This window comes from Zootoca vivipara, chromosome 7, assembly GCF_963506605.1.
Source record: "Zootoca vivipara chromosome 7, rZooViv1.1, whole genome shotgun sequence".
NCBI lineage: Eukaryota > Metazoa > Chordata > Lepidosauria > Squamata > Lacertidae > Zootoca > Zootoca vivipara.
The window spans coordinates 17642146-17786324 of NC_083282.1; positions in this window are offsets into that span (position 1 = coordinate 17642146).

The following is a 144179-nucleotide window of genomic DNA, read 5'->3' on the forward strand; positions in this document are numbered from 1 at the left end:
TCTAGCTTTTAGGTGTCAAGCCAATATTACTGAAGCTTCAGGGAACCTGTCAAACATCCAACTTAACCCAACCATTTTTGACCATCAGTTTTTTTCTTTGAGGAGTAATATATAGATTGATTGATTAATAGGAGATTAATAGGAGATTACATATTTTGCAATTTACTAGTCCAAATGAAATGTGATAACTACTACCTCCCTTGGAAGTTCTTATAAACCAGGAAGGGCAGGGATTGGTAGCCTCACTTCTCCAAGATCCTTACCACATCTTTGGACAGGCATCCCCAAACTTCGGCCCTCCAGATGTTTTGGACTACAATTCCCATCATCCCTGACTACTGGTCCTGTTAGCGAGGGATCATGGGAGTTGTAGGCCAAAACATCTGGAGGGCCGCAGTTTGGGGATGCCTGTCCTTGGACTATGTTAGTACAAAAACAGCAACCAACCAAGCAAGAACCAATGTTACATCTACTGGACCAGTACTAATGATGGCAACCAAGTTAGAAAAAGATAAAAGCAACTTTATCTGCAAAATGTGTTGCAAAGTGGCCCCAATGGGCTACCATTTCTATCCTATGGGTCAGGGTGCAGCAGATCTTTGCCCCCCCCCCCAAAGTGCTGTTGGATGAGTATGTGCTGGTTCAATAGTGGTGAATAAGTTCCATTTCTTTTACCATCATCTCTGCAACAGAATAGGCCTTCTAATGGGTTCTAGCCCATGTTCAGTCAGATTCATTTTGTGTTCTCTGCCAAAATTGCTTTAGCCATTGTCCTGCCAGTCTCATCACTTCAACTCCCCCCAAAGAAGGGAGCTCATTTGGTTCCACCAAGTGGGAAATGGAATTAGGAATGATTGTGTCCACCATCTGGGCCATTTCTCCAATCCATAGGTCAATTAGGACTTCAACAGAATTGCCTTCTGAGATGACAGGAATATCCCCAAGAGCCATCAGAAAATAATTTTAATCCGTCAGCTCCCTGGGTTATAATTTGTCACCCACCAAAGGCTCAGAGTCCTAATAAAAGTCAGCCCTGTCAGGTAGAGATGCCAGAGATTGTGATACTTGCTCACATTCACCAAAGGATTACTGGAAATGTTAAAATTTCACATGATATCCAGATGACCTTGCCACATAAGCTGGAATTTCCCTTCCCCTGTGAGGAAAACATCATTGGCAGATTGTTGAGAGTGAAGCAGACATAGAACAAAATGAGAAGTTATATTTACAACTCCTATCCTTGCTGGCCCTACTGGCTGCAGATGAATCTGACAATATCTGAAGGATAGTAGGTTCCCCAGCTCTTATGTATCTGTTATCCCCTGCCTGTAATGATACTTTGCTCTAGTGTTGGTGGATTTATTATAAGATGAATGCAATAACTTCATTTCAAGTAGCCTGATGACAGTGATACCAGTTCAAATGTTAAGTATGAGTAAGAGTAAGACTCATCCACTGAATCCCATTAGCTATCAGGGTGGAATACACAGTGTTGCTCAACCTACTATTTCCCCTTTATTTCTGCCATAAAGTACTGTTAATCTTAATGGCAGCTGCATACACTCTTTCTAAGCATCTAATAGTACTTTCATAAACATTAATCAGTAAAACGGTTTAAGAAATTTGGGGTGAGAGTATCAGCAAGATAAAAGAACATGCAGAATTACTGTTGATAAAGGTTTGCCACTTTCATGTCATTTTCAATCCCAAGTCAGTCCCAAGTCCTGTGCTCAGACAACTCTGGAAACCCATGTCTCTGGACAAAGACCAACACTCAGCTGATCTGATCATGATGGGGAGTTGATTATATATGTAGAAATCAGACATAATATTGCCCAGCCTCCTGTCTTGTAAAAGGAGTTCTCAACAACATGTATCAAGGGTAAGCTGAGGGTCACTTGACATAATAAGGTAGAAGATGAGTGGGAGTGAATACCTGTGCTGAATGAATCACTTCATTTTTAATGGCCAACATAATCTTCACAAGTTGGTGGGAAATGTTTGTCCCTACAAGCTTATTCCTACTTCTTCAAGCTCAAGTGACTGTTCTGAGAATTGTAGATTGTTGAACTTAAGCACCATGGAATACACAGAACCTAAATTACTCACGACTTTGTTTTCACTTTTATTTCAATGGAACCTTCATGACTAATTTGCTCTTGATGCAGTCTTCAACTGGGTCTTGCTAGTGGTACTCCCACCAACATGTTGGGTTTATGTTTTGTTTTGTTTTTTTTCCTGCAGAGAAGGATCAAGGAGGAGGAGAATGAGAAAGATAAATATTAAAATAGCCAGGTGCAATATTTTAAAATACTTCCCCCTCCTATAAACTTCTTAACTTGAGACTTCTCCCCACCATCATCCTTGTACCAACAGTAGAGAGGTATAGCAGTCATGAAAATTTATTTCTGCACAATGAGATGAAGAACCCCTCCTGTTGGATCTCCTTCAAATTACTGGGAAGTGGTGTCAGATTGTATTTAACATAATGTTCTATAGCTCAGCGACTGTAGTCTCCCACATTTCTTGTCTATAGATTTGAAAAGCCTTCATTTTTTTTTTTTAAGAACTAGAGTTTTGTTCAGGATGAGTCTGTACTATTAATATTATCGCACAATGCATGGCTCTGAATTACAACAAGTCATTTCATTAATCTTTTGGGACATCTACCAGCAAACTTGTTTAGCTTAATGAGAGAGTGGAAATGTCAGCTTCTTGTCTGGAAGTGTGCAGGAATGAAATCTATTTAATGGAACCAAATGTGGCCACTTGTAAATGATCAAATAGTGCTTAAGCAGGTGTCAAAGAGGCAGGCAAAACTACATCCAGAGTGGTTTCATATTAGGAGGAGTGCAAAGAAAGACGAGGGCAGAAACTAGTTTTGCCAGTGAACAATTAAGTTTGAGAAATGAAGTAGACAACCAAACTTATTATTATGTGAGGTTCACTTTCGCTTAACTACCAAAGAGGGAAAAGGGCAGGAAGGGAGATCTGGAAGGGATGAGGAGATGAGTGTCTGTCCAAAGGCAGCTTACCTAGAGATATTAGGCATAACCAACATTTACATGTGAATGCTGGCAATCCCATATGAATTTCATGGATGACATCCAAAATCATATATCAATCTTCCCATTCATCAGACACAAACAAGTTAATACTAACAATCATGTTTTAGTGACTGCCAGCTTTTGCCAGGATATTTCTGCATCATGGAACATTCCCAAAATTTGTCTGGGACTGCCAGCACTCTCCCATGGGAACGGCAAGAGTCACCAAATACCAGACTTTCACTATTTTATGCATATAGGAAGGTGGGTGGAAATGATTGATTTTTGTCGAGTTTTCTGCTTGGCATTCCAACGTGCTTTTCTGAATAGCCGTGGAAAGTCCCCGAAGTGTCTAAGAAATCCTTGCTTTTCTAAACAACTTCTGTGCAAGTGGGGGTTTACCCATGCCATCCACACCACGAAAGCAGTTACACAAACTGATGTGCATTATTATGGCAGTTCAATGCGTAACTGCTGATGAGCAGAATTAATTATGGCTGGGAATGTGCATTGGAATGTGCTTCTCATTACGAGTAATGCTGTAAACACACACATAATCAGAAGAGTATTCTAATACACACTCTGATTTGCATTCACCCTCTGTTTTTCCTCTCACCACCTCCTTTGTGCAAAGAGGTTTCATATCCAGCTGCAAATTACCCCTCCCACAACTGGATAGAACGCAACGCAAGGAAAGTTTGGGATAAACTATCTGCACCAGCAGATGGAGGCAGTATTGCTTCTGGATATCAGTTGCTGAAAACTACAGAAGGGGAGAGTGCTCTTGTGCTTGAATCCAGCTTGCAAGTTTCCCACATCAAGGCATCAAGTTGGCACACTGTGAGAACAGGATGCTGGACTAGATGGGCCATTGGCCTGATGCAGTAGGTTCTTTCCATGTTCTTATGATCAGAAGAGCAGCAATGGCCTTGACAATGAAATCTGTTGGATTACCGCAGCATCCTTAACATACCTTGCAGGACAGAGTGGACCAAGATGATTCAGGAGTTGGGAGTTGCATACTTTTTGAAGACTGAAGCCATTTAGGTTGCAGTTCTAGAATTCCAGTTTACCAGGGAGGCAGCTCTATTTAACTTACTCTGACATACCTCTTAACAGACATGTACAGGATTGCACTGGTGCCTACTATAGGTCAAAATACTATCTTGTACTCTGCCTGGAAGAGAGATGCATGGAAACGTAGATGCTGGATGACTGGTGGAGTGTGCTCCCAAGGCTGCCTTTCCATGGTTACCAGGAAGTGTGATGTCACATTCTGCATCGTTCAAAGAGATGGTACAGTCATCACAGAAAATCTTACGATGCAGCTGCAACTGAGCCTCAAAAAATCCTCAGTTATGAGAGTCATTTCATTCATTACAAAGAGTTTGGAGAAAGGGGACCGAGAGAAGCTTTCCTCCCTCTCTTAGAATACTAGAACTTGGGGTCATCCAATGAAGCTGAATGTTTGAAGATTCAGGACAGACAAAACAAAGTACTTCTTCAGATAGCACATGGTTAAAAATGATGACATTACCATGGTCTGAAGACCTTTCTGAAGTAGATCTGGGTCTGGTTCATGCCTGGGTTTCCTAGTAAGGTTAAATGGCAGCAGTGTGGGGGGTGTGTGCCAAAATGTCTTGGGCTGACACTGCCATTTATAATGGAATAGGTGCTGGGTGTCACCCCACCCCACACCCCAATTTTTTTTTTGGCATGCTGCCATATGATGTCAGCATTGTTCAGCTGGTATTCTGGAACAATGTGCTTTTTCATATATCACAAGAGTCCAGATTTTGTTAAGGATGCACAATGGCTTTCAAATAGGTTTTCCAAGGACTGACACTGGCTGTTCACCGAAATCCCCGAGCTGGCTCCAAACCAGAATGCCAGTACGGTTGGCACGCATGTCTCCGAGGCTGCTGCAAAACTGCTACATAGCACAGATCCAGTTCATAAGATTCATTAGTCCTATTAAAGTGTTATTTGCAGGGCACAAGTGTGTTGAGCAAGGATGGGGGACCAGCCCCAGCCAGCCTGGCCAATGATCAGGGGTGCAAAGAGTTGTAGTCCAGGAGTTGTAGTTGCAAGCAGGAGTTTGTGTGTTGAGTGTTTCTGTGCAGCTGATGTCGGGGCCAGGGATCAAGGTATATGCTGAAACCAAGCAGGTCTGGGTTTGGCCAGCACTTGGATGGGAAACTGCCAATCCATTACGTCCCGGATTATGGAAGACTGCTCACATGAGCAGACTTCACACACATGAATAGTTATTTAATAATAAGAATAACCCCGTCCATCTGGCTGGGTTTCCCCAGCCAATCTATTTGGCAGGTGAGCCTCCATGCCTTAAGGATCGCTTCTCCCCACACGAATGGACCCTGCGCTTGTCACTTGAGGCCCTTCTCTGTGTCCCCCATCCCAGAGAGGTTCAGAGGGTGGCAACAAGAGAATGTGCCTTTCCTGTGGTGGCTCCCCAATTGCGGAATGCTCTCCCCAGAGAGGTTCGTCTGATGTCATCACAACATGTCTTTAGGTTCCAGGCAAAAACAGTCCTCTATACCCAGGCCTATGGCTATTAAATAATCTCTGGCCTGTGAAAGTGTGTGGGAGAGGACTGTTATTATGATGACTATTTTATTAGGCTGTCTGTCAGTATGTTTTTTGTTATGTTTTTATCTTTGATGTTCTGAAATGTGTTTTTAATGTTGTACACCATCCTGGGATCTTTTGATAAAGGGTGGTACATAAATTGAATAAAACAACAACAACAACAACAGAAATCTGTTACCGAGTTTAAAACATATGAGGTTACCTTAAGAGATTTATAAATCCCCTGACCACGCAAATAGGGATCATCAATTCCAGGATAACAGCTTTGGGCAGTCTCACAATAAATATACCTACAGATGAATCACTGAAGAGTCTGGTAGGCAAATTCAACTGAAATTTTCACTCTGTCCAAGATAATGTCTCAAAGACTCAGTAAGCTTGAGCATATGATATTCTGGAAGGACCTTTAACTTATATTCAGTCTATGGTCTTCATTTTACAGAACACTTTCCTTCTTTCACTCAACATGGTTCATTCCCCCCTCCATGTTTACTTTTCTTTGCAAAACCATAGGTTCTCCAAGCAAGCAAATATTATTTATGCCATTGGCAGGCATGCTGTGATGTATCCAGAGAAATGAATTTGAAACAGTTAAAAAAGAAAGTGTTGCAAGGAACCCATTTTAATTCCACGAGTACAGGAATCTTAAATGTACATCCTTCACAGTTTCATCATCCCCAAGGTATAATTCAAAATCTAGGGAAAATATCATTTCACCTCATTACTTTGTTTAAATATTGACACTTTACATTTCATCTCTTACAAATACCCTAGGCGCCTTCCTAGCAGACAAATCCTTCTTTATTTCAGTATTAACACAGCACCCCCCATAGTCCTTTATCCTATATTGAGTTGGTTTGTTTTACATACTTTTCATGTCAGTCAATTTAAACCTCCTTGAACTCAAGGAATGTGAAGTACAGCATGTCATTACTCTAAAAAGTCTTCTCCCCAAACTAGGCTAACTGGTGTCATTGTCAACAGTGTTTCTGACAAGAGTTTACCCCAGTTTGACCTGGAGATCAAGAGGCTGAACCAGAGACCTTTTGAGTACAAAGTATGTACTCTACCACCAGCACACATATAATTAATTCTCCCTTCCCTTCCCTTCCCTTCTTTCAACGTTGCACTAAGCATATCACTCTGTCAGCGCAGACATTTCTGCTTGACTAATAGAATAACCTGCCCTCTCTTCCCCTATGCACTGTTCTAGAAGTCCTCCTGACTTCCACAGAACTTTTTTTTTTTTAGGTGGGTGTCCCAGAAGGTCGGCGGTTCGAATCCCTGTGACGGGGTGAGTTCCCGTTGCTTGGTCCCAGCTCCTGCCAACCTAGCAGTTCGAAAGCACATCAAAATGCAAGTAGATAAATAGGAACCGCTACAGCGGGAAGGTAAACGGCGTTTCCGTGCGCTGCTCTGGTTTGCCAGAAGCAGCTTTGTCATGCTGGCCACATGACCTGGAAGCTATATGCCGGCTCCCTCGGCCAATAATGCGAGATGAGCGCGCAACCCCAGAGTCGGTCACGACTGGACCTAATGGTCAGGGGTCCCTTTACCTTTACCTTTTACCCACTGGGGTAAGTTACTATTCCAAACTCCCCTGATTCAAACTTTGCCACCATCACTGCACATTCCTTGAGTTGCAGCCAGCTCAATCACTGCATGAGTGGAGAGGCTTCCATGCACAAAACGGAACATCCAATTTTCCTCCCACTGTGCACCTCCTGCACGCCTTCCCCCAACAATATGTTTGGGGTCTTCTCCTAACTATCCAAGACATATTGTGTGTTTGTTTGGGGGTTGCAGGTAGAAGAGATGGAGGGAAAGTTCCATTGCTTAAGCAGAAATTGTTCTACTCAATGATTTAGTTGTATTCCACCTCTTAAATCCAAGGGCTTCTGTGTAATTCTGTGTAGATGTTTTTATAAATAATAAAATTATTATCATCATTATGACATCTGAAGATAGCCCTATATAGGAAAGCTTTTTAATGTGCAATGTTTTATTATGTTTTTATATATGTTGGGAGCTGTCCAGATGGACGGGGTACAACAACAACAAAAATAATCAGTACTTTCTTCTGGGGGGACGCAGGGGTACGCATACCCCTAAACATTTTGTGAATCTTTGTACTTTTGCCCATTTACTGTATTTATTTTCCCCAATTTAAACTATAAAATAGTGATTTTCTTGAGTTGAAATGAGAGTACCCCTAAACATTTTTTTAGAAACACCCCCCCCACTGATTGTTATTATTATTTACATGGAGACAACATAATGGAGCCAGCTATCTCTTCATATAATTGGGGTAAAAGAAGATACTATTACATCAAATACCAATTTACCCCATATACATAAAATCACCATACTTTGTATGTTGTTGCAAGCAGAAAGGAAGGCCTGCGGATGTTTTTGATTCCTATAACTCTTGGTATGAGGATATTTGATGTCTCTTTTTCAATGAAATGTTTTCACAGGTGAACTTTCATCTTCTCCGCTGGTATTCTTTTGTATCCTGATGTTCTGACCTTCAGTAAGCATCTAAGCAACATACATTAGACCGCAAGGGCACTTCATCATGTAAATGACAAATTCCATGTCACAGGTAATCTTTTATTTAATAGCAAATTTCTTACCAGTGCACATTTTGATGGCAGTGATGAAAGAATCTGATCTCCTTCCCCCTGTTGTTCTATCTTTCATGCTTATAGTGGCAAAAAGCCAACCTCCATGAACTGTAATTATAATAGAAAAAATATTTTTATGAGATTTTAGGTGCATTAAAGTCAAATTGGATTATAATACCTTCTTGATTTGCCCTTTATTTATATGCATTACAGAAGGTGGAAGGCCACATACTTCCAATAATATTTCTACAGGCAAGGAGATGTACTGCTCGTTCCTCATTAGTTTAATAATCCAAAGAGATAGTGGAGTGTGGACACAAATGAATTGCACCCAAAAGCCTTTAATCCAAACTCAGTTAATAGCTCTTTCAGAAGAGATTGGTGGTTTACAGAAGGTATCAAAATGTCCTGACTCAGAGTTTTTTATGGTATGGAAACAGGGCGGTCACTTGACAGTGAAGATTTAATACTTCGCTAAATGGTGCTTTCCTTTAAGCATCATTCATCATTATTTTTGAATGAAACTGATCTTGTCAAGAGAATAGACAGAACGGTGTGCAGCTAGATTTAGGGGAAGATATGGCAAGCTGTATCTTCAATAGCCAGATGGCTGGGGCATGACAATCAGTTAGCTTATCCCATTACAATTGTTGGTGGAGGCACCAATTATGCTGAAGGGAACAGAGTATTTTACTAGATATACTAAGGGTTTCCCCTCTGAATCTTTATTTAATAATAATAATAATAATAATAATAATAATAATAATAATAATAATAATAATTTTATTATTTATACCCCACCCATCTGGCTGGGTTTCCCCAGCCACTCTGGGCAGCTTACAGCATATATAAAAACATAGTAACATTTTAGACCTGCACTTAGCTCTGTGATCAAGTGTGTCAAGGGGAGGAGCAGCTAGTTGGAGTCAGTGTCTTTCCGTAAGAATGACTTCTCATAGGGACTGGTGAATCTGTCAATTTCAGTTCTCCAAGTTTCTCATTTTTCGAAATCTTAAATTCCACCCCCCACATTCCCACAGCAATATGCAGTTTATTTTTAATTTTTTTAATCCTCATGGAAATTTGTCAGCATTTTAGTGCAATTTCTGCCCTAATAAGCACATTTTTGAATACCATTTTGACTAATGTGCACATTTTCATAAGCAGTTTACCCTACATGTTGTCTGCTATTTTCATGAATGTATATGTTTTTAATGCAAATTTCCCATTAATGCATGCCTGTTGAGCTGGAGAAGTGTGTTGCAAAATTCGAGATGTGAGAATTAGATAGTTACCCCATCAACACATATAAAATAACAAAAGGTTCTCCTCCATCCCTACCTTGACTTATAGCATCCTTCCATTCCCAAAGAGATTGCCACTTTAAAACAATAGATTCCAACTGGGTGGAGGCTGTTCCAGCTGCTTCTCTCATGGGAAGCAATGCATCATTCAACTCCCTGCAAGAAAAGGTGTGCAGGACATCAGCCTTCTTTCCAGGGACTTTCTGGTGGGGGTTCTTCTCCCTCTCAGGTGAAGAGGCCCACATTGTTGTTTCTCTTCCCTGCAGGGCTTCTGCTTCCCTTGCTGCCACAAGTCGTCCTCCTCCTCCTCCTCCTCCTCCTCCTCCTCCTCCTCCTCCTCCTCCTCCTCCTCCTCCTCTTCTTTTCTGGGAGGAAGATGTAAGCCACTTTGGGAAGCTTTGCTCCCTCTTGTTCGGATCCCTTATAAAAATAATATCCCTTGGGTAGTAGAATGGCCCTTTCTGTGTGCAGCATGGCCCCAAGGCTCCTACTAACTTCTGGTGGAATAAGGAGGAGACACACTGAGAATAGGTTTGGCACACCGTAGTTCTCACTCTACAGTTTCTCTTCTTTTCCATCTAAATAGTTGCATTTTATCACGATGTAAAGGCTCACCTGGCACCTTCATAACATATCTTCATGTGGCAAGTGAAAACCTTTCTCTCCAACCAGCTGAGTTGATTAACAATCTATGGATTTTTAAATAGGTTTGCCACAGGGGGGTTATTAGTTTGTTTTTGTTTTATTATGTCTGCTGTATTTTTTGAATGCAGCAGCTAGACTGTTGACTGGGAGCAGCCACCAAGACCATATAACACCGGTCCTGAAAGACCTACATTGGCTCCCAGGACGTTTCCGAGCACAATTCAAAGGGTTGGTGCTGACCTTTAAAGCCCGAAATGCCCTTGGTCCAGTATACCTGAAGGAGCATCTCCACCCCCATCTTCTGGCGGTTCCCTCACTGCAAGAAGTGAGGTTATAGGGAACCAGGCAGAGGGCCTTCTCGGTAGTGGCACCTGCCCTGTGGAACGCCCTCCCATCAATTGTCAAGGAAATAAACAACTATCTGACATCTGACATCTGTTTAGGGAAGATTTCAATGTTTAATAAATAATAATAATAATAATAATAATAATAATAATAATAATAATAATAATTTGAGGGAGGGAAAGTCCTTGTGTTGGTCTTCACTAGTGGAAAGGGGTAACTGCATCCAGCCCTAGGTGGTTAATTTTTTGTGGTGCCACAGTCTTTACAAGTTATGTATATCTTGTACTTGCAAATAGTACTGTATCTGCACCACTTCTTTTGACAGTATTGTATATGAATCTGCAACCTGCATGTGTTTGGCCTCCTCCCTCCCTGTCTTGTGTTTGCTGTGTTCAAACCTTTAACTGTTAAATAATGAACCAGAAATCTCTGGCGTGGAACCTCTTCATTTCCTCCCGCATGTGACTCAACATCATCTTCTCACTTCAAAGCTCCTAAATATGTTTCTATTAGGCACATTTTATTCCTGTGCTTTTCTAAATAAAAAACAGGAATTGGCACTCACTGTCATTAAGCTAAACAGCTTCCCCAAGAGATGTCCCAATAAATTATTAGAATGGTTTGTTCTAATTAAGTGCCATGTACTGTGTATGGTACATAATCAACTGCAACAAGGCATTTTCCTTAACAACACAAACAAGAGCAACATCAACAATTAAAAAATGGGGGAAAATACAGTAACTTTGATCATAATGCCCAGGAATGTTGGAACCTAAATAGCATCTTATAATGCACTTGCGCAAAATATTCTCTGATTTTTGACCATCATTTCAAAAGCAACAGAACTGACACAACTGGGCAAATGACTGAGGTAAAAAATGCTTCATGAAATATTTGCATTGGTTTCATACTGTTTGCTGCTCCCTTTTTATCTCTGTTGCTGTTTCTCGGTTCTATTTTCTTTCTTATTCCTTGTCTTCCCTGTTTGTAGTTTCATTTGCCTACACTGCCATTTAATCCAATTGGCTGTGGGTTCCAGGCAATGGAAGCTGGTGCCCACTGAGACTGGTGGCATGGAAGGCAGCGAGCCCAAAAACAGAGCCATTGACAGGCAGAGGCAACTATTTTATGTCCTCCTCCCTGTTGAGTACTATAACGAGACTAAGGAGAAGGAAGCTGACAGGCAGTGGATTGGTTGCAAGTAAGGAGGCAGGCAGGTGGGGGCACAGACTGAGAGTTTGGAGGCAGTGCCATTTGGCCAGATGGAGAAGACTCCACTGGCCCCAGATTAAGTTCTGGATATGAACAGGTAGGGTTTTGATAGACCTTTGCTTGAAACCCTGGAGAGTGGCTACCAACCAGCATAGACAGTACAGTACCCAGCTAGACAGACCAATGAGTCTGACTCTGTCTAAGATAGCTTTCTATGTTCTTAAGTTTGTTTAGGAGTATTTATTTCATTTCATAAAATTTATATACTGCCCGACTGGCAAAAACCTCAAAGCAGTCTACAGTGTATACACATGTTATATGCAGTGAGCATACATGATATATACATGGAGCATACAATCTGTGTACCTGTGTAGTTGAGCTCTATACATGTAACAGCCAACAAGTGTACAGTTTGTGCACATAAGCATTGAGCTGGGCAAATCAGCAAGTGTACACTCTTTCACTAAAATACTTGGATGGAGACAGCATGTACCTGTGTTCTGTATGTGAACAAGCTTATTGCCATGCATGTTTAAGGCACCAAATGAGAAGGGTCTCTAACTGGTACTTCTAGCAGTCAGCTTCCAGCACCTTAACTCATGCTAGTGGAATCTTCCCTCTTGATGCAAATAGCAGCTATGGAGGGTAACGAGAATATTGTCAATGAGAAAATGGCAGAGGCAGAAAGGTTAAATTCCCCCTCTGTTCCATCACTGGTTCTCCTGTGGCTACCATTTGCATTTGAAATAGTTTCACACAACTGAAAGATGCACATTTAGTGTGATGAGTTGTGTGACCCTAACTTACTCCAAAATTACAATTGCAATTAAACAATACTGACCTGTGGCTTGTTTGCACATTATACTGAATACAGATACATGCTGTCTCTACACATGTACAAGTGTTAGTGTGAAAGAGTATACACTTAATGATTTGCACAGCTCAACTATTTGCGAACACAGGTATAATGATTATATAGTTACTGATGGTAATGTAGGAATACCCCTTCAGAAATGTGAAATTAGACCACTTGGATAAGAGAGAACATAAAGCTTGAAAATATTGAGGCTGAATTTGACAATGAATTGTTAATATTTCCAACTTTGACACAGTACATCGTATAACATTGATCAAATGTGAGTTAAAAATTCTTAGTCACAGCTAAAAGCAGAAGGAAACTATGGTAGTTTCTCACTTTGTTTTTTGAGTTAATGATTTATTATTATTATTATTATTATTATTATTATTATTATTACTATTGGTGTGTGTGTGTGTGTGTGTGTGTGTGTGTGTGTGTTTAAAAAAATAAGCACCCAACTGCAGGAATGAGGAAGCCAAGCATTGCACTGCAGGAGAATGAGCAAATTGAAGCCAAAGAGTTCTATGCAGGTTGCAAACCAACTTTCCCCCACCATCCTGCCGTCTCAGATGAAAGTTGGCAGCATGATGAAAAACTTTAAAGGCGACCATATTCTGTGCAAGACAGGATATTGCTTTTGAGAGCATAATGAGACATTTAATTCAAGCAATAAAGGCAATTACTTGGACATCCTGGAGCAGGTAGATTCCACCCAGTTCTTCTTACTTTTAATTGGCATTCATCACTTCCCAGTATAACACTGTAAAAAAAAGTGAAACATTCAAGAAAAGAGGTTGAGTTCTATGATTTATTTATTTATCCTTAAATGGAACGACTAAATGCTGAAACTTTAGCTATTCGGTATTACATCTTGAAGTTTCACAACAATAGCATTGCTATGAAATGTTTCACATAGGGCTCGTGCCTTATTGTATGAGTTACCAACATTGTGCTCAGGGACTCACATGTGACCATAGAGGTGTTCCTTGGTGCCTGCAGGTCCCATCTCCCTGCTGAAATTAGGATTGAAAGAAGCCTTTGTGTGTGTGTGTTTTTTTTTTGTGTGTGTGTGTGTGTGAAACAACAAGGTTAGGAAAACACTTGTTTAAAAAACAACAACACGTCATGTAGAATCAATCCACTCCAGAGGGTTGCTAAAACCTCCTGGATGAGCTTCTATGACACCACTTATCCAGAAGAAAAGATCAGTAGATCTCTGTTCAAAAGAATATTGTAGATCAGTAAATGGAGGTCAGGATTGCAGCCAATAGGTATGATCCTACTTTTCTGCATGTATTGATTCCATATGGCATGCTGACCGCAAAAAACTATGGTCAATTACAGACCTCGGAATGGGGGAGAACTTCAATCCAGTTCACATTTTAAAGTATACTCATTTAATTTACAGTTTCCATAACAAGATGTGAACCGAAACACAGCCATACTTTGAAATTTGCACTTCTCCCAATTTCGCAATGCAGTTCTCTGGCCAGGTAATGCATAGAAAATTCATATACTAGGATAAAACATACATAAAATGCATATATTAATGAAAATAGTATTTAAATGCATTATAGTGGGAGAAACTGCTTTGCAAAAATATGTAAGGAAACCCTGCTTTCAAATATGTATGTTATGAGAAATTCGCACTAAAATTCTGGTGAATTTCCATGAGGACTTTGAGGGGTGTGTGTGACGTGTGTGCGTGTGGTATTTCTGAAAAAAAGAGAGAGAATTATACCATAATCCTAACCTAAACATGTTCCTTTGGCAATAAGACCCAAATGAATTTTAAGGCTGTTTCTCCCAAGCAACTGTGAATGGGATTGTAATGTTAATCTTCTCTTCTGATTTTCTATTATATTTTACAAGTATTAGAGAGCTAATATATTTATCTTAATACCTGCCCCCAGTAGATAAGTACAAGAGGAATCTGGTGATTTCAGCAGGCTGACTTGTAATCTAAAAGTCATTAGCAAAATGTGATTTGACAAGGAATGGTTTAAACAGAAGCTGGTCGTTGTTTTTACATTAACCTTAACATGTAAGTCAAGGATACCTTAACCTTCATTGATGCCATCCGGAACTTATTAATCATGATTGGTACAGTAAAAGAAAGAAAGAAAAGGAAGAAGGTACAGCCAGCTAGCTTGGTATAGCTACTTTTCCAGCTCAGAATTCATTTCAGTTCCAAAAAGCTGTGAAATTCAAAGGGTTAATCTGGATTTTGCAATCATTGCCTTCTGGACCTGCAAACATGCATTTTAATACACAAATGGCCAGTGGAACTACTCTTTTCTTACATTGCCAAAGTCTCATTAAAAAACACAAACACACACATTTTTGAAACTAAGAAACAAATGAGTCTCTTTGTTCTTTCAGGTGGGTTAACATGGAAAATAACTTGGAATAATAATAGTAACACCATGGGATAATACCCAAGTACTATCCCACTTGTCCCTTGTGTAGACCAACCTTTGCAGAAATTGTGACCTCATCAGCTGGTTTTCTTTGGTGAGAATCCAGATTTTTACTTTTTGTTCTCTGTCCTGTTTCTAAACAGGCCTGCACAACCTCTGAATCACTAAACCAAATGTTGCTAACCAGACAGGGATTGTAGTTTTTGAAAACCAGTCATAGGTAGTCATAAAAACAATTACATTTATTGAACCCCTGATGTGCTGTCATACATGACAGGTGGGCTGTGTTTTCTTTGGTACATCACAAGGTGTCCAGAATGGTTGTCAACGTAGCATTTTCAATTTGGAGAAACAAGCAACACTATCTCTATATGGAGTAAGGTTTAACATGAAAACGGACCCGTCTCAGAAGCTGATGAAATTCATTGGATATACTGTGTATGTGTGTGACAACCAGCTTCCATTTTGGTACATAAGGGTGGTGCTGATGAAAAAGTGTGATTTAAAAAAGACCGCAACCAACTCCATATGGATGTACAAGGTTCTCAGTTTACTTAAAAGCACTTACTAGATCAGGAAAGGCCATTACACTCCATAGAGTGTAGTGAGGATTGCGGAAGAGCTCAAAAGAAATCTGGGAGGGGGTGGGCTGTAGTTAGGCTGAGTCATGGGGGCGTGTAGCAGTATTTGATTGACAGGTGACCCCTCCTTAAGCCCAGCTACTTTCGTTTTCCACCTCACTCTCGGCAAGCCTTCGAATCTCCCGCCCGCCTGCCGCTGTTTCTATAGGTTTTAGCCTGACATTGCGTTGCCTTTCAAGGGGTCACCTGTATTCAGGGGCCCAGTAGTAATTTTGCCACTTGGCTGATTGGCTGTTGCCATTTGGCTTTTGCCTACTGCTTAGCAAATCGTCACAACTTGTTAGGTTGGCCGTTAGGCTTTGGTTAATAAATTGGTTATAGGAGGGGCATGACATTAAATTGCCTACCCCCCTATTTTGCTCCTCATAGAAGTATTCCGTAGAGCATAATGTAATAAAATATCATCAGTTCTAATTAATGAATAAAATATATAAAACAATATATGTAAAAATGTTTGATAAGTCTCCTGTGAACCCGCCCCTTTCTATTGCAGCTTTCAAAAGGGAGGCTAATAAAAAAAAAAAACTTGCATGCTGGAATTTATAGCTTTGCCCTTTCTTCACCCCACCAGTATTTCCTTGTAGCCAGTTTTATAGCATTGCAGCCCAACACAGATTAGTGTAATTTGAAATAGATTTTTACTCCCAAAATTCTCACAAAACGTATTTCTCAAATGTGCTTAGTAAAGTACCTTTTTAAAAAGAATACTTACAACCATAAATTATCCAGGCAGCTGTGGTTTGTGAATCTGTAGCTCCTTTTCTGCCCCCCCCCCACCTGTGTGTGTGTCTAGCCTGAGAAACTTCATGGATGAAATTTATGGACCTGACGCAGGGGCTACAGAAGTCAGAGCAAAGAGTGTGACAGACAGCCATATTCTAGGAATCAGTTTTAGTTATCAAACCATTAAAAAAAGAGCTTTGGATTGTTACAGCTGTTTGGGGGGCTTTGGAAATGGGGTAGAAACATTACACTCCATCTCATCTACTGTTAGGGAACATCTGTGGAGTTTTATATTTCTGTTCTCTGCTCTGGGATCGATGACTAGATTGCAGGGGGTCACTTGAGGTACAGGCTCACTGAATTCAAGGTGTGACTGCAGAGGAACATTCCTTTGCATTTGGCACTCTTTGAATTTGGCCCGTCGTTTTTGCCATGCCGTTTACAGCATGTATTGGATATACTAGAGATCTTTTGATTGCTCCCGAGTCCTTCCAATCACTTCTGAAAGCAGCCCAACAAGGAAAGGCACCAAAGGCACCATTTTTAAAAAGGTAGAACTGGGAGAACATTCTAACTGTGATTCTTAATTTCAAGTCCTGGCTGCAAAGGAGGAATCTCACATATTTGAGTTGCACCTAGTGAGCGCAGTAACCACTAGTTCAGAAACAGTGGCCATGTCACGTGGCTCTTGGATCCTTTGCTGCCCCAAGGGAGCACATGTGCTGAGCCCAATATGATTAACTCAGTGAAACATTGCCTATGAATATTATAACACATGAGTTGCAAATAAAAGCAGAGATATTGTTTCTGGCTTTATCAGGCCATGCATCAGCATTCCACATCCTTGGACCAGCAGGTTCTGGCACTTGTTCTGGTCTATCTCGTTGCTTGCTGTCTGGTTTAGTGAATGCCAATGGCAGGTGGCCAGGAACCTGCCATGTTAAATTGTCTACAGTTCTTGCTGCATCAAGACATTGTGGGAAAGTGCAACTAAAGGAAAGGGGGAAACAGTAGCTCATTAGGAGCCTATTGCCTGGGGTCCAAACTCACCTATGAATCACAGCTCTGACTTTACTCATTGGCTAAAAACACTAACAGGGAGGAACAGCCAGGCTGGCTCATCTCACATAAATCACTTAGAAAGATACCGGCACATTTTGTTTCATAACTTTGTTTTTAGGAGAGCTTGAGGCTTACTTAAAAGAAAGAAATTTTAAAAGCTCAGGTCTGTGCAGGCACCATGACACCCATGAGTACTGGGTAGGCAACCCTTGCCCTATGAGGTAAGGCTGTGTAAGCTTCAGAGGTAAGCAGGGATTTGAAACTGACTTTGCCAAACCTTTCATTTGAGCCATTGCACCACACTGGTATTCTACCTTTCAATATCCATCCAACAGAAGGAATTCGTGTTTAGTGTTTGCAGTAAAGAAATATGTTCTCCTTTTATGGAAAAGTTGAAATTAAAACAATCTGAGTTAAAAAAAACAAGAACAAAATTACTAGTTTCCCAAGTTATGAGGAGCCAATTATTATTTGTTTCAAAAAAGTCCTATTTGGAAATAAAATATGTTTCTTGTGCAATTAATTTTACATTGCATGATGCCCTTCTGTTCACTAATAGAAGAAGGAGAAAGAAAGGAGAAACCTTGGATAAATGATATCAAATCAGTAGCATTCATGAAAAGCAATAGCACTGAACAGAAGAATTTATTATTATTATTATTATTATTATTATTATTATTATTATTATTATTATTTCTTAAAGCAATTTCTACAGAGTTTGCAAAATACAAAAGCCAAGATTAGAAGATAAACATCCATAACATAGTATCTCAAAATGTGTTTCAAGTAATATGTTTACTCCTTAAGTTGTTATTTTCAATAACAAAAATCAGAACTGAAAATCAGAAAATCAGCAAAGACTTAATCTGAGTTTTTTCTTTCTGAAAGTCACTGGACATTTTCCTTCTTATTATTATACATATAATTTGCTTTGAATCAGATAAACTACATACAGAAAGGTAGGAGGTAGGACATGATCAGTGAGTGGGAAGTGAACTGTGACATTAAGGTATATTAAACCTTTAGGCTATCCTCCTCTTTTATCCAGGGAAGGAATGCCTGTGGAATCAGCAACTAGTACAACAAACAGAGGTGTGACTAAGAGCTAGGTATAAACTGACACTTTTATATTCTTCCTGCATCTCATCTTTTCCCCAAGCACCTACAATGAAAAAGAGGAAGGGGGGGCCAGAAATGCTCCGCAAACTCTTTCACCAGCACTTCTTACTCAACTCTCTGCTACTCAAAGTTATAATCGTTCAGTTTCAAACCCCAATAGCAATGGATTTAGAGTTATAGGGAGTTTGGTGACCCCTTCCAAAATATATCACCTCCTCCTGATTCATTTGCTTCCTTCTTTTCTTTCTTTCAGGAAGAAGCCTTTGGGAAGGTCTCCATATATCATAATAATTTAGCACTTAATTTTTCTTCTTGGCAAACCCCAGGAGGTAGGATGACCTTATGGTTTTTACACAAGATTGCAAGTAAGGAGATATGGATCATATTTCCTTTCTGAAATATCACCTGCGGCGCAATTGGCTCAAAGGCTGTTTCTTTAGTAATCCGTGCCCTGAAGTCGAGAAGAGGAGCAGAACAGCATTAATCCACCTAGGCAGGTATGGATATGAACTAAGCTGTTAATATGATGCTACGCATGGTCACTCAGTGTGGTCCTAATGGAGCTTGGTGGGTTCATTGCCACACTTCTAATGTTCAACTTACTGTACGCCTCCTCCTTTCTCTACAATCTGAATTTTATTAAAACGTATTCAATAATTTGTTGGGTGGTAGTCAGTTGCCACAGAATTTTGTTTTGGGGCCTGATCCTGGCTTGCTTCTGCCTTCAACCACCCTTCTGCTATCTTATAGTGAGTCAGATCCCTTGTCCCTCTAGATCAGTACTGTTTACTATGACTAGCACTTGTTCTCCAGAGTTAAACACCACACCCTTCTACCACTAGCTGTATTCCTCCCACACCCGTGCATCCGTCCATAAAGGCTGAGGTATTACAAATATTGCAAGAGAACTGCATCAAGGTTCTGTTTATTTGTGCATCCCTTCAGAGAATGGCTGTACTTTGTCAACAGAGCAAAGCATCAGAGCTACACAGCTTCTCCAGTAGTGTAAAGTGTTCACTATCCCTAGAGAAGCGCAGGCAGGCCAATCATAGAGGACCTTCATATTTGACTTGATTTGCAGGGCTGCATCATGCATTTGAGGATTCCCTCTTTCCCTTTTTAAAATTAGATTTAAACCACAGAGCCTAGGGCTTGGCGATCAGAAGGTCGGCGGTTTGAATCTCTGCGATGGGGTGAGCTCCCATTGCTCGGTCCCAGCTCCTGCCAACCTAGCAGTTTGAAAGCATGTCAAAGTGCAAGTAGATAAATAGGTACTGCTCTGGTGGGAAGGTAAACGGAGTTTCCGTGCACTGCTCTGATTCACCAGAAGCGGCTTAGGTCATGCTGGCCACATGACCCGGAAGCTGTACTCCCTCGGCCAGTAAAGCGAGATGAGCACTGCAACCCCAGAGTCGTCCGCAACTGGACCTAATGGTCAGGGGTCCCTTTACCTTTACAACACATACACACCACACTTTAAAAAAAACTATAAAAGAAAATACAAACTTACAAAAACATACTCAATAACTGATAAACATATATCCATAAGTCCTCTAATTTCTGCACTCAGACCTATGTTATCCTATTATCTATATCCTATTGTTATTATATTCTAATGCCTGTTGTCTTTGTCCTTGGAGTCCATGGAGTGAGGAAGAATTAAGTGCTTGGCGTGCTCTGGTCCATGGGGTCACGAAGAGTCGGACACAACTAAACGACTAAACAACAACAACATTATATTCTAATAGACTTCCTTCCTCCTCATCACAGGTCTGGTTTCATACTTAATAAACTGTTTCTTTCTCATTTTGTGTTCCTGTCTTTCCTCCTTATATTGTATTTATACACTGTATATTATTTTGCAAAAAATCACTCAAAGCAAGTCCAGTGCACTGTTTTTTAAAAATATATAATCTATATATTTTCCCCATTCTTTTGGAAATTTTTGCTTGGACTGTCCCCAAGCTGTCAACTTCACCAATTCAAGGTAATCAAATAATCTGTCTTGCCACTCTTTTTTTGTTGGCACTGTTTCACTTTTCCAATTTTTGGCAATCAAAATTCTTCCTGCCAATGTCATGTAAAGAAATATTATCTTATTTTCAGTTGTGATATCTAAATCTAATATGCCTACTTCTGGTTTTTTAATAAAATTTTGTTTAAATATTTTTTCAGCTCTTCGTATATCATATCCCAGAAGCTCTTTATTTTATTGCCGGTCCACCACATATAAATCAGCGTCCCCTCTGATTGATTACACCTCCAGCACATTTTAGATTTTGTTTTATACATTTTGCGTAATTTGCTAGGTGTTATATACCACCTATGAAAAATCTTTATAAGATTTTCCTTCATCACATCTTTCCTTTATATCAATTAGAAGTGCTTCAAGCATTCAAGTAGGTTCACTCTCAAAAATGAGTACTCCTGCGTGGCAATGCTCATGAACGCTCATTTTGATCCTGCGAACCATCATCGTTACCTACCTTTGCTTTAGTCCTAAAACTTACCTTAAGACATGGGAAAGAGGTGCTCTTTGAGCACTGGCAGAGTACCCTTTCTTGCTGACTGAATACCAGTCCCAGAATCCCCTATAGACAAAACAATCCTATTGCACAATCTTTCTTCTGGGAGGAAGTTCCAGTCTCCAGAGGGAAAAAGCACAAGTACCCTCCAGGCATTTTGTGAGTGCTCCACTCAAACACCTTCCAAAATCGAAAGCCTTTGTGATTATTTAATTGGAACATGTGCGAAGTCTCCTCGTCATTCAGAGCACACAGTAGAATGTTCCCGTATGCATTCATTCATAAGTCTGTTCCATCCATTTTCACATTAATTTGCCATTTTAATTTTATTTAGAAAGGTATGCTGTGCAGGATTCAGTTAAGCCACAGGTTCACCTTGAGCTGAACTTGATTGCTGTGATGTGTTCCCTGTGAAATAATTGGTCTGTGCAAAATGTGTATTCAATGTGTTTTGTTTGTTTCTTCAAATTACTCTTAATTGCTAATTCTTCTTCTTCTTCTTTATATAGACACACACACACATAAGCACACCATAAGGCTTCCAGACAATGATCTGGTTCTACAAAATAGAACTCCTCACTCAAAGTTGTTCCTTTCACCTGTTGTGTGAAACCCTTTCTTCCATTCTCTTCATTTTTTTCGACCATATAAAGTTGGTCACAAAGGTCAATGACACTTTGACCAGCTGCTCTTGTTCCTAGACAGGATAAACAGGACTCTTTAGGTCAAAGAGATGTAGGAGGGTTGTTCCTCACAGTTTGATGCTTATAATAAAAGATTTCAATTCTTTTCAAATGCCACAATGATATTTCGAAACCAGTACTCACTGTATTACCTCTTTTTGTAAGCGACAGGCTTGCTTTTTCTTTGAGGAGCATCCAGAATGCTTAATTTCCTGCTAATTTCCAATATGCCTTTTAATTATTAGTAACCTTTGACATCTACGTGCCATAATAAAAACCAGAGAGAGAGAGAGAGAGAGAGAGAGAGAGAGAGAGAGAGAGAGGGAGAGGGGGAGAGAGAGGTAATAAGTATTCTGTGTCCAAAACATTTATTGCTATTTTCTTCTTGATACAGGACTATGAGATGGATAGACAACTTCAATATTCCAGCTTGATTAGGAAATCCTATTGTGTATAGCATTTTCAACATTAATTTTTAGCTAATATCCACATGAATTTAAGACATACTATTATCTATATTCAATGTCTTCTTAACAAAGAGAGCCAAAGCGTGCTATTCTTGTTAAGAAGACTGCATACGAAATTCATGTAATTTACTTTTGCTTCAATTTCTCATTAAGAGGACTGTAAAGCTGATGTGAGTTTTATGGTCTGAAATGGTACAGGGATAATACAATATTATTTCATAGATCGAACACAATAAAAATGCATTTCATTGACAGAACACCCCAGTAATCCTTTTAATAAGCAAAAGGTATAAAGTGTGAACTCGAAAATCCTTTCTCTGATCAAAGTATTGGCAGGGGCTTTAAAAATCCTATCAGCTGGACCAAATCTCTTACATTCCTCTGTGGCATAGAGTATTTAAGGCTAATGATCTCCGAGTCCATTGTAATCTATTGCTCAGAAGAGGAGAAAGAAAGAAAAATTCACATTCCACCATTGACAATCAGCGGGATAGCTGTGCACAATAGTTGTGTGTCACTAAGGAGAACACTCCTGGCACAGTGTGACAGAATTCTCACTGTGAGATTTGTGAGAGCCATGGCAATCAACAGGCAGCACAGCACATTAAACCAAAGGTTACCTGAAATGTGAGAGTCAGAAATAAGAGTTCTCACATGCTCAGATTGCCCTTGACACGATAGGAAGATACTTGGTCTGTTTTCTTGCTGCTGCAATTGGATTAAAAGGGTGGGTGCCCCCATGGTCCCCTATAAGGAAAGAAATGTTCTAGTGGGGGGGTCTTTATCTAGCGGGAAGCGAAATGGTGTTTCCGTGCACTGCTCTGGTTTTGGCAGAAGCGGCTTCGTCATGCTGGCCACATGACCCGGAAGCTGTCTACGGACAAACGCCGGCTCCCTCGGCCAGTAAAGCGAGATGAGCGCGCAACCCCAGAGTTGTCTGCGACTGGACCTAATGGTCAGGGGTCCCTTTACCTTTATCTACACATAATTCCACTTTTTAAGCTGTCCTGTAGCATAATAACATCACCACCACCATCACCATCAATTATATGCCACCTATCTGACTGGGTTGCCCCAGCCACTCTGGGCAGCTCCCGACAAAAAATAGTAAAAGCACAACATCACCTACAAAAACTTCCCCAGTGATGTTTGCCCAGTGTTACTGCATTATTTCTGGTACTATAGCACCACAAAAGTGGGGCAAGCCTTCCCTGTAATGAGCATTTCCAGTGTGCAAAGTTACAGGATTTTAACAGGAAACAATGGGGCGTGCACATACTGCAAACAAAGCAGTATGACCACCCCCAAAAGGCTGGTACTTGCAAAAGGTGCTGAAAGTGTGATGGTGTATAACTGCCCTGATTACATCATGAGCGCAAAGTGTGATGAATGCTCAATAAAAAAGGACATCTGAAGTGATCCTTTTTTGTTTTATTTCTGTGTGGCAAAACCAACAGTTTGTATTGAGCCAGGAATCTATTCTGTAGCCAGTGCAGTTGAGCCAGAATCCGTGTAATATTCTGCAACCTTCTGGTCCCAGTCAATAATCGGGACTCTAAATTCTGCACTAGATGTAGTTTCTGAATGGTCTTCAAAGGCAGCCCCATTTATAATGCATTGGAGTAATCAAACCTAGAGGTTATTTGAGCATAGACGAATGTTGGCCAGCATCTTACCACTATTAAAGCTTTTTCAAATCAATCTGGACTCTCTTGCCAGGAAGGAGTTTCTTGCGGTCAAGAGTCAGAACTTCAGTGACCGCAGCTAACTCTTCATAGCCTGTACCATTATCATAACCCTGTGCCCTTTGACTGTCAGAAGAGAAACAACTGATAAAAATTCTACCTCTTCATGCTAGATCCAAATCTCTGCTGAAGGCACAATTAATTTTTAATGTCTTGTTTTCTCAAGCACCAGACCAACTTCTTAAAAACTATAGACGATATTAGTCCAGGAACGAATGACATCAATTGAAATGTACTCCCCCACCCCCTCTTTCAATGTGATTGATGTAATTTTCTATTAAAGTTACCTTTGCTAGAATTGTTTTGACTTTAATGATTTTCTGTCCTTTTTACTCAGCAGTCAGAGCAGCAAAACTGGCATGAGCCTCTTTGAGCTTCTGGATGTTAAAATGTGAGAAGAAGTGAGCTGTAAAGCGCTGCAGCTCTGCCTGACTTTGGGGACCAGGGATACAGGAAAAGGTAGCAAATGCCAGGGACTTCATGTAGAGAGTTTGCAGACTCATCTCTCATGGCTCCGAATGACCTCATCTTGCATGAAATCACTTGGCATAGTTAGGTTCCACGGGTTCAAATTCAGGATGCCCCAGGTTTAGCTAGGAACTTTACCCGGCGGAGTGATCTTCTCTAGGAAGCTCTCCACCACATTATTCCACATTATTTCAAGTCTCCTTTTCCCTGAATGTAGACAAAGAAAATATATAAGGAACGTTTCCATGGAAGAGCTCATCCCCCACGTGCAAGTTCACTGCTCGATGACGGCAACATCCGATGGCTACTTGCATGACTAAACAAAGCCTCAGAGATAAAACACCAATGAGATAGCATTCATATCACACCGGACACTTTGTCAGTAAACTCAGCTCCCACACTATGAAGGTGTGGGTTTATCTGCCAGTTTAGTTTCTCCTACCGCCCCCCAGTCTCAAATTCAGTTCTCCATGTTTACAATTTCTCCCCCATCCTATCACCCACTCAGCTGCCTGCCAACTATCAAATTTTGAAGGGTCAAGAGGTGAGAAATCACAATGTGCATACATTGTGATATCAACCTGGAGTTTATTCAATTAGTCAGAACACCCTGATCTCTACTGTTGAATCTGTAAAACTGTGTATAATCATTTAAAATTCATTTGACACAATTGATGCCAGCAGCTCCAGAGTCCTCTGCGTATCTCTTTTTCGACACCATCATTGTCAAGGATCAACATTCTAAAAATAACTGAATATCCTCACTGCATCAAAACAGCGTCTGGTTTTGAATTTGCAGCTTTTAGAATGCGCACTCTATTTGTAAACCATTTGTGCCTGCGTGAGGTTATGCTGTTTCCATTTTCGAGTAACTGTGCTTGACTTTGACCTTTGGCCCTAATTTATACTTCCTGTCTCTAACTCCTTAGCTCTTTGAGATGATGGGTATATTACATGATTATTACTGTGTCAATCAGTGTCAGGAATCTTGAGTGCAAGTGGCATAACATTAATAATGGGCATGTCACTTCATGCAACATTACGTGTAACATACTCCCTTTCTTAATGATTTGTCTGTATTCAGCAGAAATGTTTCCATCCCTTAGCTCCATTGTTTGCACAGCTAGAAAACCCTGCTCTCAAAGACAGAAGAAGTAAATTCATATCTCCCTGTAAAGGAGATTATGTTGAACTTACCTGTATAATGATAATGAGCATAATAATAATAATAATAATAATAATAATAATAATAATAATAATAATTTATTTATACCCTGCCAATCTGGCTGGGTTTCCCCAGCCACTCTGGGTGGCTTCCAACAGAAAAATAAAATAAAATAATCGATTAACACTTTATAATGTGGGTTCCCTTTGTGGGATCGCACGTGGTGCTACAGTTCCCAGGGAACTTTCTAGTAGAGAGGGGGCTGGCTTGCCTCTCAGTGTTATTATTTGGAGGTTCACGCCCAGCCTCAGTAATCAAGTTTCTTGCTGGGAGGTGGGGCTAGCCCCATTTATAAATAGGGGGTGGAGCTGACAATAGCCAGGCAGTCGGCTCTGGAGATTCACCTTCCCTACCCTCCCTTTGTTTAATGTTTCTTGTTTGCAGGTTAACTTTTCCGTCCTGTTTAGTGGGCGCTGCTACGGTCTTTGACTGGTTGCTGTTGAAGGACCGGGAAGAATTTTTCCTGCATTGGAAGGTTTGGTCTTCCCTGTAGCAATTCGTCACAACTTTGGTGGTTATGGCCTTGGGTGGAATCCTTTAGTCTTTTCTTCCCTATAATGGGGGGGGGCATGAAGTGGTGACTCACCCCCCTGAGGTGGCGGTTCCAGGGTCCCTTCTTAAAGGGGTTATATAATGGGTGTCACTGGCCATACAGTGAAAGGTTGTCAGTGAATGAGCCTGCGTGTGGGGATATGGGCTGGGCTGCCTGCTACACTTACATCTCACAGAGCACCCCCATATCCCATTTACCCTGATGTGCCCCCTGGCTACCCCTGCTCTAGAGGGTGCCATTTTGTTTTGGGGTGAAATTTGCTCTGAAGGTGAGGCTCTTGATGGGGGCGTCAGATTTCTTGGATTCCATATTTTCCTTCCAATCCCCAAGTAGCACAATATTTTGACTATATCCTAAGGTCCCCCCCCCCCCGAAGGCCACAACCCTTGTCCCAATTTCAAAAGCTATCTGGGCAGAGGACATTCTTAGTGGCTGCTCCCAGACTTTCAAACTCCCTCCCTGTAGAAGCTAGACTGGTTCCCTCATTGTTGCCCTTCTGTTGGCAGGTGAAGACTTTATTGTTCCAACAGGCTTTTGGGAACTGACTGCTTTTGATTAAATGGCTGGTGCCATGCTATTTTCATTGTAATTATTTATATGGTTTAAATAGATTTGTGTGTGTGTTTATAGCTTTAATTCTATCCATGTTTAATTATTTTTAATGGTGGTTTTTTTCTTTGTTGTGAGCTGTTCTTATTTTTATCTGTAAGCCACCTTGAGTCCCTGTCAGGGGAAAAGGTGAGGTATAAATAAATATAATAATCATGACTATAATTATAATGAAATATGAGTGCTACAAATGCAAACAAGTGCTTCTATTTTCATCTGCCAGATTTTCATCTGCAAAAATATCTTAATCCTGCAAAGTCTTCATTCTTAGAATGATATGACAGCCTACACATAACATTTAGTTAATTGTTTTTATGTATTTATTCATAATACAACGGTGAATCTTGCCAGTCTCTGAATAGCAAGCCAAAGGTGGCTTGCAATGACAAAAATAAAGCAACATAACAATGAATAATGTAAAACATTATAAAACAGTGCTCAGATTATTAAAACAATACAGAGTCAACAGAAACAATAAAACAACAAATCCCAACATCATTTAAAATACGTATGCAGAAGCAAGATTGTATGAAGTAGCCTACACATACCTCCTTGGGCACTGTGCTGAAAAAAAGCATCACTCTTTATCTCACCAAGCAAACTGCAAGAAGAAAATTTCTGGACAGGTTCATAAGGGAAGAAGCAATTTCTGAGATACCCTGGTCCCAGTCCATTTAGGGCTTTAAAAACCAAAGCCAGCATCATTGTCCTTGGAAACAAATAGGAACCAGTGAAGCTGGCATAGAACTGGTACAATACGCTCTGTTCTGTTGGTGCTAGACAATAGCTTGGGACTAGTTTCTGGACCAGCTGAAAGGTGGGGCTGTCCTCATGGACATCCCCACACAGAGTGTCTGAGAGGTTGCCACAGCATGGATAATTCAGGCCAGGTTAGTGGCAGGCAGAATAGTATGGGAGGTGCTTACCTGATCTCCAGCAGGTGAGCCACTTCTTCTTATTGGGTGGAGTGAGCGATGGGGAGGGTGGCATTTATGGACACATCACTTGGATGCACTGCAAAATTCCGAGAAGTGTGAATTTCAATGGATGGCTATGTTTTGGATCACATGTCCTTTCAGAAAGAGTGAATTAGATGTGTTCACCTGTAGATGTGAACTGAATTGAATTTCTCTCCCACGAAGAGGCACAACTATGTGGCTCCTTCTCTGTAACATGTGAAGTGGGTCTTATGCCAGGCTCGCACATCCATATCCGTCACTCGATGGATGCAGTGATGACCTGCATGTGTGAATTGGCCACCGCAGGTTTGCAGTAGTTTTCAGTGCAGCTAGTTCACACATGCAGCTGACAATGATCAAGTTCAGGGTAGGTGTACCAGGCTGTGTGAACCAACCCTAAGTGTAAGAACAAGCAAGTTTATGGAAACATATGGAAGGTTATTCACAAACCATTGCAAATGGATTCTTCCCTCTAACTGAGAACCCCTCACTGCTTCTACTTCTTTATTAATGAATTCATAACAATGTCAGACACCCTTGGAATCAACTTATTTTTTAATAATAAAAAGACCATCCTGTCCTCTTTGAACTACTTCTGTACATTGGCTTATCAATAAATCATTCAAATGATCTTAGTCATCTGCTGTGCAGCTGAGAGGCTCTACTTTGTCTTCATGAACAAAACTCTTCCTAAAGTTACCTATTCATGGAGATATGAATATTTATACGGAGAATATTTTTTTCAGAGTTTCTTTGGTCTCAACTCCTTAAAGCGGAATTACATTTGAATTTACACAGAGGTATAATTGTTCTCTTCTAATTTTGTTTTTGGAACATCGTGAAAGGCAAAATTAAATATTCATTTATTGGTATACCCCCTTAATGGTGCTTATCTAGTTACAAGACAAAAATTAAAAGCAAACATAAAAGAACCTGGTGATAAAAAATAATAAGGCTGTTTCCAAACACAGTGGCACAATGTGTAATCTTTTCACAGTCTGAAAGCCTTATTGAACAAATATTCTCTGGCACAAAGATGTGGAAAAGAAAGCACACCCTGGCTTGGGTTAACTACAGGGAAGGGCAACAGATTTCATCAGGCCAAGGTTTTGACTAAGGGCAGAAGTGGTTAGCCTTTTTTTTTAGTCCAGGGACTATCACAACCCTATTGCACCACCTCTGTGGGCCACATGACAACAGCAGACATGCCATTCCACAGTCGCCTCTCCCCGCCAAGAACATGCAAACACACCACATTGAACATATGAAGAGCATAGAGGGTGAAATTTTGCCCCTTGTTTTGATGCTGGGCTCAGCAGAGAGGAAGTGTTGCTGTGGGGAGGGAAATTGCCTCCGTGGGGAGATCAGAGGGAAGGAAAATCATAGTGAAGTGGTTCAGTCAGCATACAACATTTCTCCAGTGAAAATAGGGGTGTCCTATTCCATAATAGTAGCAATTAAAATAAATAAATAAATAAATAAATTTATTATTTGAACCCCTCCCAGCTGAATGGGTTGCCCCAGCCACTCTGGGTGGCTTCCAACATATTTACAAACATACTAAAACATTAAACATATAAAAACTTTTCTATACAGGGCTACCTTCAGATGTCTTCTAAATGTTGTATAGTTACTTATCTCCTTAGCTTAGGGGTTGCATAACTCCATACCCTCCAACATTTCTCTGATGAAAATAGGGACATCTGAAGGAATTCCAGGATCAAATCAGAAACCAGGACAGCTTCTGTAAATCCGGGAAAATATGGATGCTTAGAGCAGGCTTCCTCAACCTCGACCCTCCAGATGTTTTGAGACTACAATTCCTATCATCCCTGACCACTGGTCCTGCTAGCTAGGGATCATGGGAGTTGTAGCCATAAACATCTGGCGGGCCGAGGTTGAAGAAGCCTGGCTTAGAGGGTCTGAGTCAAGGCTGGTTCAAGGTGTTTTGTAAATATGCACAGAATGTCATCCTATGGCTCATTTACTTAGCAGTGACACCTATGCTGAGTAAATATGAATAGGTTCAGAGGGCAAAAACCAACCAATCCTTATGTATGCCTGGATTAATGCGGTAGTGTGGGAAAGGGAAATTAAAATGGCAGTCAGCTAGCTGGCAGTATCAGAGTGCTTATTTTAAAAAGAGATTCAAGTTAGGTATCAACCATAGTTCACTGGGACCCTGGCATTTCCCCCGAAGTGCCACATGTTGACACCATGCCTGCCAATATCAGATTTGATCTCGTGTGAAGAGGGGAATTGTGAAACCCCTTCTGATTTAAAAGAGGGCAGGCCAGCAGCTGGGGTGTCTAGGCCCTAGGTTTGCTGTAACTCCCTGCTGTCCCTCGTTTTTCAGCTCTTCTGGTTTTCTATTTTGGAAGGCCAGCTATCACCTCCTGAGTGAGGCATGTCAAATCATACAGCAAAACAGGTCTCTCACATGGGAATGGAAGGAGAGAGGGAGGAGATGTTATTGTGAGGTGAAGCTTGATGTCTGTCAAAGCAACAGAAAAGAAAACTCTAGGTGAATGTTACTACAAAGAAAAAGAAGTAGAATTACATGCTGAGAAGTAATCACTTTTCTAAGAAAATAAAATAGATAATAATGGAGAAAAGGGCTACCCTGACAGAATGATGATCCAGTTTATCCATGGGAAGGGATTCTGTAAGGAAGCATGAAGCAGATTTTCTCTGCATCCCAACCTTTCGCAGGGTCAAAAAGGGAGACAAAGGCAGATGGTTTCTGGCTTTGACAAGGTATCAAACTTGTAATTTCAATTTGTTTAAAAGGGGAGGGTGATTAGAATAAAAAACACCCCACCCCTTGGCCATCAAGCTCATGAACTCTGCCTCATCGCATGCCTTTTGAACTCTTACGAGGGGGGTTGTCTTGAACTTTTATGATGATCGTTTCTTGTTTGTTTTCATTTCTGGCAATAAATAAAATAAAATAAAAATGTGCACATAATGCAGCATTGTCAGATTGACAGGATTATCTGGCATCACAGCCTTTTGCTGAGTGAACTCCCTAAAAGAGAGAGAGAGAGAGAGAGAGAGAGACTTTGTTTCCATAGTCAACCAAACAACTCTGGCACTGTGGATCAAACACATGCGGATTTATTTTCATGTCGCTGAGGTAAGCAGTTGCCTGATGTGAAAGGCTGGGGAGGGATGCGGGGAGGCGGGGCGGGGGGTAGAGAAGCTTCTCTGAGGAAAAGAGTTTGACCATCACGAATTCAAAGCAACAGTGAGTTGCTTGGGAAACTTTAACTTAAGGAGCTTGGTGACAAAGGTTCTCCTGGAGAGCGCTCATACTCCAACCGTCCCCTCATCAATGGCTGCAGCTTCTTGTCTGCAAGCTGTTAAATCATACTTTTAAATCTTTCCCCTGCCTATTCCACTTTTCTCTCATTCCAGAACCAGCAATGATGAGACGATCGCTTTCTTCTACTAGGAAAGAAAGGCAAATGGGTAAAGTGAGGGCAGAAAGTCTTGAGACTTTTGAAGCTTTGACCCATTTCAGCAATATAAGGAATAGAAAGTAAGATCAGATCTTACTTTCAAATGCTGTGGAAGACAAGTGAAGCAGGAATAGAGGATAAGGATTTCTGACTTTGTAGTTCACCTTTCATCCAAGGGGCTCAAGGTGGTGTACATCTCCCACTTTATCTTCACAATCCTATGATGGGAATTGGGGGTCTCCTAAGAACTTTTGGCACCTTTAACAAACTATTGTTTCTTTGTGCCAAGCTGCAATGGTTTAAAGTGGTATGATCCTGCTTTAAATTTGCGGTACAGGGCCTGCAATGCAGTCCACAATTGCATTGCATGCTTCTCCAGATTCAGAAATGCGGTTTCTGCTCGGAAGCATGCAAACAAAAATGCATGTTCAGCCTGGGGTGAGGCGGGGTGGGGCGGGGTGGGGGGAAGCATATCAGGAGTAATGTGTAGAGAAAGTTGCGTCTAATATAAGTCTGAATTTTCCGCATTTTTTTAAATAAAAAAAACAGATCAGAAAATGGGATCAAAAAATCTCATGCCAGAACTCATGTGAAATGAACATGGAACAGAAATCGGCTGATACCGCCATCCCTACCAAACAAGAAGGGGGTTGAGAAATTGACAATGAAAATCTGGGTGAAAAACTTTATACATAGATTAACAGGGCAAGCAACAAAGAAATGGCAAAGGATCAATGGTGCTTGGGAGGCAGGAAATGGAATGCAAGGAGACAAGTGGATTTCCCAGACTGATTTATAACTTGCCAAATCTTTGGGGCAGTCATCTTATGAATGATGCATTTTTGAGTGAAATGTTAGAAGAAAGTTCCACACACCAGGATTTCACTAGCAGTTATACAGTTTTCCATTCCAGACTGACATCCGGGATGTTTTCTTTGAGCTTCAGTCCCCCTGCCCCACATGTACATAATAGCTTTACCTCTGTTTTTATTTAATGGGAATATGTAGAACTCCAAACCCACGGCAGAGTGAAATGGAGGATCTAGGGTAAAAACTGCACCTCTCTCAAGGCAGAAACCAAAGATAATTACTAGTGAATAGAACTCCAAGTACCAATGGAGTGAGTTTTGTATCCCAGATCTATTCCATCTCTTTCAGTTAATATTAAAGCTTTTCAAGGTCAGGAATGACAGATCGGTAATGATGAGCCTGCGGTAGGCTTATGTTAAACTTGTCCTCGATGTTCAGGTTAATCTTTTCATTTGTGTTTTCCTCATAAATAAATACATAAAAAGACATTGCCTGCGTTGCTGCAGTAATCTCTGCCTCATAAAAAAAAATCCCAGGTGATCTATTTTTCTTAGAAGAGCCTGACCCCTACCATTAAATAAATGGGAAATGTCACAAAGCACTGGAAATAACTCCACTGGAGTGCTCTGTTTTAAGCACAGGGCAGAACACAATCCTATGGGATGTCTTCCTGCATAAGCTGCATTGAAATGGGTCATCACCACAGGATGCTGGGTTTTGATAATGCAAAGAGACAACAGAATAAGGAACCTGTTCACCAGCCATTCGCAGAATGATCCAAAGGCAGGTTGCTATTTCCTTAAACTATGGAATCAATCTTACAGCACATGCACACCCCAGACACAAAAGGTTAAAGAGGGCATCAGACCAACTAGGATATTTTTTTGGGGGGGGGGGAATGAAACGTATCAATATAATAATAATAATAATAATAATAATAATAACAATAATAATAATTTATTTATACCCCACCCATCTGGTTGGGGTGGTGTAGTGGTTAAGAGCGGTAGACTTGTAATCTGGGGAACTGGGTTCGCGCCTCCGCTCCTCCACATGCAGCTGCTGGGTGACCTTGGACTAGTCACACTTCTCTGAAGTCTCTCAGCCCCACTCACCTCAAAGAGTGTTTGTTGTGGGGGAGGAAGGGAAAGGAGATTGTTAGTCGCTTTGAGACTCATTCGGGTAGTGATAAAGCGGGATATCAAATCCAAACTACTCTTCTTCTTCTTCTTCTTCTTCTTCTTCTTCTTCTTCTTCTTCTTCTTCTTCTTCTTCTTCTTCTTCTTCTTCTTCCCTCTTGGCGGCTTCCAATGGAATATTAAAAACACAAGAAAACATCAAAGATTAAAAAAACTTCCCTATACGGGGCTTCAGATGTCTACTAAAAGTCAGATAGTTGTTTATTTCCTTGATATCTGATGGGAGGGTGTTCCACAGGGCGGGTGCCGCTACTGAGAAGGCCCTTATGGGTCCACCTCTGGAGATTTTACTCACTCTAATGGACTCAATTAGACAACACTTTGATCATATATACTTTATATTTTGATCAATTAACTTTGATCAATTAACCTTAAAGCTGACAATAGAAACCATTAAAACACACCATTCATATCTATCTATATCTATCTATCTATCTATCTATCATCTATCATTTCAAGGATGTGTTTTAATGGTTTCTATTGTCAGCTTATTTAACTTATATGCAGAATTCATCATGCGAAAGGCTGGACTAGATGAATCCCAAGCCGGAATTAAGATTGCCGGAAGAAATATCAACAACCTCAGATATGCAGATGACACAACCTTGATGGCAGAAAGCGAGGAGGAATTAAAGAACCTTTTAATGAGGGTGAAAGAGGAGAGTGCAAAATATGGTCTGAAGCTCAACATCAAAAAAACCAAGATCATGGCCACTGGTCCCATCACCTCCTGGCAAATAGAAGGGGAAGAAATGGAGGCAGTGAGAGATTTTACTTTCTTGGGCTCCTTGATCACTGCAGATGGTGACAGCAGTCACGAAATTAAAAGACGCCTGCTTCTTGGGAGAAAAGCAATGACAAACCTAGACAGCATCTTAAAAAGCAGAGACATCACCTTGCCGACAAAGGTCCGTATAGTTAAAGCTATGGTTTTCCCAGTAGTGATGTATGGAAGTGAGAGCTGGACCATCAAGAAGGCTGATCGCCGAAGAATGGATGCTTTTGAATTATGGTGCTGGAGGAGACTCTTGAGAGTCCCATGGACTGCTAGAAGATCAAACCTATCCATTCTTAAGGAAATCAGCCCTGAGTGCTCCCTGGAAGGACAGATCATGAAGCTGAGGCTCCAATACTTTGGCCACCTCATGAGAAGAGAAGAATCCTTGGAAAAGACCCTGATGTTGGGAAAGATTGAGGGCACTAGGAGAAGGGGACGACAGAGGACAAGATGGTTGGACAGTGTTCTCGAAGCTACGAACATGAGTTTGACCAAACTGCGGGAGGCAGTGCAAGACAGGAGTGCCTGGCGTGCTATGGTCCATGGGGTCACGAAGAGTCGGACACGACTAAACGACTAAACAACAACAACAACAATTGTCAGCTTTAAAGTTAATATTATATACTACATATTATCAGTGTCAGGATGCATGTCTCCAAATCAATTAAAGCCCCCCCTCTTCCAACACAAACGCTACCCTCTGCACTGTCCAAAAGCAGGAATTTTAAAGCTCCCAAAATCCTAGCTTCCTTGGTACACAGACCTGAGAAATACCATAACATGTTTCTCCTCACCTGCAATTCCCCAACTAGCAGAAAGCAAGAGAAAATCCTCCATCAGTTCTTCAGTGACCCAGCAGCCTGGATACTGAATTTAGAATCTGACTTCCCCCTCAGTAACTCACGCCAAGCCTTTTTATAGAAGCAGAATTTATTTGGAATTGGGCAGAAATAGCAGAAAAGGATCCCAATATAATGTCTTTAAAAGCACAAGAAGTTACAAATTCAAGAACATTTGGAATATAGAACCAGCACACAGTAAAATAAGACTTTCCCCCTAGCTACATTGCCATATACCTTGCTCACCGAAGTCAAGCCCCCCCCCACTCCCCAAGGGAAATTGGTTCCTCAAGTTTCCCTTGTAAAAGAAGTCAACAGAAAAAGAGAATAGCAGAAAAGAAGGGGGCAAGATAAATCTGAGTTTTATACCCTCACCCTGAAAGCATCTAGGCAACTAGAACATAGGGGGTGGTCCTTATCCAAAACCTGATTATGCAATGTTCCATGACAAGTCTCAGCTACCATTTGTTATCCTAATGCAGGTTTTAAATGTGAGGATGGGAATTACTGAGACGGAACCATCACATTCCCAGGGAAAGGAAAGTTTTCCTAGTATGTGTAATGGACCAGGAGTCAGCTTCACCTGCTGAACAGCAGCCTGATGGGGGAGAAGTGACTCCACCTGCACCTGATCAGGCATTAATAAGTCTGAGACCTGCCAATTAATTATCCTGCATATTTTGTTACCACCATTGCCAAACCCCTCACCTATTTCTGTTTATGGTCTCCTCTAGGAGCTAATAATTATCAGACATTTAATTAGAATTTATCATTAAATATGTGGTTGTTATAAGCAGAGATCTATGAGAATCATGGGAAGAATGCCATTCCAATGAATTTTTTCTGCTCCTAATTTGCTGTGGAAAAGCACTTGCTCCAATTGCAATTCACCCATGAATTTTGGTCACTCCCATCAGCCACTGCTGTTTAATCTAGGCCCTGGGTTCTATTTTTTTCCTTGAGTGCATATTTGATCTGAAGTGGCAGGGATAATAGGATCAAGGTATATGAAGAGCCACAGGGTTATTTCAAGTCCATCGTTGCTATAAAATACAATGTAGCTTTCAAAGCCCAAGCATTTCTTTGATATGCTTTAAATAGTTGAGATGGACTGGCAGTAATTTTCACCCCTATCCCAAGTCATAGCATTCCACAGAACATTCCAAACCATAGGAAGCCAGTGGAATTTACACCAGTGTAACTTACCCCGATTCCAAACTTGATTCGGGAATAGGGGTACTGCTGGTTGAGGTAGCCCAAGCCAGAGGGGAAGCAAGCCTTTAAAACAGGGTTTGACTTACACCACCTTTTTTTGCCTGTGTAACTTCTGTTAGGATGCTAGGTGACAGGTGAGGGGCACATGTTTGAAAAGCTTTAAAATGTTCTTAATAGGGTTGCCAGACTCAATAGAGGACAGGACTTCTGTGCCTTTAATTGCCCTGCTCTCTTTTGAGTCTGGAAACCTTAAAGAGAAACCAGCAGACCCTTTGCTTGGAAATTAAACAAAGGGTCTGCTGGTTTCTCTTTAAGGTTTCCAGACTCAAAAGAGAGCAGGCCAATTAAAGGCACAGAAGTCCTGTCCACTATTGAGTCTGGCAACCCTAGTTCTTAAGAGAGTCAATAATATTGACTGATTGCCCCCCCCAACATAGTCTCTTAGGTGCCATTACCCAGAAGCCCACAATTATACATATATTTTAGTTGTTTGATAATTCATGCTGCTTTGCCATATTATTGTCAGTTAAAATGGCAAACAGATTTGGAATGTTCTGCTTTGCAGAAAAACAGGTGTAGGAACTTTGGGAATTCTAGAGGTAAAGATAATTTTAAAAAAATAAATAAGTTTGGCTAAATTCCGAGGAAGAGTTGATCAGATTCCACTTTGGGGAGAGTCGAATTCAGAGAAACATTTGAAGGCATTTCAAGAGGTTAAAGTATATTTTATTTGATTAGCTAAAGTTCAGGAGGGATATATATGTGAATATATATATATATATATGAATATGAGAGAGCCTTAAAAGAAATCTGATGTGAATTTGCAATATTTATTCCCAGGAATTTTGAAGGAAGGTTAAAAGTTATCAGTGAGATTAGCAAAATGTATTGGGTTTTGTGATGGTGTTTTTTGAATAGCACTTCTATTTAACAGGAAATAATGCAATACATGTAAGGCAGAGAAACTCAGGTAATCAAGGAGAGCTGAATAAGAAATATGAAAATATATTATGGATTTGCAAAAATCAAATGACTCTGGGCTGAAAAATCTCCATTTGTCCTTTTAGTTTTGTGACATGGCTGTTTTTGTTTTGTTTTTGTTGTTTTACTATACCGTAGTATTCTCTCTATACTAAATCTTCCACATAATACCATATTTGACCAGACAAGCATTAAGCACAAACTAGAAAATCGAAGCAGAAGAAAAGCTGAAAGGTTATTACATTGTGTGATCTTTGGAGGCAATGATTTCCCCAATATCATTTATTGCATAAAGGATTTACTTTCCAGGGACTGGTAGTGACTGCAGATTATTGGTGCGTCTCACATGCATGTTAGTGAAATGACGGTTCTGTCACACAGCTGGGTTGTGATATGAAGCTGGCAGCAAATGGAGAGTGAAATGCTATCACTCCCTTGGCTGAAATGCATGCAAAAATGTCCTGCAATATCAGACCATCTCAATGGCTCGGTTTTATTACTATTGTGTAGTTGACACATTTGATCCTAGGTGAGGATTTTACAACTATTTTTTCCCCCTTCCCACGCTACTCTTACAAGATACCTTTTTTGGTTTTTCTACATCAGGGGTTGGGAACTTGATCTGATCAGCAGGCCAGATTCTCATCTAAAGGTAAAAAGATCCCTGGATGGTTAAGTCCAGTCAAAGGTGACTATGGGGTGCAGGCTCATCTCACTTCAGGCCGAGGGAGCTGGCATTTGTCCACAGACAGCTTTTCGGGTCATGTGGCCAGCATGACTAAACCACTTCTGGTGCAACAGGACACGGTGACGGAAACCAGAGCTCATGGAAACACCATTTATATTCCTGCCACTGTGGTACCTATTTATCTACTTGCACTGGTGTGCTTTCGAACTGCTAGGTTGACTGGGACAGAGCAATGGGAGCTCACCCCACCGTGTAGATTCCAACCGCTAACCTTCTGATCAGCAAGCCCAAGAGGCTCAGTGGTTTAGACTACAGTACCACCCGTGTCCACTAGATTCTTATCTACCCCTCCTCACAGGCCAACTTTGACCAGCTAATCACTCTACAAAACAGCTTGGTTGACAAACAGATCATGGAAGCCTATATTATTTACATTTTAATCCCACTCTTTTTTTGAAAGGAGTCGGAACCACACTTTTCACCTCATAAATAATCACATGAGGCAGGCAAAACATGATGGGATGTGTGCCTGCCCTCATGAGGTTGTGCTGGCAGATCTGCTTCCACCTCTCCAACACCTAGAATCACAGCGCTCCCTATGTGAGTGCTAGCCTCCCAGTGTTGCCTCTGCTCTTTCTACTTCCTCCTCCTCCTTCATCTGGGGATGCTAAGTCATGCCAGATCCTTATGGAATTGAGAGGCTCTTGACCCATAGTGGTTATACACAATAGAATGCTGCTGGTGTACTGTACTCAGGTCCTGCTTGTGGGCTTCCCATCACTATATGGTTGGCTATTGTGAGGAAAGGATGCCCCTAATCCAACAGGACTCTTCTGATGTTATCAATATGGGTTAACTACCAATGGTGCTAGTCAAACCTATTCGTTCTGTAACATTAATCCAGAGTTCTGTGTGCACTTTGATGAGGAAGCAGATACCCTGAGCTGGGATCCCACTTCATTTTGGTGGAGTGAGCAAATACGCTCATGCAAAGAAATGTGGGCGAGGAAATTCAGGGTGCTCAGGGTGACTTCTGCACCCAAATCATATTGTGCTGGATCGAGCAATAATCTATGAGTGAATTTTGGGCTTTGAGAAAGAGCAATATTGAATCAATTCCTTCCTCCTCTCCAATCTTATTATATTTCACTTGCTTTCCCCCTTGTATTGAGTTTGTTTATCTTTTACTGAAATTCTCTCCAGTCTGAGGGATTATGGTAGCCTAAGTTGACTTTCTTTTCATTTCCTTTAATGTCAACCTGTTTCATCTTTCTTTGTGAAAAGAAATAAAACACCTGAAGAGTTTGGGTGGATTAGCAGCATGTTAAATACCCCCCTATAAACTCTGCTTTCAAAACAAGCATTTGTGTTTTTTTGTTAAAATTGTTTGGAGATATTATGTGTGTGTGTGTGTGTGTGTGTGTGTGTGTTCTTTTCTGTATGCATCAAATTAAAGGGAGATCATGCTGAAAACTGAAGCTTCCTTTTCAGTTTGGTTTTCATTTCTTAAATGTCACTCTAGACTTCTAGAAGGGTGAAAGAACAGAATAAGCAATTTCAACATCAGCAATGCCAAATAATATTGGGAGATGCATAGAGTTATCTGGTTATGCCTGGTAAGTAGGCTTTGAGTTTTAGGGTAATATTTTGCACCAGATAAGTACAGTCCAATCAATGTTTTCAGCTCATTTGTTCCCTGTGTTTGAGAAACAATAACTGTAAGAGCTAGTATGCACTGTCATTCAGGTGAGAGAGAACAATTTCAAGGAGTGTAAAATGACATCAAGTAATCAGCTAGTCCAAAAGAATTTTTTTCCTTTTGACGGGGCAGTCTTAAACTCTGAAACATAAAAGCTAGGAATCTGGAGATTATGGTTAATCAGGGACAGGGGGAATTTCCCCTCTACTCCCCACCCCTGATGTTTATGTCAGTCACTCACTTACTGGACAGCTTTCACAAAGAAGCTTCCATGAGGAAATATGGGCTTCATTTAAGTATTAGGTAAAAATGATCCTATGGCAGTGAAGTTTGGGCCGACAGAGGGAGGAACATGCATATGCACAGGGCGCGCACATACACACACACACACACATTCAGAACTATATATTAAAAAAACAAAATAACTAAAGCCACCATATTGCAAAGAGAGACAACTATGTACCGCCATGGACCAATTAATACTATGTAAGACTGCAAGAGGCAAGCCTTGTGAAGAGCCAGCCAGGAAAACTTATGAACGCTGATGGATGCTAATGAAAGTTGAGCTAAATAACAAATGTCTGTGCAAATGTATTGGGATTGGGCAGGAGGTGGGGTGGGAAAGAGAATATGCAAACACTTCCTGGGAACGTGGTCAGGAAAAGGGGTGCAGTAAGCCTCTGGCTGTGTGAGGCAAGAAGAGAATTCCCACAAATTGTACTGGCTTTCCTGACTTCTCAAATTAGAGTTTCATACTTTGCTAGAATATCAAGCTGGCTCAACCTTAGATGCCATGATCAACAGAGGGCAAAACATCACACAAACTATGAGAGGTACAGCCATAGTCTTTGTCTCCCCCTCTAGGGTGAGGTGTTACACAACGGCATTGCCATTTGAAAGGGCTGGATCATTCACTGAAAACAAGGAGACTATAAAAATCCATTCCATAACTTCCAAGTATGCAAGAGAGTGACTTCCAAAGAGCTGTTATTCTCCAATGGTTTTATATGTTGTCTAACTTCTATCTGAGGGTGTTTTTTGTATTAGTTCGGTGTACACATCTCAAATATAAAACAACAACAGGGGAGCCAAAAATAAAAAGGGGAGCCTATCAACACTATTCCCATGAGAAAGTTGTGCATTATCAAGCTGCTATGCAGATTTTCGAATTAAAGAACAACTGGGGGAAAACCTAATGTTAACTGTAGTTAGTTGTTGGGTTTATTTTCCCCCAAAGGATGCATTATGCTAGAAGCTCCATTAAAAGAAAGAAAGAAAGAAAGAAAGAAAGAAAGAAAGAAAGAAAGAAAGAAAGAAAGACCCTCCAATGTTTGATGACTGTAAATTATTTAGAATTTTAATGTAGGAGACCAAATAGAATAATGCATGAAGGCAATAAATAAATAAACAGACAAATAGAAGCTGTACACAAATAGGTAGAAAGCTATTACTTAAAAATTGACTGATTGGCTTGGAATACATATTTTGTGGTTTTGAAAGAAAATATGAGTTGGCTTTAGAGGTGCCTGAGTAATCTAGCAGGTTTGATTTTTGACATGGATATTACAGTTCCACTGCTGTGATCAACTATCCTGTCTTATCCTGATTTACATTTTGTTTGTGTGTGCATTTGAGAGCTGGTTGTACAAATTTTTCATAAGGTTTAAGACTGGGACATGCAGTCAGTTGCATATCCAAATACATATCAGGGTGGGCAAATAGGTCATTTTTAAAATTTCTCTCAGTTTCTCAAAATTCCAGTCTTCAGTTCTCTGCATTTTCACATCATTTTGCCATTTAATGAATCACAAAAATCATCAATTTAGCACACATTTATTATAATATGCAGGTTTTGTATGTAATTTGCCCAGTATAAACACTTCCCCAAGCCATTTCCCTTAATATAATGCATGCGCATATATATATATATATATATATATATATATATATATATATATATATAATATAATATAGTATATGCAGGTTTATGCACACCACATCCTACTATACACATTTTTGTATATATTATATGGTTGCATAAATGCACTACAAAATTCAGAGAAGCACGAATTTTAAAGGATCACTGTGTTTTGCTTCATTTCTTATTTCAGGAAGTGCAGGTTATGTAGGTTCATATTAAAATTCCAAATGAACAAAATTTATCCTTTTATTTATTTATTTAACCAAATGCCCATCCCATTGAAGCGAAGGACAGTTTCCACGCTTGGATTAATTCTGATGTTCGTGTCATTACCACCCATAAAAGCAGAGCAAGCTGAGACAGTCTATGGACTTTCCGTGGGTACGGAAGACCTTACAAGAACTCCACACATCCCTGGCTGGTTTTTATTTTTAATAATAAAAAATGCTTTTCACAATCAACCCAGTCCTACAACATGATGAGAAACAGGCGGTGGTTACAAGAGCTTTCCCTCTAAACAGGAGCCTTTGGTGCCTTTGGATATAGCTATACCACAGGGTTGTTTTCATGGTTATTCCCTTTTCCCAGGGAAACTTGGGAACTGCATTTTTGGTACAGAATGTGAAGACAGAATGCTAGTGATTGCTTCTTCTAATGTCCAACTCATTCCCAGCATGTGAACTGCAGGAGTGATTCACCTGCTGGTGCAAAGTTGCAACACTAGCCTCCCAGCAGTAGAGTTGCTGCTGCTTATTACCTTAAAAAAAATCTTTGTGAAAATTCATAAATGAATTTACCCAAATATGCACATTTTTGGTGTGCGGTTTTGTTTAATGCACACATTTTTATTTTTCAAAGCAGTTTTCCTGAATATTATACATTTTGCATGCTATTTTCACTGATATGCGCATTTTTATGTGCACATTGGGGACCCAGGTGGTGCTGTGGGTTAAACCACAGAGCCTAGGGCTTGCTGATCAGAAGGTCAGCAGTTCGAATCCCCGTGATGGGGTGAGCTCCCGTTGCTCGGTCCCAGCTCCTGCCCACCTAGCAGTTCGAAAGCACATCAAAGTGCAAGTAGATAAATAGGGACCGCTCCGGCGGGAAGGTAAACGGCATTTCCATGCGCTGCTCTGGTTCGCCAGAAGCAGGTTTGTAATGCTGGTCACATGACCCGGAAGCTGTCTGCGGACAAACGCCGGTTCCCTTGGCCTATAGAGCGAGATGAGCGCCACAACCCCAGAGTCGGACACGACTGGACCTGATGGTCAGGGGCCCCTTTACCTTTACCTTTATGTGCACATTAGTTACTACATGCATTTCTATAAAGCCTTTCATCTGAGGATTACAGGGTGGTTTACAATATAAAAACACAAATAAAGCACAACATAGTAACAAACAGAAACAATACCCGTCCAGTTTAAAAGGCCATATATTGGAAGAAGAGGAATGTTTTTGCTTGGCTCCTAAAGATATGTAACCTGTTTAATGTCTGTTTTTCCTATCTGCATCCAGGACTTTTCAGTCTCCTAGCTGTTGACCATGAATGCATATATCTGGTTTGATGTTTGAGTAAAGAAATACTATTTATAGCATTTTGACCATTCAGATACAACAGATCTCTGTTAAAACTGGTGTAAAACAGGCAGATGTGTTGCAATGCACACAGTCTTCAAGTTCCTAAGATTTCCAATGTTTTAATTAGAGTTGAATGAATAATTTGCAGTGCATAATTTACTGAAGGAATCCAGACTTTCTGCTTCTGTACTTGTGTAAGAACTATGAGCAGATTGCAATTCCTTCCAGTGAGCTCATTATTCAAATTTAATCCACAATATTTTTTTAACGTTGTGGTTTGATTGCAAACAGTTTGTTGTGACTGTTCAGTGCCTGATATTTGGTTAGCTGTCAGCAGCTATATAAGACACGAAGTATTACTTCTGTTCCCTAATTAGATGAAGAGGCCTCTTATAAAATGAGTAAGGGTTACAAGAGGATGCCAAGGAAGGAGTGTGTATTCCCCCCCAACCCCAACCCCCCCAGAATCTAAATTTTGAAGCTACGGCAGGAGGATGCTGTTATAAAGTCATTTGCTCTCAATAATTTGAAGCATGCAGGAATTCAGAGGTGGAGAAATAGCTCCTCTGTCTGCCACTTCACTCATCTTAATGGAAATAGCAGCATACATTCCAGCTATTTCTACTTAGAAGAAAAAAGGCCTCTATTTTACCATTACTACCCCCTATTGATTGTTTATTGGCACAAAAATGATAACTGTTACTAAGGCAGCATTTAATAAATAGGCCCACTTGGAGCTAATACGAGTGGGCCAAGTGCAATTCAAAAGGAAGTGAGTACCATAACCAAAGAGCCACTCACAAGGAGGTCTTGTCTTGTGCATCAAACAACCTGACAGGTCCAGGGGTTATGGACCTTCAGACCTCTCTATCTGTCCCTATGAACTCTCTGCAGTTCGAAAGCACGTCAAAGTGCAAGTAGATAAATAGGTACCACTCCAGCGGGAAGGTAAACTGTGTGCTGCTCTGGTTTCGCCAGAAGCGGCTCAGTCATGCTGGCCACATGACCCGGAAAAACTGTCTGCAGACAAACATCGGCTCCCTCGGCCAATAAAGCAAGATTAGCACCGCAACCCCAGAGTCGTTCGCGACTGGACTTAACTGTCACGGGTCCTTTACCTTTTTACCTTTATCTCATTCTAGTGCTCTAATTACTACACCACAACTCCTGTTTAAGACTATAATCTCCCTCCGCCATCCAACACATTCAACTTCAGTTCTCTCCAAAATCCCAGGCAAATGTAACAATCAGGGCCGTCTTAAGCATATCAGGTGCCCTGGCGCCGTGGTGTGAAGATCCCTCCGGCGCCCTCCCTGGCGCCCCCCCGCCCCATTTCCCAGCGTGGCACCCCTCTGGTGGCCCAGCGCCCTGGCGCATTGCGCCACCCAGCCTTGCCTTAGGGTTGGCCCTGGTAACAATGTTGTGATGCAATTTATGCTTTATTTAAAATTACTGTATATCACCAACACACTATACCCTATGCTTTTCCTTGGGTAAAACTACAGATGTAGCAGCATATTTGCTACATTAGAAAACAAAACAAACAAATCCAACACTGTATTTTAACTCTCTTTTTAAAACTGAGTTATTGGCATGTGAGAGGGACACCTAGAAAATTGGTTTACAAGTTCATCTATATTTCTGGTTCTTTACATAAATGATCAGAATGCACATTCCTATGTGGGAGGAGTGGGCGTAAGTTCATACAAAGGAGGCAGGGTGTCTTCTGCCATGATTCTGTCATCACTTAAAATAAATTGAACGGGCATGTTGGCTTCTTTAATGGTGAATTTTCACACAATTATTCTTAAGAACCTGGAGAGCTATCTTCTACTGAATCAGATCAGCGGTCCACGTAGCTCAAGCTTGTCAACAGTGATTGATAGTGGCTCTGCAGGGTTCCAGGCAGGGCTCTATCCTAACCCTACCTGAAGACACTGGGGGTTGTTTCTGGGACCTTCTGCATGCACAGCACATGCCATACCACTGATCTATGGCCCTTTCCTCTTGAAACATAGCTTTGTACATATGTAGCAAGGAGTACAAAGGACGCGGAAGGGGGGAAAGGAAGGAATGTGGAGCAGTGGCAAAAATAAAGTACACTACCTATGGTGGTGTTGTCATAATAAGGCAAATGCCTTCATAGGGTAGGGCAGTGCCACCTTCCCCCAGGCAGTGAGTACTAAGTGCTGTGAGAGAACAAGCTCAAATGACACTGTAGGTGTATATCCATTTCAGCCTGCTGCTGGAGGGCTGAAACTGCATCAGGTTTGTTGCAAGGAATGTGGCCTCTCCCAAGACGTCGATCTACCAAAGTGGCCATCCTAAGGCCACTGTGGGAAGCTCTATGGCCCCTCTGCCACATGGCTGTCTTCTGGACAATGACTTCCACTGAAACCCCTCTAATGGGATACGGTGCTGGTTCAGAACAGGGTTCAGCACCACTTCACCCAAATGCTTGAAGACTAGGTGGGAATCCTGCTTGGTACTTCTTCCAGCCAGGGGGCTCCCCTAACAGCCTGCAAACCCGCGGGCTTCTGATGCTGGGGATAATGGGTAGGGTGCAGTTCCTCAACTGCCACCCACCTGAGAAGGGTGAGCGGCCACTAAATTCAGGAAAGCTGTACTGGACAGAGAAACACCCTTTCCCCCAGCATCACTCCTCTGATCTGATACAGGGTAGGGTAGAGTGGGATGCGGGTGGTGCTGTGGTCTAAACCACTGAGCCTCTTGGGCTTGCCGGTCAGAAGGTTGGCAGTTTGAATCCCCGTGACAGGGTGAGCTCCTGTTGCTGTGTCCCAGCTCCTGCCAACCCATCAATTCGAAAGCACGCAAGTGTGAGTAGAGAAATAGGTACTGCTGGGGCAGGAAGGTAAACAGTGTTTCTGTGCGCTCTGGTTTCTGTTATGGTGTTCCATTGTGCTAGAAGCGGTTTAGTCATGCTGGCCACATGACCCGGAAAGCTGTCTGTGGACAAATGCTGGCTCCCTCGACCTGAAAGCGAGATGAACACTGCAACCCCATAGTTGCCTTTGACTGGACTTAACCATCCAGGCATCCTTTACCTTTACCTTAGGTTAGATGCGGCTGCTGGGCGATGGCGGCCTGGACTTCTCTCTGGCCCACGCCATCAACACGGAGTTCAAGGCCAACCACACCAACGAGAAAGCCGAGCTGCAGGAGCTCAACAACACTTCGCCAACTACATCTGCTTTGAACTCACAAATAAAACTCCAAACAACTGGAAATGCATGCAGTCTTCCCAATGTCTTGTCTACTTCCGCCCTAAAAAGGGTATTAAAATGTTCCTAGCTGGTTGTTGTTCTGATTGTTTATGATTATTATGCTGATGCATTTGATGAAGAAAAATAGTAGATCCAAGATTAGAAATGCAATAGTTCTGTTGGCTAACTTGGCAGCTGTTGTGCTCTCAAAAAATAACTGACACACAGCCTTGGAGATTACATGTTTTCCTTGAAATTAAGGTCAGGCTTCACATTAAGGTTAAGCCCTGCTCTTTTAGAAAAAAAGTGTGATGGGATCTTTTAACTTCCACCTGAACAGCCACTAGAGGCAAGCAGAAAGGACCTCTGTGTAGCATCTTTGCAGAGAAGCAGCATGCAATTATTAATAATGCAGAGGATGAGAATGCAGCCTCTTTGTGGGTGAGACCTAGGGCAACATAGGCAGTGGCTCTTTGAGAGATAAAGGCACAGAAATGTGCAGACATGCTCCTGAGCCCAGCAAAGGAGCCCAAAGCATGCCCACACCCACATGAAATCCATTTTTAGCTTTGATGGTCCCATTTTCTTCCCAGGCCATTGTTTCAGCCTGAAACAGTTGACACTTAAGGGACTCTCCAAGCACAATCGTGATCTGTGTTAACCTTAAGGGAATTGTCCTCATGTGGGATTGTATGATATACCTTTATTGCCAAGTGAACATCATGGCATTTCCTTGATGTTTGTTTAAAGATTCAGAGTTTTCTCTGCTTTTGATTCTGACCTTAGGTAAATTGCACAGAGTACAACATCCAGCCTCAGTTTCGCAATCTAGTTGAGGGAATCCAAGAGGGGAGGCTATGCGAGAATCTGCGCAGTTGTCAGGAAAGAGCCAGAGGTTGGGCGCATATCTCAGCTCAGACCAAATTACGTTTGAAGTCATGGCAACTTTCCTAGGCAGGGTGGCAGATGGGAGAAAGGTGGCTTTTGAAGGCAGGGGAAATAGCTAGGGGAGAGGGTTTTTGCTAGGCTTTCTGCTGAGTAGTAGTAGGAACAATTTGGCTACTGTGGATGCCTTTGGTTTAAAAAAGGCAGATGATGTTGGGTCTACAACAGGCATCCCCAAACTGCGGCCCTCCAGATGTTTTGGCCTACAACTCCCATGATCCCTAGCTAGCAGGACCAGTGGTCAGGGAAGATGGGAACTGTAGTCCAAAACATCTGGAGGGCCGAAGTTTGGGGATGCCTGGTCTACAACAATTCTTTGTATTGTTGATATGTGTGAGGCTGTCCATTAGGCTGCTTTGGAAACTGCAGCTAGTGTAGAATGTAGTGCTGAGCAGGGAGATCTACCCATGGCCACAATTCACTGATTTTGAAGAGGTTGTATTGGCTGCTGCTTACCAAGCCAAATTTCAGGTGCTTTGGTTGACATTTCAAGCCCTGTACAATTTAGAGCCTGCTCCCATATAAATTTGCTCCATTTGTTAAGGAGGATGCTGTCCTGGGGGTGCTGCCATTGGCTGAGGCATGGGAAGTTGCAAGCTGAGGGAAGGCCTTTTCGGTGGAGTCAATCAGCAAAGATGAAGAATTGTTCAAACCAATTAACCTATTGCCTTGAAATACCAAGTTCTTCCACAATGGGTTTCCATGCTGTGACTGCAGCAAACAGATCTGCAAATAAAGCTTGAATCAGCCCTGTTATGTGACCTAGATTTCCCTCTTCTTACCAGGTACGTGAAAACCTAGGTAACCATATCTAGAACAAAATAGAAAAATTCCTTCAGTAGCACCTTAAAGACCAACTAAGTTTTTATTTTGGTATGAGCTTTCGTGTGCATGCTTCTTCCTTCTGAAGAAGTGTGCATGCACACGAAAGCTCATACCAAAATAAAAACTTAGTTGGTCTTTAAGGTGCTACTGAAGGAATTTTTCTATTTTGCTTCGACTCAGACCAACACGGCTACCTACCTGTAACCATATCTAGAACACTCTGCCTTTTTTGAGCAAGCTTTTGCAAATATTTGCTTAACTACTTCAGTTTTTCAGCGTGTTCCTTCAGATGATTCTTTGTGTCCTCAAAACTTTATTATATATCACAACAATTACAATTGATCATAATAAAAACAAATTACAGCCATAACAGTGTTACAGTTGTCTTATTTCCTTCCCTCAACATCCCCTCCCTCCCTCCCACCCTCCCCTTCCCTGCGACTTCTCAACCTGGTCTGAACTAATCCCCTTTTTCTTCATTTTTCTTTTTTAATCTACATACCTACATAATCTAAATACAAAAGGTACTTTGAGCCCAAGACACCCTGGTGGATATCACCCCTAGAGATAGTTGCGGTAAAAAGGAAAAATATGGAAGCAAATTGGCCAACATATAAACAATTAGTAGAAAACATAAAAGGAAATTGGCAACTAAAAGAATATACGGTAGTAAAAGGATATTTTAATACATGGTTACAATATTTTCAAGTGAATCAAAGATTACAAATTGACAAAAAAATGGCTTTGATAAAGAAATATCTAAATTAGAGGAGATTTTATTGGTAAATGAAAATAAGTATATAAAAAATTTGTACCAAATCATATTAAAATGGAAAACCGAGGAAGAATTGACAAAAGATTATATGATTAAATGGAGCCAAGACTTAGGTAAGCCCATCTCAATGAAAGAATGGGAAAACCTATGGAAGAGAGATCTAGATTTTACGCCAAATTATGATGTAAAAGAAAATATATTGAAAATGCAAAATAGATGGCACTTAACACCAGCCAAACTGGCCAAAATATATCCAGGACTGAGCAACATCTGTTGGAGGTGTAACCAGGAAATTGGAACACACATACACATGTGGTGGAATTGCAAACAAATCAAGGTGTTTTGGGAAATAATTTATAAGGAATTAAAGAAAATTTTGAAATATCTGATTAAAAAATGCCCTAAATTATTCCTTTTAGGAATGTTGCCAGTGGATGTCAAACCCAGAGTTAGATGTTGTATAAGTAATGCTGTAACTGCCGCAAGAGTGTTAATTGCAAAAAATTGGAAGGCTGCTAACGCTCCGACAAAAGAAGAATGGCAAGAGAAAGTATTTAATTATTATAATTTGGCTATAAAATATGAAAAAATTAAAGGAATAAAAGAGGATGAATCAAAAAATAATTGGAAAGCATTTACAGATTATCTGCAAATTAAAGTAGAGAATTTAAATCTCAACTCCAACATTTAAAGGTTCTATTCTGAAAATGTAAGTGTTAACTGTAGCAGGGTAAGAAAAGATTGAATTAGGGAATTTGATGGATATGAAGAATAATATGAAATTATTGTAAAACCAGGCTGGCACAAGTTTAGGAAACACAGGATACGTACTTCAGCTAGGAATGGGGGAGTAATTCAGTTCAGTTCAAATTTTAAAGTGATTTAATTTGTACTTTCTGGGATAATATGAAAACCAAAAACAGCAGTTCTTTGAAATTTGTAGTTCTCCAAATTTTGTGATGCCGTTTTCAAATTAAATAATGTGTATAAAAATTAAATGTTAAAAATTAAAATTAAATATTGTGTATAGAAATGTGTACATATTGTGTGTGTGTGTGTGTGCATAAAATGCATATATTAGTGAAGATAAGCTATAGAATACATTACACAAGGGAAAATTGCTTGCAAAAAATGTGTATATGAGGTATAATTGCATACAAAAAGGTGTATAATTTGAAAAAATTGGGACTAAATTATTTGAAATGGCAATCCGATACAGAAATATAGAGAAATAAACTTAAAACTGAAAAAGAAATGAGGAATGGGGCGGAAATGAAATGGAAAGATTTCTCCATTCCTTAATTCAACAAAGAATTCTACACTCAGGCATATCTATGATAACAGCTCTCTAGTGATTTATCTATGTATGCTACTGTTTGCTTAAGGTTGTAGTCAAGTGATGAACATGTACATATTAAGCAGCCCTAATTTTGTTTTTAAAGTATCATCCATTGCTCTCAACCTTGTAATGGGATCGTCTGACACTTTAAATAAAAAAATAAAAAAATTGATGAATGGATGCTGCAATATAGATGCTTATATAGAGGCCCATATAAGATGTTAAGCGATATATGCCCTCACCTTTAAGCCCATTACAGCAGTGCAACAAAACTTAGGGATATAAGTGGTTGCGTATGCCATAAAAAATTAATTAGCCTTTTGGTAGCTCAAGTCCATTTCAGAGGTTAAACGATTGCATTCAGAGCACTAGCTTCCACAAACTTTGATTGTTGGGAGCAGATCGTGGCAACCACCCAATTGTGAAAGATAATGTATCTGTGATGTGAATCTTCTAGCTGCAACCTAATTTTAAAGCTCGCCAAATCTTTCCCCCGGGTTTTTCTTTTCAGCTGCAAACTGAGAACCGGTGATGTGCAAATTTGTGTCCCATTTCTTCATTAATCTGTGGTGGTAGTTCGTTAGTTTTTTTTAAAAAAAAATCCTGTGGAAATTCACTTTTAAATACACATTTTAAACATTTTCTCTAAAACGTGCATTTCAAAATGCACGTGTCTTCTTCAATGTGCATTTTTAAAGCATTGTAACATTTATTTTGTTTTTAGTTTAATTCAGAGACTGAGGAAGAACAATCTAAGACTATTCGGAGAACCCCAAACCTCCTCCTGCTTTTTCAGGAGGCTTGATGAGTACTTTGTTACTTGAAGCAGGAAGGATGAGACTCATCACTAGACCCTCCTCTTTTTGTTGCTGTTGCCATTCACAATCTCCTTCTCCTTTTACCTGCATTCCATTTTTTTGTTCCCCAAGCATCTATGTGCCTTGTAGGCCACTGATGACTACAAAGTGATAAAGGTAACTTTTCTTCCAACCCCTTTGTGCAATGCAGCTGTTCCTCCCTGGCTGCCTTTCCTCAAGGGTGGGCTTTGGTAATATCAGGCATCCCCAAACTCGGCCCTCCAGATGTATTGGGACTACAATTCCCATCATCCCTAGCTAATAGGACCAGTGCTCAGGGATTATGGGAATTGTAGTCCCAAAACATCTGGAGGGCCGAGTTTGGGGAATGCCTGGGTAATATGGTGCCCTGAGCGAGGATAACATTTGGCACCCCCTCCAAAATATTTCTTGTTTTCACAGAAAATTCTTTTGGTACTGCTGCATTATAAATGGATCTTCTCAGTATGCACCTGTATACTGTAAATATAGATTTATTATTACCATTCTTTTGTGCCGTTGGTGCCCTGTGCAGGAGAACTACCCACACCACTCTAAATCCAGCATTGCTTTCCTCTTTAAGGCTGATGCGGAGGAGGGGGCAAGCACATATGCTAATATTTCAAAGTGGCAAATGTTTCCAATACACACAATTTTCAATTACATTAATTGTGATGCAGTGTGTTAATGTGAACTCCTACGTTAAAAACTACTCCGAGGATAGTAGAGCTTGCTGAATAAGTCTGAGAACATCAGTGCAGCATATTATTAGATATGTGTATCATCTATTAATATTTGTAATTAAGATGCATGATCTTTGCTGTTATGTTGTCACGCTGAAAACTCTGCTTGTCATGTTCTATTGCTTAATTATGGAAAAGGACTATATGATTTCAGGTTGTGCTGATTAAGGCAATTAGTGCAGAATTCTAACCAGATGATATTATAGGGCAATGCAGGAACCTCTGTGCAATTCTGAAAAAACCAGGCTTCATACACAGTGAATATTTCTTGTTCTTTCAAACAGTTATGCCAATTATTTTTACACAGGGAATATGGATAGAATCTACCCACCACTTATTGCATTAGTATGCAGCAAATTATTTTTCAACTTCAGAATGGTTATGTGAAATGGGATCATTCTTAAGCTATGTCAAGTACACTGTAAGTAATTATGAATGATGTGTCTCCCCTCACCTGCAATAGTACTATGTATCCTTTGAGACTTCAGTTATTTCTGATTTACACAGACATGAGACTAAAGAAAAGAAGAGAGAGAAAAGTCCAAAGAATGTTTCTTTCCAGAGAGAGAGAGAGAGAGAGAGAGAGAGAGAGAGAGAGAGAGAGAAGCTTGGGGGGGAAAACATGCTGTTCTGGATAGCCATCTGCTAGGTCTTCCTGCCTTCTCCTTTGCTATGCTACTGTGTTCTTGCTGACCAGGACTGATCCAAGACATTTTGCTGCCTAAAATATGGTGGCCATGTGCTCTGCTTTGCAAAGACAATCCCTCTTTTTGAAGGAGGTCTCTGTTTGGAGGGCTGTCTAGTCCAGGCACCCCCAAACATTGGCCCGCCAGATGTTTTGGACTACAATTCCCATCATCCCTGACCACTGGTCCTGTTAGCTAGGGATCATGGGAGTTGTAGGCCAAAACATCTGGAGGGCCACAGTTTGGGGATGCCTGGACTAGTCCATATCCAGTTTAAAGAGGCAGTAACCCACCCACCACAATTTCTGTTTCTCACTAGGGCTGGGCAATATATTGATATATCATCCAAAATTGGTTTGAAGTCCATATTGTGATATCGGTTTCATAGTTTTTCACCTGGCAATATATTGAAAATCATGATGTGTGTGTGTGTGTGTGTGTGATGCAAAATCACAATGTGGGAAAAACCATGAAGCCAGCCAGTGCCTCTACATAGCTCCATCCTTACTTCAGACATTGGGATATATCAGAATATCATGATGTTTGGCTGGTGATATATCACAAAGCTGGAAAACAGCTTCATCCTTATTAAAGACATAATGATATATCCATATATCGTGATGTTGAAAACCAGATATTGCCTAGTCCTATTTCTCACTCTTCCTCTCCCATGTAGAAGAGCGATAATTGAACTGAGACAAGGCCAGTAGGGGAAGGGATGTAGCTCCGTAGTACAGCATCTGCTTAACAAGGAGAAAGTCCCAGGTTCATTTTCTTGCATCTCCAGGTAGACCACTGCCTGAAACCCTGGAGAACTGCTACCAGTCAGTGTGTAGACAATCTTGAGCTAGATTGGCCAATAGTCTGGTTCAGTGTAGGACAGCTTCCTATGTTCCAGGGAAGGACCTGTCAGGTGTCATGGAAACTGATCCCCCCGCCCCTACAGTAGGCTGCTAGGAATAGATAGACAAGAAAAGTTCGCACCATTGTCTTTTATTCAATATTCACAGAGAGAGGCTTAGAAATACAGCCTCTTGGAGTAATGGTGTTGCTCCACGTAATCTCCACGCCCCTTCTCTCCTCAATTGTCAATAGCACCACCCACCTTACGGTGGCCGCTTAGGGCCATTTGCCTCCAAGCCCTTTGCTCTCGTATTTTCAATGCTCAGTGGGTTCTGGGAGATGGTGGGTCTGGAATGCTTTCTAGTGATAACGTGTCAGCCAGCTTCTCTGGCTCTGCCTCACCCTTCTCATCTTCCATTATTTCCCAACTTTGCCCCTCATTTACCTCTGAGCTGTGACTACTGTTGTGAATCTATACTGTCTTCCTCTTCCCTGTAAGGTTCAGGCTGGGGAGGAGGGGGTCTCCACCATTTGTCCTCTGTCCAGTCCCTGACAGGACCTTGGGTCAGTACCCAAAAGAGCCACCGCACTAGCTTACCAGCAGGCAAGTCACTGTTACCGGGAGGTTAGAGAAATGCAAACCCAGTGGCAGGAGTGCTAGATTGGTTCCACCAGTATGTTGGTACCATGTCAACTCTCTTTCGATCACTCCCCCTCTTTCTCCCAGTAAGCAATAGCAACCGAGTATAGCAACTCTGCCCCATCTGAGGAACCATTTGTGCCAATTCCTATCTAGACTTGCAGTGATCTGGGATTCTGTCATATAGATGGTGGCCCAGACTAGCCACTTGCCAACTGTGCTGAGAAACAGATTTGATGGCGTATTACCTCCAGGAGTAAGCCTGTCTTTCCAAGGTGCCTGGAGGGAACAGAGGACTCAGAACATCAGGTGTGCGTTACGAGAAGGCAGCACAAATTAATCTGCTGATTGCACTGGAAGAAAGGAATTGTCCTTGTTGAGTATTTCCATCTTCAGCAGCCTCTCTTTTGATTCCTATGTTCAACAAAGGATCTCACTTTGCCTCTCATTGTATCTGTTATTTTCTCTCACCAGCAAAATCAGCAGCACCTGCCTCTATAACACATGCTTTTGTATTGAATGAATAAATATAGCATATGGTGGGCCCCAGCCTGACATTTTAATTCTTTTCTTGATCATTGCTGTGGAGCATGAGAGAGAAATCATCACAGAGCTAAACTGTTCTGGGTTTGTATGGATTTGTACTGTATCATGGATAGGGTATCATCCCCACACCAGTGCTTTTGGTTTCTGCACCAGCTTGCCTGTCAAAGAACTCTCCCATGGTTTCTGACATTGTAGGGGCCGCTGTCATTTCACACAGAGGGCTGGCCAGACCTTTTCGAAGTTGCTGCTTTGTGTGCAACCTGACACACACCCTACACCAGGGGTCAGCAAACTTTTTTCGCAGGGGGCCGGTCCACTGTCCCTCAGACCTTGTGGGGGGCTGGACTATATTTTTTTGGGGGAAATCCCTCCACACGACTCTCTCCTCCCTTCTCCACAGCACTGGATGAGCCCCGGTGGCTGCTTACCTGTGCCTTGCGAGTGGCAGGGGCTGGCGGTGGCAGCGAGATGATGAGCGATGTGAAAGGGCTGGCTCCAGAGAGGGGCTGCCTTAGTTTGCCAACCCATGCCCTACACTTTCCTGTGGCTTCCCTCAGAGAGGAATACTGATAGACTAGGAAGTCTTGAAAATTCAGAGAACATTGTCTACTAAGTTGCTAATCTTTTTACTGATCTTTTTTTCCACCCCAGGAACACAAGAGATGCCAGGAACAAACAGCTGGATCCAAAAGGCTGCTTGCATTTTCTCCTCTGCAAGTCGATCCCCTGATTTCCATCAACTTCCCCTCCAGCTTCAGTTCCTGTAGGTATGTGCATAGATGCTAGGAGAGCTTTGCATGATCTGAGGCAGAGGAGGATTTAGGGCACTGCAACTAGTTCTGTCACACCGGATGCCAAACCTAGGGGGTGCTGCAGGGCATTTCAGCTATGATCTAGTGAACTGAGCAGAACAGAAGGCAAGAGTTGGGGGTGCCAAGTTTCAGCTTCACACAGGGCACCACTGAAATTTGAAAGACCAAAGTCCACTCCTATCTGAGGGTTGATCTCTACTTGTTCCCAGGCTATATTGTGGACTCTGTCAGTTTCCACTATGCATTCAGGTTTGTTTGTTTGTTTGTTTGTTTGGTGTGTGTGTGAAATGGAATGCAATAGCCAGCTGAATTTTGAATGGAGGAACTGGTGAATGAGAATCTAAGCATGATGTAAGGCTTGTGCTTTGAATGTGGAAAGGTGAATGAAAACTAATGTTTCATAGCCACAAAAATGTTCCTGCTCACACCAGCATTGTGGGAAGTAGAAATATCCATGAGGGAAATGGAGAAGTTTTACAAATCCCTAATCTTAATAGGAAGAGAGAGCATACATTAGTTTTGTCTGGAAAAGAACAAAAGCCCAGTCAGACCACATTTTGTATCAGATAATTGAGCTGATAATTACTCGGCAAAACTACAAGATTGTGATAGAGCCGCCTTCTTTATCTTTCTTGTTCAATTTACAGATCATGGGTTTGCTTTGATCATTTATTTCATGCCCTTCTTTAACACGACTGATTAAGTTTAAACCCACGTATTAGGAATTTGCTATGGGTTGGGTTTTCTTTTTTTCTTTTTTGCATGCACAAATCTTCTGGTGAGGGCAGGTGGAAGCACATCCAACATGGTGGCTGGGTACAAACTGGTGGTACACTCTGGAAGGACATGAGTTGAGAGGGGCAGGAAGATAAATTTAGGAAGTTTTGATCCAAGGCCAAAGTCAGAGTCAGTTGGCATACATGTAAAAACATAAGAAAAAACCAGGCTACATCAGGCCAAGGGCTCATCAACTACAGCATTTTGGAGTTGATCGACAAGATACCTACGACCAGGACCTGACTGCAACAGCAATCAGCCTACTCACAATTGCCAGCAATTGGTATTCAGAGACATATTTTGAGTTCTTATCTTCTATTGAGTTCAACAAAGTGCAGGAAATATTAACTGGTGGGTGTTTCTCACTATGCTCTTGGCATTGAGCCTGTACTATGTAAACCCACTCTGCCAATCCCAGCACCAGGAAGAAATGATATGTGTGTCAGTGTTTGTCACTGTGTGTTTGTGACTGAGCACAGAAAGGGAAAATGGCATTTACTGGGAAGGATCAAGTTTTGTCCAGGGATAGATGTCTGAAAGAGAAATAATTTTAGGTTTCCTGTTAATGCTCATATCCAAAACTTATTTTGTCTAAAACTAGTATTTCCGGAGATAACTTTCAAGTAAGCCTGTTTGGGATCACAGTCACCACAAGATCAGTCTTTTGTGGGTGGAATTCAATAGCATATTGGAAATTTCGCTTTGCACAAATAAAGTGGATTAAAACGCTCTGATGCAACTTTTAAAAGGGTTTTATTTATTTTTGTTGTGACGAGGAAACGCCTTGGTACTCAAACAACTTGGAACCCAAACACTGCAAACCCGGAAGTAAGTGTTCTGGTTTGCAAACTTTTTAGGGATGCCAAACATGTTCTGTTTTGAGTGTTACACTTCCAATTTGAATGTTATGCTGAGGTCTGTCTAGTTTTGCTATTTATTTTGCGTTTTTGTTTTTGCGGCTCTTTCGTTTTGCTTTTGTGACTGTGTGGAACCCAGTTCAGCTACTGATTGATTGATTTTGTGACTGCAGTACATTGTTTCTTGTTTTCTTTTTATGGATCAATGGTCTCGTTAGATAGTAAAAATCATGATAAATTGCTGTTTTATGGGTTCTTCTTAAAAGTCTGGAATGGATTAATCCATTTTGCATTACTTTCTGTGGTGAAGCGCGCCTTGGTTTTGGAACGCTTTGGTTTTGGAACGGACTTTCGGAATGGATTAAGTTGGAGAACCAAGGTACCAGTGTATACCCTTTTGTTGTGCTCCCCCCCAAAAAATGTTTAGGGGTACTCTCATTTTCCTTCTCATATTGAAACACTGCCCCTCAATGAGGCCAAACTTAGATTCACAAAATGTTTAGGGGTATGCGTACCCCTTTGTGTACCCCCAGGAAAAGAAAACACTGCCTTTTTGTTGGTCCACCCTTTTCAGTAAAGGATATGTAGGCAGCTGTTTCCCTGTTTTTATTTTTTTACTTTTTGCACTTCTGGTCCTTTCAAGGGGATAGAAGAGGTAGTAAACACCTCCTTCAAAATTGCTTCGCTTACATGCCTTTTACTCATAACAACATCAATAAAAGTCCCTATTGCTTATGAGTGTATAATAAGGAAGCTGCTAACTTGCCTTCACTTAAAGCGTGACATTTTCTGCTAGCATAACATATTTTTGTTTGATATCTTCCTTTACAAAGAGCCTAATAGGGAAGGACTTGGAGGTCTTTCAAATGGATTCAAGTGTGAACCAGAACTGCTAAAGCCATAAGGTAACAGATATAATGAGGACACTGCTACATCTGTGCTCTCCGGCTGAGTCATACCACAAAGGCGCATGAAATTTCGCCTTAGAGGACTTAGATGCTGAGCTTGTGAAGCAGCAGAAAACTTCTCTGTTTCTCTCTCTCTCTCTCAGTGGTGGTAGTTGTAAGGAGCAGATACGAGTAAAAGATAAAGATGGCACTCCTCCTCTTCAACGATATCTTTAAATTTTAAAAATCAAGTTGGTTATTTATTGATTTGCTGTGTGTTTTTTTAGCTAGTTTCCCAGACAATGATGGTTTTCAGAAGAAGCTTGCATTGTCACATTTACAAACTGGAAGGAAAAGACATGAGATGCACAAAGACAATGGGAAGGTGGGAAAGAAAATGCAGAAGTGCAGCGAAGGGTCACAGTAATGACAGATCAGTTCTTCAAAGTGAGAATGAAGTGGTTAATTAAAAGTGGGCATGTATATCCAGTTGGGGTCATTCTGGTCTTCCCTCCTAGGTGGTCTTGCTTGTTGGCTCTTGTTCCTTCAGTTGATGGATGGGACCATTCTTCACCACTGGCTACTAGCCATGAGGGCTGTGTTCCACCTCCACTCTTAGTACCAGTTTCTGGGAATCACCAGTTGCTGGGAAACTATGGACACAGCCTTGTGCTTCACTGCAGACCTGGTTTCCTAAAGCTGTACATTGCTGCTAGATTTCGTGAGGTGTAGCCGCATGGCAGTAGGGTGCTGGGCACAGTGTAGGCACAGAGGTAGGAGTGTTTGATTGGCTCTGCCACTGTGCCTACGCTACCCCAAGCTCCCTGCTGCCTTGACCCTCCTCATCTTGGTACCTGACAGCAATGGGTGACATGGGGAAGCTGGTTCAGCAGTGCTCCTCCTCTGGCTGCTACTGCCACTGGCCGCACTTCCCAGAATGCTCTGAGAGCAATGCTATGTGATGTCACTCCCAGGGCATTCCAAGAAATGCCAGTCACAAGAAGTTGCAGAGAGAGTTTAATGCTGATTTCTTTTTTTTGAAAAAAGGAATTTAATGTGGAAGCAGGAAGTTCAGTTTTATGAATGAACACGTGGGAATGTGGTACTAGAAACAGACTGATTCATTTACCCCCAGTCCCTAATATCATCTCATTATTGCTTTATTTAATGTTGTTCATTGCATTTGTGCCCCACATGGTTCTCCCCCTTCATATTTAATCCCCACAACAACCCTGCGAGAAGGTAGGCTGAGCGTGTGAGACCCACTAAGCTTCATGGCCAAGGGGGGGGATCCAAACCCTGTCCAGGTTGCTCATGAAAAAGTGTCTGTGGTGCTACTAAATCAGAGATGGGGAAACTTGGGGCCCTGAAAGTGTTGTTGGACTACAAGTCCCATCATCCTTCATCACTGGCTATGCTTCTCTGGAAATGATGGGAGTTGGAGTCCAGTTTAATTTGGAGGGCCACAAGTTCCTCATTCCACACTGCAGTAACACTGAAAGGGTCAAACAGTATGATGTTGGGAGTGAATTTCAAGCAGAGAGGGGTCACTCTTCTCATTCTCATGACAGCTTGCACCTGCCAACAATTCCTCTGCCATGCGGCTATTAAAGGCAGAAGAAGGTCCTCCTTCATGTCTGGCTAACCTACAAAACAAAGCAACGGCACTTCTTCTCCCACAATAACTGATAGAATAGTGTTTTGGTCTCCAGCCTGTGTCTAATGTGCAGCTTAGAGCAGGTGCATGATTGGCGTTTCCAGTTACTTAAATGAGAACTGCTTTGAGTTTGCTTCATTTAATTCTGCTTGTGAGCAGATTGGTGGGAGTTAGGCTGGTGGAGAAGAAGCACAATCCTTCAGTGCAAATGATCCTAATTATTGTGGGATGAGTAGATTTGTAAGCAAGGATGGCTCAGCCATTGGGGAATGCAGACACAGATACACAAAAATGGGCCACTTAGAGAAGCATTGCTTCTGCCCTCCCAAGAAAATGAAAATTTGGGGGGGGGGGAATGGGAAATGGCAAGGGAGAAGCTGTGGAAGGGAGTCAAACTAGAAGGCGCAGCTTTCCAACAAGGTGCGACTTTAAGAGCAGGGTGATGTGCTAATATTATTGGAGATGCTTGAGGAGTTTGACCTTTGTGAATTCGGAAATGATCTGATCCACCTGTCTGAGACTACTTGCGCGAATGTTGTGACACAGTTCTTGGCACATATCAAAATGCTGCCTGTATTTCAGTATGTGTGAGAAAAGGCAGATTCAGACATAGATTTTTGAAGGGCACACATACACATACACAGATCTGTGCAGAAAATGAATGGCTTTATGGGTGAAAGCATGCAAAAGTGACATTAACTGAAAATAAATTCATCTGCTGATTTCTGAACATCAAACGTGAACTGTGTGGGGCTGTTCCCCCTCCCTCTTTCGCTCTGGTCAGTTGCCAGCATAGGTGCATAAAGGCAGGGACAGGAGGGGGGGCACAAGAATGAGCACAGGAGAGTGGTGTTGTCTTGAATTAGGCTACAACTTTATTTATTACAGGAAAGAGTAGGTTTCACTAAGGCATTGGGCATGTATCCAGCATCAGACAGCCTGCCTGCTACCTGGCGGGGTACCTGCTAGCTGATAGGATGGGGTTGAACTTGTGCTGGGGAGTTGCCCCCGACATGGATTAGATGCCACAGCACCACACACGCTGCCTTTGTGGACTCCTGGACAGAGTTACCTCTCCTGGATAGATTTTGAAGGGAAGGTCGGTAGGCAGGTATTCACAGATCTATGCAGAACAGGAATGGCTTGATGGGTAAAAACATGCAAAAGTGACATTAACTGAAATCTACCCGCTGATTTCCGAACATCACACTTGAGCAATCCAGGAGGCTGTTTCCCCCCTCCTCTGGTCAGTTGGCCACCCAGGCCTCAACAAAGCACTTCAAAGATTCCCCCCTCCTTTGTTTATACAGCAAAGAAAACTAGCAATGTGCTGTTGGCTATAAACGACTTTCATCGAAGCCTTCCCATGATAGCAAGCTTTGTTTGTTCGTGGTTTTTATTTTTATGAGGCAAAGACCAAAAGGAAAACGGAGGATAGGTACCTCCCACTGGAAGTTCCTCTTGTATGAGCTCATACCTCCAAGGTTATTGAAGAAGCCTGCAACTGCTCCCGTCCTATAACATTGGCAAGACACTATTCATACTAGTGAAAGAAAGTAATTTAGCTGGCTTGTGTCTCAATTGTTCATGGTGGGATAGCAGTGCTCACCTGACCTTCCAACAGCTGGGTTGCTGCTGCAAACTGGAAGAAGAGGGTGAGGTGGTGGGGAAGTTGGCATGAGTGCTGGACACAGGTGCCTACTCTGTGCCCCCTAATTCAATATTTTCTCCCCTGACCCATCTGCCTTCTCATCTCCATCCCTAGGTTTGCTGCCTCTCCCCAGCTGGGTGCTGCCCTCGGTTTCTGGCTTGCCTCCGAGAAGAGCAAGAGGGCACAGCAGTGATAGTGGACACAGGCACAGATTTGTGGTGTGTGCATGTCTATCCCCCACCTGGCTGCCCGCCCCTCCTTTCCCTTCATGTAGCTTGGCACAGTGCAGCCCAGCAGGAGCGTACAGTTGAGCCAGCAAAGAAGGTGCCTTCCCATGGCTGGGACAGCAGCCTCCTCAGGTGTCACCCCTAAACTACCCCCAAGCACCAATGAGCATGACTCGCTAGTGGGCAGCAGCAGTGGGTGTAGGAGTGGGAGGCTCATTGCACCTGCTTGTGTGTGTGCTTGGAAGGAGTGTGGCATGGCAAGGGGGCGGCGGTGGGGGTCAGGAGGGGTGGACCCATTCCTTCAATGTTTAGTTCCAGTTGACACCATTGGTGCTGGCTTGGCTCCACTGGTGCATTCACACTGCATCAACCTCCATGGTGCTTCACCACTCCCCATGACTCAGCAGCAGTGACTCATCCATAGACCTCAGCTTAGCCACAGTGAGAACAGAATTCTGGGCTAAGAGAACCTTTAGTCTTTTCCATGGGGGCTATTCTTTGGTTCTTTGTTCAAAACATATTTACTTAGTGTATTCTGTGAAAAATATAGAGCCTTGCATAGTCAAATCTATGTTTCAAAATAAGAAAGTCATAGAAGGGCATAAGTATTGAGTTCCACTAGAAAGTACTGTAATACAATTAAATCTAGCTCACTTGGGCTGAGATTCAGTTTCACACTTATTTGATTTATGGTCAGTCATAATGTTTTCTGTTTTGACTATCAAGCATCAGACTTCTGCTGCAGAGACACCTTAGATCTTTTAAGTGGGGGAAGGGAGGCTACAGGACGTTTCAGAAATGGAAAGGTCCCTTGTAATGGCCAATTTAAATCAGTGGTGGCTAGCAGCCAAGTATAGCAAAATAAATAAAACCAAAAATAGAACAAGGAATCAAGAGTAGGACATGGGAATTTTGTGTTGCCCAACACATTTTAATGCAAGTTTTTTTCAATTCTGAATTGATATGACTGGTGTTCATATTTTCATGTATTGGCGATCAATGGTGCTTCAAATATTTATTATTATTTTTATTGAATTTCAAAAATAAAAAAATGAACAAGTCCACAAAAGCAAAAGCAAAACACGGACTCTAAAAGAATATAGTGCAGTCAACTCCAAAGGGTAAGGTAAGTACATTCTAAATCACTCTTTAAATTAGAAAATTGGATACATATCAATTCTTCATTTCCCTACTTTTATATGGGTGCCCACACCCAAGTATAGAAGGCCAAGGACAAAGAAAATATGGAGATCTCAGTAAAGAAGACAACCCAGTTCCAGGATCATTGTGCACTATCCTCAAACCTACATATGCAGGAGACAGAGAATGCTTGTGTTTTCTGTTGTTTGTATGATCATTAACATCCCAACACACAGCTGCAAAAGGAGCAAGGCTGTGTTGTCCCTGGTATAATTTGAATCTCTGTGTTAATTTCTCTAAGAGTACTACATGCTGTTTATTAAATCATAGCTAAAAATGATCACTCAACAAATGATGAATTGCTTAAAGCTGCAGCCCAGACCTCCTTTGCACCAGATTGGGGGAGTGGTGGTTGAACTGGGTGAAGCTCTAATTCTGCTTGCTGAATGAAACATTTCTTGGTCAATATACATACCCAGTGACAGGCTTCGGGGAATGTGCATCTCTCAAGTTCATTTTGTATATTCTAGAGGGATTATGCATAGTCCCCGACAGGTTTCAGGAATACGCATATTGCCTGCAAAATGCACAAAACAGAATCAATGTTATTGGCTTGTAGCTGGCAAAAGATGTTCTTAGCCACTATGGCCAATGGTGTCTCTAGGGAAATGGATGGGTCAAGCAGAAGCTTGAGTTGCTGCCATCTTAATTTCTTAATAGGCCCCAGTGCATCACAGTAGGTGGTACTGAGAGGAGTGGCCATTGACTATTTCTGCTTACTTTGTAAGCTCACTGGGTGCAACTTGGCCACTGGGGTGGCACTGAGAATAGCACTGGAGGCCTCCTTGCTTGGGTCTACGCTTTCACATCTGGGACTGACCTTGTCGCTTGCTACCCATCTAGAAAAGCTTGGGTGCTCCATATTAGCCATACGGTCAAAGAAAGCCTTATTGTCATGATCGGTTTATGCATTCCCACAAAATTGTACCCAACATATCAACTGAAAAATATATTAGTTAAAAACAAACAAACAGAACAAGTAGAATTTTTAATTAATTCAGCAATTACAAAAAAGTCATTCTGTGCAACATTGCATAAAACAATACAAATAGGCTAACCTAATTTGACCTCTTAAAACTAAACAGATGAGAGAATAATGCCTAACCTCAAAATAAAACTGTAGTATATAACTCGCTGCCATGTTTGGGGTGATACACCTACATCCATTAGTCTGGATCAGAGACTCAGATTTTTAAACATCCAGAGGCCCCGCTCCTTCTCTCACCTGCTCAGCCATCGAGAGCAACTCTTTCTGCTCACACCTGGGGTTTTTAATTAAGCTTCAAGAGAAGCCTAGTGCTGTGTTTGAAAAACATAGCTGGTGCTTATATGTAGCCTATATCCATAGCTGCCAAGTTTTCCCTTTTCTCGCAAGGAAGCCTATTCAGCATAAGGGAATTTCCCTTAAAAAAAGGGAGAACTTGGCAGCTATGCCTATATCTCTGCATGTTTGCTTGGATGTCCCAACACGTGGTGTTTTCAAATAATTGTGGATTGAATCACAGCTTTAACAGCCAGTTATCCTGGTTTTTGACTGTTACATTACCTCAGCTGGTCTGGAATCTGTATCATCCTGGAATTGTTAATATTTCTTCTTGCGCTTACTGCTCAGAGAGGAATATTAAAGCAGGTCTCTCTCCTGTGTCTTCTGCCTCCACTGTGTTGACTGATATTTTAATAATTGAATATCTCCCTCTTTCCCCAAGATATCCTCTACCACACAAAAGTCCTGTTTATCATTCCGGTTCAAAGAAAAAGCCTCTTCAATTAGATTTGATTTAGGATTTATATGTAAAATAGCACTCTTTCCTCCTTTAAACTTCAAGGGAATGGTCCTTAGAAAGTGAATAATAGTTGGATTTTCAAAAGCAGCCTCTTAGAAAGGTTGGGGTGTTCCTCCTCATCACGGCATTGCCTGAAGCCTAGCACAGTGCAGAATGCTCGTGTGCTACATTGCAAAAATCAAACACATATTGTAAACGTTTGCTGTATGGGTATGACACAGAGGTAACATCACGAGGATTCTTGACAAGCTGTTCTACAAAACTCCAATCCACTCGAGCAGGTTCACGCATATTCCCAGTGTGCAGGCTGTAGGAATGGCAGAGGGCAAGAGTGGGCGTTAGATGCCCACAAGAAGCCGTGATGGCCAGCAACTTTGATGGCTTTAAGAGGATTGGACAAAGTCATGGCGGGTAAAGCTATTAATAGCTACCAACCACAGCTACTTCCTTACACAACCTTGAACTTTGAAGTGGTTCACCTGGTGGTGTGAACTTCCTGTCAGTGGGGTCACTGCTGCTTATCAGGAAGGAGAGGGATAAGGTGGGGGGGGGAGTTTGGCACTCCTGCCAATGCGACCTGAACCATGCTAATATCGTCAGTGCCACAACCCCCTCACTCCAGGAAGCTAGTGTTTCTTGGTCAGAAGCTTCTGAGTACAATGGAATGAATGAATGAAATTTATAGACAGCTTCATGCCATAAAAACAGTATATATGGTAAACATGGAATAAAAGACAGAAACACAAAATCTAAGAATAATTAAATTAGTTCAAAAAACAAGTTTAATAAACTGCTCCCAATCTCTAATAATAATAATAATAATAATAATAATAATAATAATAATATATTATTATTATTATTATTTATACCCCGCCCATCTGGCTGGGCCTCCCCAGCCACGCTGGGCGGCTTCCAACATAAATATTAAAATACAATAATTTATTAAACATTAAAAGCTTCCCTAAACAGGGCTGCCTTCAGATGTCCTCTAAAAGTCTGGTAGTTGTTTTTCTCTTTGACATCTGATGGGAGGGCGTTCCACAGGGCGGGTGCCACTACCGAGAAGGCCCTCTGCCTGGTTCCCTCTAACTTGGCTTCTCGTAGCGAGGGAACCGCCTGAAGGCCCTCGGCAATGGACCTCAGTGTCCAGGCTGAGCGATGGAGGTGGAGACGCTTCTTCAGGTATACTGGACCGAGGCCGTTTAGGGCTTTAAAGGTCAACACCAACATTTTGAACTGTGCTCAGAAACGTACTGAGAGCCAATGTAGGTCTTTCAAGACCAGTGTTATGTGGTCTCAGCGGCTGCTCCCAGGTCACCGGTCTGGGATTTATATACCAATAGAAACCCTTTCACTTTCCCCCAGTAACAAATTGTAAGTGAATGCAGACTCCAAGCAAGGATCTTATATGCTGACAACGGCTCACTCCTGCCAGCAACTATGCTGCAGCATTTTGTACTATCTGCAGTTTCTGGACCAAGTGCAAGAGTAGACCCACATACAGAGTATTACAATAATCTAATATTGAAGTAATCGATGCCTGGACTACCCGTGGTCAAGCTTCCCTGGTTCAGGAATGTCTACAGCTGCCATGCTATCTGAAGATGCTAGAAGGCACTTCTGGCTTCCAAGGCTATCTGGGCTTCCAGTAATTTACCTGGATTTAGAAACACTCCCAAGATGTGCACTTGTTTCTTCAGGGAGACTGCAACTCCTTCTAGGGAAGGTGGTTGCCCAATTTCTCAGAGACGCGAACTACTCACTCAGAGCTCGGCCCAAGACAATCTATTTATTTCTCTCTCTTTTTAATAAAATCAATAAATTGACACCATTAATTACATCTATTTCTTCCTCAAACTTCAGATTCTTATTCATGTCCAAAGAGATCTCTAGACCACACTCATGAAGATGGTTTTGCATATGTTTGTGAACCCAAACCTATTTTCAGCCTAATGGTTTTCATTTAGCTGTCATGTATGGCTTTGATCAACCCATGAATATTGATCTCACAGTCAAACACATATAGGAAAACCGAAAACCATCAAATATTTTCCTCAGACAAATCAATGCATTAAGAAAGCAACTTCTTGTTTTTCCAGATAGACCGAGTTTGAAAAATAATCTGCTATGGATAGGTGCTTGTTTCCAATTAAATTCAAGATGATATACTTTACCAAAGTCAAGGGTATATAAAAGCTAGTGGATAAATAATGAAACAGCAAACAAATACTTGAGAGCAAGGAAAAAATCTGCTGCATCACAAGCTAGGCAGGCTGCATAGTGCAAATAAATCAAAGTCTATAGTGAAGTTTAACCTCTGTGTTTCAGGGACTGAAACCAATTTGTAATGGAATAACCAATAATTAAGAAATGGAGTTCTAAAAGGAATATTTGCAACTCAGCTCCCCTGAAAACAGATGATTTTTCCAATCTCCTCTCTCATAATACTATTTGCCAGTCTCCTACTCCACTGAGGTATGCAATGACATCCAGATTTAGCTTATTGTACCAAGTACCAAGGTAAGAGTCTGTTCACTTTTGTCTCTGCCCCCGCTGCAGTGCCAGATGGTTGTCCAGTGCAGCTCTTGGGTCCCAAAAGGTTCTGTGCCCCTGTTCTATACCAATCAAGCGCTGTGAATGTTTTCAAGGGCATTTAGTCTGCTTTTCCCTGGATTTCACCAGTGTTTGTTTCTGGCATTCATCCCAGCTCTGGCCTACTCCCTTTGCTGGAACTTCCAGTTTCTGCTTCCTGGTCATTCGCCAGAGGAACATAATCTTCCTTCCAGCTAGGCATATGGGGCCAGGTCTTCAGCCTCCTACACTTCCACGTGAAATACAGCCAGGACTTGGCTTGTACAGAGATGCATTTCTAAGCTAAAATCCATCTGTAGATCTAGAGGGATTTATACCCTTTCTTCCATTGACTGACATGGTTTTTCTCTGGTCATACATTCAGCATTTTACATTCCATCTTTTTAAAAACACTCCCTAGGTGGTTCACATATAAAATGCCAAACAATCAAACCAGCCAATTAATCAAATCTATACAAAACCACCATCTGTCAAAATCCGGTTAGGTAAAAGCTTGGTAGAATAACTCCTCATCTGATGCCTAAACAAAGAATTTAAAGTACATGGACATCTCTGGAAGGGCGTTCCAGATTGCAGTCTATCTAATTGATGAATGGGTAGGGGAATCTGCCCAAAGGTCCCTTATAAAGTTCTAAATCTGATGTGGAGAAGCCTTGAGTCACCAGATGCTCTTGAACTTCAACACTCATCAGCACTAGCCATGATAGCTGATTGCCAGGTATGATCTAAAGAGCTAATCTTGATGGGTGGGCTTGTAAGGTAAAATGTGGTCCTTCAGATACTCTAACCACAATTCATTTAAAGTTATGTGTAGAATGCCCCTACACCTTACTGAGACACAGATTTAATAGGTGTGGATTATAGAAACCTCAATGGTATTGAGGGATGCTGTTTATCATGAGATTCAGTAAGAAGCAGGCATGATTGACATGTTAATACCAACAGAGTTCAATGTAAAGTTCTTTGTCTCACACTCCAGTCCATGCTTGCATAAACTTAATCATGTTTGTAGCATGGATTTATGGTTAAATTATTAAATGGAAGGCATAATTCCAGAGAGGCTTCAATGTTCATACACTCTCATAACAGAAGTATGAGATCATACTAGGCTAAGGTGCAGTGACCAAACTTCCTTACCCAAAGGAGCCAATTCTCTACTTTCCTCTGACTTTCCTCACTGATCCCATCCATGGGCTTGACCTTATAGTAGCCAGAATATTCCTGTGCAGACAGAGTAGTACTTCTGATACACTTCTAGCTATGGCTTCCAGTCTGAACCTCCAAGATCAAACTCCTACTCCTTCAATAACTCATCTCAGGGCCTGGCTTAGGGTTGTCAATGCTTGAAATAAAACAAGGAAGCTGTGGACAGAATTCTAAAGGGTCTGAAGTAGAACTGAAGGCTGCTATTAGGTTGCAGAAGTGGTTTTTTGGAGGTGGAGCTAGTTCAAGACCTGTCTGTTCACCTAAGCACAGGTACACAGGCGCTGCTACGTCAAGGTCACTGTTGAAGGGCCGGAAAGGAATTTTCCTGCATTGGCAGGTTTTGCCTTTCCCGTAGCAAAACGTCACAACTTTGGCGGTTTCAGGCCTTGGGCGGAATCCTTTAGTCTCTTTTCCTAAATGGGGGGGGGGCGTGAAGTGGTGACCCACACCCCCTTGCGGCGGTGATCCCAGGGTTCCCCGTTAAAGGGGTCTTGAGGGGAGGCATTGGCCATACGCCGAGAGGTTGTCATTGCTCTCCCCTGCGACGGTGGTGAAACAGGGGGTGGGCTCTCTGCTTGAACATATGTTCTCCAGAGCCAGTCCAATTCTTGATAACCCTGATGTCTCCCAGATCGCCAGCTGGGGACTGGGAAACGCCCAGTGCCTGAGCCAAGGTCTCCCTACACCTGAAACTTAATAAAGTTGTGGCCAATTTTAATCCCATAGCACGTTCTCTTGAGTCATAATTCCGCTTGGGGGGTCTCCTGGGGTTGGGGGGGGGGCTCTGCCTGTCCATGCAAATGTCACACCAACTGATCTCTCCACTTTCGCCTCTGACCACACCTATTCCCCTTCCTTTGTACACAGCTTAGAACAAAACAGCTGAGTGTGGAGGTACAAAATGGCCCTAGCCTATATTTGAACATAAGAAGCCTTGGATTTCAGTTAATGGCACCAGCTCACAATTGCTTCAGAGTTGGTTCTCTTCCAGCCCTACCTGGAGGTGCAAGCAATTGACACTGGGACCTTTTGTATTCAAATTACGTGTTCTATGCCTGAGCTACAGCCCCACTCCTAACTGGCCTCCAAGCCCAAACCCTAAAAGAAAACGCCCAACCATGCCATTTTATTCCTGGTCTTTTGGCTGCCCTGACATGATTCACACACATTCCCCCAAGGCTCAAGCCTGGCCCTGAGAGATCTGTTCTGCAGTAGCTGCTGCTTAGAGGGAGAACAAACTAATGGTCCTTAAGTCACTCTCTGAATGGTATGGAATTTTAAAGTGTGCACATCAAAACAATCAATTGAACAAAGACAAACTGAAGGTTAGATATGGCAACTCAAAATGCATTCAGTAGCTCTCTGGTGTGTGGCTTTTTTTAAAGGGATAAAACGGCCCTAGTCTCATTTGATATTTCCATTTTAAATACAGCACATTGTTTCCTGCGAATATGGAGATGACAACGGAATCTTTCTCTTCCTATGTTGCGGCAGCAGAGCAAAAATCAATACCTGTTGCCTAAGTAAAATCTCACCCTGACAGCACCTCCCTGCTGGCAGTGCAACAATACTAATGGTCTTGTAGTGTTCTTTAGACAACACGGCAATGCCAATATAATTTTGTTCCACTTTTCTGGCTTGCCATCTTCCATCTGCAGCCAATCCGTAACTCACATACCTTGGCCTGAAAGACCTGCCTTTCCGCTTCCACTTTTAGCTGTCCTTTCCCTCACTCTGATGCTTCTCTGATCACTGTGACAACCCTTGCAGTATGTCCCTCTAAATCTACTTTACCTTTAATATTTCACTCAAATGCCAATGAAAACTGCTTTCTCTCCCATGGGAACTCTAAATCTGAATCCTTCTCTCTCTCTCTCTCTCTCTCTCTCTCTCTCTCTCTCTCTCTCTCTCTCTCTCTCTCTCTCTCTCTCTCTCTCTCTCTCTCTCTCTCTCTCTCTGCCTGCAATAGACAAAAGCTTATTCCCATCAGGATAAACAAATAAGCAATATGGGCAGAAAATCAGGGACATATATTGAAGCCTTCAATTTTGCCCTCCAAATGTTTCTGAGTTATATTATTTAACTCCTAAGAGGAAGGAAGGAGTCTAGTTTCGCAAAAAACTGTGCTTGAGAAAGAGGGAGGAGGGAAAAGAAACAGAACAACTGAGGACAGTTTAAGAGACCATATAAATCATTGGAAAGAAATATGTTTAAACCATTTGCATGTTGCAAACAGATGGATGGATCTAAACATGCATATGGACACACAGCAGGAAATCTGCTCTTTTAACCACTTCTACTTAGTTTCCTTATTGTGATTTCACTTTCCCCATCCCCCACCAACACTTGGCACTTTTCGATAAAACAAGGAGAGGTTAGGGATGGTGATTTCCAACTGCAAAGTAGGCAACCCTGTGGAGGTTTGTGCAGTTGCTAGGGGAGCTGTGAGCTCTTTCACCATCAACAGTGACAGTCTAGATTGTATGCATATGTCCTGTTACCAGGAGGTGGATTATGGTTTAACACATATGCAGAACCCTACTAGTCAATGTCGCGTGTAGCAGCACCACCTCAATATTTTTTGTTGGTTATTCGGGAAGTGGAAAGGGCAGCAGAGATCAGAATGAGGACATATTACAAGCAGTTTGGAAGTGTGCATATGATTCAGCAGAAAGATTTTCTGCTGGTTGCTTTGCTAGTGTGATTTTTTTTCCCATTCAGAATAAAGGCTTGATCTACACATGCAACAGAATGAGGTGATGGAATGGAGGGCGGCACTTCACGCTACAGGTGGGCAGTGAGATTTTTCTGAATACTCCCCTACATTAAAAACTCCCTTCATAGTGACATCAGGTCCTGGAACCTTTTGTAGACAAAGCTTTTGCTAGTGAACCAATATACTGTCTTACCCACCAACATTTCTCAGATGAAAATAGGGAAGATGGTGATGATAATTAATATATATTATTATTTGTACCTGTCAGGATGTCCTACTCTCGAGTAGAACCTTGGCAGAGACACATGCCTGACTGGCATGATCCCTTCCTCCTAGGTGATCGTTCAGGAGCTTCAAAAGCATTCCTTAGCCCGAACATCACAGTGACTGATGCCAGAAGACGTCAGCACACTTGGGATCCGCAGAGGTTTGCAGCTGCGTAACAGAACTCAGCATTTTGGCTAATCTACTTTATTTACATATAAACACACAGAGAGCATTTCATCATGGCTCCCTCTCTCTCTCTCTAGCATCAGACAGGAAAGAGAAAGAACAAAGGACAATACAGTCAAACCCCAGTTTGCGACCGCCTCCGTTTACATCCTGGTTCTGCGGCATTCGGATGCGCAGAAGCGATCTGTGCAGCTCGCGTATGCGCAGAAGTGTTCTGCAGAGCAGAAGCACTCTATTGGTGCTTTGCGCAGAAGTGTGCCTCAGGGAGCGACGAACTTGGGGAGCGACCAGCTCCCCGGAACCAATTGTGGTCATAAACGGAGGTATGACTGTAGTCCCACTTCACAAAACACAGTTAGATAAACATCCTGTCGACGTCACTTCCCACTCTGTGGAATGTAAACACATATACAGTCATGTGATAGACAACAAACCCATGACTGCACACGGGGAATGAATCTCCAACAGTACCTCACCCATCTGACTGAGTTACCCCAGCCACACTGGACGGCTTCCAACATATATAAAAACATAATAAAACATTTTTTTTAAAAAAACTTCCCTATACAGGGCTGCCTTCAGATGTCATCTAAAGTTTGTAGAGTTACTAATCTCCTTGGCTCGGGGGTGGGTGGGTGGGTCACATAACTCCACACCTTCTAACATTTCTCTGATTAAAATAGGGATGTTCTAAGGAAAAGTGGGACATTCCGGGATCAAATCAGAAACCAGGATGGCTTCTGTAAATCTGGGACTGCCGCTGGAAAATTGGGACACTTGGAGGGTCTGTATCTTGTAAGGCTGCTTTATATTTAAATTGTTTTTATTATAAGCTGTTATGTCACCCAGGCAGTACTAATTATTGGTTGGCTAGCAAATCCAGTAAATGGATAGCTAGGAGGTTCTGTGTTCAGTCCTTAGCCCATTGCCATTTTCAAAAAGGAAACACAAGTTCTCAAGTAGAAGGCCTTTATCTGAGATACTGGAGTGCAGAAGCGAGTATCATACGTATATTCCCTAATTGCTACCTTGTTCTCTCTTCCCAGTTGCACCTCCTCACCCACCATCAGTGGTGCCCCTCTGCAGAGCCTTTGTGTAGGCTCACACTTGCAAACAAACAGTGAAACTGAAGCTCGAATGCTTTTCTGAAACCTTTAAGCTGAAGATCTTGAATGAACCCATTTGGATTTCCCTACCAACAGGGGTATCATTATGCAAATTTAGCTTCGACACCTATTCAGAAACATTACCAATACATACTGTTTTGGAGCCTTGTTTTATAACAGCAGCTGATGAGCACCTGCTCATATTACAGTAAAACAGGCAGTGTTTCTCTCCACTGTGAGTTGATGGTAAAATGATTTAAAGATAAGCGGTATGATTTTCATTTATTCACAGGGCCTTTTTTATTATTCTTGGAACCAAAGACAACGTTAACAATGGTGGAAGCTAAGTACAGCAATCAATTTAATTCTTCCTCTCCGTTGACAATGGGAATTGATGTCCGACTCCATCAGGTGCTGTTCGCTTCACTTATGCTTTCTGACTCCATGCATTCTCATCAGAGGTGATAACTTTTACACTGTTGAAGAGCAAAATTAATATAATTTAAACTGAGTGCTGCAAAAATGGCTAGGTAGGCATGAGGCTGAATTGTAATCTCACCTCTTGTTTATCATAAAGTCATAGGTTCAAGTGTAACATCTAATTCCCTACAGAATCAGAGTGGAAAATAGGAGTGGCCAGATACTTTTTAGGTAATCTCAAAGTGGATCAGTGCAGTGGCGAAGCTGCATGCTCTGGCACCGGGGGCAGAGAGCAGGCGGAGGCGTGGCAGTCACACATCCCAGGGGCATGGCATGCCGTCTGTAGGGGCGTGGTGTGCGTCCCGGGGGTGTGGCGTGCCGCCCGTGGGGGTGTGGTGTGTGTGCTGGGGCATGGCGTGTCACCTATGGGGGCATGGCGCCTGGCGCAGTGGAGGGGCGCAGCATGTGTCCTAGGCGCCGACCGCAATGGTACCCCCCTCCCCGATGGAGCCGGGGGCGGTGCACTCCCCCACCCCCCCAATCCTCCACCAGTTACTTTTTTGAAGCTTGTCTAGTGATGGGTAAAGTCTTATGAGCTTGATTCGGAATTGGCTCAGTATTCATTAGCTTCCTTCATTAAGAAAAAACCTATCTGATTTCCAGGAGTTCTTTCCAAACTCATACTGGTTCATTGCTCCTCAGAATTTCATCCGTGTTGTTGTTTTTATCCAAGACCCAGTCTGTGTTGGTAAAAGCCCTCAAAGGTTGGCTTTCAATTTTTCAAAATAATGAAGAAAAAGAGCAATCTCCTCTCTTTCCTTCCCTCCAAACACTGTTTCCCTATGACAAAGGAGATTTTCCCCAATCTATGTACTAGGGGTAGATGGGTTAGTCTACCTCCATCCCCCTTCACTTGCACATGTGTTAATTCATAAAACCATCCCACCCCTTTCCACATTAAGTTGCAATTGGTTTTATTTGGGTGGGGGGATCTCTGCGAAAACGTGCATCTAAATATGTATTTTCAACATGTTTTCTCACAAAATAGTCATTTTAAAATGTATTTCAAAATACATGTTTCTTTTTTTCTTATAATGGAGAGATACAACAAGTACGACAAATATCAAGAAACACTGTTGGTGATTTCATATAGTCATTGGGCTGACATAAATGGTATTGGTCTCAGATAATGAAAGTCTTAGAAGGCTTTGTGCACATTCAAAACACACCACCTCCTCCTCCCCAAATCCTGAGAACTGTAGTTTGTTAAGGGTTATATTGTGACAGGACCTCTCTTGTGGGTATTTGATTTCTGTGCATTTGAAATACAGTGCATCTCTGTGTGTGCTTCCCCTAATCATTAGCCCAGCAGTGACCCTCGTCAGGCGAGGGTCACTGCAAGTGTGAAATATTCTTTAGTAATATTTAAAGTATATTTAATTATTTGATGAATTTGAATGCTTTTGTAGAACACATCTGTGATGTAGACACTGCAACAAAGATCAGATTTTTGGCGTTTAATACACTGGCTGCTACCGTGTCAAAGTGTTTGGCCTACATATGGCTTTCTGGGTTCCTTTTCTAAAGGTCAGCGCAAGGGGAACTCTTTGCCCATATTTAAAGAGGGTGCTAAAATATGCAGCTAAGTGAAATCTAGACAGATGTTGTGGAATGCATATTTTAGATGTTCTTTTCTTGAAAGTTGTGTTGCTGCTGCTGCATCTGTCCTGCCAGATAAAGACATCACACAGAGATGAGCTGGTATTTCTCTAGGTTCATATCTCTCTCTCTCTCTCTCTCTCTCTCTCTCTCTCGTGTGTGTGGTGTGACTAGTTAAATCTCAATACTTTCCAAATAACCAATAGATGGAAATAAAAGTATTCACAATGTGTTCCCTGGAAATCATTCGCTAGGCGACCATTCACATAATGAATAAACAGTTTCGATTTATTCCTATGGGAACATTTCCAATCGGGGATTTGCCCAATCTCTCTCCCAGCTCCCTCCATGGTTTCTTCATAAAATGGATGTATCCAACCAGCAAAAGAGATTGGGGGGGGGACTGATCACCCGTTATCTGAATTGCGTGATCTTGCTCACTCCCTCCTTCCGTGGATGGTTTCTGCCCCAAAATGGCTGCCACCAACCAGCAAAGCACAAACAAGTAAGGAAGTGGGCAGCATAGCTGCCAAGTTTTCGCTTTTCTCGCGAGGAAGCCTATTCAGCATGAGGGAAAATCCCTGTAAAAAAGGGATAACTTGGCAGCTATGGTGGGCAGGCTCTGGATGTTCTGATATCTGGATCTCTGTTGTACAGCAAGGTCTGAGCATAATTCTTTACGTTCAGATAAGTGAGTTTTCTCATGGCAGAGAGGAAGTGGAAGTATTCATGTGTGCAATATTGTCTGCCATAGATTTAAGGTAACAGAAAAGACAGTCACCAGAGTCAGAGAGCTGCATTGTGAGGAACGAGTCAGCATTACCAAGTCATATGCAATTAACCCCATTAAGCACTTTCAATAACAATGTCATGGTTCAGAACCTGACTAGGACGCTTTGGTTGTTATTTAGAAGAAAGAAAGCAGTCACATTAAATGCAGGTAGGTAGCCGTGTTGGTCTGAGTCGAAGCAAAATAAAAAAATTCCTTCAGTAGCACCTTAAAGACCAACTAAGTTTTTATTTTGGTATGAGCTTTCGTGTGCATGCACACTTCTTCAGATACATTAAATGCAATCACACATCTAGTTTGGCCCTCAGATCTCAAAAACTTGGGAATCCCCGCTGTGGGTGGGTGGGATGAAAAAAAAAAGCAGTTTGTTCTGGGTGACAATTTCATTAACATAACAAGTCTCTTTCTCCACTGAGTCATTTTTTCTATTCCTTGCCAGGCCGCTCTTTTTTCATTTGAGGGACATGAATGACTTTTTGTGAGGCGGAAGCACGTATTTTAAACTGTCACAAATCATTTGTCTTTCCCACTCCTACTTTCACCAACAGAGGCACTTGAAGAGCACCACAATGATAGGAAGCAATGTCAATGAGCCCCAAATGGCTTGCACTTGCACTACAATCAAATTGGGATGTTAATTATATTTCACTTATAGAAGTAATTATAAAAAGAAACATTAATATTGGTAAAATAGGGAGTTGAAATCTAATTAGCCGCTTGCATTCAGTTCAGCGCCAATGTACATTTCACAATCTCAGGATGTTTAGAAGCAGAATAGAGGAAGCAGCTGGAAGTAGACTTCTGATATGACCAATAGTGAGCTATTCTGATCCCCCTTTTTATTTTATGTGTGACATGGAGGCCCTGTAGGTGTGGCTCTTTCCTAGGCTATGAAGCACATGAGAAGTTACTGGCCCATCTTGGAGAATTCTGTTCTGTGACTTCTCTCCACACCAGGATTTCCCTAGACCTCAGAAACTGAGGCTTGTGTAAAATAAAAAAATTCCTTCAGTAGCACCTTAAAGACCAACTAAGTTTTTATTTTGGTATGAGCTTTCGTGTGCATGCACACTTCTTCAGAACTTGAGGCTTGTGTGTGTCTTTTAAGCAACGAAGGCATTCTTGGTTGTATGGATTGGAGCTGAACAGCAACATGCCAGAAGGAGGCCAGAGATCATATAGTAGCAAAGACTTTGAAGGCTTCTTTGGAAGTTGGTGGGAGCAGAGAGGCACAACACTGATAATTGCATTGCAGATAGTCCTCAAGCAAGCAAGCCTTTGTTTCCCACAAAATGAGGATTTTGAGGGGATACTTACTGAGACCTTTTATTAACATCATAGGCAAAATTGCTAGACTGGTGCCCAATGGCAGAACATCTGCAACCCGTGGTTCATAACAATGAACACTCGGTATTCTGCCCTGAGTTAGGACTACACATAAAATTCCTGAGGGTAGCTTTTCCTGTTTGTAAGTTTGCACACAAATTTTCTCAACAAGAGCGGCACTTTAAAGGGATGGAAACATTGTTGGTGCGCCCTCATGAAAGATCCCCAATGGTGGTGGTGAATAAAAAGCCCCTCCCCCTTTCAGCTCAGTCTTAATATCAAGTTGCTCATAAAAGTGCTTCTGTGAAGAATAACTTGTTCCACTTGCAGTCTGAAGCACAAGGACAGGACAACACCCACGATCTCTAAATAGCACTCCTGCCAAAAAGCAATTCAGATCGTAGAATCATTGTATTTCACTTCAACAAGTGCAGTGTGCACAGAATTAAAATACCCTGCCTGGGTGACTCTACATTTTAAAGTCATGTGAGCTTATTACTGAAACAGAATGGGAAAACAGACTGCATCGAGTAATGCAACTGGGGGAGGGGGGAGAAATCTACATAAAGCAACAAAACTGCAGGAAGTATAGGGTGGTAGCTTATATTTCTTTGACTAGGGCATTACATGTGTTTATGTTATGATGTGGCTATTGTAGATGCAGGGGCCACATTAGACCCTCACACTTAAGTATGTTATTCCTTTCCTAGTATATTGGAGCAATACCTTACAGATATAATGTTTTTGAAGTTTACCTACGCAGCACTAGTCCATAAACAATTCAGTAGACAAGTAGTGTTAAATTGTGCTTGAGAGAATACATAAACACCTTGATGCATTTTGACTGTGATATATATATATATATATATAAATTCTTCATTGTCTACATGATGGGGGCCAAGAGGAGAAATCAGGTTATGCAAATATTTTTAATATTATTCCATAGCATGCAAAGTCAATAAATGGCTTGCTTCTTAAATGGATCTTTTAAATCACCACATTATATTATGTGCCTCCCAAGTTCCTTGAATTTAAGATCCATTTTGCACATTATGCAGAGGCAAACCTTCTAAGTGTGCACTCAACAAGAAGCTTCAGCCTGTCAGAGCTCCCTGACAAATGGATCTAGCGAATACATGTGTGGGGACTTGGTGTTTGCTGCATTCAGTTTTAAGAAGACACAAGTCTCTGCTAGGTCACACCAAAGATCTATTTAGTCAAACACCTTGTCTCCCACAAGTGCCAACACAGGCACCCATGGGAAGGCCAGAATCAGGACACAAGCATATTGCCATCTCCTGCTGCTGTTTACCAGCTACTGGTATTCAGCAGCACAGTGCCTCTAATCTTGGAAGTGGTATACAGCCATCATGAGGATCACTGACAGACTTTTCCTCCATGAATTTGTCAAATCCATGTTGTCTAAGTCAGTGACCCCTGCATCTTGTTGAACTGAATTCCATAGTTTTGCTATGTGCCGCATGAAGAAGGAGGTCCTTTTTGTCCGCCCTGAATCTCCCATCTTTAGCAGAGGAACACCAGAAGCGCCCTGCTCCTTCAGGCCAATGGTTCTCTCTGGGACACACACCACTTGCTGCAGGCGGCATGCCCCCGCGTGTGGCTAGCTCCCCCCACAGCTAGCCCCCCCCCACAGCATATGGGGGGTGCCGGAGCACCTAGCTCCACCTCTGTTCACTGGGCTCTATGAGAGGGGTGAATAAACCTAAGAGCCCACCCACTTCTCTCTGTCCATTTCTGTGTCTCTACAACAGGCATACCCAAAGTTGGCCCTCCTGATGTTTTGAGACTACAACTCCCATCATCCCTAGATAACAGGACCAGTGGTCAGGGATGATGGTAATTGTAGTCCCAAAACATCTAGAGGGCCATGTTTGGGGATGCCTGCTCTACGTCATGCATAAATGCACATCTATCATGTCCCAACCTCTAATTCGCCTATATATAAAGCTTAGAAAGTTTGAAGGCTAGACTCATCAGCCAATTGCTCTAACTGCACTCCAACTGGGGGTGTTATGGGTTTTTGTTTTGTTTTTTTGCTATTTTGTTATGCACCTTGTGTTCTTTTGTTGCAAACTGCCCTGTGATCTTTGGATGAAAGGCGGTATGTAATTTGGCCTGCCAAGCCCCCCCCCCAAAAAAAAACCCTGCACATGGCTGCTTTTCAGTTGACACCACTGGTGTAGAGCTATAACTACATGAAAAGGCTTAGCATACATGAGAGTCTGGATTTGGCCCTGGTTTATGGTTTCACAGGGGCAGAGAAGCAGGCAGGCATGCACACAGAGCATAGACACACACTGACTAGTATAGTGTGAGAGCCAATGGTAGGGGGGTGTCATTCCTGTCCCTGCCCAGTGGATATAATGGGGAGGCTGGTTCACTTTGCAAGTATGATTTGTCTCCCCAGATTCTGCTTAATTTGCTTACTCTTGTGCAAGGAGCTGCTGTTCTTAAAGGGCTAGAAGATTGTCTCTCTCTTTTTCCCATCATAGCCATTTTGCTGCATCCCGCTTCCTGCAGATAGTGCAAATGCATTGGCGGTGCCTTGCTTAGCCATGCAGATAATGTAAATTATTTAGAAAATCAATTTCTAATTGCATCTGAGACTAAATGGTCTTTGCTATATATACACAGTTCCCAGTAGGAAATGTGGACCATAGCTTCTAAACCAAAATCAGTATTTTCTTATTCCTCAGTATTTTCACCTCCCCTCTCTCTTTCTCTTACTATAAATATATAGAGCATGCAACCTTTGGAAATAAAACTGGGTCTAGCTTTTTCACAATGGAGGGCCTTCTTAAGAAACACTTAAGAAGCACATAAAATTAGAGGTATCTCCTGGTGGAAAACAAATGGTGCGATAGAATTGACTACAACGACACTGAAAGGATGTATATTGGTGGGGTTTAGACCAGGGATGAGAACCTCAGGCTCAGGGGCTGAGGTACAGGCTCTGCAGAACTCTCCACAGGCCACTGCCACCCCACTGGTTCTTATTTTGAGCATTTTTGCCTTGAACTCTGACAATGCCTCTTGCTTGTCTGGATGGAGGAGAGGGCACAGAAATTAGCCTACTGTACAAAGGTATTATTTATTTCCATTATTCCATTCACTTTTACTTCTGGCTGTGTCCCTCATGGGTATGTCATCATTGGAAGGTTGTCCAGAAGGGAATGCAGTCTTTGGCTAAAAAAAGGTTCCTTACCTCTGTCTTGAAAGTAAATACAGAGACCCCTTAGTTTATGAAGTTGGATGGGGTTTATTTGCATGTACACTGGTACCTCGGTTTTTGAATGTAATCCGTTCCGGAAGAACCTTCAAGTTCTGAAATGTTCAAAAACTGAGGCACAAAGGGCGACCTGCAAATTTAATAAAGAAAATTGAGAAAAATAACATATACACTCAGCAGAAGCCATTCGACTTCTGAGGCACATTCGAAAATGGAAGCATTTACTTCTGGGTTTATGGCGTTCAAGTTCTGAAACATTCGTCAATGGAGATGTTCAAAAGCCAAGGTACCACTGTATCTATGTATCTATGTATTTATCTATTCATCTATCTATGAAGACTGTTCAGTAAAAATCTTAAGGGCAAAGGAAAGAAGTTGAATAATGGCAAGTACAACTCTCCGCAACTGCTTGTGCTATTAGGACAATGGGTCTAAAGGAAACAGTTGGGCAGGAGTCAGGCAGGCAGGAGTTTATTTATATCCTGCTCAATTAGCCATGTCCTCTGAGTGGTTAACCAATTAAGAACAATAGAACACAATCAATTAACAAATAAAACAATCAATACAAAACAGCCTCAGCACAAAATCTGCATAAAATCATACTTTAAATAGGCATAATTGCTTGCTAATGAGGCTTTCGTTGTCTGAGAGGTGTGAGATAAGTCTTGCAGGGTGAGCAAAATGCCTGCAGCTTTGCTGCTCCCTTTCCTGAGCCGAGCTGGTTTGCAAGCATTAAGAAAAAGTTATTGCTGCCTTCTAGCTGGTACCCCTGCGTGAGCTGACTTCCTAAGCTGAAATCACTGTTCTGCTATAGGCTCTTCTTCCTGAGTACCCTTGAAGAGATCAGATCTAGGGGAAGGCCAGCTGGCTCCAAACAAATGAGATCATGTTGTGAACTAACTGCATCTTGCCAGCACTTCCGACTTGGATGTCACTTCATGGAGTGCAGAGCACATTTGGTGTTCTGAGAAAACTGGAGGTCTAGAGTTTTAGCTGGGCACCAAGTCTTTGGAGTGGAGCTTCCTTGGGTGTGGAGTATGTTGTTTGTGCTCCTTTCTATGTATTCTCATAAATCACAGAATCGCAGAGTTGGAAGGAACCATGAGGATCATCTACTCCAGGTATCCCCAAACTTTGGCCCTCCAGATGTTTTGGACTACAATTCCCATCATCCCTGACCACTGCTCCTGTTAGCTAGGGATCATGGGAGTTGTAGGCCAAAACATCTGGAGGGCCGCAGTTTGTGGGATGCCTGATCTACTCCATGGGTAGGCAAACTAAGGCCCCGGGGCCGGATCCAGCCCAATTGCCTTCTAAATCTGGCCTGGGGACGGTCTGGGAATCAGCCTGTTTTTACATGAGTAGAATGTGTGCTTTTATTTAAAATGCATCTCTGAGTTATCTGTGGGGCATAGGAATTCGTTCATTTTTTCCCCTCTTCAAAATATACTCCGGCCCCCCACAAGGTCAGAGGGACAGTGGACCGGCCTCCTGCTGAAAAAGTTTGCTGACCCCTGATCTAGTCCAATGTGTTAGTTTTCTTATTATCTCAGATGAGTGAGTGAGTGAGGAAACATTTCTTCAGGCGTACCAACTGGGACCCCAGATGAGGTGGGGCCAACATCCCAGATGAGGTGGTTCACTAGAGTGAATGGGGCACAGACTCACCATATTCAGCTTGCCCTCAACTAGTTCCCACCTATCTGTCTTCTTCTTTACAACCAGACCAATGGTTAGCCCTGCCTATCAGCTTCATCCTCCTCCTCGTCAGTCTAGTTGTTGCTCCTTGAATACAACAGCATGGAGGAGGATGGGGACAAAATTAGAGTTGGCTGGCTCTGGCTCTCATTGGCTCTGGCCCCACCTACTGTTGGTCTCACTTCCTTCCACCCTACCAGTCCTAATAGGCAGCAGCCACCACTGCCTTCATATGTGGATCTACTACTACTTTTTTCAATACAAAGATTATGCTATTAGATGTTTTGAAGGCAAGGTTAGGTGCACAGTTTCAGTTTTGGATGGTAGCTCCATATACAGCATTTATCATCCCATGTAGTTTAGCCTCTGTCTGTCCTACCATGGTGCAATGTCGTTGTGAGAATAAATAGGCTAGTATCATAAATATTTCTCTGTGTGCCCTGGAGGAGAGGGTGGGAATTCAAATGTTATGTGGAAATCGATTCCTTCCTCAGACATTAAATTAAAAGACTGTGATGGACTTGTGTGTGATTTCATACACTCGTTGAGAAAAGTTTCTCCTTTTTTATAAATAATATTATTACAAATATAGTTGTCGAGAGTAGGGGAAAGTGTGGTGTGGTAGGTAGAGGCTATTGATATGTATGCACCATCTCACAAACAAACGCATCTGCTGGACCTGTTAGGCATAGAGTTAATATGTATGTGGTGTAATGGATGTCCTTGAAAGAAAAGAGCACTCCCTTCAAACTTGGCTTAATATCAACAAGCTGTACTTAAAGATTACATCTGTGCCTGTGAATGGATTTTTGGAGTTCACGTTTTGTTTGTGAGTGTTTTTATAGTGATCAATAAGGAAGCCCCATCCGCCAGCATTTATGTGCTCCCTTGCTGATAGTTCTGGCAGCAACTGTATCACTGTTAGAAGGAGATGTAATTGTTAACAGGTTTTTTGCTTTGTTTTTTGCCTGCTAATCTCACCAGCTAGAGAGAGCAAAGACTGAAAATGGCACTAAAGGGACAATATAGCATGAGAAGCATTGGCGATTAGTTAAAGGGAGGAAGTTGCTCCCTAAGAGAGTGAAAATTTTTCAGTTTCTCATCTTTATCATTACATATTTACCCCACCTTTCTTCCAAGGAGTCCAAGGTGACACTTATCCCCCTCTTTTCCCCCCACAACCATCATATGAGGTGGGCTAGGCTGATAGGCTGTAATTGACCCAATGTCATGCAGTACACTTTTATGGCTGTGTGGGGATTTTAATCCTGACCTCCCAGTCCATCACTCTAACCACTACACCATACTGGCTCTCATGCTGAATCACTTTTGAAGCTGAGGAAAACCTAAAAGACTTTGCAACAGGGCACTGGGGTTTGCTGTTCAAAAGAGACAGTGAAAAATCCTGTTAGGAGCAGCCCGTCTCTTTGGATCCCAGCCTTAATGTGCAATATCTGATTAACAAAGCAGTTATGTAACTGTTTTTGCCTTAAACTACACTATATTAAATTTATCTATGGGAAGAAAAGGAAATATTCAACAGTTCAAAGTAAAAAGCTCTCATATCTATAAGTCTTGAATGTGTGTATTAAACCTGTAACTGGATTTTTTTTAAAAAAAACAAAAAAAAACAAGTTTTCGCATTAAAAATAACATCCTATTTTAGACTTATTTTGATGCTGGTTATTTGCGAATGATTCTCTGGTGCTCCCTGTGGTGAAAAATTAGACATCTGTAATTATATTTGTTAAAAGGCTTATGTGAGGCAGGTTGGAAAAATAGGTTTTAATTGATATCTTTGTTTAGCACATCAAGGTTCACACAGTAATATTTATGGCTGTGCTCCAGCCACAATTCTATCTGTGAAAGTCCCATTGGTTTTAGTGTGGCTTAAGCATGTATAATTGTGGCCTGGATTCCTGCCCAAGAGCTGATCATTATGGATTGCTTAACAGCAAATATGAGGATTAAAAATTAATCAAACTGAAGGACCACCTAGCTCTGTTTCCAATGACAGCTATCAGTGCCTTGCAGAGCTCCCAAGCAGGGTGTGATATATACTGTACATGGACTCTGATTATGGACTACAAAAATAATAATGGTCCACCTAGCTTAATATCATCTACAGCAGGCACCCCCAAACTGCGGCCCTCCAGATGTTTTGGCCTACAACTCCCATGATCCCTAGCTAACAGGACCAGTGGACAGGATAGATGGGAATTGTAGTCCAAAACATCTGGAGGGCCGAAGTTTTGGGGTGCCTGACCTACAGTGACTGTCAAGAGCCCTCCAGAACTTTGGACAGCGAATTCTCCCAGGCTCACTTGGAAATGCCAGGGACTGAACCTGAGACCTTCTGCATCTGTAGAAGATGCTCTGCTGCTGAGTCACAGCTTGCCTCCAATTCCCCCATGACCCCCATCTTGAAGTCATCAGTGCTGGTGAACACCTGATAAAGAATTATGTAAGTGTGTTGTATGCAGTGTGCAAATCTTTGGGGGTGTCAATGTTCTGCGGTTCAGTTTCTCCCAACTGTTGCATTTAGAGGCAGAAGAATAATCTCTCTCTATTTACTGACTCTGTATAAAACTTCATTTATATTCCCTCATTTTCCTAAACAAACAAACAAAACCCGATACTAGGTCAACACTATCCCTAGTGTTAGCTTCTCCAGAATTACGTGAACTCTCATACTCTTAGCATGATCATTTTATGGAAATACTAACAGCTTTATTCTCTTAAAGGGATGGTTCCATTGTTTATTTTAATTATGGATATTTATACTCAAATATTTTAGTGTAACTGGTTTTTATACCTTGTAAACCACATAGAAGCTGATTATGAGATTAAGCAGTATATGCGTCAAGAACAACAACAACCTGATCTCCTGTGGGTTTAACTGGATGAATCTGTTAGTTTCAGTTTCTTCATTCCTTCTTTTACATTTAGTTCTCCACATTACCAATATTAGCTTGTGCACATTATGATCATGGTGATGGTTTTAAAGTCCTCATGAAAATTCATCAGTGTTCTAGTGTGACTTTCTGCTATTATGTGGCTGCAGGATTGCATTGCAAAATTCAGAAAAATGCTCATTTTGCAAAATTTTGCAACGTGTTATGGTTCACACGTTGTTTCAGCATTAGGTAGGTTTGCCTTTAAATGTGAACTGTATTGAATTTATCCTCCATCCATACATCTGGGTTAGATTGCTTAGCAGCATGAATGATATACCCATGTTAGTACCGGTAGCTTTGGAACTCCCTGCCTATTGACACGAGGCAGGCATCTTCACTGTACACCTTTTGGAATCGGTTTAAGACATTTTTGTTTAAGTCTATCTAGACATGTAGATGCCAATGTGCTTTAATCTCTTATAGGTCTACTGTTAATTTTAATTATTTTTCAATGTTTTATATTTTAAATTTTAAAATGTTTTTTGTTGATCATTTTAATATTTCTTGTAAACTTCTTAGAGGTTTAATTACAATCAGTACATAAATTTTGCTAAATAGCTGGGCAAGTAAATAGTGATGTCCAATGTAATGATGCCACTTTAAGCAGCCATGAGCATTCTGGGTGCTGTAGTTTGTTAGGGGTGCTGAGGGTTGTTATGAGACCCTTGTGCCATTAAGGAAGCTACAGTTTCCAGAGACCTTGGGAAAGGTGCTTGTTAAACCACTCTGAGAATCCTAGCTCTGGGAGGGGAAAGGGGGTTTCCTAACAACTCTTAGCATCTCCAATAAACTACAGCTCCCAGAAGCCTTTGAGGGAAGCCATGACTGTTTAAACTGGTGTCATGGTGCTTTTTATGTATAGTGTGAATGTGGCTTTGGTGGACTAACTCTGTGAACTAGATCGACCACTGATCTGACTTAGCACAATACTTAACAAATCCCTCCCCTGGGTGAATTTTGTTAAATAATAATATTGTTAAGAATATGTGTAACTGAATGACTTTGCCCTGCTCTGGTACATAGCTGTCAAGTTTTCCCTTTTCTCGCGAGGAAGCCTATTCAGCATAAGGGAATTTCCCTTAAAAGGGGGGGGGGACTTGACAGCTATGCTCTGGTAATCTGAGGGGCATTAGCTCATTGTTTCAAAAGAAAGTGTGTGAGTCAGGCCATATGTCTTGAAGTATTTTTTTGAAGAGATGGTAACAGGCAATGCACTTAAAACTCTGGCCTCTTGGGAATAATGCTGTCAGGTGTACGCAATGGCAAGCATCATGCATGCTTGGGTAGGTTTAAGTTGGCATGGGAAAGAATGCTGAGAAGGAAGATATATTTACAGCTGGGGGTGACTCTTTATTTCTGCAACATTTGACTATTTGTGAATACCACTCACTTACCCCCTAGATGTATGGCTATGGACAAAGGCTGGTACTACTAGTATTCTAAACCCCAGGTCAGTATGCAGGAAGCAGCTAGAGAGTTTCAATAAGTCATATTTTTTTAATGATATTGTTAATGTAGCAGTGATTGATGCTTGTGATTATGGGTGCTGATGACCTGAAATATAACGATGATGCTCAGTGCTGGTTTTACATAACCTAACTCGAATTAAACTACCAAGCGGATCGCAAACTGGTCCATAACCCATCAGTTCCAAAACTAATGAACCATATGTCCTTGTCAACTTTAGTAATGTTTTGACAGTTTTTGCCTCGATGCCTTTGAATTACAAGTATTGAGATGCATTGTCTACTGCAACCGCAGGTCTTTCCCCAAGGATACAGCAGGTCACGTTCACAATGTATGAATTTGCTAACTGAGCAAAAACATCATTATGAAAGAAAAGTGGGAAAGGAGAAAAATCTCTTTTTCTCTTCACCTGCTCGCCATTCCTTCTTCCTGAAACCTTCCCATGTAGCTTGGGGAGAGGAGTTTATTTTCCTTATGGCATGCAGACCTCTTAACCCTCATTCCCTCACCCTTCCAGAATATGTTTAATGGTTAAGGAACAGAGCAAGCCAATTCCATCACACCTTTCCTTTTTTGTTTTAAACTGACACCAAGGTCAAGTACAGGTGGCCCCCAAGGTTATATTATTTACAGTTAGTTCTTCAATTTGTCTGCAAATGTGTTTTGTGTGGAAGCTGCATTCACTTTCAGAACATGTTTTCTTCTGATCTATGTAATTTTTCCTACTGCCTCATGTTGAGACGGAAGCTTCTGTGTGGTAAAAGGTAAAGGTAAAGGGACCCCTGACCTCGGCTTTATTGGCCAAGGGAGCCAGCGTACAGCTTCCGGGTCATGTGGCCAGCATGACTAAGCTGCTTCTGGCAAACCAGAGGAGTGCACGGAAACACCGTTTACCTTCCCTCCGGAGCAGTACTTACTTATCTACTTGCACTTGATGTGCTTTCAAACTGCTAGGTTGGCAGGAGCTGGGACCGAGCAACGGGAGCTCACCCCATCGTGGGGATTCGAACTGCTGACCTTCTGATCAGCAAGCCCTAGCCTAGGCTCTGTGGTTTAGACCACAGTGCCACCCACGTCTGTGTGGTACTGACATCCAATTTATGGATAATAAGGCTAGCACCAACTCTTACAAGTTTCTAGCATAAGCTGGATACTTATTTGTCCAGACTCTAAGTTGATGATTGGAGCATTCCCCCCCCCTCTCTCTCCCTCCACCCCCATTTTGGTAGCTGTGTATATTTTTGCTTGCCTGCCTGTTTTGTTTTAATGGGTGCAATCTAACACAGTACTGAATCCATTATTTTGTCAGCAAAATGATTTTGGCCTGCACAATGCAATGTTCTTCACCTTTCCACCCCCTGCACATACCCTAAATCTATTCTAGGGGTTTCCCCAACCTTCTGTAACAGATTTTGAGAGGGTACTCAGGGAACAGGAATGGCAGAAGTCCCATTGTGCAAGCAGAAATTCATGCTTTGACAGGACATGGTAGTTGAATACTGGCAATGTGTATTATGCATTTGGATTTAATATAGTACCTCTGGTGGGTAGGGCTGCCATACGCCCAGATTTTCCAGGAACCAATGTTTGGGGGAATTTCCAAAAGCTGGCGCTCTGTCATGCATCTTACGTAAGTTGGTTGAAAAAGCTCAACAACATTCAGGGTGTTTTTACTTTTTGAAATATGGCAACCCTACTGGGGGGGGGCATGTCCACCTTTGGTCCCCACCCTGCACTCACCTGTGACTCCTAGAAGCTGTCAGCATGTGAAAGCAGCTACACCTTGGGAATGGCTTTGATTGGCTGGCTAAACTAGGTGAAGATAACTGATGGGCCTCAAGCCCTCGATGAGTTAGGGATTTCGTCTGCATGCAGGCTCTGGCTGATTGAGCAGTTAAGACCAATACTGGGCCCACCATCAATAAGGCGGTTTCTGCATGTGCTATAGAGGGAAGTGAGGGGCAGATGGAGCTCGTCAACCGGAGAAGGTAGACGAAGGAAAGCTCTAGTCCTAAACTTCTGCTGCCTTGCATGATATCTTCAGGGGAAGAAAAGGCTAAAGAGTTAAACCTGCACAAATCCGGAGTGGAGTCCCTAAGGTGGTTGAATGGTGCCTTCTACGTCTCCTTCCGGCAACTTCTGCAGCCAGGCACGCTGCCCAGCCTTGTACCCCAGGAAGGTCACTTTGGTGCTTACACAGTGGTTTGACTTCACCCCCAGCGGTGGACTCCATTGTCTCGCAAGACAGACAGATGCCAAGAACAGCCATAACAAACCCTGGGATGCCAATGAAAAGCAGGCAAGTAACATTTTAAACAAATAACATAATGCATGAGGGCATTACTATGACTCATAGTAAAAGTGAACTATCTGTTCAGCAGATTCATGTTGCGCTTTCCTCTGGCCTTGGGTTTTTCCTTTAAACTTCTGGTAGGCCCATTTCCTGGCATCAATGTATTTCATGAAGGACATCTCCAAAGCAGTGTTCTCATGCTTTGAAAATATTGTCAGGCTTTTGAACCCAAACACCCCTTTTTCTAAGTTTGCCGCATAAGGTGTTGATTTTGGGCAGATGTGCTATGGCATTAATAAAAAGAGTGGATCCTGATGGCACAGCACTAGCTAAAAAATCCTGCAGAAGCTTCTTCAGTAACAAGATTGAATTGACACATGTAGACTTAGCTCAGAAATAATGGACTGTATCCTCTATTAGGCTTACTTAGAGTAAGGGATACAGTAGAAGGATCTGTTGATTACAGTTATCAGTTTTTCCAATCTGAAATTCATTTCTCCAGATTTCTGCAGCAATTTGTAAATTGTGTTTAAGGAAATCCTCAGGAAAATTTATCAGCATTTGGGCATGAATTTCTCCTGATAGACATTTTTGTATGCAGTTTTGATCAATTTGCACATTTTACATACAATGTTTCCTAATATAATGTTATTCTGTATGAAATTTTCACTAATTATATTAATTTTTACACACTCCCCCCCCCAAAAAATATATATATGCAATTTTGTAAAGACTGGTCGGTTGGAGAACTGCAGCACACAATTCAGATAAGTGTGAACTTCAAAGGATGGCTGTATTTCGGATTTCCTATTTTTTGCAAAGTACAATTTCATTAGATTTTCCTTTAAATGCAAACTGAATCGCATCCCCCCTCCCCCCCCGGTCCCCATTCCTACTCAGAATAGACGTGTGTAACTTAGGGTCATTGATTTCAGTAGGTATACTCTGAGTAGTGCTAACACTGGTTTCAAGCCTCAGTGTATCAGAGTGCTGCTTTAAGGTTTGCTGATCCAAAATATTTGCAATATTTGCAATGATGGTAGTGGTTAATGTTTTGTGGATACTGCCACTGGGTTCTTGTGAGGCTCTGTTATAAAAGCTTGGTGCCTTTGCAATAATAATAATAATAATAATAATAATAATAATAATAATAATAATAATAATAATTCTTATTGATGTGATCTTGCACTAGATTAAATACATGCACATGGTGCTTCATATAAAGGCTGCATGCTAATTCCTACCAAGAAATATTTTGCATTAAATTGAATCTTATACATGTTTACTGAGAGTAAGCGCTTACACCTATGTAAGCATACAGAGTATGGCAAACTTAGTTTGTAAGTCTCATGGTAACTTTACAAACTAATTCTTCTCCCACTCATTTGGTTGTCTAAATGGGATGTGTTAAATGACGGGGAAGAACATGAGCAGCATAATACATGAGAAGGTCTGTCAACTGATGCTTCCTACATTATTAAAGCTAAGTAGGTGAATGTCTAGTCAATGCCTAGATAGGAGGCATGCTCCACATAGACTGGGTCAAAATATATAAGCAAAGTTTTCTTTTCTAGACACTTCCCGATTCTCCTTCTCATTAAAGAGATGTCTAACTAAGCAAGCAGCCTTTTAAACCAAAAGGCAACAAAGGCATAATTATTTCCTACCAAGATTCCCCCCTTTTAAAATAAAAAAAATCAATCATGTATATTCCCGAGAGTTGACATAATGGACAGACTGTAATTCCCATTATTGCCCATTATATAAATATGCAATTATCTGCTCAATAGACTTAGTTTCTTTGTAGTCATCATCAAGTAACACATTATGGGCTTCTTAAAGACTGTTTTAGTTCATGGATCACTGACCTTCAAATCCGTGTGACAGTCTATTAAGCAAACACTGATAATTCAGCCTTTCGGAAGAGCCCTTATGAAAATGGTTTACGATATAATCCTGGACCTCAGCGATGCCTTTTAGCACTGCAACCAGTGGAGTTCCGCTTTCAAAAATGGGAATATTAGCTGTTGAACTAATGCAATAGCTTGTTTTCTAGGGGAAGACAATGGTCCTTGGTTGATTATTACACTAACGCACAAACACAGACAGAGATGTCAGAGTCTAGGAGTGCTGTTTTCCTTTGGTTTATATATTTAGAGAGCAATCTTTCCCACTTTGTAAGGATTTTTTTTAAAAAGGTAATTAATAGATTCCTGCCATGCACCCTCAAAATAATTTCCAGAGGGTTGCGTTGTTAATCACAACATCACCAGATTTTCTCAATTGTGTCCAATATGTTCTGTCTCTAAGACTTGCCAACTTTCAGTTTCTTGCTCAGTGTAAATTCTCCACTCTTGTTACAACAGAATGATCTACATGTGTTAGAGGTGCAAGTGAGTCAAGCCTCTTAAAAATTTTTTAAAGCAGGAATGGGGAGAACAAATTCTTCGAACTACAGCATTGTGAATGCAAAGGCCAAATTTCCTTTCCTTTCCTGTGGTATTATAGATTGCAAAAAAAAAAAAAAAACAACAACAACCAGAAACACTGACAGGCTCTTAACTCTGTGCGCATTATAGCTTTTCTTACAGCTAGATTTAGGTCCCATTACAGGAAGAAGGTGAATAGCGTTGGTTAACCAATATGTGGTAAAAACATCCCTGTGAAATATAGCATTTGCCACAGTGGCAAGGCTAACATATCCTTACCTTCCAGGTCAATTTTTTAAAAAGGCCCTTTTGCTGTGAAACAATTTTGAAGCAAATATATTGGAGCAATAGTGAGTCTTACTAAGTACCCTTTCATAAAGAAAACCAGAAAGGAACATGATTCTTACCTCATGCTAGAATACTGTTCCCTATTGACATGCCGGAGTAAGCCTGCAAATCACCTGTGATTCCATGGCCACATTTATTTATTTTATGTAGAAAAAATTCTATACTGCTTCATTGTAGTAAGACATCTAAGTCCGTTGCTGTATCTGCTGTATTGTTAAATTTATCTGCACCATTCATTTAAAGCACATTGATAACCACTTTAATGGCTTCCCCGAAAGAATCCTGGGAAATGTACGTACGTAGAATCCGAAAGAATCCTGGGAAATGTACATAGTTTGCTTAGGGTCCTGAGGGTTGTTCCCCTCACATAGCTACAATTCACACAGTGGTTCAATATTCAGTCCCTCTTCCCACTCTATAAACTGTAGCTCTATGATGCGCCAAGGGAGCGCCGCGGCCGGGAGCCGGCCAATGAGCAGGGGGGGGGATGGCAACCATTCCCCCATCATGTGTAGGCTTCATGGTGCCCACAATCTCCCCTCCTCCTACGGCGGAAGGGACTTTTTAAAAACCAGTGCTTTTTTCGGGGGGGGGGGCAGGGGTACGCATACCCCTAAACATTTTGTGAATCTAAGTTTGGCCTCATTGAGGGGCAGTATTTCGATATGAGTAGGGAAATTAATTACACCTAAACTCTTTCTTTTAAAGCACTGTTTAAAGCCATAATAATAAAATCACCTAGGCCCTCAAGCCACTTATCTGAACTTCAGCAGATTTCCTACCAATGGGGACCTCATTAATCAAATTTTCAAATTGATTGCCCACAAAATAACAAAAAAAAACCTGTAATTTGGGGGTGGGGGAAATCTCAGGCCCAGGCCCAGACCCTCCAAATGTCTCTAATTCCAGGGATGTCCATGATTTAAAGAAGCCATCCCGGTTTCTGATTTGATCCCAGAATGTCCCACTTTTCCTTAGGACGTCCCTATTTTCACAGGAAAAATGTTGGAGGGTATGGCGTTATCCGACCCCCCAAGCCATCTGAAGGCAATCCTGTATAGGGAAGGTTTTTTCAAAATGTTTAATGTTTTACCATGCTTTTATATATGTTGGAAGCTGTCCAGAGTGGCTGCGGCAACCCAGTAAGATGTGTAAATAGTAAAATTATCATTACGGAATGGGACGTCCCTATTTTCATCAGACAAATGTAGGAGGGTATGCAGGTCTCCCTTTTCTGATGAAGACCCAAGTGCCGCACACACTGTGTCACCAAGACATCTTGCTGAGCCTTTTCTCACACTGGACTTTTCTCCACCTAGGTGCCACATTCTATGCTTGGTGGCAATTTCTCCTTCAGCAGTTGTCAAGCAAAGAGAGGGAGCCTATCAGCCCTATACCTAGCCCATAGCTGCCAAGTCTCCTGTTTTCCCAGGGAAACCCCCGTTTTTACTTACCTTTTCCCAGTGGTCCCCCGTATCACTTCGTCTCCCGTTTTTCTCCGTTATTTTCTCCTGCCGGCGGCCATTTTTTTCCTTTCTGATTTGCCCTTCTATGGGCATAAAAAATGGCCGCCGCCAGCTTCAAAAGTCGCATCTACGCATGACCGGAAGTGCGTAGATGCGACTTCCAGTGTCGGCGGAGACCATTTTGGTGCCCATAGATGGGCGGGCCGACACCGGAAGTTGCGTCAACGCACTTCCGGTCATGCGTAGAAGCTACTTTTGAAGCTGGCGGTGGCCATTTTTGGTGCCCATAGAAGGGCAAAGCAACACCGGAAGTTACGTTGACGCAACTTCTGGTGTCACATGGCTGCCGGTCCCGGATTCTGCAGTGCGGGACTTGGAAGGTAAGACCTAGCCCCACAGAAGCTTCAGACTCTGGTTGGGCACTTCAGTCTTTGCCACTTGTCACTCATGACCAAGCCACCTGTGTAGGCCGTATCTGTTTATCAGCTTCCCTGTTGAGTGCTTGCTTTGTGTCTACTCCTACCTTGGGATTTCATGAAGTATCATATAAAAACAGCAAACAATTACCTGTCATTCACGGTGGAAACTGATAACTGGCTGCACTGTGCTTTTACTCTTTTGGGGTTACTTCAGTGCAGGCGTGAGTGCAGATGATACAACTATCACCTTCGCGCAGCTGTCTTGAGTGATAATTTCGTAAGCAGGTGAAGCATAGAAACAATAATAGTCGTTCATTATGTACATTTCATTTGCTACATTTAACTTTACATTTAACTACCGTATAATTATCTTTTCATTTACCAGCACCCAAGAGCCTTTCCCCCAGGTTGTTCTTATCTAAAAACTGAGAATTTGTGACAAGCACAGACTTCGCGTCCAATTCATTTAACTTTGCTTAAAGTTTTAAGATCACTGAGCATTCCTTACTGTAAAAACTTTAGTATAAATTCGAAGTGGTTTGTTTGGAATGCCACATGAATATGACTCAATGATTCGTTGTTTCAAGGTGGATTTAGGTCCCTTCAGCACTATAAATTTGAAGTAGTATCATGCTTACTTAAACAGTTATGGCTTCCCCCAAAGAATCCTGGGAAATTGTAGTAGGTCGGCGGTTCGAATCCCCGAGACGAGGTGACCGCCTGTTGCTCAGTCCCAGCTCCTGCCAACCTAGCAGTTTGAAAGCACATCAAAGTGCAAGTAGATAAATAGGTACCGCTCCAGCGGGAAGGTAAACGGCATTTCTGTGCGCTGCTCTGGTTTGCCAGAAGCGGCTTAGTCATGCTGGCTACATGACCCAGAAGTTGTCTGCGGACAAATGCCGGCTCCCTTGGCCAGTAAACCGAGATGAGCGCCGCAACCCCAGAGTCTTCCGCGAGTGGATCTAACGGTCAGGGGTACCTTTACCTTTGCCTTTAAAGGTGCTGAGAGTTAACACACATTTCCAGAGTGGTTTAATCAACCCCCCACCCCTGATATGCACTGTTCCACTTTCTTTTTGGACAAACCTGCCTTCCAATCTTTCCCAATGGCATTATTTTGGAGAGGAGAAGCCTAGTTTCTTGTTTATTTTTATAACAAAATTTCCAGGAAGGGCCTTAAAGCAGCCTTTGCATCCATTGCTTCCCTGAACTCCTTTGGGAGGAAGCATGAGATATAATTGAAATAAATAGATTGGATCCATTCCAATTGCCAAATTTGACTGGTAGTAGAACTCTTAATTAGTTTCATGAAAAATGCATTTCTAAAAATAGAAAAGATTCCATGAACAAATATAGCAACTGGTGACAGGACAGATATGAACACAGTCCTTGGTATTATTAGACAATAGTAGGTAAAAAAAAAAAAGGTAAAGGACCCCTGGGTGGTTAAGTCCAGTCAAAGGCGACTCTGGGGTTGCAGCGCTCATCTTGCTTTCAGGCCGAGGGAGCCAGTGTTTGTCCACAGGCAGCTTTCCGGGTCATGTGGCAAGCATGACTAAATTGCTTCTGGCGCAACAGAACACTGTGACAGAAACCAGAGCACACAGAACGCCATTTACCTTCCTGCCTCAGCAGTACCTATTTATCTACTCGCACTTTCGTGCTTTCGAACTTCTAGGTTGGCAGGAGCTGGGACAGAGCAATGGGAGCTCACCTCGTCGTGGGGATTCAAACTGCCAACCTTCTGATTGGGAAGCGCAAGAGGCTCAGTGGTTTAGACCACAGCGCCAGCCTTTAGACAGTAGTAGTAGCAGCTGTGCAGGGTATCACATCATAGTACACAGCTATGATGTACTTCTTCTGATGTCGTGCTATAAAGAGACACATGGTCTATAACCCATTTTTGCATGGAGTAATGAGCTTTGTGTACCACACAGTCCCCATTTCTATGTCTCTTGCTATCCTTACCTTACATGTAAGACTTCTCCCTTTCTCCCATTGGCCCTCTGCTCTATCAGTTGTTCAAGCCATTCCACCCCCTCCTCTCTCCTCCCAAGCTTCCTCTGCTCCAACATGGATTAGTGGGGTAGCTGTTAACTGACTCTAATCATTTCTAGTTAGACGCGGGTGGCACTGTGGTCTAAACCACAGAGCCTAGGGCTTGCCAATCAGAAGGTCGGCGGTTCGAATCCCCATGATGGGGTGACCTCCCATTGCTCGGTCCCTGCTCCTGCCAACCTAGCAGTTCAAAAGCACATCAAAGTGCAAGTAGATAAATAGGTACCTCTTTGGAGGGAAGGCAAATGGCATTTCCGTGTGCTGCTCTGGTTCACCAGAAGTGGCTTAGTCATGCTGGCCACATGACCCGGAAGCTGTCTGTGGACAAACGCCGGCTCCCTCGTCCTATAGAGCAAGAAGAGCGCTGCAACCCCAGAGTAATCAGGGGTACCTTTACCTTTAGACAACAAAATGCTGGAAAAGACAGATGGGGGGGGGAATCCCCCTTACCCTGCTCTTGACTTTTGCTTAACCTCTCCAATACCATCTATCTGTTTCCAACTCATGGCCTAAAAGTAAGGACAAAGAGAGATCTGGAGAAAAGTTCCCTGATCCCATATTTGACCTGATGAATATGACCGTTGCTGCATTTAATACAAAAGCTTCCATCTCGAAGTCCACACACACACACATGCCAATTTAAAATGCTCTGTCAGATGCACATGGCACTGTTTCTGCAAATGGATCTGTTTTTAATTGGGCATATTGGTACTGTTCTGAAAATGAAATGCCCAAGCTTTACTCCGGGGTGTGAGGCCACTCTCAGACTAAAATGTGGTGAATTGGAAGTGCAACACTACCTTTTTTTTCCCTTGAATGAGCATAAGCCAGGTGCTTGTGACATAACGCTGAATACATGTGAAATTATCCAAGTCATTTTCATGCCCCCTGTCAAAGCCTCACAATAGACTTTGTGTTGAACACTATGGAATATTGCTGCTTATTCCTAACCCCTTTCTGCACAGCTGACAGCTCCATTAGGCAATGATCACCACCTTGCACAGTTCTGTACTTTTATTGTGACATTATAAAGAACACTCTAGCGTGTTTAGAATGGAACTAAGTCATCGACAGGAATGGTTTTAATGGGCAAATTAATGAAGATCATATGAGGATTGCACTAATTCAGCTAATAGAGTCATAGACATTGAGTTGAAAGGGACACTGGCGGTCATCCAGCCCAAGCCTTGACATGGCATTTTTTTTTCTATATCAGGGAAACCTTTATAAGAAAGTCTACATTTGGTTGGGAATAAAATAGCGAGGAGGGAATTGTCAAAACCTGTTTAAATTTCCTCAGGTTTACAGCATTTTATCAGTTTCCAGAAGCAAGCGGATATTTTATTCTCTCAGTTTCTCATTTTTCCAATCTTAAATTCAGTTCTTGACATTTCTGCATCAGTTGGCTTATCTCTCTCTCCCCCCCCCAATATAAAACCCTCATGAAAATTCACCAGCGAATTTCATCTAATAGACACATAGTTGTAGGTCAATCCTCCTCATATACACAATTTTGCACACCAATTTCTCCTAATATAATGCATGTTTAATGTTACACTATATGACTTTTTTTGTGCACACTTTACCCTAGTATGTGCATTGCAAAATTCAGAGATGTGCAAATTTCACAGGATGGCTGTGTTTCAGTTCATGTACTGCTAAGGAGCATGCAAATTAGTTTGACGTGCCTTTTAAAAATGCAAACTGAATCAATTTACACACACGCACGCGCACACACACACACACACACACACACACCCCTAGCATAGGATTGCAGCCTCAGTCCTAGCAATGCATTCCATTGTAGGAGCTTGCTAATTTAACAAAGGCTCCGTAGATCTGCTAAATATGCAGTGTATGTATGCCTGCCATCTCTAAAGGGTTAAGATTATCTCAGTAAATGAGGTAGTTCATCAAATGGCTGCTATTTATGGGGTTTGCTTCGCATGCTGCTGAATTGGGAGATGCAAGGATGAATTTTAACACAGGTGACAATTGGCTGTGAGGCTCCCTGTTGTCACTGCAGCCATGGAGGTCAAGCCTAATGATATGCCGAGCCCTCCTTGACAGTTTGCATACAGACACGGTTTACTCAGGGCTCAGGCACTGCCATTCTCAGAAGATGAGGAAGTATTGAACTGTCAGGCTGGGACTGAACAGAGGACAGCTGATGCATTTTACATCTCCTGCCTTCATGACTGACTTAGTAAACCTAACTGGGAGCAAGTGAATGCAGCTCCTCCTCTTGAATATTTCGCCGTTCCGCCTTTTTCTTTTTCAGGTGTCATTTTTTTAAAAAAAGAAATAAATATATTTTGAAGACAGCTATAAAAGCCCAGCATGTTTTGAACAATTTATTTGTGACCCCCACCCCCAAAAGTTTCTTTCTTTTGATTTAAAATCCATACCCATAAGTCGGGGATTTAAAAACTCTGTGTTGCTTTTCCACCTATGTTCAGAGGCAGAGCTGTGTGATATTTTAATCCTTGCCACATCTTTGTAGCAATTTAGGAAATGCCAGCCACTCTGCTTTTGTCATTCTGTGAGTGTTGCTTGACTATAAGCTGTCACTGAGTGTTCCATGTGTGACACAGGATGCTGAAGGAGTGGTTCAACCATTCCTTAAAAAGATCATAGAATCATAGAGTTGGAAGAGACCACAAGGGCCATCCAGTCCAACCCCCTGCCAAGCAGGAAACACCATCAAAGCATTCTTGACATATGCCTGTCAAGCCTCTGCTTAAAGACCTCCAAAGAAGGAGACTCCACCACACCCCTTGGTAGCAAATTCCACTGCCGAACAGCTCTTACTGTCAGGAAAAAAGAAATGAATGTTTTAAAATCAGGTGCCCATTAGTTTTAAAGGAAACTGAATTTAGAAACAAACATCCTGGGGTGCATTTGCTTTTGGATTTGATACGTATTTTATATGAGTGACTTTCTGAAGTTGTGTAGATCTTACCTTGGGGGAGGGCAGTAGGGTAGTCAAAAGCCTGAAGATTTGATGCCATTTGAATGGGGAAACACCATTCAAGCAAGAGAAGGCCATGTATATTTTTTTTAAAGGAAAGGAATGGGAAGCTTCAAGGATGTCAGACACACACTCACACTTACTTTTATTGCCTCTTAAATGGGGATATTTAAAAGCCATTCTGTTTGAAATTTAGGAGGTCTGGTGCCCAGGAGAGTAGTAGGGGTCCCCCAAGAATAAAACCAAGTTACATAACATAAAATATAGGATGGGTCTGAATTAAAATCACTCTGTTTGTATCTCTCTGTGTGAAAACAATTAGGATAGCACAAAACAAATGAAGCTTGTTGTTTAGTCATGTCCGACTCTTCGTGACCCCATGGACCAGAGCACTCCAGGCACTCCTGTCTTCCACTGCCTCCCGCAGTTTGGTCAAACTCATGTTTGTAGCTTCAAGAACACTGTCCAGCCATCTCGTCCTCTGTCGTCCCCTTCTCCTTGTGCCCTCCATCTTTCCCAACATCAGGGTCTTTTCCGGGGAGTCTTCTCTTCTTATGAGGTGGCCAAAGTATTGTAGCCTCAGCTTCACGATCTGTCCTTCCAGTGAGCACTCGGGGCTGATTTCCTTCAGAATGGATAGGTTTGATCTTCTTGCAGTCCATGGGACTCTCAAGGGTCTCCTCCAGCACCAAAAAACCCAAAGCAAGAATACTTCCCCATTTCACTACTGAACAGACGAGCTTGGTGAGGAAGAGACAAGGAAGAGACAAGACTTTCCCTTTCCTGTCATTTCCCCTGCAGCCTACTCAGACTCTCAAAATCTGCTGCACAGGTTTAGGGGTTTGTGGATGGGGGCAGGGGCAGGGGGGAGAGGAAAGTGAAGTACCATTGCATGACTAGAATGTTGATTGCACAGCATCAACTATAACACAAAGGTAATAAGTATCATAAATAACATAAATGCTGGAAGTGTAAAAAGAAGAAAAGACAGAGTCACCTATGGTGGCAATATTCAGTGCTAAATGATATTGCAGGGAGGGGGATTAAATTTATAATGGAAAGGATTCCAGGCTATGAAATTCGATTAGGCATGGGCCTTTTTCTTTTGAACAATATTGAGGGATCAATCCATAAGCTATATAAAGCAGTAGTTCCCAAACCCTTTCCCCCACGGACCACTTGAAAATTGCTGAAGGTCTTGGCGGACCACTTAATGATTTTTCTGCTTGTTGAGGCAATTTTAACGTGCTGTGCTGGATGCTGTATGGTTTTTTAAAATTTTATTTTATTTATTTCTCATATCTTGCATTTTATTGTATCACAATATGAACTCCAATTTGCCAGAAAGCTTGGGGTATAATTACATATCCTTTTGTATGTAATTATATTGAGGACCTGGCAGGATCCATCTCAGTTTTGGAGATAAATTGGACCTGCTCTCTTTCTCTCTCTCCATATCCTGATTAGGTAAATAAAATAAATATAGCTAATAGATATATATTTATCTAAATGTATTTCATTTATTGCAATTAGTCCAATATACCTCTCTCCCTATGCTAGTTGAAGTTGTGGGTCCCAATTTGTGTTTTGTTTTGCTGCCAGTTGAGACTAGAGAGAAACTGAGCAATACCAGGTTGGCTGCTCAATTCTTGGACTCAATTATTCTGTTGTCAGAACAGAGCGATATCCATTTAGTTTCAGTATTTATTTTAAGAGTGTCACATAAGCACGGGCGGTGAATACAGTGGTACCTTGGTTTACAGACTTAATCCACTCCAGAAGTCTGTTCTTAAACCAAAAGCGTTCTTAAACTGAGGCACGCTTTCCCTAATGAGGCCTCCTGCCACCGGTGCCCTTCCACCATTCGGATTCCGTTCTTAGACTGAGGGAAAGTTCTCAAACCAAGACACTATTTCCGGTTTTGTGGAGTTTGTAAACCAAATCGTTCTTAAACCGGACTGTTCTTAAACCGAGGCACCGCTGTAATCTCAGATCTTCCATAATTTCCAGTGCTGTGTTTCAAAGTGGCTCCTCTTATTTGTGTAGAAAATGTAGAAAATATAGATTGCTAGACGTTTGGTACTTCCCCACCATCTTTTACCCCCCCCCCACCTCTTTTCTTAAAAAATGTAATAAAAGCAAGTGGAATGAAACAAATAGTGTTTATGCAGAAGTCACCTAAATTATATTCTTTCTCCATTGTCAGTGCAGCAGGGACTGCAACACTGCTCACAATGATTGACGTTTCCTCTCACCTCGCTGTCCTTTCCTCATGAAAATGCTTAGCTGCTCCCGAGAAGCGCCACTGTTGGACAAAGCACAGAATCCAAGGCTTTGCCTTGGGGAGGTCTTAAGCAGGGAACCAGCCAATCAAGAGACAAGTCAAACAATGTCAGATCAGATATGCCAATCACTATATGAAAGGTGATGACCCAAGGAGATGATAGTGCCAACTCAATGCTTAGCTCAATCTATATCGCACTTTTCTCCAGGGGCTTTTTGTGACTTTCTTTCTATTTTCTAAGAGAGCTTTTGTGCATGTGTGTGCAAGCGGGGGGGGGGACCTTGCAAATAACAATGATAATAATAGAAAGTGGTAACGCTTTTATCAAATTGCAACGGAAACATTCTTAATTTGTTTTCAACATCGATATATTTTGTTGCTCTTACAAGACTACTAACACTTGGTGAGGGGAATAGAGGCTGGAATTTTATTTTAAATCCTTTCCTCTCAGGAATTTATAATGTGCTGGTTATAAAACCACCTGGATTTTTCTATAACTCTTCTCCCATTAACTGAAAACAACTTGTATTTACGGTGTCAATGTCCTTCGAATGAAGGAGAAAAACTAAATGTTAATATAACCTCTAAGTAATTTCTCAGGTAATAATAATTTAGGGGGGAAATGGATGAAACAGATTAATACTCTTGTCAAGATCTATTACTATGTAGTTTGCAATATTTTTTTTAAAAAGAGAGAGAAATTTTTTTTAGCTTAGATTATCCCTTTGTTGGGTTTTTGAAATCTTTTCAGAACTCTGAGCCCTGGCACCCTGTATCAATTTTTATTTTTGTCCTATCTGTCATGTACAAAAATACCCACATTTTTCCTTGAGATACAAAAAGAATGCCTAGTGCATGGCAGGTTACATGACTTCATAATTATATCCCAAATTTTAGAGCCCAGGTGTTCAGAGTTGTGAACCTAAATAATTCCACTGAATGTGACACGTTAGGAGCTGGCGTGATTGTAGTGATATTTCATTGGCACTCTGCCTCTGCCATTGACGGAATGAAAATACCAGGAATGTGGCAAATCAGAATCCTTGCAGGATTTGTTAATAGGGCAGTGTGTACCTCACATTTGATCCAGCCATTTCATAAGGCTCGTAAATACACTTGGAAGAGTTACAGCCCTCCTGAGACTTTCACTCTAAAAGGCTGCTGGTCAGGATGTGAAGATCATATGGCAAAGACTTCCCCTTTGTGGAAAGCTAGCTTCTTATGGATACACTTTTCCATGATATACTAGTTTTCTACAGGCAGAGTTTTTCTGTGGGCACACATTCTATCAATGCATTTCCTTCCACCATCAGTCTATATTCTAAATGGCACAGTCCCAGGATCGACCCTAAACTTGTTTACTCAGCATTTAAATCCCACTGAAATCAATGGGACTTATTTCCAGTTAAGTGTTCTCGAGATGGCAAGCTAAGGGCCAACCGAGACATAATAGGGCAGCCACATGTATTTATGCACATGTCTGCCCTATTTGTATGTAAAGCAGGGCATAAGAAGCCTATACTTTTATATGAAATGGAAGACACTTCCAGATGGGATCTAAAGGGTGAACCCAGATTATATGGAGGGGGTGGTATTTTGATGCAAGGCTGTTACATGGATGCTGCAAAAAAACTTGCTTATGCGAGGAGTACTGGTCTTAGAATACTTGCATATGCGAGGAGTACTGGTCTTAAAATACACAGCTGTCTGAAAGCACCAAGATACAGGACCTAAACCCTCCCTCCTCTCCCAACATTGCATTAGTGAAGAAAATGAAATATACTTTTGGATAAGCATGCTTCAGATTGTGCTGCATGGAATAATCACCATGGCCAGCTATGATGATACTGGGGGAGGAATCTCTCCCCCCCCCCAAGTTTGCTGGAACAATTTGAGCTCACCTCTGCTAACAGCAGTAATCTAAGTTCAAATTCAGTAGGGCATGGATGTGGGTAGAACAAAACTTCCATATTCCTTCATGATTAGTGATACAGGCTGTGTACTTGTCAGGGACTGGGCAGAGGAGGAGTGGTGGAGACCGCCTCCCCAGCCTGACCCTTCCAGAGAAGAAGAAGACAGTTCAGATTTACAACAGGGGTTTGAGGGAGGTCACAGCTCAGAGGCAGATGAGGGAAAAAGCTGTTAAATAATGAGAGAGGAGGAGGAAGAAGGTGAACCGCCAGGAGGGCAGCAGCTGACGGACACTGTGTCTTTGGAAAGCATTCCATACCCCCCTCCCAGAACCTGGTGAGCCTTGAAAGTAGTAGAGGGCTCAGGGGCGCAAGATCACCTAGCTATGGCTCTGCTTATCCATTCCTGGCAACCTGCCATGGGGGTTGTTTCCTCTGCCACCTGACAGTACTGATGGGAGTCAGAATCCATCAACATCTCCAATAAAGCACTTTCTTAGAGACTTGGTTGCCTCTTTTAGCAAAGTCTCTTTTTTTTTAAGATCATCAGCATCCACATCCCATCGCCCCATCAAAGCTACTGTCTCTGGCCCTGATCCCCTACATCTCAATCAGCTTTTAATAGACCCTACTACAGGCATATAGTTCATACATGTGCAAACTCTATAATTAGTTTAGTAGTACTTATTAATTTTTTTGTTATAGGGAAAAACCTTGAGATTCATGTAGGCTTCAGGCAGCGATGAGAGAGAAATTTGTTTCAGTTTGCATTTAAAGGTGAACTTATTTAATTTGCATTTTCTGAAACAATATAAGAATCAAAACACAGCCATCCTTCAAAATTCACAGCTCTGTATTTTGCAATGTGGCTCTCCAACCAAGTAATGTGTGCAAAAATGCATATGCTAGAGTGAAATGTGCACATAATTGCATTTATATAGTGAAAATAACATAATATTAAGGAAAAATTGCTTGAAAAGACGTGTCTATTAGGGAAAATTTGCATATACAAATGTGTGTAGCAGGAGAAATTCACACAGAAATGCTGATGAATTTTCCTAAGGTTTTTTGGGTTTTTTTAAATCACTAACTGGAAATGTCAGAAACTGAAATTAAGGTTGGGAACATGAGAAACACATTGAACTGTACAGATATGCCCACCCCTAACCTCACAGAAACATCACTGGGAGCACTCCAGAGCCAGGGGCCACAACCAAGGAGGTTCAGACCTGAGTCACCACATGCCTTGCCTTAGAGTGAGATTTTGAGTTGAAGTGAGACAGAAGGGAAAATGGTTAAAGAGCCTTTCCTGTAGTAGCCCCTTCTGTTCAAAATTGCAGCCTGCCCAGAACTCCTTTGGACTTTGAAAGCAGCATATACACAAATGAAAGAATTATAGAACTTTTCAGAACTCTGCGTAACACGTAGTTTGAGATTAAGCCAAGTGAAATACATAAATAAGGGAGTGGGGTGGGAATCAACTCAGAGAATTTGAAGGATAGACAAAGTTAACATCTCATTATAAGCCTTTAGAGACCAGCATGTGTGTGTGGTTTTTTTAAAGTCTGATTTAATTAGGAAGTGTGTAATAAATAAACAGAAGATAGAACACTTTGAAAACCGAACTGTGTGTTCAGACAGTAGGGATCTCATCTAAGAATTTGGCAGCTAACTACCATACACATGTTGACAGCAAGCTTGTTTCTAAAACTCTAGGGGATACATTTCAAATAGATTGACTTCAAATCTGGGTGGTCAGAGATGAATAGCATCATGTGGATGTTCTGAATGGAGAGAAATTTATGGGTAAAAGAAGAACGAATGTTTTCTTGTGGGCCCGCATTTTAAAGTAGAAGGGCTCAGATGTAATTAATTTGAACGATAGTAACTGCTACCTGCCTTCCCACACGGCGAATGATCTACTATAAAAAGGGGACTTGCGTACATATTCTCTTGCTTTATTTACACTTAGAAGTTTAAAGAGTAAACATTTACATTTAAAGAGAAAACTGCTGTGAAGACCATAGGTGAGCCAGTGAACATCTGGATGCCAGAAGATGTTCTGAGCATTTCTGACTAGTTTGGGGGAGGGGATCCTCATTATGACGAAGCAGATGTAGATGGATATCAATGCGTATCATAACAGACATTATCCCACATCTAGTGATACCATGTTGGTCATGGGGCCTTCCGTACAATTTTCAAAATTCGTTAAGTTATCCCCTGGTATTTTCTACCAGTTTTGTGCTATGCCGTCTCACATGACAGCTGTTTTGTGACTGGTGCTGTAACGGATTAGCCCCAGGATGGAAGATTTATTACACCCTGGATTAGAAAGAGTTAATCCACCTCCAGCTTAATTGACAGTGCATCTTTAGGAGGCGGGACGGTGCCCGGTTTAAAAAGGAGGGAATAACCGTTTTGGCAGTTGGAAGAGGTGGAGTGTGGTGACGAAGAGGGAAGAAGAAGGGTGTGGGGCCAGGATAGTGGTGGTTTAGGTTAGGCTTAGTTAGGATAACTTGAAGTTAAAGTCGGACAGAGTAAAGGTATAACTGTAACTAAGCTTGTAAACCTATGCATCGTTAAGAAAAGAAAGACCTATGTTCTCAAGTAAATAAAATTCATCTTCTTTTTGTGCCAAAGAGTATTGTCTTGGTTATTCCAGCAGCGTATTAAAACTCACAGAGGTGGAGACTCAGAAAAGGGCAAAACGTACCTAAGAAAAAGGGGATAGTTTGTGTCCTAGAGTCACACAGGAAGGGCAGTATGGTGAAAACCTAGAGTGCCACAAGTTTGCCAGGGTGATATGGCAGACTGATACAGTGGGGATCTGAGTTGAGGGAGTCTCTGTTCTGTAGGCAAGAGGTTGTTCATTCAAATAGCCATGAGTGTTTGTGAGATCAGGCCATGAAGCTGGAATTAGACTCTCTTTACTGAGAAGCCCAGAATTGAGGGGTTTATTTTAAGGCGTAAGGAATTGAGTGGGGATTACTTTACCCCTGTACCCTTTCGTCTCATAATCTATCAGCAACGTCAGTGAGGGGGTTCGTCGCAGGTGCCCACAGAAATCTCTCAAAATTCAATTTATACCCATTGATCCAGAAAGGCTGGCGACTCCTTGGCCATTCCACCCCTTACCTAGCAGTTCCCTAAGGAAATTTGAAATCTGGATTCATTTACTGCTGATGATGCTGAGTTCCTTTGCCACATTGATCATGCAATGTGAACTATTCCAGAACCTGGGCTATTTACCACAGTGTATGGGGACTCTGAGCATGAATTTCTTTTCTAATGGGGGGGGGGGTTTGTGGTGGAACACTTGCTAGCAGCATTACCAAAATATCTGAGGATTCTGGAATATGTCTGCCTCATGCCCACAGCTGTGAGATATTATAGATGTGTGTGTACTATAGCTTTCAGAAGTGTGGACTCTTGGGATCCCATATAATAAACACTGCCTAGTGAGGTTCACCACACATGTGTGCTTAATTCCTTTATATATAAAATAAATGCAACATCCACCACATTAGTCCCAGGCAGCAGCAAATGTTGCTGAACAAGGCTGTGAAATTTAGAGGGGATTTGGCCCATCTCTGATTCTTGGCACAGCTTCTATTTCTATATTACACAGGGCAGATTAGATAGTTTTATCACTTTTATTTAGTTGCTTTCAAGGAGATGGTCTCAAGTCTTATTTTCATTCTGCAGTCGCCACAGCTGCGAGTGCTCTTGAGTTAATATAACTGTTCTTTGGTGCAAAAAATATGCAGGAAGGTTTTCCATTTTGTTTAAGTAAATATGAAATAAATTATATTTGTCCTTCTTAAAATACCTCACCATTGCTTTGTTTCTCCCTCTAGAGCTCTGTTTGAATACTGGCAGTTGGGAGGATTTTATTATGTTTTGCTTCTGTTATACTTTATTTCAGCTTGCAAATAGCATCCTCCTTCTAGGACACAGAAGATACTTTAGCCAGTTGGAAAACTCCATGCCTACTTTTCCTGGGCTCAGACGAGTCACAGTCATGGGTGCTATGTACCAAGTATGTGCAAGGAACTTTGGATGGCAAGGATTACAGGGAAAGGGAAACATTTGCAGCCCGAGAGCCACATTCCCTTCTGGCGGTCACATGCTAGTGGGGGGCAGGGCCAGAGGCAGAAGTGGGCGGAGCAACAAATGCAAATTTTACCTTTGTACAGCAGGTTGAAGGGTAGAGACATCACCCAGCTAGGTAAAAATGCAAGGATGTGGTTGATGAGGAACATGGCCTAGGAAGAGGGAGTGAGCTATAAGTCCCAAGAGGCAAACAGCAAAGGTGGCATTTCCTTATAGTTCTCTTCATATTTCCCACCCCTGCATCACATGTACATTGCACGGCCTGCTGCTTCTACAGTCCAAAAATTCTTCTTTCCCCCAAGATGCTGTTCTAAAATAAATCAAAATTGTGGCATCCTAGTGGCATGTAATTGTATAGCACATTAGTATTTGATCTGTGGCGCTGTTTTAAGCTGATCCCCAACTGCTTTCATTCCTGCTGTAATGTACTCCGGCATAGACTGAGGGTAGGGGCAAGTGGGCAGGTGCCCTGGGTGGCAGATTAAGGGGGGGGGCAGCAGCAAAATAACAGGCTTGCTAATGGGTGCGAACCCCCCCCTTCAACTTGGGAGAAAGGATGGTGTGTGTATCGATCTTTGCCTTGTTGCACAGGAGGTGAAAAGAGGTTGAAAGAATCCTTGCAGGGTGGGTTTTCCGAGCCACACAGCTCTTTCCAAACTCTGCAATCAAAGCTTGAAAAAGAGGCCCCATGCTGATCCGTTTTGAAAGCAGCAGCATGGGGCAGACTTTCCAAACCTCTTCATGGCCTTGCAAAGCCTGCTCTGTGCTGCTCCTTTCAATCTCCGATTTGGAGGCCGAAAATGGTTGCCATGAGGTGGGCTTTTAAAAGCACGGGGAGGCTGGGAAATCCAGGGGAGCTTCAAAGGAGGAGGAGGCAATGGGGACTGGCTGGTGAGGTCCCTTGGCAACAAACAGCTCAGAAAGGAAGACCACTTCACATGGGTATGTGGAGCTGGAGAGGTCTGGGCTGCCCCTGGCCATATCAGAAGTTGCCGCTCATTCCTTTCCTACGTTGTTCTGACATACCTTTGTGGAACAGCCTGCCTGGAGGTATCCCTTCTGCCAAGATTTGTTTCTGAGATCTTCCTGCATAATTCAAAACACTCAAATGCACAGGTTTTTCTGCACCTGTTTTTATAACCCGCTCCCTTCTCTTTAGATACTATTAGTGAGTTTGCTCTTTTGTCCTTGATTCTTTTTATTTTTAAAAAACTGGGCTTCTATTCCCTCCCTGCCCCATCTGAAAAGCTTGAGAACCTTAATAATCTTATGTAGTGCTATAATGCTTGTCATTTATTACCAGACTTGAGCTGCAATGAAGATGTTCGTTGTTGTATTTTCACCTTTTGCATTTGCCTTCCATTCTCTAAAAATTTCCATGTGTGATTAAGTGACCCTATTACAGAAAGTCAAGAATAATTTTAACCTTCCCTGTATTCTCTCTCTATCTCTAGGTGCAGTACAGTTTTAGGCATGTCTACTTAGAATCAAACCAAATTAAGCTTAATCATGGTACTTACAAAAGGAAAGCAAGTATAGGCTTTCAACCTTAGTGACACAAAATCTGTATTCTCAACACAGGGGAAAATACTTAATGAAGAATGCCACCCTTTCAGGACAGTACATGGATTAGTTATGCAAATAAAGAAAAATATTTTTGGTACCATTGTGTGTGTGTGTGTGTGTGTGTTGGCTGTGACCATAGCTTTTCTTGATTTTATTTTATTTCCAGGGAAGGCAGTTAGAAGGGTGAAATGAAGAGACCTCCAAAGAAGCCAGGGGAGGGCAGAACTTCAAGGACTATTTGTCTAGCTGGAGGAAACTAGGGGTATAAATAATAAAATTATTTTTATGAAGCTAGACAAGGCAGACGTCAGGTTGGATGCAGGGTGATGTTCAGGCTCGAGACTAGGCAAAATGAGGCAAGACATATTAGGGAAGGGTTCAGGCTATGCAGTAGGAACACAGAGTTCCTGTGTTGGCTTTTAGTAAAGAACAATCTGAGACTCAGCCCTATATTGTAGCAGCCATTGCTGTTTTTGTTTGTTACTACGCTACATATTTTGATGTTTTTATATTGTAAACCACCCTGTGATCCTCTGATGAAGGGCAGTACAGAAATTTAATAAATAAATGAATAAAATAAATACATAGTTGCATCCTAATTGGTCATCCCACCCATACTTGTGGCTTAAAGAGGTCCAGGGAGAGGAGGCCCAGAGGTCTTTTGATGTGCTGATGCCTATGGGAAGCCCAACACCTCCCATGAAAAATGCATTCAGCGTTTTCCTCAGAGACAGAAAAGGAATGCCTTTTTAACAGGCCGCAAAGAACTTCAAAAAAGCAGTGGGCACAGCAGTAGTTTTCATGCTTTGGCACTATTATCTCCAAGATTATTGTCCCCATGTCCAACTCACAATGCCTTTGATTTTGAGTCAAGGTTGAAAATGAGCTTTTGATAAAACAGTCCCAAATATTGTGTCCCAAAGTTGGGTCTGGGGTTTTGAAGATCTGTGTGCTTTCATAAGTTCACCGGAGGCAAAGCTTACAGAATGTGTGCTACAGGAAAGCTCCTCCACAGAGCCTGAACCCCAAACCTACAGGTCTTATCCCAAATATTGAGTCTAAAATCTCAGAGCTGATGAATGTTTGAGGTTTTGTTGTGTTCTTAGTATTTTGTTGGGAGCTGCCCAGAGTGGCAGGGGCAACCCACTCAGGTGGGTGGCATATAAAGAATAGGTAAAGGTGGTGCTGTGATCTAAACCACCGAGCCTCTTGGGTATGCCAATCGCAAGGTTGGCAGTTCCGAGTCCATGCGATGGGGTGAGCTCCCGTTGCTCTGTCCCAGCTCCTGCCAACTTAGAAGTTTGAAAGCATGCCAGCACAAGTAGATAAACAGGTACAGCTGCAGCAGGAAGGTAAACGAAATTTTCATGCATTCTGGCTTCTGTCACAGTGTCCCATTGTGCCAGAGGCAGTTTAGTCATGCTGGCAACATGACCCAGAAAAGCTGTCTGCAGACAAACACAGGCTCCCTTGGCCTTAAAGCGGAGATGAGCGCCACACCCCATAATTGATTTCGACTGGACTTAACTGTCCAGTGGTCCTTTACCTTTACCTTTTACATAAAGAGTAAAATTATTATTACTATTATTGTTCCAGATCCATTTGTGCATACAGCAGATGCCATGGGTACAACCTTCCAACATTTGCAGGTATTCTACTAGTTCAGTATGACAAGGCCACTTAATATTCATCAGTGCTGGGACCCCACAACATTCCCATCCATAGCTCTCGTACGGAGGCAATTAAATGAACTAGACAAGTATCTGGCCACATCCTCTGCAGCTGAGAATGCACATTCGCATGCCACATGCAATTACTTAGCATGGCTGTGATGAGAGAAAATTGAATTTAAAACAGGAGCTCTGCCAATATTATTACATTAAGCTATTTTCAAGCAATAATGTCTCATGGAATGCCTCATCAAGTGGGCTCTCAAAGGGGAAAGTTTGCGTTAGGAAATAAAACCCATCATTTTAAAGGTCTCATTCTTTGGGAAGCCGCTTGTGCCTAATCTCCATGGGAATTTGTTTGTCCCTTCAGTGATGGCTTTCCAAAATAGTACGACTTGAATAAATACAGAGTGATGAGGAGAAGGGCAGGGATCTCATATGGGGAAGGACTTGGTCAGTTGGTTCACAGACAATATAAGATCAGTGAATAGGCCACAGAATATCTAAACCATTATTAGACAGGATTTAAATCACAGCCATACTCACAAAATCAAACCTTTAAGGTGGTACTATTCATATGACTTGAGACTCATTGTGCTGCCGTTATGGATGTATGAAGAAAGTCATGAGAAAAAAATTGGATGAATAAAAATGCTTTTGCTTTTCCTCCAAAATTATTCACTTGTTCCACTTATGAAAGTGTGTGCAGCTTTGTTTCACCATTTGTGTTAGTTAAAAGTAGGGTGACAATCTAGAAATGTGTAAAAGATTCACTGTGAAGTATCTCTGGTCTTCTCAAATATTTTGACTTTCTTGAAATTCCTCCGCTTTCTATGCTGTTTTAAAACTCCTACCTCAAGTCTGAGTTTTAGGTGCACCTTTAATGTGTATATGGTCATTATTGAAATGTTATGGTCATTATTGAAATGTTATGGGAAGCCCCTGCCTTCCACGCAGGAGGCCCTAGGTGCAACCCCAGAGCTGCGAACGAATCTCTTTCTGAAACGCTAAAGAGCAACTCCAGTACTGAACTGAATGGACCAATGGTCTGTGACTCAGTATAGGATAGTTTCCTATGCTCCCACCTCACGGGGAGGGCCAAAAATTGAAATAACTTCAGAGTCCTACCACAAGAGTTACCTCGACCCCTGGGGATTATTTTCCTCAAGCGCTCTCTGTTTGGTCTTGCAGGCTAAGCCTCTATAAATAATAGGCCATCAAATAACCTACTTGTAGCTATAACCCACTGAACCTTACTGTGGACCATTACTTTATGGTTTGATCACTGACAGCCCTGCCTAGATTCTGTAAAATTAAAAGCTTAACAGAGAAATAGCTTTCTGAAATGAATTTTGTAACTGTGACTTACTCTGAAACACTTAAATTTCCCAGTTTGGACTGCCATTGCTCATTAACTCTAGCCTTATTTGGACAGCCACACCATGAGGTGGGAGCAAGGGAAACTATCCTATACTGAGTCACAGACCATTGGTCCATTCAGTTCAGTACTGGAGTTGCTCTTTAGCGTTTCAGAAAGAGATTTGTTCGCAGCTCTGGGGTTGAACCTAGGACCTCCTGCGTGGAAGGCAGGGGCTCTACAACTCAGCAATGAGGCTACAGATGTTTGCCCTTCCCCTTCCCCTGCCAGTCCATCCACCATGGTATCTACACATCTGTCTATGACGTCTAGTACTGATGGAAGCTATACTGTGCTTCCATGGTCAGAGGCAACATACTTCTGAACAGCAGTTACTGGAAATCACAGGAAGATCCTGCTTGCAGCTTTCCCAAAGGTGTCTGGTTGGCTGTTGTGAAAACAGGATGCTGGACTAGATTGGCCATTGGCCTGATCCAGCAGGATCTGCGCCATGGGACAGACTACTAAACCATATCAGGCTGTCCCTGTGAGCTGGAATCCTGAGTGCTCAAGGTTCCAACACACGGGGGGGGGGGCAGTATACAAGCACCACCAGGCTGTCCACACTGCAGACAGACTCCCAATTGCATGGGGTCTGGATGGGTCACAATGGTGGGGGCTGGACAAGTGAGCGTGACACTCCCTCCCACAAAAATAGACATTACTGCATGTCCTGAATGCCTGAACAGGCCTTCTGAGATCTGAAGTTTCTATTTTTCATCAGACTTGGAATAGCTTCAGAATAGGTTATTAAAACCATTTTTTGAAACCCCTTCAGATAAATCAAGCACATTTCCAAGATCAGAAACAGGTGTGCGTAGTATACTAACCTTTTAATTACCACATCAGATTTTCACATTTCCTTAAGTGAGGCTACACAAAATCTGCTTAATAGTCTAGGGAGAATTTTCCTAATGCAAATGGTTGTCACAAAAATGAATATATATTCTATGTACTTATGATTTATTTTTATTTCAATAATTCTCTGATAAAGTTACAGCTGGTGCAGAATAGAACTTCTTCATGACTTCTTCAGTCAGGGTGACCTAAGCTTAGTTCTAACTCTAAAAGCTCCCCATGATGTGCTAAGTTTAAATGCAAACATGAGCTTGAATCCTATGCAGTGGATTGATCTAATTTCACTGCTAAGAAGGCTCTCACGCTTCTCAGAATGCAGCCTCGCTAGGCTGCTATTATTGATGGGTAAAATGGAAATATTCCCTTTGCTTCTGTGACTCAACTATTTACTGAAATGTTTAATTTTGTATATGTTCCAATGAAATGGACTGGAGCCTTGTGTGTTTTCAGTGAATGCTTACAAGGCACATGATGTTTTGGTCTTTTTCACCTTCTCGCAGCCTAGGGTCCCCCACAAAATGAAGCCCAGGCCAGGGGGTGGGGGCGGGGGATGGTCAGAGAAGGTAGAGATGCTCTAGCATGTGGTAGCACATCTTCTCTCCTTTGACTTTGAGGCATCTCTTGAAAACTTTTACTTTGTTTTGCCTATTTTTTTTAAAAAAAATATATTTGCAATAATACATTTCCATTATGGTCATTTTACTGTTTTTATTGTCCTTTATATTTTATTGCATGTATAATTTCATACCACCAGGTTAGGGCTTGTATTAAATGGTGGGTGGAAATAAATAAATAAATAAAAAGCTTCCTGAGACTACAAATCCCAGCACCACCAGCAAGATGTTCTGCAGACCAGGGACATTAAGAAGAATAGCCTCAAGAGCCTTGTTCCTGTGGCACAAAGCGCAGCTCTCTGGTGTAGGGGAACTGCGCAGTAACCAACTATGATGGCCATTCAGTGAGGGGTCTGGGGGTGCAATGGCAATGCTGGAGCAGGCTCTGGGGCCCAAAGACCCCTGGTGGCAGGCAAGGCAGGGATCCCTGTGGGGGGGGGTACCTGGCTCGCACACCCTCAAAATCATGCACCCAGGGCTACTGCCCCTCTGGCCCTCCCCTGAAGCATCTAGCTGACCATGCTTGTCTGCTAACAGGATGTGGATTTAGACATGGTTTGATGGACTGATGGCTTGATCCAGAACCAGGATGCTATGTTCTTATCTACCTTGCTGCCTTAAATTAGTTGGGACAGACTTGCAGATCTGGGATTTAGCAACGGTAGCAGGTGGTTACCAGTAATCGAGAAAAAGTCATCCTATAAAAACCACAACATGTTTTATTCCCACAGCCCATTGAGACCATTTGTGCCTGATACCTATATCAATTAATCATGAGCTCTGTGGGACCCAGAGTGGAATATTCTGAGGCTACTGCTAAATCAGTCACTTTGAGGGAAAGCGCCTTTCGCTGGATGCTTCTAAAGGGAAATCGTTAAATCAAAGCTTCTTAAATAAGAACCATAAGAGCTTTCAGCATGCCACCTGAATAAGCAGCGCACCCAGATTTACAGGGCTTGCCATCCTTTGGCTGAGTTTAATTAAAGCCAGTGGTTAGACTGTGAAATAAAGAAACAAAACAGAACGAGCAGAGAGGGGGTGGGGGTGGGGACACACTTCTAACTTGGTAATTTTGTTTACCAGGCCCATTTTGTTGCCTACCTTGAGGGAACTTTTAATAACACCTTTAGTGGCCGACGGACACAATATGGTGAATGAATAAATAAAAATGTAAAGGAAGGGGCAATATTCTAGCAGCCGAATGCTTGTGACCCTCAGACTTCATGTTTTACTCTTGCATTCATTCGTTTTGAAGCCTTAATGAAGAATTTGGATGTGAAGTTTTACAGAGAAGATCAAATTAGGAGCACCATTTTAGATTTCCGTGGTGTGGTATAGGGAGATATCATTGGCTTGGATATACAGTATTTAAGATTAAATGAAGGTGTCATAGGAGCCAACTCCTAGGGGCTGAGGTTCCTTCGGCACCCACAATAAAATATTTGAGGGAGTCAGCCCCCCCCCAAAGTTGATGGACACTGCCATTCAAATGGTATGCATGTGCCACATATTGTGATCAATTATGTGGGGCGGGGCTTACCTGCGCCGCTTCCATATTTTTATTCAAGTTGACATCCCTAGAGGGTGTTTACATTTTTATATTATAGAAAAGTTTTTAGGGTTGTTATGTACTGAGCTGAATCCTAGAACAATAGGATTCAGAATCAGCGGGAGCTACCCTATCCAACTCCAGGTGGAAGTGAATCCGCAACCTGATTGGCCTGCTGGAGCAGCCAATCAGGCGGCTGGCAGAAGTGAATCTGCTACCTGATTGGCCTGTAGGAGCAGCCAATCAGGCTGCAGGCAGAAGTCAATCCACAATATAATTGGCCCACAGGTGTAGCCCTGAAGTAGCCAATCACGCAAGGCCCATTGTGTAAATAATGTATATAAGCAGATGGTTTTGGGAAAAGAGCCATTCGTCTTCTCTTCTTCTCCTTGATGAATATGAGCTGAATAAAGAGCATGAAATTCACTCTCGACTCCGAGTATATTTCAAGGGTGTAGAAATATTATAAGCACAAGACAGAGTCACCTCCCTCCCCTTTTTAATGCATAAAGATGCCTAGTACATATGCCTCAGTTATAACTGTTTGCAACTGTTATAACAATAGTTGCTTTGCGAGTGTGTGTCGCTCTCTGTGTACCTTGTGTGTTGATCAGAAACTCATGAGGTATAATCACATGTAGTTTTTACTCACACCAAGTCTATGAAGAGAACAAGTTCAGTTTGTAAAGTCAATTACCAGTCAAGTCACCATGAGGAGCACTCAAAACTGTACACATATCAACAAGGCCTTGTGAATTCTTTGTTGCTATTTTTCTTCCCCTCACCCTAACTCTACCAATTTTTCTCTCCCCGTCCCCAAAATTTTCAGTTATATGTGTGTAATTTTTCTCAATGTATGGGAATTGTGGCTTTCATTTTAGCATTTGCTTTTATGTGCAATCTGTTTTTTTCAGAATTGAAACATCATGTTATCAGTTGTTACCAGCAGTTATGCTTTGTGAAATTCTGACTGAAACCAAACAGATGAGAATCGATAGGAGACCGCCTTTTTACCAGGTCAGATTGTTTGCGTACCAAGACCCCCAGAAAATTCGCACCAATAACTCAGACAGACACATTATTTTAGGTTTTGTTTTTGGCATAATTTTGGCTACAACTTTATTCAAAATTACAATTAATTTGAGTGTTGGCCTTAGGCTTTGGTTAATCTTCTGCCCCACGGTGGGACAGGACCAGCTCTGACTTCCTACAGTAGGAAAGTCAAGTAAACACCCCATGGTGGAGGAGATACCTGAGAACAGGCCATCTCCCCCACCAGAAATGTTCCCCAAGGCTCGTGCTCTGTATTGGCCCCAGCCCCGCACCATTGCGGGGGTGTAAGGACTAGAGCCCCGGAGCCCCAGGATTCCTTTAACGGAATACTTTTATAAGAGCAACACTGAGGGGCATGCACCTCCATGCGATGCCCCTCCCAAACTCATCAACCAAAGCCTAACCCGCCAACCTAACAAGTTGTGACTATTGCTAAGCAGTAGGCGAAAAACCAGATGGCAGCAGCCAATCAGCCAACTGGAAAAATTCCTACTGGCCCCTGAATACAGGCGGCGCCATAGCAAGGTCCTTGCAAAGAAACCTGCAAAGAAAAGGTGGTGGGCGGGAGGGAGATTCAAATCACTAGCAGGACTGAGCTTGGAACTAAAAACGCTGAGTACTTAAGCACTCGCACTGTCAATCAAGAAATAGATACATGCACTTTACCCCAGCAACACTCAGCCCTCCAATCATCTTCTCTCTTAAGCTTAGACCCACCCCTTAACACACACAGTCTTTTCTTCAGGGTCCGGCCGCAACCCCCATTATTCCCTAATGGGTTAATGGGCTTTGTCCCTCCAGCCAAATATTACCTAATCTGGCAAATAATAAAAAATAAAAATAAACCCCAAACTTTGAAGAGTCTTGACTGGAGGTCTTTCCCTTCCCTTCTTACCTGTTTCTTTTTAACTGCTAATGCAAGAGACTGAGCAAAGGAGCTTCAAAGCATGTGTTATGGGGGATATCAAGTGGAATGTAGAAAGAAGAAGAGCCTTTTCCAGATTAGGCCAAACTAGTCCAGCATTCCCTGTCCCACAGTGGTCAACCAGGTATCCATAGGAAGCCCAGAAGTAGGACATTAAGCAATAGTGGATTCAAGATGGGGAGACAGTATCAGTTTATTCTGTAACCATGATGGTCAGAAACTTGCTATTCTTTTTTTTTAAAAAATTGCTTATTTCTAGGATTGCCATTGAATATGCTTCTTTTAACTAGGGATCTAGTCAATTTTGCTTTCTCACCTTTCCAATCTTAAATGCACTTCCCCATGTTTGCATTTTAAGGGCATCATTAAAATTCATTAGCATTTCAGTGTGACAATGTTTCCTTGTTTACATTTGTTTGTATGCAGTTTTGCCTAATATACATATTTTCCACAACACAATTTCCCCATGGCATAACTTTTTTTTGTCTGTTATTTTCCCCAATATATTCATTTATATGCACACTTTACCATAGGGTATGCAAATTCTTTAGCCCATAATGTGGCTGGAGAACTTTGTTGCAGAATTCAGGGAACTGAAAATGTCAAAGGATAGTCAGTAGGTTCCTCTTTAAATGCAGACTGAATCGAATTTGTCCCCATTCCTACTTTCAACAAAAGGGCAAGGAAATCTGAGGGGGGAACATTTCAAATACTGGCACAGTAAGCCGCAATATCAAGCTGGCTCATTGTATTTTATTTGCCATCCCTGATGTCATGAGAAAGTCACAGAAATATTCCAAATGTAGAAAGACTGCGAGGGAGGAAGAAGAAGAGATGAAACTGGAAAGAATGAAAATAGATACATGGCCTCCAGCATTGTGTTTATGAGATCATCCATCCATGTCTGCACAGGATGACAGAATGATATCAATTTTGTCCTGGTGGCGTGAATGGGAGCCATCCTGTTCCCAAACATTAATCCCTTTCAGGCTTTCTGCTCCTTTTTAGAAATATGGAGCAGATTATAAATGCAGGGCTTTGCTAAATGCAGCCGCTTCTGTAGTTTTGAAATCACCTCCTTTTTGTACTATTCCATGAGCTCCTGCCAGGAAACTCATTATCAGTTCACATTTTAGACAAAAGTATAGAACTCTCTCTCTCTCTCTCTCTCTCTCTCTCTCTCTCTCTCTCTCTCTCTCTCTCTCTCTCTGTGTGTGTGTGTGTGTGTGTGTGTGTGAGAGAGAGAGAGAGAGAGAGAGAAATTCATTGCAGTGTATGCTCTGTTTCATGCACAAAGCAGAGATGGGTTGACTTTGGTCTTCTTCAGTCTTTTTTTTAAAAGTAGATTTCTTGTTCTTTGATTCGTATTCAAGATCTCCTAACACTCTAGGCATAATAACTAGTTCATATAAAGAGATTTGAGGATGGGCACTTCAGGTGCCTTTATGTTTTTTGATCAAAGCTTTCCTGATGAGGTGCTCGATTATGGCCCTTTGTCCACCAGAGGACATCAAATAACTTCTGCCCAACCCTGGGCACTGGCCCAAGTCATTTTCTTGCCCAAGCAGTGACACCTTCCCAAAATATTATATATATAATAAAAATATCTGTCTTGCTCTTCTGGTGCCCCGACTGTCTAATGTTTTCTTGGAATATAATGTGTGTGTGTGTGTGTGTGTGTGTGTGTGTGTGTGTGTGTGTGTGTGATAATTAATTAAAAAGTAATCATTCACTGATGTCTCATGACACCCAAAATCCACTGCTTGAGGCAGGTGCTTCACTCTGTCTGACGGCAGAGCCAACTCTACCATCCGTCCCTAATTAAGTTCCCTATTTTTCCTTTTCCCTAGCTGGTACTGAAAGTGATAGCAGCAGCTACGATGACCCAGACCTAGCCCATTCTGGAAAATGGCAGCCAGAGCAAAAAGAAATATAAATTTGGAGAACATGGGTTGTATTCAATGTAGCATTAATCATATTGTTTTGGCAGCAGGAGGATTTTTATTTGCACAGTGGCATAATCTCCTCCCTCTGTGTATCCCCCTCAAGATGTTATGGGGTTCCCCCGCCCAACCCTTCTGAGCAGATTTGGAGATGGAATGGGGCACACACTGGGGGACTAATCATTTCACTAGCATAACTTATTTAGTTGAATTCTGTGGCCCTTTTTAAATGGGGGGAGAGTGGTGGGTGGGGCCAGAGGCAAAAAGTGGACGGAGGAATGCATATGAGTCTTAGCTTCGTTTTAGCAGGTTACTGCTCTATCCTTCATCCAGGAAGCAAGGGACATTATCACAGTTCAATAGCATACTCCAGCTAGGGAAAAGCACTTGAGCAGGATGTGGTGGAAGCCCACTGAGGAGTGGGGCTTGGGGTGGGGTATGGTCTAGGAAGAGTCTTAAGGGCTGGATAGAGATGCCTGCATCTTTCCCCAAGTGTGGCATACAGTGAAATTTTTCATAGGGGAACAGTTAGGATCAGAGGCATCAGCTTGCAAGGGCAATTGAGGGTGCTGATGTCATGTGTGTGACCTCACATTGTCCTGACGTCACGTGTGTGAGCATTGTGCCTCCCTCCCCAAGCCAGGCAGAAGCTTCCCAAGTGTTGGGAAGGAGACTCTAGGCTTTAATGCTTTACTACTCTAATTTACCGGGAACATTTAGGGGACTAGCCTGACTGCAAGCCACTGTTCCCTAGCCCTGCTCTACACACTGTATGGGGCATGTGATTCCACTTTCTCAAAGTTTGCTCACTTTGACCACTAGTTCAGATGAAGCAATGGGTGTGGCTTCATATGCCTTCCACTCCATGTGTTGAGGACATAGCTGCCAAGTTTTCCCTTTTCTCGCGAGGAAGCCTATTCAGCATAAGGGAAAATCCCTTTAAAAAAGGGATAACTTGGCAGCTATGGTTGAGGAAGGTACTAAGCATGGCTCAGCCCTGTTTGTCTCTGCTGCTGAGTCCTGTTCTCTCCACAAGCAAGAGCTGGTAAAGGAGGCCACCGGGTATCTATGGTATATGATCTGTGCTCAAGTTGTGCTCCAAAGCCAGCCTTGTCTCTAGGAAACTGGCTCATTAATGCGTGTAATAAGTGTGTGTGCGGTCTTTGCAGATTTGTACCACGGGAAGAAAGTGGGAAGTGTGTGTGTGGGGAGGCATAGAACAAAATATTTAATATTCATCTTGAATGGGATGGTTGGATCATTGGGATACTAATAAAAATGACGTATTGGACCAATGAGATGGTGCTTTCCTGGTGTTGATAGATGTCAACCAACAGGGCACTCCTACTCTGCAACTTCCATCAGGACGTTTTGCTGCCTGAGTCAAAGAGAAAAGATGGCTCCCTATCCTCCCAGTTCCACATACAGTACCTGCACAGTATTACTTCGGAAAACACACTGCACAAGATAAGCACTGAATATTTTATATTCAAACTGCACTGCTAGAAATATGGAAGGCTGTGTGTTTATAATTGTATACTTGATGGATCTGTACATTATTAATATTGTTTATACAAAGGCTATAAATACATTTTTTTTAAAATTAAGCTGCTTGCAAGAAACTTGTAACACAAGACAGGCAATGAACAATTGAGGGTCCGGAATAAAGGAGGTGGGTAGAAAGTTAAAAGGATCCATTGCTTCTGGACCCTGATGGAAGAGATTAATGGCGGTTGAGGAGAATGATCATGGAGAAGAGTGCAAGGTGGGTGTGTTTTAAGGAAAGGTACCTGACTTTTTCCCCATGACACTTTGTCCAACCAGGGAGTGAGCTGATATTATCTGGGCAAGATCTTCAACACTAGTCAATGGAGGATGCAGTTGCAGACCATTGTGACAGACCCATGCTATAAGAACATCAGGAATGCCTAGCTTGTTTCAGAGCCACAGCTTGGGGAAAGAGTATCTGGTGGGGATAGTTTGACCAGGAAAAGCAGCAAGCTGGGGAAGGGTTAGCGCCCACTTGCACCCACATGCTTCTCTGCTTTAAATTACCCCCTTTCTCAATTCTTAGAGGTGTTTAGTGGCAACCTGCATTACAGACACCGCTCTGCCACTTTTGTGTGTAGCTTAGGGTTGCCACATTTTAAATATTGGCAGTGCATGTCAAAACCCAATACCTTTGTGCTTAATTTCCTTGGTATGTGATTTTGCATTGGCGATTGCTTTTAATAGGTAAATATGATCATTATATATGAAGTCCCTGGTTTGATAGCCTTACTCTTGTTTCTGTTGCTTTATGGGTGCATTCGAAGTAGCTGTGACTAATACCCAACAGAGCTGCATTGAGGAGTTTGTGCTTATAAATGTTGACCACAGTCCAGCTTTTGTTGCAAGCAGGGGTGCACATCCCATTTTGCTGCCTGAGGCAAAACGGGAGAGTCCTGCCCTGTCCCACCGCATGGTTTCCAGTCCAATAAGGAACTGCAGAAAGAGCTCCCTCACTGGATCAGGAAAATAAACAGAGGAATTCTAACTATAGAAATCTGGTGTATGTTATATCAGCTTAAGTTACCCCATTCCAAATTCCTTTTGAGAGAATTTTGACTCACACTGCCTTTTCTGCTGGCTAAGTTTCTCTGGGTTGCTAAATCATATGACAGAGCTGAAAGGGGGTTAGAATACTTAGTCTCTCCTTGCCACATCCTGCCCCCCCCCCGCTGCCCCCTATTAGGGACTTACACCACCGTAGGTTCCACCAGCTTAATTTCTGCCAGCTGAGACCTAGCTGAGCTAGTCAAGTTCAAGATCAGCTGAATCCAAACTCTTGCATCTTGGTGCATCTTGGGTTTGCATTGTGTGGTAACTGTGGAATAACTTATAACTTATAAAATATGGGAGCTCTGTAATTGCACTGAGATTAGTTGATAACAAATTGATAATAATTTTAATCTAACCACAAACTGAAGATTATGTGTGCAGATATTATTTTATTATATACCCAGCCAAATAAATAAATAAATAAACAAATCTAAACACATTTCCTTTGTGCTTTACAGGAAACTCAAACAGAATTTCCTTGTTTCATGAATAATATTAAAATTATGAAATTTGTACACCGTTTTGCTAAAACATGCTGTGCTAGAAGTTAGGTGTCTAAAGGCAACACTGTTTTTTATGTGCTGTATAGATCTCTGAATGAAATGACAGAGGTGTAAAAATCACTAAGAGCAAAGAGCTCCCTAGTGATTTATACAGCAGAGGGAATTTCTGTGTTTAGATGCAAGCAAATACATGAAAATCCTAGAATTCAGAAATGTGGATCTTGCATTTACTGCTCTGAAATACATGCACTTTCACTTGTTTGACATAAGAGATGGGCGCAATGAAACTACCTACTAGTGAATTGTTGCTCAGATGTAGTGTCCTGCTGATCCGTCAACCTCCCCTGCATAGTTTGAGACTCCTGCCTTCATCAGTAAATGCTACCATGAAGGACATTGAGTCCCCTGGGAGAAGGAGTGGAATAAGCATGCATCCTCTGCTGTCTGCCCAGACCCTCATGCTGCCCAAGCCCCCACCACACCAGCAGAATGAGCTCATAGCCCCATCAGTCATGTTGCTCGAGCTCTCACTGTTGGCCAGGGACTCCACAGCCAGGCTGGCACCCAACCGGGCAGAGGAGGAAAAGTGAGCCAAATAGATAGGCTGGCCAGCAGCTAGAACATAGCACTGGGCAACTAAAACACTAGAAGGTGTGGTGACCATCCACAGGTTGAACCTGGGCAATGTGGAGAAGAGCCAGTATGGGTAACGGGGTGCTAGACTTGTACAGGTGATGAAGGAGCTCACAGAGTCACTGTTTAGAACCTCTCACACGCCTGATTATGTCATCTAGTCAGGTTATGAACTTCAGAATTAGCAGGGCCGTCTCAAGTAGGTCGGGCGCCCTGGCGCTGAGGCGCCAAGATCGCTCCGGCGCCCTCGCCCTTGCAGTGCGCAGCATGGCTTCTGTGCGGCTTTGTCGTGCAGTGTCCCCCCCTGCCGGCCCGGCGCCCTGCGCCACCAGGACTACACCTAGAGCCGGGCATGAGAATTAGACTAAAAAATGAACCATTTCCCATTTTTTATAGCTAAATACTGCATGGAGGTGCAAAGAGTGACAAAAGAAGAATGGGACTTGTCAGTGGTGGCTCCCCATTTGTGGAATGCTCCGCCTTGGGAGGCATGCCTGGTGCCATCTGCTTTTCGGCACCAGGCGAAAACTCTTTCATTTACCCAGGCTTTGGTCCCTTAATTTGAAGGATACATATCTGCGGTCTCTTCTTCTGCTCATCTTTTTAGTGGAGTGGGTTGTATTTGATCTTCCCATTTATATATGGTAGGGCATTCGAGGTTCTTATTTTGCACTTGTTCCTATGCTTGGTTTTAATGTTTTTGTTTTTGTTTGCATTGTAAGAAAAAAGTGAAGGAAAAAAATGCTTATAACAAAAACATCAATTTCCAAAATCAAACTCCATCATTATTTCTAAGGGGGTGCCGATCTGAAAATTCAAAACATGTACTTTAATGTGGATTTTATGCACTTTTTTTCTTTTCTTTTTCTTTTAAAAGCAAATTAATGCAGAAATGGGATAGAACAGATTCATGTATGGACATTCTTGTATTAATGGCACAGGCCAGAAACCTGCCCATCTCTAACTGGATCTGAACATTACACACGAGGCTAAATTCCTTGTTTTAGCATAGTGCTCAACAACTTTGTTTGTCCTGTAAGTTTCACTGTCCTGTCTTTTGGATGGCTTTGCCAATTCCCTTCTTAGTATTCATTGCAAGGTTGGGCTTGCCAGCTTATCGTGAGTTTCTCAGGTTGTTCACGCTAATTGTGGCTTGTTATGAGCTCTAAAATATCCTCAGCCAAGCTCAATATAACATTCCTTCACGAAGAGAAAATACACTGTCTTTGGGTATGCACGCTAGAGAGAAATACAACCTACCATGAATTTTCGGCCCATGAAAGAGCTTGTGATGAAGAAATAAAATGCTGTTTGAACTTCTGGATAAAGGTTATGAATCAAGAGCAAGACTGCTTTTCTTAATTGAAAATGATAAAATGTATATCCAGTAATTCAGCACCAACTGTTAAGCCTCCTGTAAGAACAGTTGCGTTGTTTTGTACCAATGCTGCAGTATTCTTTCTTCAGGACAGAGCAATCTTTCATGCATTTTTGATGAGGAACAGCAACAATGGCAGAAAGCAATAGTGAATAATTCCATTCCCATTTTTTTTTCTTCTCCTCCAAGCACCAGGGAGTTTAAAGAAAACCTCAGAATGGGTATGAAGTCATGCGAAAACCATGTTAGGGGTAACATCGCACACACCATCTAGCAACTAAAGTTTCCGGCCTCAAAATATACACAGAAGTGATATGACCAGCACCACCTCAGATAGATTTTCAGCCGAATCCTTTGCATTTTACATCTTTTGAAACCAAGGAGGAACAAAATTCTGTCCTATTTTCACTAGAGATCGAAACAACAGGAGAACTTGAAAATAGATTATATGTAATATGAAACAGCTAAATCAGAACTGAGTATCATTTTTTGGGGGGGGGGTCCCCGCCAGATAATCAAAATAAGTTTAGAACAAGGAATATTCTGTGGTTCTAAGTATCTCTGGGTCCAGCATTAGATAAACGATCCAAAAGGTTATAAGCAGGCCACTTGAAATCCTACTAGCCCAGGGGCCAAATGAGGCGCTGCCAGGCCCTCTGGACTCTCACCAGTCACGCCCCCTCTTCTGAGGCCACACCCCTCCCTACTCCACCCCCTTTGCACATTCCCTTTTGAATGACTGTAATGGGCCCTTGAACTTTTATAATGAACAGCTAGAAAGAGGTGCCGGGGGGGGGGCAAGAAATAAAATGTGCAGCTGTGGTGGCTAATATGGAGTCCCATATCAGGTGGAGAATTTCTACCCTCCTGGGGGAATTTGATGAAATGCTCCATATATATATTTGCACTCTCAAATAGGATGGGGACTGTTGAGAAACCATTTGTGTGCATCTCTAGTTTTAAGAGCTTCGCAGTCTTTCTCAAGCACTTTTTGTCATTGATTTTGTAAGTGGGCCTGCTGCTCCTTAAGTGCGTTGACTGCTGTTTTGGGCTTCTTATTGTCCTTTAAAGTTTATTATTTATATAAAGTAAATTGGACCTCGGCATATATGATGAAGGGAGATATATCAATCGGATGAAATGTGAGAAAATAAAAGAAATAAACAGTACCCCTTTGCACTTCGAGATTTATTGGAAAACTATTTTTTCCCCCAAATGAGAATGCAAAATCTTGGGGTTGTATTCATCTACGTTTTATTCAGAATAAACTTATTGAAATGAGTGGTCCTTACTTGTCATAGTCATTCATTTTAATGAGTAAAATTTAGTTGAGCACTGTCCTTAATAACATAAAAGAAAACTCAGAATTTTCCTTTTAAACCATTGCAAAGATAGGGGGGCAGGTTTTGCACTTTTTCCCTGCCTGCATTAAAAATCCAGTCATCTCCACCTAATACCCTGTACTGCAGAACCTTTAGTATACCAGTTGAGATGAGCCCCAGATTGAAGGCCTGATGATTGACTGAGCTGTAACATTCAGAAGGCTTCAAGAAAGGTTTCTCTCTCTCTCTTATTTCACTCAACACTCCCTCCCGCAGGAGTTCACATTTTCTGTTTTATCTCTGGGAGTGAGCTTAGTGACAGACACACATTGAAAGTCTGTGTGAAATGCCATGGGAACTGCTTAACAGCATTCAGATGCAGAGATGGCATTTGATTCCCAAGCATCTCTGTTGAAGCCACTCTAGAAGAAATCTAAATGGGGATGGGGAGAGCGGGGCGACGGGCGGAGGGAAACGGCAGGGTAACAAAATGAAAAAGATGAATCTGCAGATTCAACAATTAGAATATAATGAAGAAGAAAAATCATTGAAATGTTATAAGAATAAGCATAAGTTATAAGAATACTTTTCTCTCTTCTGTAAAGACGTAAAAATCTTCAACAACAAAAAAAGCAGATGTTCTTATAGAAGCATATGTTAGTTGTCAGTTGAGGGACTCTGGAAAAATGTCTCTCAGATTAGGCCCTTTCCACATTTACCATTTATCAGAGCTGGCTCATCAATGATGCAGGGCAGGCCCGGCTCGCCCATTGACTCTAGTGGCGCAACTGCCTCAGGCAGCACCTGAGAAAAACAGCACCAAGGAGGAGGAAGCCGCTGCACCACTGTGGGGTTGCCACAGTCGCCATCGAAGGTAGCAGCAGAGCAATGGCTTCTTTTTTTCTTCCATTTCCTCCTCTTCCAAGTGCCACCTGTCAGGGCCGGAGTGGAGTCAGTTGTCCGTGAAGTTAACTCTTTATTCAAGGAAACAGCATCCAAATCAGGAACACTTCTCAGTAGGTCTTACAACTATAGAGGAGTTGAAAGGACTGAAGGTCTCTGCCACCCACTCTTTCTAAGCCTCCTCCTCTCCCAGATGTTTCCAAAGCAGTCTCAAACTGCATCTGGCCACTTCAGACCTCTGTTCCACTCTCCTCATTATTCAGTGCATTCTTGGAAGCTGGAGAGAGGTGAGCTTGTTGCAGCAGGAGAGGGAGACTCCCGGGATTCTTCAGCACTCTTGACACCCCTCTTCTGCTTCAGCCTCAGAGTCTGAACTGCTCCCTGTCACAGGTTCTTCCTGCTCACTAAACCCTGTTGTACCTTCAGTATCCAGCACCTCCTCCCAATCTCCCCCCCTCTGACTTCTCCTCAGTGTCCCACCACCAATCCCTGGGCTCTGAACCTTCCTCCTCTGGGATTTCCTTTGGAGGTTCTCCAACTGGCACCTCCTTCCACTGCTCTGCATCCAGCCAGTCACTGACACCACTCCTCTCTGGATGGCCTCAGTGAATAGGCTTTCTGCTTTCGTAGCCCATGTATGAGAGCTGCAAGCATATTTGCCAAGCACCCGGAGAACAGCAAGACTATAGGAGAGCAGCAAGTTACTCCCCAACCCCCGGTGCTGCTGTTGCTGCTGCTTTACAAAGTGACTCTCATCATCATCTTCACCATCATCGTTACTGGTGAGTGCTTGGCACTGTGTAAATGTGAAAAATGTCCTAGTAAGGTTGCATGGCAGTAGCGTGGGGTGGGGGTGGGGAGGTGCCCAAATGTCTTGGATTTGACCCTGCCATTTATAGTGGAATAGGTGCTGGGTGTCACCCCAAATCTCATTTTTTTGGCATGCTGTCACATGCTGTTAGCATTGTTCAGCTGGCATTCTGGAACAACGTGCTTTTTTAATATATCACAAAAGTCCGGCTTTTGATAAGGATACACAATGGATCCCCTATTATTATTATTTTTGTCGTGTGGCAGATTGTTGACCAGGGCTGGTTCTAGGGAGCATATGACTCCCTTGCTAGAGAATCTCCACTGGCTACCAGACTGTTTCTGGGCACAATTCAAAGTGCTGGTTATGACCTAGAAAGCCCTAGGTCTAAGCTATCTCAAAACCTCATAAGAACCTGCCCAGGTTTCGAGATCACCAGGGGAGGGTGTGGCAAAGGGCCTTCTCAGTAGCTGCCCCCAGACACTGAAACTCCTTCCCTGGAGAAGCTAGACTGATTCCTTGTTGTCCTTCCACCAGCAGGTGAAGATCTTCTTGTTTCAACAGGCTTTCAGGAACTGACTGCTTTTAATAAAATGGCTGGTGCCGTGCTGTTTATATTGTAACTATTTCTATGCTTTAAACCAATTTTATCTATCTATATATAAATGTAAACTGGGCATGTGGGTATGTTTCCACTTTCCACCAAAACCGCTTGACCGATTGAGGTGAAATTTTGACACAACACCACATGCGAATGTCTGAAAGTTTGCTATAGGAAAGTTTGCTAAGACAGATGTCACACCTCTACCAGGTAAAAAAACCCCAAACCCTGTGTTTCAGAACTCACAAATCATATGAAAGTGCATGCTGGGAGCACAGGAGAGGTTGCAAACCAGTGTCCTCTAGTGACAGCTACACTGGTACTGCACCTAGGAAAGCTTCCCTTTCCACAGCATCTCGGCTTGGCTTTGCAGACTAGGCCGCTTTCCAGACTAGGCTGAGTGGAGGTGGGGGCTTGCCTGGGTGGGGGATGGGGGGAGGAGAGAGCGGGATAGGTCATGGGTCAGGACAGGGTGGGCCCAATCACAGGGGTGAGCTGAGGGGGGGAGGGGGCAGGATAGGTAATGGGTCAGAACAGGGTGGGGGGGAGTCACAGGGATGCGCCTGTGTAAACATAACACACATAAAACATGGGGACTCTGAAGGTGAGGGGAGTCTGAAGGGGGACTCTGAGGCTCCATTTTACAGACTGAGCCACAGCAACGCGTGGCAGGGCCAGCTAGTAAATGTATATAGTTTTTAATTCTATTAATCTTTAATTCTTTTAATGGTCGTTTCAATGTTTTCAGCAATTTTTGTTTTTATCCGTAAGCTGCCTCGAGTCCTGTCAGGGGGAAAAGGCGGAATAATAATAATAATGTTGTTGTTGTTGTTGATGATGATGATGATGATGATGATGTTTGAGCAGCCTCTTTGTGTGTGATTTGGTGGGCGTGACTTGGGAAATGTCTGTTTTGTTTTGCACCAGTTCCCTCTGACCTGTGTGAGCTGTCAGCTAATCATCTCAGTTAGTTATCAGAGTTCAGGGACCTACCACAGTCAGGCAAAACCCTCCTGGAATGTGCAAGGGGAGGGGAGGGATGTAGCCTGGGGAGAAAGGTGTGCTAATGAAACAACCCCTGTGTTGCAAACTTGAGTCAAAATACCAAAAAAAAAGGCAACACGTCGACCAATTCCAACTGGTGAAATGTATCTGTTTTTATCTTTATAAACTATAACGACATGCTAGACAGTGGTCCAAGGTAATCATACTGTTTCGGTTCGGTCTTCTTCAGTTTTTTAACTTAGTGTTTGTATACAATCTGCGGAACAGGGGTCATACACATATGTAACCCCTGCTGTAACTGAAGAAGACCAAACCAAAACAGTATGATTACCTTGGATCGCTGTCTCGCATGTCGTTATAGTTTATAAAGATAAAAACAGATACATTTCACCAGTTGGAATTGGTCGACGTGTTGCCTTTTTGGGGGGAGAAAGGTGTGGCTGATGTTTGTGCTGTGGGGAGATTCCTGAGTACCAGGTAGGGAGGCTGGGCGGGGGTGGGCGCTCATTTGGCCCTGAGGGCCTGAGGTATCTCCCCCCCCCCCGGTCTAAAGAAAGGAACCAGTATGGTTCCCCTTCATCACTTATACAGCCCAACAGGACAATGACAAAAACTTACCGTCAGCATACAAATCAATATGGGTAACCTAATCAAAACACCCTCCCTCCCCACTCACGCAAGAAACTAAGGATCATCACAGCCAGCCACAAATGATCAACCACATTCTAAGACAAATCCTGACCTCTCTCACCAACAAAGAAACACGAACAAACAACAGAGAACCTGTACAAAGGACGCTGACGCCGAACCCCTACACATATCAAGAAAAACAGAAACATCGGCAACCCACCACACTCGACTCCTCATCCCACCCACCTCTTCCCCCCCCTTCCTCATAATGTCTCAACAAGTAAAATTGATGTGTAAAAAATGATGCATGGGAAAAAGAGACATTGCACTACCTTTGTAACCCAATAAAATCTTTAATAAAAATAATTATTAAAAAGAAAGAAAGGAACCATTTATGTAAATGTAGGCTTTTCTCATTCCTCACCCCTGGATTCTGAAGGAGCATTGGGGAGGCCGGAAGGAGGCTCACCGCTTGCCATGTTAACCCTCCTATGAATGAAGAGTGAATGGGGGCAGAGCAAGCGTGCTAATCTCTGCTGCCTCACATACCCCTGTATATATCTACAGCTGCCTTTTTAATCTCTTTAGCCTTCTCTAGCAATGTTAGTTTTTCATTCAGCTGTTAGCTTTAATTCTTTTATTCTTAATTTCACAGAAGCTTTCAAATTAAGAAGGTGACTGGAAATTAATGGGGAACAAGTGACTAGATGGAAGAGGCGATAGGTAAAATATAACCACTGCAGCTATCAGATAGCACCACCCTCACTTGTGAATGAAGGATGGAATAACTCTCAGTATCCTCTCCCTCCCTCCCTATTTTTAAATTCTCCCAGAAAACCATTGATTTAAAGGTAAAACCTTTTGAGATGCAAAGAATCACACACCCTCCTGCATTTACAGCTAAGTGCTTAAGAGGTTAACTATAATAGAAGCATAAATCTCGAGTAAGTCTTATTAAAGGATAAATATCTGCAGTATCTAGGTTAGACTTCTTTCAACCAAAAACTCCTCTTCTGAAATGCTCGCATTCTGACAGTGTGACAAATTGCTGGAACAAATGCTAAATAGTTAAATGGACAGGTGATGGATGGCCTCATAAGCCTTGCAGGGCAGCCGGTGTAAGATACTAATTGGTTCTGTGGAACTGGTTTTAGTCAATAAATTCACTTGAGAGAGGGGTTTTTGGGTTGTTGTTGTTTTTTTGTTAGACATCCAGAATGCAGTGCTGTAGGTGACAAACCACTTGGAACGTATTAGGCCACCAACAACTTTATTACTTTTCAAGGGTAGAATCTCCATCTCCACCCATCTTGATGTGTCAGCTAACAATTTATATAGTGTGTGTATATTTATTTATTTTTAACCCAAACAAACAGGGAATGCCAGCCTATTTGTATCAAGCTGTTTCTACCCAGTTTTGATCTTATGGAATACTAGTGTCAGTTTGTAAAATAATTAAGAATTTCAGATCTGCTGAATTATTTTCTTTGCAGTATTGCATAATTCCACACACATGCACACACACCAACCCTAAACATAAAAAAGAAATAAATAACAGGGGAGAGGGAAGGAGGATCTGTTGCACCAGGGAAAAGAATACTATGACTTTAATTATAAGACTACATGGTTAACCTTTTCTCTCTTATACATTGGCAATAAATGGATTCATGAAACAATGACACAGATTTAATAAAGCATCCCATTGTCTTCTGATTACTCCCTTTATGCTCAATACCAGTAATTTTAAGAGACTTTTCATTCATAAGCTGATGGGGTTGTCAGCTTTGTAGGAGTTGTGACCAAAGGAATCACCCTAATTCAGTCTGCATGGCTGCCTATAAGTACATGTGGATATATATATATATATATATATATATATATATATATATATATATATATATATATGACTTACCTGGACAATCCCACAGCTGCCATGACTTGCATATCCATTGTGCCATTGTGTCCATCTGAAAAAAGAGAGAGATGATGATGATGATTATTATTATTATTATTATTTATACCCCGCCCATCTGGCTGGGTTTCCCCAGCCACTCTGGGAAGCTTCCAACCGAATATTAAAAACAATACAGCATCAAACACTAAAAACTTCCCTAAACAGGGCCGCCTTCAGTTGTCTTCTAAAAGTAAAATAGTTACTTATTGCCTTGACATCTGCTGGGAGGGCGTTCCACAGGGCGGGTGCCACTACTGAGAAGGCCCTCTGGGGTGCGGGGTGCCCCGGGCTCCGCTCTGCGGGAGGCAGCACAGCACCCCCTCGCTACTGTGGCAGAGGCGCAACTGCCACCGCGGAGGCCCTGATGTTTCTGGCCTCGCCCCTCGCTTCTTCCTGGTGGGGCAGAGGCAAGTGGTGGGCCAGAGAGCAGCATCAGCGGCGGCCACTGACGCCCCTCGCCGCTCCACCTCCGCCTGAGTAGGACAAAGACAAAGTGTGCGGCAAGCCAACCCATAGCATGTTTTGTCTTCTTCCTACTCAGGCGGAGGCGGAGTGGCGAGGGGCGTCAGCAGAGATGCCCCTCGCTGCTCCGCCTGAGTAGGAAGAAGCACACGTCGTGCTACGAAGCGGGTTGCCAGCGGCGGTGCTCCTCGGATCCGGGCGCTGGAGCACCGCCGCCAGGAAACCCACTCCTTAGCGTGACCGTGACATGTGCTTCTTCCTACTCAGGCGGAGCGGCGAGAGACGCCCCTCGCTGCTCCGCCTGAGTAGGAAGAAGCACACACCGCGGTCGTGCTAAGGAACGGGTTTCCTGGCGGCGGTGCTCCAGCGCCCGGATCCGAGCGCTGGAGCACTGCCCCCTGGCAACCCATTCCGTAGCATGACGTGTGCGTCGAGCGTCATGACGCGCGACACATGTGCACGACGGACGCCCCACCCCCTGGTGGGGTGCCTTCTGGTTTGCCACCCCGGGCAGCCAGAAGGCTAGCGATGCCGCTGCCCTGTACACCACCGGGAGCCAGTGCAGCTGGTAAAGCACTGGGTGAATGTGATCCCACGGCAAGGACCCCATAAGGAGCCTCGCCACGGCATTCTGCATCCGCTGGAATTTCTGGGTCAGCTTCAAGGGCAACCCCGCATAGAGCGAGTTACAATAATCAAGCCTGGATGTGACCGCCACTGTGGCCAGATCAGGGCAAGGTGCACCAGAAAACATCTGTATATACTGTATGCTATGAACCTGACTATGGTAGATTACTGTACAAAGATATCGTTAAGATTTTAAGTCTTAAGAGGGCTGAAGGAAGGTTTGATATATTGACTACAAAACAAGCAACTTTTCAAACTCTAATATTTTCTATGCTGATTCTCTCCCCCTCCACCACTTACAGCACCAGTGTACTTTTTGAAGTAGCTTTTCATTGTCAAGTACTTAGGGTGTATTTAGACGAAGCCTTTGTTGTGTTCTAAAATGCTGTGCTTAATTTATAAAAGAGGATTGCTAGGGCTCAAGTGCGCTTGGAAGTTAGAGCATTTCTGACTCTGAAGATGCATGGCCACAATGGATCAAAGGACCAGAATGGGAGGAATCTCCTCCCCACTCTTTGTTTCGATACCTGTGTATTTGGACAGCATCCCAGTTCTACACAACTGACTATAGTTCAATTATACTTCATTAAACCATTTAATGGCAGTACTGTGCCAAAGGAATAAAATTAACAGTTCTACAGATAATTATGATAATTATGATAGATGTGTGTGTGTGTGTGAGAGAGAGAGAGAGAGAGAGACAGACAGACAGACAGACAGACAGACAGACAGACAGACAGACAGACAGACATAGAGTAAAAATGAGGATCATAGAATCATAGAATCATAGAGTTGGAAGAGACCACAAGGGCCATCCAGTCCAACCCCCTGCCAAGCAGGAAACACCATCAAAGCATTATTGACATATGTCTGTCAAGCCTCTGCTTAAAGACCTCCAAAGAAGGAGACTCCACCAAACTTCTTGGCAGCAAATTCCACTGTCGGATGTTTTTGAATTCGTGCCTTCCCTCCAAACTTCTCCCCAGACCAAGCAAGCATTATTTACCTGGGCCTATTATTTGAGTATTGACCATCAGCAATAAATATATTTTTATCTCAGGGTTGTGTGTTCAAGCCCCTTGTTGGGCAAAAGATTCCTGCACTGCAGGAGGTTGACTAGACCTTGTGGGATGTTGCGGTTCCTTCCAACTGTATAACTCTGTGATTCTGTGGAATATAAATATAGATATACACACACACATATACCAGAGGTTTTTGTGCTTGTGTGTCCTTTTGAACACCCTTTTACCTTGACTGGCTAGGGAAGGGAGGTGATCAACTGTCACTGGGTGAGATAAGAACATTGCTGATTCTTTGAAGAAACTGACAGATTAGATACAAAGCACACACTAGGTACAAATGCCGATATAAAGGTGTTTTGTATAGTCTTCACAACTAACTAATCAACTTTTTATTGTATTATAATTTTGCATTATGAAGACATTATGAGATCCATTTGTTACTGAAATTGGCTGGAATTTGTTTTATGGGATTTGTAAAGCATCTGAGCTACGTAGTTAGAAGAGATTTCCTATAATTGTGGCCATATTAATTGGCATGACTTTTAATGCTACGGGGGTTCTGGTATGGGAGGAGAGGGGGAACCTTGGATGCTGTGGTTGTATAAGAAGCCTAAAAAACTCCTGACAATGTACATTTTCTATGAGTTCTGCAGAACCTTTACCAACTGAGCTTCTGGCCTACAGGTCACTTCAAGCATGAGGCTGCTTTTGTGGTTAACCGCAGATATCTCTCTGAATTGAATGGTATTCATTTTTTTAAAAGCATAAAAAAATAAAACTTGGACTTTGTACTCTTCTTTTTAAACTTTGGGAACACCTGACTTCTCTCCTGGCATTTGTCTCAAACAATGGGCCAGAGATTAAAACATCCTGTGAATCACCAGGCATTAGTCACTGCTGATTATGGGGCACCTGCCCTAAATTGACTCCAATTCTTCCTTCAGCACTGGAACCTTTATCATAATTCGTGTTCCATATGTCACTGTCTAAAACATTATTTGCTTGAAAGATTCATTGTTAATTTGGAAATGTGAAAAATAGATCCAACCCCCACCAGTAAAACCATATACAGTAAGCGCATTGGTCTGAACTACGGTCATGGATACCAGCATTAGCTAGCAATTATCTGATAGAATGAGAGAGGATGCTGAATTGATTTGAAGCCGAGTTTTCCAATACCCTCCTGTGGTTTTTGTTCTGTGATCAAACAGTAAGGGGATGGACATTTTAAGAGTACTGCTGCACTGCTAAAGAACTGGGCTGGATTTAGAGCTATCCATTAACCTCATAATAATTCTATATCATTCCTTTCTGAATTAATCTTGCTCTATGATGTCTTACTAAAGGCATAGAGTCTCTTCAGAATAATTCAATCAATAAAAATAAATTGTGGGCATTTACAACAAGCAAATATTATGTGATTTCTCCAATGCCATTTTCTTTATCTATATGAACAATGCAAGCCCAGAAAGAGATGATTTAAGAAATTCCGCTGTAATATTTAACTATTGGATCAAACAACGCTGACAGATTAGGGTCTCTCTGTCTCTTTCTGTGACACTGAAGTAATAAGGTTTTATTGGCAAGACCTATTAAAATGACACTTACCATATATCCTTGAGATATTTTATTTCATCACGATGCAACATCCCTAGGCTTCATTCTGTGAGTTGTCTAAACCACCTTCCATGTGGAGGTTTGTGAGTGGATCATGCCCAGAACTAAGGCAGGATGAACAAACAGCAGCGACATCAGTCACCCTTTCTTTTTCTTTCAAGGGAATGAGAGGGGAATCAGGAGGAAAGAGATGAGAATAAATATATGTTACAGATATCTGAAGAAGTGTGTATGCACACAAAAGCTCATACCTATGACAAACTTAGTTGGTCTCTAAGATGCTACTGGAATGAATTTTTTTTAATTTTTTGTTCCGAGAATAAATATAGAAAGAGAATGAAAACAACAGAGAGGCAGGTAAGAACTAAGAAGTGTGTTTTATGTTACAGGTTGTCGAGATTGAAAAAGTTGGAGATGACCGTTATAAATTCTCCAAGTGCATGAGTAGAGGATTGCAGTAAGCTAAGTGCTCAATCACGGGATCCGTATTATGTCACGCCTAGCAAAAAATTCAATGGAGGATGGAGCTCATGTTCCTCGACAACTGGTGACTTATCCAGTTTATGGCAACTCTCTATTAAACCTACGATTTGACCGATCAAGTTCTCAAACCCTCAACCCCCATTTACTGCCCCATGCAGGTCACGGTGTGTGACTGCACTGGGAAGATTGGGAAAATAAAAATTAAAGTTTATGATTGGGGGTTGAGGGGCATACAGAGATGTGTACACCAGCTGTATGAACAAATGGCTAAAATACACTAGAATTGAATCAAATATCCAGTCCCCCCTCAAAAAATAATTACTAATTTTGTCATTTATAATTTGCTTGAGAAATGTTAACTTCAAAAAGAGTGAGTGCCTTCTACTTATTAGTGCTACTTAGTATTCTACTTAATGTAATTGCAAACTAAGTGTTGTCAGATATGAATATCATTGCATGTTATCTGTCAATATCATCTTCATCTATGTGGATAATTTCTTAGGTGCTGTCAAATTTAATCATATATATCACATAGATGCATCAGTGAGTATTAAGGAAATAGTCAAATATTCAGCAGATATTTGACACTGAAATTCCCAGCCAGCTGATATGTGAGGAGAATAATCCTTTGCACTTTTCTGAGGCTCCACAGGGCACAGGGGTGCCAACTATAGGGAGAAGAAGGGGCTTCAGCCTCCTCAATATTTCTAGGCTGGGGGCCAAGCCCTCCCAATATTGAGGGGAGGGAGGCACCAGCCCCTGCCGCCCTGGGTGAGCACTGGCCCACCAAATGGGGTCGGGAGACATGGAGGGTGAAGATTAGCAAACAGTCAATATTATTGACTCTCTTAAGAACTAGGGTTGCCAGACTCAATAGTGGACAGGACTTCTGTGCCTTTAATTGCCCTGCTCTCTTTTGAGTCTGGAAACCTTAAAGAGAAACCAGCAGACCCTTTGTTTAATTTCCAAGGAGAGGGTCTGCTGGTTTCTCTTTAAGGTTTCCAGACTCAAAAGAGAGCAGGGCATTTAAAGGCACAGAAGTCCTGTCCTCTATTGAGTCTGGCAACCCTAAGTATAGGGGATGCTCCTTAAGGTACATTGGATCCAAGTTAACTGCGACTTTGAGCATTAACACGGGAACCTTGAACTTGGCAAATTGGCAGCTCAGCAGTTGTTGTTGAATGGCAGTTCCCTTCAGCCCTGGTGACTGCCCATGCTTGCTGAGGTTGGGTGCAAGCGGGGGTAGGGGAGTCAGGCCCGGCTCTACGTAGACCCCCGGTGGCGCAGGGCACCATGGCGCCGTCCCGCCAGGAGGGCGCCGCGAGCTGCGCCGGTCCGCTGCGCAGCTGCGCGCAGCACCCACCTGCCCACCGCGCTGGGAAACGGGGCGGGAGGGCACTGGAGAGATCGCGCTGTACCTGCCCGCCTGCCCGCCGCGCAGCAGCGCCACGCCCACCCACCCACCGCGCTGGGAAACGGGGCGGAAGGGCGCCGGAGATATCTGGCGCACCATGGCGACAGGGGCGCTTAAGACGGCGCTGAGGGGAGTTGTATTTAAGCAACTTCTGGAAGGCCAAGAGTTCCCCACACCTGCTTTGAGGTGCTTCAGGATTTGTTGTTGTCAGAAGCAGGCAAACACAGCTACTCCTCCAGCAATTAAAAGCTACACTTTTAACATTGGCAATATGAGTCACAGAAAGCATTCATTGCAACATTATGAAAGTAATTATCTTTCTTTATCAGTGTGTAAACTGAAGCTTTGCCAAGTTCAGCTGTTACAGCTGCAGTGGTTTTGTACTTCTAGTTGCATGGGTGGGGGGAAAATATGGTACTACCTGGGCCATATCAAATTGCATCATCTTAACATTTGACAAGTTGTCAGCAGGGGAGGCAATTATTTCAAGCAAAAAAAGAGCAAAACTTAACATTTTAGTGGGGACAGAATGCAAGAGAAATGCATTCATTTAGTGAGAGTTCAGCCCTTTATTTCAAAAACACTATAGCATTTCAAATGACAATAAAAGAGTATTTCATTTAAATGGTTTAATTGTGCTCAGTCTCTTAAAGACGAAGGGAGAAATATATATGGAATTGACAAACGGAAGCTGCAAAATAGCCTGGGAGTCTCAGAAGAAAAGCTTATATTTATGGAACAGTGTCATCATATTTCCAGTTTGCTGAGACTCATTGATTGCAGGAGCAGTCTGTGTTATAGAAAGAGCATATATCTCAGAGTGGTGGCATGTTGGGTCTCTGGGGGCAACAGTGAAGAGTGTGAAGAGAAGCATGTGTGGTTATTAGGAGCTGAGCTGCTAAGATTATGAGAGGATTTTTAGCTTCTTGTTTCAGTTTTTTTCCTTTTAATTTTTATTTTAAAAAAAACAACAACAACTCAGCAGCGCTCCCAAGAACAGCAAGTATTTTTGAGCTAAATGCTAGAATACCTAAGAAGCTTAAGGGAGTTGGAGAGTGGCCCTCAGAATGGCATCAGAAGCCTGCGGAGGACCGGAAGAGCAGTTCGCGCCATCTGAAAATGGAACAGCCTTGAGACTTCCATCAATTGAAATGTTTCTGCTAAGCCTTAAGTTTGTAGCAAAAGGGAGAGGATACAGAGCTAGGAGTGGATTGAAATAATGTGAGGTGGTGGTTTCAAAGCACACACAGAGGAAGTAGGTAACGTATCAAAGCGGTTTTGAAATGGAGGCCAGGCACACCACAAATTGCATAGTGTTGGAATGAATTACCGGTACTATCATTTCTGCAAATGGTGATGGAGTGGAACTGGGCAATGGGCATGACAGCTGCTCCAAGGGCCATGGAGATATCTGGAGAGGGACACCTTGTATAGGGGTTTTTATGATAAAAAGAAACTACCTAATCTGCACTTCCCAAACCAATGTCTGCACTGAAGCACAGCTGTCATTCAAAATCCACACTTCTCTGAATTTTGGGAAGCAAATATTGAGAAGAACTCACCCTCATGCTAAGGTGATATTCTAGGCAATCATTTCAGCTTGCCTGAATTCCCCCTCTCTTCCTGCTATGCCCTGTTCCAAGGGCTCTCTGAACACACACACCTGGGCCCATTTGGGGGATGCAGTGGCGGCAGGGGGTTGGGGAGAGGGGGGAAGTCTTGTGGCACAAGAAGTAGTCCTTGTGTAGGACTTCTGCTGATGGGACTCATCGGTTGAATCCTGCCCATTGTTTATCAGTTATTTAACAAAATTTAAACACCACTTGATTGTAACAAAACCTCTAACTGATTCACAAACAAGAACCCATCGATACTATAATTATCAATAAAAGACAGAACAGGCATTTAAGAACCTTTTAAAAGGTCATTAAAATTAAAAGTAAATGTAAAAGATATTAAAACACATGTCAACATTCTGTATGCCTAGACAAGCTGGCTTTAAAGAAAAACATTTAAAGCAGGTGCTGAAAAAGTACATAGAGTGAAAGAACCTGCCTGTTTTCAAATGGCAATAAGTTCCAACGTGTTGCTGCTACCACACTAAATTATTGATTATTTACAAGTGCAGAACAAATATTATGTGGCATCTTTATCAATGCGAGTTCTGCAGATTGAAGTGATTGATTGGGTATACTGTACAGTGGTACCTCAGTTTATGAACACAATTGGTTCCGGAAGTCTGTTCATAAACTGAAGCGTTCATAAACGGAAGCGAACTTTCCCATTGAAAGTAATGGAAAGTGGATTAATCCGTTCCAGATGGGTCCGCGGCGTTCGTAAACCGAGGTGTTCGTAAACCGAGGTTCCACTATATATGGTGTAAAGTGACCCTTCAGGAAAACTGGTCCCAAGCTGACAATAGAAACAGATTTAACTTGCCCCGGTAGCAGTGCAGATTTCTGAGCAGAGGTGTTACATTCTGACAGTGTAAGCCCTGTCAGCAATCTTGTTGCAGCATTCTGCACTAACTGCAGTCTCTGGATCAAGCACAAGGGAAGTTGCCCACAGAGCAAATTGCAGTAATCCAATCATGAAGTCACCTGAATGGTATACCTTAGGAGGAAATGTGCAGAAAAATGCACATATTAATGAAAAAAGCATGTTTTATATGTGGGGAAATGGCTTGCAAGGATGTGTGCATTAGTTAAAACTGCTTACAAATATTTGTTTACTAGGAGAAATCTACCCTAAAGTGCTGACATGTTTTCATTACCATGTGGTGTTTTTTTTTTAAGCACTTAAGAAATACAGAGAATTGAGTTTAAGGTTGGAAAAACGAGAAACTGAGAAAATAAAAACATGGATAGGTACACATGTGGGATTTGTAGAGTTCCTTCTTACTCTGCCCCACAAATGATGCTGAAGGATGATGCACTGTCCCTTTTCTTTGTGCAGGAGAGGTACAGAAGGAGGCAGGTGCATCCATCAACTTGCATGGGTCTTCAGTGAGCAACAGATAATATATTGTGCAGATCAGGGGTAACCGTGTTTGGGGGTGCAAGGGCACCCATTACTACTAGAGCTAGTGAATGTTAGAAATTAACAAATGGTAGAATTTAGATAATATTGGGAGTATTGAAGGGAAGATGCCAGGGCAGTGAAAAATGCAGGCTCAGTTTTGCTTTTCTCCCAGGCCAGGGAGAAAATAGATAGGAGATAGGAGTCTTTAAGAATAGGATAGATAGAGATAGGAGTCTTTAAGAATGATGAAAGGTCATGGAAGCAAGTCATTAACCCATCAATGGAAACCATCAATGGAAACCATAAGCCAGGCAGGAGGCTGTGCTGGTGAGAGGAGGAGGTTCCCAAGCTGTTGAGCAGTGTGATGTCATACAGATGATGATGATGATGATGATGATGATGATGATATTTATACCCTGCCCATCTGGCTGGTTTCTCCAGCCACTATGGGTGGCTCCCAACAAATATTAATAATGATAATAAAAAGTGATAAATCATCAAACATTAAAAACTTCCCTAAACACAGGGCTGCCTTCAGATGTCTTCTAAAAGTAAGATAGTTGTTAATTTTCTTGACATCTGATGGGAGGGCATTCCACAGGCTGGGTGCCACTACCGAGAAGGCCCTCTGCCTGGTTCCCTGTAACCTTACTTCTCGCAGGGAGGGAACCACCAGAAGGCTCTTGGAGCTGGACTTCAGTGTCCGGGCTGAACAATGGAGGTGGAGACACTCCTTCAGATATACAGGGCTGAGGCCATTTAGGGCTTTAAAGGTCAGCACCAACACTTTGAATTGTGCTCAGAAATGTAGATCTTTCAGGACTGGTGTTATATGGTGGGAGAGACTAGGAGCAATGACTGACTGCTGCTTTGGAACCAAACTTGCTGAAGCTATAAGTGTGACAACATGGAATGTTCTGCACCCCCTTCACTGAAGGCTTTAAGTGTAAATATGTGTAAAACAATAACAACAACCCCCCTCCCCACTATAGTTCTTAAAGAAAGTCTCAAATGTGCCTTGATTCCCCAATGGAAACACAACCATGGGTGAGTGCCTGGAACTCCCTTGAATGTCGCTAAGGCATACAACCTTTGTAACAATATTTTAAATATCTTTGCTTTATCTAAGTACCAGATTTCTTGTTGAGAGGACAGCTGCGCTGTTATTTTGCTCAGGATCTGCAGCAGTGCCTGGGGCTTGCCAGGGGCATGAATCTCCCCTCCACCCAGAGCGCCTTCTCAGCCTTGTGCACAAAACAGAAAGTCTGAAAAAGAACTGGCATGGCGACCTGGCACATGCTACCAATGGTCAGGCAGAATCAGATGTTTGGGGCTCTGAGCAGGTGCTCCCAAAGAGAAGAGGGGCTGAATCAAGACTCTGGCACAGCGAGGTAGATGGGATGAAGTTGGGAAATGTCCCTTCTATCTGGGGATGGATAGTGAAGGGGTAAAGGGACCCCTGACCATCAGGTCCAGTTGTGTCCGACTCTGGGGTTGCGGCACTCATCTCACTTTCAGGCCGAGGGAGCCGGCGTTTGTCTGCAGACAGCTTCCGGGTCATTTGGCCAGCACGACAAAGCTGCTTCTGGCGAACCAGAGTAGCGCACAGAAACGCCATTTACCTTCCTGCTGGAGTGGTCCCTATTTATCTATTTGCACTTTGATGTGCTTTCGAACTGCTAGGTGGGCAGGAGCTGGGACCGAGCAATGGGAGCTCACCCCGTTGCAGGGATTCGAACCGCCGACCTTCTGATCAGCAAGCCCTAGACTCTGTGGTGTAACCCACAGCGCCACCTGGGTCCCTAGTGAAGGTATAGCTAAATACTGCAGAACTGCCATGGGGAAAGAAGCCTGAACCAACATCGGGGGTGGTAACTTGAATAAAATATGGGAGGGGAGCAGATAAGCCTTACCCCGCATAATCGCTCACATGACACAGTAAATGCACACCTTCAAATGACATTGTCCATCAACATTTGGGGGCCCCAGCTCCATCAAATATTTTTTGGGGGGGCTGAATACCCCTTAGCCCCTAGGAGTTGGCTCCTATGACCAACACTGAGCAGGGGTGAGGAACCTGTGACCCTGCACATTGTTTGGACTACAACTCCCATCAGCCCTGTCTAGCATGGCTAGTGGCTGGGGATGATATGGGTAAAAGTCTCAAACATCAGGAGTGCAGCAGGTTGGGGCAGCCCACTGTTGGGAGTCTATTCTCAACCCTCTGAACTAGACCTGTCTATGTTCTCTGGGCACAGGATGTTTTGTTCTCCCTGTGATAAAACAATTGTGTATTTGGGCATTTTCTTTCTTCGTGAAATAGTTGTGCATTTTTGTGAAAACCCGCCATGCTTCTGAGAAACTCTCCCCGACATGGTATTTACAAGTGATTCGATTAGTAAGGCTTAATGTGGTCTACTGCTAAAGGTTCATATTTTAGAGTAGTTTAAATAACTCCCAGCAGCGTAACTAGGAAGCAAGGAGGAAAAGAGTGAAGTGGGGAAGCGGGAAGATTAATAAATGCTCCAGGCAGAGCGAATGTTCACATGTAATCCACCTTCAAGTCTTGACACATTTTAAACTGTAAACTGTAAGGTTCAACTCTAAATTTTTGGCTTTAAATGTTCTGCCACTGTGTAGATACCTGGCACCTGTTGACAGCAAGGAGGTGACACAAAACAATTTACCTCTTCTGCTGGTATTGTTGCTGTTTTTTTAATCATTATTATTTTTAATGCGCATAACAAGTTACAAAAGCAGTTGGAGAGAAAAGAGCTCGACTTCGAATTCAGAAGGATCAGGGCTCATATTTTCTTTGCATGGCTGTTGTTAGGTACATGTAAACATGCAAATTTGCACAGTTTGCATATGTTATTTTTTATGTGTCGATTGGGATGAGGGAGAAAATTTGGTAGTTTGCTTTTTAATACCAATTTACCAGCCCTTCTTCAAGCAATATGCAATCCAAAGATGCCCCAGCCTTTGGAAATTCATACCTCCCTATTTTGCAATGCAGTTCTCCCAAAATCTCTGCCCTTAACCTACACCACTGCAATAACTCCTCGGAGGACAGGTTTTATAAATATGTGAAAGGTGGTCTTTAAAGCTCTTCAAAGTTAGTATCTCAGCTTTCTGATAGAACAGATAGCTACAGCATTACCATATTGCCCACATACTGAAATCCCAACCGGTGAATAATAAGCAGCAGGGCATCTAAAGTATAAAAGCAGTGCACAGATGCAGAATTTTCTTTCTTTCCGAAAGTAGCTCTTCATCCTGACCCCCACAGAAAATGATCAACCCTCTCAGGTCTCAGCTGGGAGCTCCTCTCCCAGTCTCTCACCCTAGGAGATCTTCACTTCCCTGCCTGTCATTTTGGGTCCTTCTGCCATCAATCTGTATTCATTGACTCCCAATGCCACCCATTTCTATGGTCCTGCAAAAGTAGGTTGTGGTATCCAGGAGCTGTGACTGGGGGTAGATCTAGGCTCCTTTGAGCAGTGATCACATCAGCCGTATGCTACAGCCAGCCAGCATTGATCAATCAGAGTTTTCCTGGAGGAGATAGGCTTGCATCAGGGACACATTTCCCCTCCATCAATTTCCCCAGGATATCACTGAAGTTAGTTCCCGTGCCAGTGATCTCTCGCTGACACCTGGCCTCAGAATGTTGGCAGCTTCCAACCAGGGAATTCTGCAGGAGGTTGCAGTGGGTGCTGGTGCTTGTGTTGATTGACGGGTAGTGTTCTTCTCCAGTAAACTGCTTTCTAGGGTCCAATAGCAAATCGCCATTTGTAGGTACTGTGTGTGGTTCTTTTAAACGAATCTTTAAAAATCAACACTGACAAAACTGCCACAGCTTTTTAGTTTCCAAACTGCTCAGTCGCCTTGGATAATTTCTGCGGTGACTTTACAACTGTTGCACTTTCCCCCAGATGCATTTATTTTGGAGGTAAGGAGCAAACTTATATCCACCTTCCATGTAAACCTGATGGATATGTTTTGTTCGGAAAACAGATGTCCCAAGCTGTCATTTGGTGAAGCTGCAGAAGACTTGCCCTGCTGGGAAATATTCTGTTATGAATTGTTCCTTGCATGGCTGTTTCTTCTCCGCCCCCACTCACCATATATGTTTTGCAAGGGAAAACATCTCAGGGGACCACCAGGGGTCAGTGGAACGGTGCCAGGTTTCCAGGAAGTTGGCCGTTCCGAAAGTGGTGTTGAGGCTCCCGAGGCGGAGAGGGGGTCTGGGGATGCTGACAGCTCACAGTTTCACCAGGGACGCTCTGAAGCGTCGGACCTGAGCGATGTGGAGGGAGAGGTGTCAGAGACCAGGGAACCTGCTCAACAGTTGAGCAGTTCAGGGGGCGAAGGGAACGTCCTCGCCCCTTCACCCCAGGAACGCAGGGGGGGACAAACGCCGGGAGCAGAAGCGTTCACCACAGGAACAAAGTTCCTTTGTTGGCGGAAATCTAGACACGCACCACTTCCGGATTCTGACTCAGACTAAACGGTCATGGTCATGATTGCTCTGTCTTGTACATATGTATATAATAAAACTCTGTAAAAACCAGTTATGGAGTTTGGAGCGTGTTACTCATGAGAAAGCAACACAGTGCCATTACAAAAAATGCATCCGGAAATTTGTGGAAGAAAAAAAATAACGATGTGAGCTTTGGATTTGGAAAAAGTCACTTCCCTGTCAATGTTCCAGTCCCATCCTCCTGCTGCTACTTTCTGAAACACTCATTGAGGCATTGGATTGATTTCAGTGGAATTTATCATCAAGTATTTATTTATATGCATTTCTCACCACCACCACTTTTACCATGTAGTCTTGAGGCAGGTTGCATGCAACTTAAAGCAGCAAGCAAGCTATGTACCGGTAGTGCATAACAATGATAGACCATCAATTAGACTGTTTGAAGCTGTGAGAAAAAACAGCAGGAAGGCTACAGACGGAGTGATATAGAACTGGTTCTTGGCCCACAGAAGAAACATTTACAATGATGGAGGAAGACTAGAAACAGGAAAGGAATTAGATTCAGTTTGCATTTGAAGATGAACCTAGCTAATTCACACTTTCTGAAACAATATAAGAACCAAAATACAACCATCCTTCAAAATTTGCACTTTGCAGAATTTTGCAGTGGAGGTCTCCAGCCAATGTGTACACAATTTGTATAAAAATGCACATGCTGGGGAAACTGTGGATAAAAAGGCAAACGTTAGGGGAAATGACATACAAAAATTAATTATATTAGTATGTATTAGGCAAAATTGCATACAAATGTGTATTTGCAGGGGGGAAATGCATTAACATGCTGGTGAATTTTCGTGAAGACTTTTTTTTTTAAAAAAAAATAAAAATAAAAATGCAAACTGATCTGTA